This window comes from Oncorhynchus nerka, linkage group LG5 (assembly GCF_034236695.1).
Source record: "Oncorhynchus nerka isolate Pitt River linkage group LG5, Oner_Uvic_2.0, whole genome shotgun sequence".
Classification (NCBI taxonomy): Eukaryota; Metazoa; Chordata; class Actinopteri; order Salmoniformes; family Salmonidae; genus Oncorhynchus; species Oncorhynchus nerka.
In genome coordinates, this window is record NC_088400.1 from 30,312,008 (window position 1) to 30,456,186 (window position 144,179).

At 45.6% G+C, this 144,179-nt stretch overlaps 3 protein-coding genes across 9 annotated transcripts in view; all 3 read right to left on the bottom strand.

Annotated features, from left to right (window-relative positions):
* The window catches only part of LOC115129327 (collagen alpha-1(XXIII) chain-like), a 297,388-nt gene extending 282,009 nt beyond the window's left edge, over positions 1-15,379 (bottom strand). Inside the window, exons 1-2 of the mRNA XM_065018177.1 lie at positions 14,763-15,379; positions 11,542-11,611 (exon numbers count right to left, since the gene is read on the bottom strand). Of these exons, the coding sequence (XP_064874249.1) occupies positions 11,542-11,611; positions 14,763-15,059 (367 nt within the window). The 5' untranslated portion in view covers positions 15,060-15,379. The remainder of the gene's footprint in view (positions 1-11,541; positions 11,612-14,762) is intronic.
* A 9,353-nt stretch (positions 15,380-24,732) lies between these two features.
* LOC115124241 (dual specificity protein kinase CLK4-like) lies at positions 24,733-40,253 on the bottom strand. Of its 5 annotated transcripts, none has more exons than XM_029653628.2 (12): positions 40,177-40,253; positions 39,442-39,596; positions 38,104-38,350; positions 37,317-37,416; positions 36,875-36,941; positions 29,019-29,135; positions 28,505-28,671; positions 28,053-28,147; positions 27,765-27,894; positions 26,595-26,677; positions 25,783-25,953; positions 24,733-25,591 (listed from the first exon to the last, which is right to left on the bottom strand). In XM_029653628.2, exons 1-12 carry the CDS (start codon positions 40,240-40,242, stop codon positions 25,442-25,444), a joined length of 1,548 nt encoding a protein of 515 aa, XP_029509488.2. In that variant the 5' UTR covers positions 40,243-40,253; the 3' UTR covers positions 24,733-25,441. The 5 variants fall into 5 exon arrangements, with proteins under 5 accessions (XP_029509488.2, XP_029509490.2, XP_029509491.2 ...); XM_029653630.2 differs by having other exon boundaries at positions 40,094-40,242; XM_029653631.2 differs by having other exon boundaries at positions 40,059-40,242.
* A 10,981-nt stretch (positions 40,254-51,234) lies between these two features.
* LOC115122190 (ras-GEF domain-containing family member 1C-like) lies at positions 51,235-113,989 on the bottom strand. 3 transcript variants are annotated; one of them, XM_065018517.1, is made up of 14 exons: positions 113,419-113,989; positions 69,826-70,058; positions 69,550-69,672; positions 69,180-69,317; positions 64,270-64,494; positions 63,073-63,147; positions 62,751-62,849; positions 62,172-62,274; positions 62,015-62,094; positions 59,708-59,803; positions 59,512-59,607; positions 52,250-52,373; positions 52,066-52,138; positions 51,235-51,309 (listed from the first exon to the last, which is right to left on the bottom strand). In XM_065018517.1, exons 2-14 carry the CDS (start codon positions 70,045-70,047, stop codon positions 51,258-51,260), a joined length of 1,506 nt encoding a protein of 501 aa, XP_064874589.1. In that variant the 5' UTR covers positions 70,048-70,058; positions 113,419-113,989; the 3' UTR covers positions 51,235-51,257. The 3 variants fall into 3 exon arrangements, with proteins under 3 accessions (XP_064874589.1, XP_064874586.1, XP_064874587.1); XM_065018514.1 differs by having other exon boundaries at positions 62,751-62,852; XM_065018515.1 differs by lacking the exon at positions 113,419-113,989 and adding an exon at positions 111,856-112,069 and having other exon boundaries at positions 62,751-62,852.
* Positions 113,990-144,179: the final 30,190 nt, after the last annotated feature.

The window sequence follows — 144,179 nt, forward strand, 5'->3', positions numbered from 1 at the left end:
CACACACACACACACACACACTGCATTAAAAAGAGAGGCAGTCAGACTATTCTATCACTATGTTTTCTTTATGTTTATATTGCATTTTACCCACCCGCCCACTTTCCGTCAAATTCTTGCTTCCTCCATTCCTCGTCTCTCTTTCAAAGCATCGGAGGAGGAGGCCTGAGGGGAGGAACCTTGAACCCCCCCAATGTGCTTTGAGAAGGAGGTGAGGAATGAAGGAAACAACCCCTAGCGCCTACTCGCTAGACACTTGTGGAGATCTGAGAGGATTAGACACGTGGAAGCAATACGGCCAAAACTCCACCAAGACTATCAGAGGGTAATGTGCAGCTCTCACCATGTCACCACCCATCAATCCCTCTCAGACTAGGGTTTGTGTCTGGACAGGGCCTGGGTATCACGGCTACTCACTCACTCACACTCCTTGCTTCCTCTATCCTTGTTTTCTTCATTCCTCACCTCCTTCTCAAAGCACATTGGGGGAGAGGATTGAAGGTTCCTCCCCTTGGGCCTCCTCCTCCGATGTGCTTTGAAAGGCGAGGAATGGAGGAAACAAGGACAGAGGAAGCAAAGATTTGACGGGAAGTGTGTGTGTGTGTGGGTGGTCAATAAACACACATTTTTGTGACTATCTTAAATCAAAAATAGAAATTGGGAAATATAAATGTATCCTGACATATTTTATCATCTTAAACATGAAATATAAATGGAGAAATATAAATTTATCTTGGCATTAATAGATGACTTAATAGATAGTAGATTAATATAATGATGTTAGAAGGGAGAACTTTTATTTTGAAGGGACAGGAATTGTTGGCTGTGCATTTGGCCAATGACAGGCCCACATTCAACCCCATCGAAATATCAAGTGTTTTACTTTTATTTGAGCAAAAAAAGCTAACTAAATGCTTGCTCTTCAACCGATCGCTGCCTGCACCTGCCCGCCCGTCCAGCATCACCACTCTGGAAGGTTCTGACTTAGAATATGTGGACAACTACAAATACCTAGGTGTCTGGCTAGACTGTAAACTCTCCTTCCAGACTCACATTAAGCATCTCCAATCCAAAATTAAATCTAGAATCGGCTTCCTATTTCGCAACAAAGTGTCACGCCTTGACCATAGAGAGCCCTCGGTTCTCTATGGTGTTTAGATCAGAGCGTGACTAGGGGGGTGTTCTAGTCATCGATTTTCTATGTGGCTGGGATGTATGGTTCCCAATTAGAGGCAGCTGGTAATCGTTGCCTCTAATTGGGGATCATATTTAGGAAGCCCTTTCTCCCACCTGCTGTAGCACCACTGATGTCACGTTTCGTTGTTTGTTTATGGTTTTGTTTGGAAGTTTCGCTTTATTAAAAGATGTGGAACTTTAATCACGCTGCGCCTTGGTCCGTCTCTCATGCCGACCATGACACAAAGCATCCTTCACTCATGCTGCCAAACATACCCTCGTAAAACTGACCATCCTGCCGATCCTCGACTTCGGCAATGTCATTTACAAAAAAGCCCCCAACACTCCACTCAACAAATTGGATGCAGTCTATCACAGTGACATCTGTTTTGTCACCAAAGCCCCATATACTACCCACCACTGCAACCTGTATGCTCTCGTTGGCTGGCACTCGCATCATACTAATCGCCAAACTCACTGGCTCCAGGTCATCTACAAGTCTATGCTAGGTAAAGCCCCACCTTATCTCATCTCACCGGTCACCATAGCAGCACCCACCGGTAGCAGGTATATCTCACTGGTCACCCACAGAGCCAATTCTTCCTTTGGCCGCCTTTCCTTCCAGTCCTCTGCTGCCAATGACTGGAATGAACTGCAAAAATCACTGAAGCTGGAGACTCAAATCTCCCTCACTAGCTTTAAGCATCAGCTATCAGAGCAGCTCACAGATCACTGCACCTGTACATAGCCAATCTGTAAATAGCCCATCCAACTACCTCATCACCATAATGTATTTATTTATTTATCTTGCTCCTTTGCACCCCGGTATCTCTACTTGCACATTCATCTTCTGCACATCTACCATTCCAGTGTTTAATTGCTATTGTCACGACTTCTCCCGAAGTCGATGCCTCTCCTTGTTCGGGCGGTGCTCGGCGATCGACGTCACCGGTCTTCTAGCCATCATTGATCTATGTTTCATTGATCATTGATCTAACCCTCTGTTCCCCTCATGTCCTTGTCAGAGATGGTTTATTGTTATGTTCATGTTTTATGGATTGGTGTGCGACGGGATCTTGCAGCCACATTTATTTTATTATGGACTTTGGTTTTGGAGTTTGTGTTTTGAGTTATTAAAATACTCCATTTATACCAAGATGAATTCTCCTGCACTTGACTTCCCTGCCACCTACATGCACAACGTGACAGAATCTCTGACCCCAATATGAAGTCAGCAGGAGAAAATACCCCGAACATGGAGGAACGCGTCCAGGAGCATACGGAGAAGCTTTACCATCTGGGCGTCGTGATATAGCAAAGCACAGATTGAGCTGGGTGAGCAATTACGCAAGTACTTTCCCGAAACAGACGACACAAACAACTGGATTCGTTATCCCTTTCATGCCCTGCCTCCAGTTCACTTACCAATATCTGAACAAGAGAGACTCATAGAAATTGCAACAAGTGGTTCTGTGAAAATGTAATTTAATCAGAAGCCACTGACAGATTGTTACTATAGTATTATTTGTGCCCTGGTTCTATAAGAGCTTTTTGTTACTTCTCACGAGCCGCGTTGTGACAAAAACACACTCATTCTTATGTTTAATAAATGTATAGTATAGTGTGTGTGTGGCAGGTTTACAATGATGGCAAAATACAACATTTGAGAGTACAACATTTGAGACTGACTGGGTTTCGTGCAGTATTACATACTGTACTATGGACTCCTCTGTGAGCTGGGCTGAGACTGACTGGGTTTAGTGCAGTAATACATACTGTACTGTGGACTCCTCTGTGAGCTGGGCTGAGACTGACTGGGTTTCGTGCAGTAATAGATACTGTACTGTGGACTCCTCTGTGAGCTGGGCTGAGACTGACTGGGTTTCGTGCAGTAATACATACTGTACTATGGACTCCTCTGTGAGCTGGGCTGAGACTGACTGGGTTTCGTGCAGTAATACATACTGTACTATGGACTCCTCTGTGAGCTTGACTGAGACTGACTGGGTTTAGTGCAGTAATACATACTGTACTGTGGACTCCTCTGTGAGCTGGGCTGGGACTGACTGGGTTTAGTGCAGTAATACATACTGTACTATGGACTCCTCTGTGAGCTGGGCTGAGACTGACTGGGTTTCGTGCAGTAATACATACTGTACTATGGACTCCTCTGTGAGCTGGGCTGAGACTGACTGGGTTTAGTGCAGTAATACATACTGTACTATGGACTCCTCTGTGAGCTGGGCTGAGACTGACTGGGTTTAGTGCAGTAATAGATACTGTACTGTGGACTCCTCTGTGAGCTGGGCTGAGACTGACTGGGTTTCGTGCAGTAATACATACTGTACTGTGGACTCCTCTGTGAGCTGGGCTGAGACTGACTGGGTTTCGTGCAGTAATACATACTGTACTGTGGACTCCTCTGTGAGCTGGTCTGAGACTGACTGGGTTTAGTGCAGTAATACATACTGTACTGTGGACTCCTCTGTGAGCTGGGCTGAGACCGACTGTTTTAGTGCAGTAATACATACTGTTCTGTGGACTCCACTGTGAGCTGGGCTGAGACCGACTGTTTTAGTGCAGTAATACATACTGTTCTGTGGACTCCACTGTGAGCTGGGCTGAGACCGACTGTGTTTAGTGCAGTAATACATACTGTTCTGTGGACTCCACTGTGAGCTGGGCTGAGACCGACTGTGTTTAGTGCAGTAATAAGGGCACTGTGAGAAATATCCTATATTTCCAAACTACTAGGAATAAAGGAAGAAAGTCAGCATACGCTATGCTGCTCCAGATGGTGGTACAGGTATATCAAAACATATGGGACCTGCAATATACTGTACGTTGGCTTACCTTCTGTAGCCATTGCTAGAGTAATCAGAAATCATGAAGAAGAGGGGAGAACGGAGGGAAATAAGAGCATGTTGGAGAATGATGTCATGTTTATTATCCACTCTCTACATTATGGTAGGTTCAGAGCGTGAGATAACCTTGTAAAGACATCTCAGTCATCGATCTACCTCGCATCTCCACTTCCTCTCTACCTCATGTCTCCACTTCCTCTTGGAGAGATGCTTATAAAAACAAAATAAAGCATAGAAATAGTGCACATAGAACATATCTACTTGGTGTCAAAGAGAATTCAATTAGAATTTGGTCAGCTCGCCCACAAAGCTGCAATATACTGGACCTTTAAGTCAAACATACGTTTGTGTTGCTGTTGCTGCATGGGACTCTGTGGAATGAGATCTTCACGGTCTCTGTGGAAGGAGATCTTCACGGTCTCTGTGGAAGGAGATCTTCACGGTCTCTGTGGAAGGAGATCTTCACGGTCTCTGTGGAAGGAGATCTTCACGGTCTCTGTGGAAGGAGATCTTCACGGTCTCTGTGGAAGGAGATCTTCACGGTCTCTGTGGAAGGAGATCTTCACGGTCTCTGTGGAAGGAGATCTTCACGGTCTCTGTGGAAGGAGATCTTCGCGGTCTCTGTGGAAGGAGATCTTCGCGGTCTCTGTGGAAGGAGATCTTCACGGTCTCTGTGGAAGGAGAACTTCACGGTCTCTGTGGAAGGAGAACTTCACGGTCTCTGTGGAAGGAGATCTTCACGGTCTCTGTGGAAGGAGAATTTCACGGTCTCTGTGGAAGGAGATCTTCACTGTCTTTTCCTGACCGTTTACGGCCAGACATCGAAGGTAAATACCAATATAAGCCAGTTGTTTAAAGTGGAACTGACAGCGTTTTAACTACTTTGCAGATATGAAGCAAACAGACAACTGTAATATCAGTTAAAAATATCAAATTCCCAGTTTACGCTTCAAAACCAACTTTATAAGAGGTTTTAAAAATAGGTTCTATTTGACTCAAACTTCCATGACGTACAGTAAAGAATTGTTGGCAGAATACAGTAAGTAGATGGATGCAGTTCAATGCATGATAGATAATATTCTCCAGTACATTTATTGGTAGTCATAAAAGTGTTGTCATATTCTTCCTGGGGGTGTAAACGAACAGATTTTAATAAGATTTAATGTTGCTAAAACCCTGTCATTTCCACTTTGAATATGAACACATGCACACACATAATGTCTCAATTTCCAAGACCTATCCCATTCATTTTCCCTTTATCAATCCAATCCCAGCAGTTAATCATTTACAGGATTCAACGGATTACAGCCAATATCACCACATGACAACCAATATCACCACTTTACCACATGACAACCAATATCACTACTTTACCACATGACAACCAATATCACCACTTTACCACATGACAACCAATATCACCACTTTACCACATTACAGCCAATATCACCACTTTACCACATGACAGCCAATATCACCACTTTACCACATTACAGCCAATATCACCACTTTACCACATTACAGCCAATATCACCACTTTACCACATTACAGCCAATATCACCACTTTACCACATTACAGCCAATATCACCACTTTACCACATTACAGCCAATATTACCACTTTACAGCCAATATTACCACTTTACCACATTACAGCCAATATTACCACTTTACCACATTACAGCCAATATCACCACTTTACAGCCAATATCACCACTTTACAGCCAATATCACCACTTTACCACATGACAACCAATATCACCACTTTACCACATGACAACCAATATCACCACTTTACCACATGACAACCAATATCACTACTTTACCACATGACAACCAATATCACCACTTTACCATATTACAGCCAATATCACCACTTTACCACATTACAGCCAATATCACCACATGACAACCAATATCACCACTTTACCACATGACAACCAATATCACCACTTTACCACATGACAACCAATATCACCACTTTACCACATGACAACCAATATCACCACTTTACCACATGACAGCCAATGTCACCACTTTACAGCCAATATCACCACTTTACCACATTACAGCCAATATCACCACTTTACCACATTACAGCCAATATCACCACTTTACAGCCAATATCACCATTTTACAGCCAATATTACCACTTTAGTCCCATTCTGGAGTGTTTTCTAACAGCCAGGATTAGCATGTGCAGAACTGTGCGTGTGTGTGTGTGTGCAGCTCTATCCTCAGCCTCGCATATGTGTGTGTCACACTAACCATGGGCTGTGTGTGCTGTGTAGTGGCACGGTTAGAGGTCCCAAGCCTGTTCTATTCATTCTATTTCTATGGGCATGAGAGGGTTCTCTCTCCTGGGGTCCCGTGGTCCTCCTTGGGCTGCACTGTGGCCTGCCTGCATCCAGCTGTTTATTTTTCAAAGGGAAGAATGTGCGAGTCAGCCCAGCTCTAAACAGGGTGGTTTTACAAAGCTAACTTTAATAAGATGGCCGATGAGAGACAAGGAGGTAAAAGGGCCCGAGTGTGGTGTCTGTGTGTATGTGTGTCTGTGTATGCGCATATACCACCCAGGGTTCCGTGAAGCCCCCATCACACATACACAAACATGTATTTTCACCCCACCTGGCAGAGAAGGACGTCAGTCACCCCCTCACCCCTTATCCCTCTGGTCTCTCTGCCCCCCCCCCTTCCCGGTTGACATGTACTGTATGTATATTTGGGTGGGTGCCCCCAACCTATGTACCACGGCTGTTAAAAGGGCTTTCATTTTTGTGGGTGCCCCTAACCTATATACCACGCAGTGGCGGATTTAGGTATAGGCGACATGGGCAGCCGCCCAGGGGCGCTCGCACGGAATGGTGACATTCGATCGGTTTTCTATCGCTCATTTGCACGTCACGTCAATGATATCATGTCACCGTGTGGGACTGTGGGTCAATTAACCTTGTCGGAGTGGGCGCCCTGATTCTAGTTTGTGAGCTTGGCAGGCTACTGCCTGGGAAGGTCTCCCACTCAGAAGTACGAGATGGAGAGGGGGGCGGGGGTAGGTTGACCTCAGGTCTCCCCACTGAAAGCCTGAGGTAGGGGGAGCGAGGGAATCTATCAAATAGCGCACCCATAACTTTGTACAGTACATATGCAATTAGTAAAATCAGCCACACTACGAAATGCTACCAAATAAATAAAGCACTGAAGGGGGTGTTCGCCCAGGGAGCCATACAAGCTAGAACTGCCACTGATACCACGGCTGTTAAAATGGCTTCCATGCAAAATACAGAGATGTCCCCTTCACTCTGCTACAGGCGACACATGGCTTTCATAAAGTGCAAAAGTGTGTTGTGTGTGTTGGGTGCATGGATAGTGTTAATTGCAAACACCTGAACATCTTAAACTGAAAGACTGAGTGACATGCTTGGCTTGAGCCTTATAGCTCCTAGGCTGACACTGTAGCTGAGTATAACAGTGTCATGGTCCTGCCTTCACTGCAGTGACATGTGTTCTGTCTAGACTTCTGGCCCCCCACATTGCATGACAAGGCATTTATATTTATTTGCAGACACACTCACACTTACACCCAGAGTGACTACAGTCAGTACCATAGATCCACGTTCAAATAATGATACTAAAACAACTATTAAACCTTCATTATTAATTGGTAAGGCACAATTAATTAAATGTTATACCTACAGGAGCCCATAGGTGGCGGTGGAGCAGACTGCTGAGGGCTAAGCTCCTTGGTGAAGAGATAGCTGCAGAGACAGAATTACCTCACACACACAGAGAAATGACTCAGTGTGTGCTGTGGTCGGAGAGAGTGTTAGGTTTCCGGTGGCGAGTGTGGGTGCTGAAGTGAGAGGGGCTCGACTTACAGAGCCGTGCAGAGATTGTTTCAGCCCCTCAAAGGACCCGGGACCGACAGACAGACTCACTGACTCACACACATACAGGGGGTTCTGATGTACACACACACACATATACGCTGGTACGGAAACACGCACGCACGCAAGCACACACACTGCATGCACACAATCATAGACACACACACACAGGTACACAATCACACACACACACAGTCTGCAAGCATGCATACACACAGTGACATATACTAATCAAATATAGTACACAGTATGGTATCTGTGTGGGAACAGCAGCCAGGACCCACCACATCAAGGATGGAGGGAGATGCCTTCAAAACCGGCCACTAGGAGCAACGGTGAGCACTATTACCATCAAGTAGGCTTGCGGTTTGCTAAGGCGTTGTGGATGGGGATGGAGGGCGGGCGAAAGCCGCAAGCTCCGGCTCTGAGGATTGCAGGTCCTATTCCAGTGCTAGACACTAGTTAAATGTTTTGGTTTTGACCCTATCCCAAACCTTAACCCTTAAATGAATTCATGCCTAAACGTAACCGACAAACGTTGAATACTGAAGTCAGACCATGAGAACATATTAAGAAAGCAGAGGACTCAACAAACCCCATGCTCATTGGCTGACATCCATCTGAAATATACACATCAGCTGGCCAATTAACTTAACCCTGGACAAAGACGGGCTAATTGTTAAGAGATGGTAAAAATGTGGTTAAGGGCTTTTTGGTTACATTTAAGACACTCACATTTTGGCTAAGAATGTACAAACACTGCTTTAGGGCTAAATAGAGAAAAAAATGAAGATCTACAAATAGATTCAGAATATATTCCGAAACCAGAGCAACCATGGTGAAACCACATTGATTACACAGTCATTTTGTATAATTAACTATAGAATAAAACCAAACATCTGAAATAATACAATAGCAACCTAATTACATGAAAATCATGAGTAATCACATTACTTTTACAAGACCAGGTTACTATAACACTCTATTCTACGATCATTGAGATGATGTACATAGGAAGTAAAACAGTAGGACTTTCTGCTTTGCCTCTCCTAATTGAGTACATACTGAACAGGCCTCCAACAACCAGCAGAGAGAAACAACAGTATGCAGCAGAGCCACCCGTGGACCTGGGAATGTTTTTGAAGGTGCTCCAGAAATGACGGCATGTGAATGCTTTCACCTGTTCTGGAACCTCTGCCCTTCCCACTGGGTCAGTAGAAACCAGGCTGGCGACAGAGGAGACAAGAGCCATCCAACTACAGAAAGCAGCAAGAAAACCGCCCTGCACGCACGCGCACACACACACACACACCCTTATGTTTTACTCTTCCTCAAAGCCAGAGGTTTTCTCAGTCATGGTGAATTAGGATCCCGTTCTGTACTTCACAAGTTCAGAGGAAAAGCTCTCGTGTCAACGATTAGATAAGTAACAATAACAACTTCAAGGGAACAGTCAGTCATGTTCACACATTATCAAACTGGGTCCTACAGTAGAGGAAACATGCATGGCAAATACTGAAACTTGAATTTCCCCCAAAAAGGGGAACTTCCAGGATTACTCATCAGTTACGATTAGAGAAATACATGAATAGCCGACGACTGGTCGTGTGTCTGTGTTTAATAATAATAATAATCTGACGGTGCCTATGTGTTTGTCTGTATCTCACAGACTATCAGGCCATGTAATATACACCACAAACATGGCCAAACATGGCATATCGATGGAACGTCTATTAATGTGAGTAGGCCTGGCACTGAGCAACCCTGGCCTGGCCATCCCAGAGACATTAGGGGGGTATTTATCACACACTCTCCCTCTGAGCCCCTCTCCCTAACCCTGTCCCAGTCTGGTCCCTCTGAGCCTCTCTCCCTAACCCTGTCCCAGTCTGGTCCCTCCGAGCCCCTCTCCCTAACCCTGTCCCAGTCTGGTCCCTCTGAGCCCCTCTCCCTAACCCTGTCCCAGTCTGGTCCCTCTGAGCCTCTCTCCCTAACCCTGTCCCAGTCTGGTCCCTCTGAGCCTCTCTCCCTAACCCTGTCCCAGTCTGGTCCCTCCGAGCCCCTCTCCCTAACCCTGTCCCAGTCTGGTCCTTCTGAGCCCCTCTCCCTAACCCTGTCCCAGTCTGGTCCCTTTGAGCCCCTCTCCCTAACCCTGTCCCAGTCTGGTCCCTCCGAGCCCCTCTCCCTAACCCTGTCCCAGTCTGGTCCCTCTTAGATTCAGAGATATCTATCTAATAGAACTCAAAGGGTTTTCTTTAACGGACGCTTCTCTAATGTCAAACATGTAAAGTGTGGTGTACCGCAGGGCAGCTCTCTAGGCCCTCTACTCTTTTTTATTTTTACCAATGACCTGCAGCTGGCATTAAACAAAGCCTGTGTGTCCATGTATGCTGATGATTCAACAATATATGCATCAGCAACCACAGTTAAATGAAGTCACTGAAACGCTTAAGAAAGAGTTGCAATTTTGGAATGCGTGGTCAGTAATAAACTGGTTTGAATATGACTAAAACTAAGAGCAGTTTACCTTAGATTGTAAACTGTCATGGTCAAAACATATAGCTTCAATGGTTGAGGGGGATCGGTCTGTCTGTAATAAAGATATGCTCTGCTTTTTTGACACCACATTCCAAAAAGCAAGTCCTGCAGGTTCTAGTTTTGTCTTATCTTGATTGTTGTCCAGTTGTGCGGTCGAGTGCTGCAAGGAAAGACCTAGTTAAGCTGCAGCTGGTCCAGAACAGAGGCATGTCTTGCTCTTCATTGTAATCAGACGGCTGATATAAATACTATACATGCCAGTCTCTCTTGGCTAAGAGTTGAGGAGAGACTGACTGCATCACTTTTTATAAGAAACATTAATGTGTTGAAAATCCCAAATAGTTTGCAGAGTCAACGTACACATGGCTCTGACACACACACTTATCCCACCAGACATGCCACCAGGGGTCTTTTCACAGTCTCCAAATCCAGAAGAAATTCCAGAAAGTTTACAATATTATATAGAGCCATTATTGCATGGAACTCCGTACCATCTCATATTACTCAAAAGAACAGCAAAACTGGTTTCAAAAAACAGATAAAGCAACACCTCACGGCACAACGCCTTTCCCCTATTTGACCTAGAGAGTTTGTGGGTATATATTGGTATTGATATCTACGCTACGTGTACCTTTTTGCATTTATATTTTAATTGATGTAGTTCTGTCCTGTTCTTCTCTATTCATGTTCTGTATTATGTCATGTTTTGTGTGGACCCCAGGAAGAGTAGCTGCTGCTTTTGCAACAGGTAATTAGGATCCTAATCAAATGCCTACAGGCTTAACTACACCAATCCTTTACACTGAATACACACCTCCGGGAAACTTGATGTTGTCAACCACTGTCAAAATCACCTGGTGGTAGAGAGAGCTCAACGCTCTCTTCTGGATTCCTTCTACACATAGCCAACCCAGCATTAACCGACACTAGTGTAAAACGGTCCAGCATGTGTGTGAGTGCATGTCTGTGTGAGTGTGTTTGAATACATGCGACGTTCATGTGACGTTCATGTGTTGCGTGCATAGAGGCTTTGTTGAACATGATCTAACCACGAGCCAATAGGAGAGAAGAAAGAGACATACCTGGTGGGCAGGAACACTCTTGTGGGATGTCTCTCGCCATGCGCAGCTTGGGCATCACTTCACTCAGTCTCTGGAGAGAGAGAGAGAGAGAGAAGGACAGACAGAGAGAAACAGAAAGAGAGAGTGAGGTTCTGAAACAATGCAAACTTTATGTAGAAACATTCATATATCAGACTTATAGGGGAAAGTGAAGCCCAGGATTGAGGATTACTGCACATTCCATTTGGTTTGACTTAAGCCAGTTGATAGTTCTCCCTCACTCTCCATTTGGCAAATCTGACCCTAATTCTATCCTCCTGATTCCTGCTTACAAGCAAAAACTAAAGCAGGAAGCACCAGTGACTCGGGTCAATAAAAAGTGGCCAGATGAAGCAGATGCTAAACTACAGGACTGTTTTGCTAGCACAGACTGGAATATGTTCCGGGATTTCTCCGGTTGCATTGAGGAGTACACCACATCCGTCACCGGCTTCATCAATAAGTGCATCGATGACGTCATACCCACAGTGACCGTACGTACATACCCCAACCAGAAGCCATGGATTACAGGCAACATCCGCACTGAGCTAAAGGGTAGAGCTGCCGGTTTCAAGGAGCGGAACTCTAGCTTATAAGAAATCTCGCTACGCCCTCCGACGAACCATCAAACAGGCAAAGTTTCAATGCAAGACTAAGATTGAATCGTATTACACCGGCTCCGATGCTCGTTGGATGTGGCAGGGCTTGCAAACTATTCCAGACTACAAAGGGAAGCACAGCCGCGAGCTGCCCAGTGACACGAGCCTACCAGACGAGCTAAATCATTTCTATGCTCGCGTCGAGGCAAGTAACACTGAAACATGCATGAGAGCATCAGCTGTCCTGGGTGACAGTATGATCACACTCTCTGTAGCCGATTTGAGTAAGACCTTTAAACAGGTCAACATTCACAAGACCACAGGGCAAAATGTATTACCAGGATGTGTACTCCGAGCATGCGCTGACCAACTGGCAAGTGTCTTCACTGACATTTTCAACCTGTCCCTGACTGTAATACCAACATGTTTCAAGCAGTCCACCACAGTCCCTGTGCCCAAGAACACTAAGGTAACCTGCCTAAATGATTACCGACCCTTGGCACTCATGTCTGTAGCAATGAAGTGCTTTGAAAGGCTGGTCATGGCTCACATCAACACCATTATCCCAGAAACCCAAGACCCACTCCAATTCGCATACTCCCCCAACAGATCCACAGATGACGCAATCTCAATCGCACTCCACACTGCCCTTTCCCACCTGGACAAAAGGAACACCTACGTGAGAAAGCTATTAGTTTACTACAGCTCAGCGTTCAACACCATAGCGCACTCAAATCTCATCACTAAGCTAAGGACCCTGGGACTAGACACCTCCCTCAGCAACTAGATCCTGGACTTCCTGACGGGCCGCCCCCAAGTGGTAAGGGTAGGTAACAACACATCTGCCATGCTGAACCTCGACACGGGGGCCCCTCAGGGGTGCGTGCTCAGTCCCCTCCTGTACTCCCTGTTCACCCATGACTGCATGGCCAGGCATGACTCCAACACAATCATCAAGTTTTCTGATGACACAACAGTAGTAGGCCTGATCCCCTACAACAATGAGACAGCCTATAGGGAGGAGGTCAGAGACCTGGTCGTGTGGTGCCAGGACAACAATCTCTCCCTCAACGTGATCAAGACAAAGGAGATGATTGTGGACTACAGGAAAAGGAGGACCGAGCACTCCCCCATTCTCATCAATGGGGCTCTAGAGGAGCAGGTTGAGAGCTTCAAGTTCCTTGGTGTCCACATCACCAACAAACGATCATGGTCCAAACACACTAAGACAGTTGTGAAAAGGGCACAACAAAGCCTATTCCCCCTCAGGAGACTGAAAAGTTTTGGCATGGGTCCCCAGATCCTCAAAAGGTTCTACAGCTGCACCATCGAGCGCATTGTGACTGGTTGCATCACTGCCTGGTATGGCAACTGCTCAGCCTCCGACCACAAGGCACTACAGAGGGTAATGCGTATGGCTCAGTACATCACTGGGGCCAAGCTTCCTCCCATCCAGGATCTCTATACCAGGCGGTGTCAGACGAAGGCCCTAAAAATTGTCAAAGACTTCAACCGCCCTAGTTATAGACTGTTCTCTCTGCTACCGCACGGCAAGAGGTACAAGAGCACCAAGTCTAGGTCCCAAGCCCCCAAGCCATAAGACTCATGAACAGCTAATCAAAGGGCTACCCAGACTATTAGCATTGCCTCCCTCTTTTATGCTGCTGCAACTCCTGTTTATTATCTATGCATAGTCACTTTAACTCTACCTACAGTTACATATTACCTCAATTACCTAGACTAACCGGTGCCCCAGGCACAATGACTCTGTACCAGTACCCCCTGTATATAGCCTCACTGTTGGTATATTACTGCTGCTATTTTATTTTCTATTTTTTACTTATCATTTTTTTTACTTAACACTTATTTTTCTTAAAACTGCATTGTTGGTTAAGGGCTTGTAAGTAAGAATTTCACTGTATTCGGCGCATGTGACAAATAAAAATGTATTTTATTTGATTAGTTTACAAGAAGACCAAATAAAGCCACCGCTATTCAATGTGCAACCCTAGTGAATAATGTGGCACATAATATGTGGACAAATCATGTTATGACTTAAGAAAGAGCATGAATCTCTTTAGGCATCTATCATTGTATAACACCTTGGTAATATGTATATATAATCAAATAAAGTATAAAGTTAAGGTAATTACATAATGATACTTTTAACAGTTCAGGTAAGTAATGGATGTAATATTTAAAACATCACCAGGTTTTCAATTACCTGTCCTTATTCAGTTATCAAGAGGCAACTTTTTGAGAGATCTATCTAACAGCTTTTTCCAAAGAGATGTGGTGAAAAAGACTACTGTCATAGCACACAGACAGGCAGTAGGTATCTGCAAGCTTTACACCAGTTATCTTTCATCAGGCAATAACTGACAGAAGGAATCCATCACATAGCAGCGCCTTGATCAATACAGTCCGTCGTCTGAGGAATCGATTTCAGTCATGTTGCTGTCATTGCGCGCAACATTACGCACCGCATTTGGAAAAACTGTATGGATACAAGCAGGAAACTCATGAATAAAAATCAATAGGAATACACTTTGATATGTTCACTGTTACATTTTAAATGTCCCCAAACAACGGTGTGTAGCCTACCTCTTGCAGTAGCGTCTCGATAGTTCTCCTCGGCGTCGGTATTACAGTCCCATCCTCGCGCATGAAGGCGCTCTCCGGCGGGTTGAACACTGTGTTTTTCTCCATCTCTAGCGCATGCAGTCGGTTCTCCAGTTGGTAAGTCTTTAAGCTCATGAGCAGGCACACGGCTATGGAGCTCACGGACAACATGAAACACACCACCGTAGGGAACCCCACCAGACAGCGCATGAGAAGGGACCTGGGCACGCATGGACGGAGCGCTGCCTTGCTCTCCCGGTTATCCACTGTTGAATCCATAACTTTAACTCCCAGTTAGAAAACAAATGCTATTGGGGAATTTATCAATATGCGCATTTAGTAACTGAACTCTGTCAAACGTTGTAGTGTACTGCTGCTGCACATTCAACTCACCCTAACACTGCACCTGGTTCAAAGCGGTGTTAGCCGAAATTAGCCTTGGAACAACAGCCTGAAATGTTAAGCGTGTTTCGCGTGGCTTGCATATGGCAGATCCAGATGGTAGCAATCTGGATTCAGACCAGAGAAGTTGCGTCCTCGATCCCAGGTCTTTCGTTCCTCTGCTAGAGTGGATAGATGAGATGGGCAATTAGGCAACAGTCATATTCGGCTAGTTGAGATGCGCCCGCCCTGTGGACCACGTGGGGATGCAGTCTACAGAGGAAGATAATAAACTCAGCAAAAAAAGAAACGTCCCTTTTTCAGTACCCTGTCTATCAAAGATAATTCGTAAAAATCCAAATAACTTCACATATCTTCATTGTAAAGGGTTTAAACACTGTTTCCCATGCTTGTTCAATAAACAATTAATGAACATCCCCCTTGTGGAATGTTGTTAAAGACAGTAACAGATTATAGATGGTAGGCAATTAAGGTCACAGTTATGAAAACTTAGGACACTAAAGAGGCATTTCTACTGACTCTGAAAAACACCAAAAAAAGATGCCCAGGGTCCCTGCTCATCTGCGTGAATGTGTCTTAGGCATGCTGCAAGGATGCATGAGGACTGCAGATGTGGCCAGGGCAATACATTGCAATGTACGTACTGTGAGACACCTAAGACAGCGCTACAGGGAGACAGGACTGACAGCTGATCACCCTCACAGTGGCAGACCACATGTAACAACACCTGCACAGGGTCGGTACATCTGAACATCACACCTGCGGGACAGGGACAGGATGGCAACTACAACTGCCCAAGTTACACCAGGAACGCACATTCCCTCCATCAGTGCTCAGACTGTCCGCAATAAACTGAGAGAGGCTGGACTGAGGGCTTGTAGGCCTGTTGTAAGGCAGGTCCTCACCAGACATCACCGGCAACAACGTTGCCTATGGGCACAAACCCACCGTCGCTGGAGCAGACAGGACTGGCAAAAAGTGCTCTTCACTGACGAGTCGCGGTTTTGTCTCACCAAGGGTGATGGTCAGATTTACGTTTATCGTCGAAGGAATGAGCGTTACACTGAGGCCTGTACTCTGGAGAGGGATCGATTTGGAGTTGGAGGGTCCATCATGGTCTGGGGCGGTGTGTCGCAGCATCATCGGACTGAGCTTGTTGTCATTGCAGGCAATCTCAACGCTGTGCATTACAGGGAAGACATCCTCCTCCCTCATGTGGTACAATCAATCCCATTGAGCACGTCTGGGACCTGTTAGATCGAAGGGTGAGGGCTAGGGCCATTCCCCCCAGAAATGTCTGGGGACTTGCAGTTGCATTGGTGGAAGAGTGGGGTAACATCGCTCAGCAAGAACTGGCAAATCTGGTGCAGTCCATGAGTAGGAGATTCACTGCAGTACCCAATGCAACTGGCGGACACACCAGACTGTTACTTTTGATTTTGACCCCCTTTGTTCAGGGACACATTATTCCATTTCTGTTAGTCACATGTCTGTGGAACTTGTTCAGTTTATGTCTCAGTTGTTGAATCTTGTTATGTTCATACAAATATTTAAACATGTTAAGTTTGCTGAAAATAAACGCAGTTGACAGTGAGAGGATGTTTCTTTTTTTGCTGAGTTTATATGTGGTCAGCGAAGATATAACGTGCAGACTATAACCGTGCACCTGTCACTTTTTGGGGATTCAATCCCTGGCAATCAACATTGTCCATTTTATTTGAGGGGGTTTGGGACTCCAAATTCTATTTGTCCCTATAGCCGTAATTTGTTCATCTGTTTTCTGTTCTCGTTGTTGAAATCAAATAAATGTAATAATATATATGCATGTGACCTGTCAACTACACATCGGATGCTTACAGGATAAGATTATTACTGTAGTCGACTCGAGGATACTTAGGCCTAGGCTACTCTTCAAGTTATCCAACAAAGTACCAGGTTTTCAGAGAAAATGTCATAGGCAGGCAATGAGTTGTTGAGGATTGTGCTACAAACAGAAATTGGAAGTAGAGAAGCTCTCTACTGCCACCTACTGCTCATCATAGCTGCAACACCAAGCTCACACCCTTTACATTATAGACGTTCAAGGAAACCAGGGTAACATTTAAACGGAACAAAAATATAAACGCAACATGTAAAGTGTTGGTCTCATGTTCCATGAGTTGAAATGAAAGATCCCAGAAAGGTTCCTTATGCACAAAACGGTTATTTCTCTCAAATGTTGTGCACATTTGTTTACAGCCCTCTTAGTGAGCCTTTTTCCATTGCCAAGATCATCCATACACCTCACAAGTCTGAAATGTCAAGAAGATGATTAAACAGCATGATCATTACACAGCTGCACCTTCTTCTGAGGACAATAAAAAGGCCACTCTAAAATGTGCAGTTTTGTCACACAACACAATGCCACAGATGTCTCACGTTTTGAGGGAGAGTGCAATTGGCATGCGGACTGCAGAAATGTTCACCAGAGCTGCTGCCAGATAATCTAATGTTAATTTCTCTTCCATAAGTCAACTCCAACGTCGTTTTTGAGACTTTGGAAGTACGTCCAACCGACCTCACAACCGAAGACCACATGTATGGCGTTGCGTGGGCGATCGGTTTGCTGATGTTCACGTTGTGAACAGAGTGCCCCATGGTGGAGGTGGGATTATGATATAGGCAGGCATAAGCTACAGACAACAAACACAATTGCATTTTATCAATGGTAATTTGAATGCACAGAGATACAGTGACGAGATCCTGAGGTCCGTTGTCGTGCCATTCATCCACTGCCATCACCTCATGTTTCAGCATGATAATGCAGGGACCCATGTCGCAAGGATCTGTTAACAATTCATAGAAGCTGAAAATGTCCAAGTTCTTCCATGGCCTGCATATTCACCAGACATCTCACCCATTGAGCATGTTTGGGATGCTCTGAATCGACGTGTACGACAGCATGCTCCAGTTCCCCCTAATATCCAGTAATTTAGCACAGACATTGAGGAGGAGTGGGACAACACTCGATAGGGCACAATCAACAGCCTGATCAACTCTATGTGAAGGAGATGTGTCATGCTGCATGAGGAAAATAGTGGTCACACCAGATACTGACAAGTATTCTGATCCACGCCACTATCTTTTTTATTTCAGGTATCTGTGACCAACAGATGAATATCTGTATCCCAGTCATGTGAAATCCATAGATCAGGGCCTAAGGAATTTATTTAAATGGATTGATTTCCTTATATGAACTGAAATTGTAGCATGTTGCGTTTTCTAACGTTGCAGATAGAAATGCCATGAATAGACCTGAGTGGTGTAGTGGAGGGTATATGCTGTATACCTACTTATTTTTCAGTGGGCATTGCATGTATTCATTTCTTAATCTCCAATTGATGACATTTTCAGGAAAACACCTTTGTAAAATCAGTGTTGTAAAGTACTTAAGTAAAATTACTTTAAAGTACTACTTAAGTAGTTTTTTTGTGGTATCTGTAGTTTACTTTACTATTTATATTTTTTGACTACTTTTACTTTTACTTTTACTTCACTACATTCCTTAAGAAAATATTGTACTTTTTACTCCATACATTTTCCTTGACACCCAAAAGTACATTTTGAATGCTTAGCAGGACACAAAAATAGTTAAATTCAGCACTTAAATCAACCGAACATCCCTAGTCATCCCTATTGCCTCTGATATGGTGGACTCACTAAAACACACATGCTTCGTTTGTTAATTATGTCTGAATGTTGGAATGTGCCCCTGAATTTACATAAATTTAAAAAACAAGAACATGGTGCCATCTGGTTTGCTTAATATAAGGAATTTGAAATTATTTAGAATTTTACTTCACCAGTTGATACTTATGTACATTATAGCAATTACATTTACTTTTGATACTTAATTATATTTTAAACCAAATACCTTTAGAGTTTTACTCAAGTAGAATTTTACTGGGTGACTGACTTTTATCATTTTCTATTAGGTATCTTTACTTTCACTCAAGTATGACAGTTGGGTACTTTTTCCACCACTGTCTAATATGCGCACCGCACATGCGAGCGGTTTCATGGACAGATATGGAAATAACCATTATACATTTACAAAGAAGGGAGATTCAAAATGTAACAACTATCGTGGTTTTCAAATATGACTGGAACAATGAACAGGAGAACGCATAAGATGACGTCTTAGTAAAATAACTGCCTCACAGCTTCTGTCCAAGATATTTATCACGATCATCTCCTTTGTCTTGATCACGTTGAGGGAGAGGTTGTTGTCCTTGCACCACACTTCTAGGTCTTTGACCTCCTCCCTATAGGCTGTCTCATTGTTGTCGGTGATCAGCCCTACCACTGTTGTGTCGTCTGCAAACTTAATGATGGTGTTGGAGTTGTGCTTGGCCACGCAGTCATGGGTGAACAGGGAGTACATGAGTGGAATAAGCACACATCCCTGAGGGGCCTGCTTGTTGAGGATCAGCATGGCAGATGTGTTGTTGCCTACCCTTACCACTTGGGGGTGGCCTGTCAGGAAGTCCAGGATCTAGTTGCTGAGGGAGGTGTTTAGTCCTAGGGCCCTAAGCTTAGTGATGGGCCTTGAGGGCAATATAGTGTTGAACGCTGAGCAGTAGTCAATTCTCACGTAGGTGTTCCTTTTGTCCAGGTGAGAAAGGGCAGTGTTGAATGCAATAGAGATGGCATCATCTGTGGATCTGTTGTGGTGGTATGCAAATTGGAATAGGTCTTGGGTGTCTGGGATGATGGTGTTGATGTGAGCCATGACCAGCCTTTCAAAGCCCTTCATGGCTATGAGTCCTACGGTCGGTAGTCATTTAGGCAGGTTACCTTGGTGTTCTTGGGCACAGGGACTATGGGGTTCTGCATGAAAAATGCAGGTATTACAGACTCGGCCAGGCACAGGTTTAAAATGTCAGTGAAGACACTTGCCAGTTGGTCAGCGCATGCTCGGAGTGCACGTCCTGGTAATTTTTTTAATATTTTTTAAAATTTTACCTTTATTTAACCTGTCACGACTTCTGCCGAAGTCGTTGCCTCTCCTTGTTCGGGCGGTGCTCGGCGTTCGACGTCACCGGTCTTCTAGCCATCATTGATCCTTTTTTCATTTTCCATTGGTTTTGTCTTGTCTTCCCACACACCTGTTTTCAATCCCATTCATTACCAGTTGTGTATTTAACCCTCTGTTTCCCCTCATGTCTTTGTCAGAGATTGTTTTATTGTCAGTGTAGTGTGATTTGGTGTACAGGTGCGCGTCGGGTCCTCGTGCCCATGTTTGTGTACATTTAGTGTTATGGAGCATACTCCGTGGACTTTATTAAAAGACTCCATTTTACACTCCATTTGACTCTCCTGCGCCTGACTTCCCTGCCACCTATTACACCTATGCTTGACATAACCAGGCAAGTCAGTTAAGAACACATTCTTATTTTCAATGACTGCCTGGGAACAGTGGGTTAACTGCCTGTTCAGGGGCAGAACTACAGATTTGTACCTTGTCAGCTTGGGGGTTTGAACTCGCAACCTTCTGGTTACTAGTCCAACGCTCTAACCACTAGGCTACGCTGCTTGTTTGATGGTTCATCTGAGGGCATAGCGGGATTTCTTATAAGCGTCCGGGTTAGAGTCCCGCCTGCTGAAAGCGACAGCTCTACCCTTTAGCTCAGTGCGGATGTTTCCTGTATTCCATGGCTTCTGGTTGGGGTAGGTACGTACGGTCACTGTGAAGACAATCATCGCTGCACTTATTGATGAAGCCAGTGACTGATGTGGTAAACTCCTCAATGCCATCGGATGAGTCCCGGAACATATTCCAGTCTGTGCTAGTGAAACAGTCCTGTAGCTTAGCATCTGCGTCATCGGAACACTTCCGTATTGAGTGAGTCACTGGTACTTCCTGCTTTAGTTTTTGCTTGTAAGCAGGAATCAGGAGGATATAATGGTCAGATTTGCCAAATGGAGCGCGAGGGAGAGCTTTGTACAAGTCTCTGATTGAAGTAAAGGCGGTCTAGAGTTTTTTTCCCCTCTTGTTGCACATGCAACATGCTGATAGAAATTCAAAGTCTATAGGCTACTTTGAAAAAAGGTAAGACATGCCTTGTAATATGAATTACAACGTCCAGGTTTCAAACAAGTAACAGGAAAAATATAACAATGCTAATGATAGGCCTAACCATCTCCCTAACCATCTTCTGGTAAAGGCTTTCCCAAAACCCTTTCCTATTAAATGTTAACTAGCTACAAAGTAGCCTATGCCTACCAGGCTGCATGATTATTTGCACCAGTCCAGTGACTATTTATTTTGCAGACTACAGCTTGTTTGCTACAGGAACATAGCTAACCAAACAGTGCTAGGTGCCTGCACACTTGAATTAAAGGGCAACTACACACAAGTCAAGATTTTGGGGATTTTTCCCAGACCTCCAAAATCATCTCCTGATGTGGTTGAAGGATTGTTATGGACAGAACATACAATTTAGTTGTTTTTCCTATTACAAAAATTGCACATTTTAGAGTGAAAAGGCAGAAACCCTAGTTATTGGGCTATCGAGGTCATACCACAGCATTTTAAAAATCAGGTTGAGGTCAGGACTCTGACTGGGCCACTCCAGAAGGCATATTTTTTTTGGGTTGTTGATTTACTTCTGTGTTTTTGGTTGTTGTCCTGTTGAAGGTCAGAACTTGGATGATGCAATTGAAGGATAGATAGCCTTACATTCTCCTGCAAAATGTCTTGATAAACTTGGGAATTCATTTTTCTGTCTGTGATAGCAAGCTATCCAGACCCCGAGTCAACAAAGCAGCCCCAAACCATGATGCTCCCTCCACCATACTTTACAGATGGGATGAGGTTTTGATGTTGGTGTGCTGTGCCTTTTTTTCCCTCCACACAGTGCTGTGTGTTCCTTCCAAACAACTCAACTTTAGTTTAATCTGTCCACAGAATATTTTGCCTGTAGCGCTGTGGAACATCCAGGTGCTCTTTTGCGAACTTCAGACGTGCAGCAATGTTTTTTTTGGACCGCAGTGGCTTCTTCCGTGGTGTCCTTCCATGAACACCATTCTTGTTTAGTATTTTACATATCGTAGACTCGTCAACACACATGTTAGCACGTTCCTGAGATTTCTGTAAGTCTTTAGCTGACACTCTAGGATTCTTCTTAACCTCATTGAGCATTCTGCGCTGTGCTCTTGCAGTCATCTTTGCAGGATGGCCACTCCTAGGCAGAGTAACAACAATGCTGAACATTCTCCAGTCACAGACAGTTTGTCTTACCGTGGACTGATGAAGATCAAGGCTTTTAGAGATACTTTTGTAACCCTTTCCAGCTTTATGCAAGTCAACAATTCCTAATCTTAGGTCTTCTGCGATCTCTTCTGTTCAAGGCATGGTTCACATCCAACAATGCTTCATGTGAATAGTAAACTCAACATTTGTGTGTTTTTTATAGGGCAGGGCAGCTCTAACCAACATCTCCAATCTCATCTACGTGATTGGACTCCAGGTTAGCTGACTCCTGATGCCAATTAGCTTTTGGAAAAGTCATTAGCCTAGGGGTTCACATACTTTTTCCAACATATACTGTGATTGTTTAAAAGATGTATTCAATATAGACAAGAAAAATACAATAATTAGTGTGTTATTAGTTTAAGCATATTGTGTTTGTCTATTGTTGTGACTAAGATGAAGATCAGATCAAATTGTATGACTAATTTATGCAGGAATCCAGGTAATTCCAAAGGGTTCATATACTTTTTCTTGTCACTGTATACACCACTGGAGGTTGGTGACACCTTAATTGGGGAGGACGGGCTCGTGGCAATGACTGGAACAGAATCAGTGTAATGGTATCAAATACAGGTTTTTGATGCCGATTTGCGCTGCTCCGGCCATTATTATGAGTCGTTCTCCCCTCAGCAGCCTCCACTGCTATACACTGAACAAACATAAAAACACAACATACAACCATTTCAAAGATTTTACCGAGTTACAGTTCATATAAGGAAATCAATCAATTTAAATGAATTCATTAGGCCCTGACCTATGGATTTCACATGACTGGTAGATATGCATCTGTTGGTCACAGATACAGTACCTTTAAAAAAAGGCATGGCTGTGGATCAGAAAACCAGTCAGTATCTGTTGTGACCACCTTTTTCCTCGTACATCACGACACATCTCCTTCGCATAGAGTTGATCAGGCTTTTGATTGCGCCCTGTGGAGTGTTGTCCCACTCCTCTTCCATGGCTGTACGAAGTTGCTGGATATTGGCAGGAACTGGAACATGGTGTCGTGCACATCGATCCAGAGCATCCCAAACAAGTACAATGGGTGACATGTCTGGTGAGTATGCAGTTCATGGAGGAACTGTGACATGTTCATCTTCCAGGAATTGTGTACAGATCCTTGCAACATGATGTCCTGCTGAAACATGTGGTGATGGCGGCGGGTGAACGGCACGACAACGGGCCTCAGGATCTTGTCATGGTTTCTCTGTGCATTCAAATTGCCATTGATAAAAAGCAATTGTGTTTGTTATCTGTTGCTTATTCCTGCCCATACCATAACCCCACCATCACCATGCGGCAGTTTACAACGTTGACATCAGCAAACTCCTCGCCCACGCGCTGTCCGGTAGTTGAAACCACACTTTTCTGTGCCAGGGCCATTGAAGGCAAGCATTTGCCCACTGAAGTTACAATGCCGAACTAGTCAGGTCAAGATCCTGGTGAGGACGACGAGCAAGCAGATGAGTTTCTCTGAGACGGTTTCTGAGTTTGTGCAATAATTGTTCGGTTTTGTAAACCCAGTTACATCAGCTGTCCCGGTGGCTGGTCTCAGACGATCCCACAGGTGAAGAAGCGGATGTGGAGGTCCTGGCCCGGTTACATGTGGTCTGTGGTTGTGAGGCCGGTTGGATGTACCGCCAAATTCTTTAAAACGACATTGGAAGGGGCTTATTGGAAAAAAATAACATTAAATTATATGGCAACAGCTCTGGTGGACATTGCTGCAGTCAGCATGCCAACTGCAATCGCCCCCAAAACATGAGACATCTGTGGCATTGTGTTGTGTGACATAACTGCACTTTTTCGGGTGGTCTTTTGTCCCCAGTAGAAGGTGCACCTGTGTAATGATCATGCTGTTTAATCAGCTTCTTGATATGCCATATTTATTAGGTGTGGATGGATTTTCTTGGCAAAGGAGAAATGCTCACTAAAAGGGATGTAAACTAAATGAGAGCAATAAGCTTTTATGTGCATAAGAAACATTACTGAGATGTTATATTTCTTGTGTGGTTTTTAAACACATTTTATAATACTAGTTGTTCCTGCCAAAACCAGCTCCTGGATCTAGACCAGCGGTCCCCAACCTAGGAGTCCTGAGTTACTTGGTGGGGTTGCAGGGGCTTATTGATTCAAGGTGTAAAAAAAAAAAAACTGAGGGCCATGAAATCAGATGTGAAAAAGGGGTCCTTGGGGGGAAAGGTTGTGAACTACACGCACTGCTGTGCACAGGGTACTTTGTTTTTTACATATACGTTCATACTCCAGACGTTTTTATTGACAAATGCAAACACACAGCGATATTCCAAAAGTTACAAATCCAGCCATACTGAAAAAAGAGACTTGGGAAAAAAACGCAGGGCAGTCAGACAAAAATATCATCCAGTGAGTTACAAGATATGCTTTGATTAATCGCAAATTCTGAATTTGCTCAAATTAAGGTGAAATGTAAGATTTTTTTATACAAAAACATTACAAGAATATTGACATCTTGATTTTGCCTAACAGTTAGCAGAATTAGGTCAATTGAAAAAGAACACTTTCTTTAACCTCAATGTCAACTAGTTTTTAGCTGAATAGGTTATGTATTTGGGATGTTTTCAGTGTCTTTGGAAAGCATTTAGGCAATGCGATAAATCTCAATTAAAAAACAACGTTAACTGGAGCTAACCGATTAAGTCTGACAGCCCATAGAATAACACACCAGCTTCATCAGTGAACCTGGTTGCTACAACGATACAACTCGCAATACATTAACACTAACTAGCATGACAGCAATGGACAAAAAGCCACGTGGGCGGACTGATACAGCCAGAGGTAAACAATCTCTCCCGGAGAGTCAATGTAGGGCTATGGCGATCGTGAATCATCACAGTTGTCATGGTGATGGTCATGGCCACAACGGTTGTGATGATTGTCACGATAATAGGCAGGGTCAGGTTGGGGTCCACGCTGGGGTTAAAGGTCATTTCCTGGTGGCCTTGCGTAGGCAGGTGAAGAAGGGGTGTCTGAGAGCCTGGTCCAGGGAGAGGCGTTTAGCTGGGTCGTACTCCAGCATCTTCTGGATCAGGTCAAACAGCTGGTCGTGGTCCAAGCTCTGGACCATCATGTATTGCTGAGGGGACAGCGAGGGGATGGAAGAGGTGGAGGAGAGAAGGGAGGAGATGGTCAAATTTATTGATATCAATGACCACAACAACACTGTGATTCAGACGTCTTTATATCACAGGTATCTATAGGGTCAGTTCCATTAACTGAATTGAGGAAACAGAATAGGTTGGCCATATTGCTGGAGGCCCTCCTTACCTTGAGTGGTTTGCAGTGTTTCCTCACGTATCTCCCAGAGGAGCTGAGTGCATCCCAGTCCAGCTGGTACCGATGGACATACCGCCGCTTCTTGGTTTTCTGCAGGAGATGTACCGGTATGGGGCCCAGGACCCTCTCCATCATAGCCAGGTGTTCTTTACTGTCGTGGGTCTGGAGGAGAGAACACAAGAGCCACAGAGAGGAGTCTAACATTACACCCAGGACACAGTGAGCCAGAGTTTTTTCTGGATCAAAATAGGGCTTAGGTGGTGGGTGTGGTGGCAAATTTGAAAGCTCTATTGGCCGCAATAACAAAATGTTGCTGTTCTAAAACTAATTTCCTGCAATTCCACACATTTGCGGTTTCAAAGCTAATTTCCAGTAAATCTACACTATCTGAGTGTCTTAAACCATATAACAAAATCAATGGGGGCCCCATGCCATGACAAAAGAGCCCTGAAGGGATCATTTTTTAAATTTTAGATTCTCGCTGACTGTGTAGCTTTTATTTAAGCAATTGATAGTTCTCAAATATGATCTTATTTTTAAAATATACATATTTTCCACATACATTATATCTGGTTTTAGTCGTTTCAAGTTTACACTGAAAATGTCTTTCCATACAAATTATGATTATTATATTTTTAAAAAGTTTTTTACTGTATGGACTTAGGCAACCCTTAATAACACTTACCTTTTCTATGCAGGAAAACCCCTGTGATCTACCTATGCATAGAACAGCTTGAGATGAATGCATGATTCAGAAGGTATTATTAGTATGATGATACTGTGGATAGCCGACAGTCCCCCACCTGGAAGAGAGTTGATCCCAGGTAGTACTCTATGAGGATACAGCCCAGACTCCACACGTCACAGGCATGGTCCCAGCCCAGATCTACACAGAGAGAGAAGCATTACAGCCCAGACTCCACAGATCTACACAGAGTGAAGCATTACAGCCCAGACTCCACAGAGAGAGAAGCATTACAGCCCAGACTCCACAGATCTACACAGAGGGAGAAGCATTACAACCCAGACTCCACAGAGAGAGAAGCATTACAACCCAGACTCCACAGATCTACACAGAGGGAGAAGCATTACAACCCAGACTCCACAGATCTACACAGAGAGAGAAGCATTACAACCCAGACTCCACAGATCTACACAGAGAGAGAAGCATTACAACCCAGACTCCACAGATCTACACAGAGGGAGAAGCATTACAACCCAGACTCCACAGAGAGAGAAGCATTTACAACCCAGACTCCACAGATCTACACAGAGAGAGAAGCATTACAACCCAGACTCCACAGAGAGAGAAGCATTACAACCCAGACTCCACAGATCTACACAGAGGGAGAAGCATTACAACCCAGACTCCACAGATCTACACAGAGAGAGAAGCATTACAACCCAGACTCCACAGAGAGAGAAGCATTACAACCCAGACTCCACAGATCTACACAGAGGGAGAAGCATTGCAACCCAGACTCCACAGATCTACACAGAGAGAGAAGCATTTACAACCCAGACTCCACAGATCTACACAGAGAGAAGCATTTACAACCCAGACTCCACAGATCTACACAGAGAGAGAAGCATTACAACCCAGACTCCACAGATCTACACAGAGAGAGAAGCGTGACATCAGCAACAGAGAAACAGGGATGCAGCCCAAATGGTTCCCTATGCCACCTGGATGCAGTCTAGGTCTGAGTAATGTCGCCGTCTGATGAAAACCCCAGAACTCTGTTATTCCTCATTTTCAGTTTTGTACATTTAATGAAATCAGTAACTCCCCTTAATGTACTCTAAACATTTCAGGACTCTAAGACCAAGAAAATGTATTACAAATAGCTTCTGAAGTTTTATAATCGTTTCTGTTTTGAAGATTAAGTTTTCATCAGACAACAACGATAAGCAGCATTATCACATAACATCAGTAATATCATGAATTAGCATTGAGGAAGTATGTGTCTTACCCAGAATGACCTCTGGAGCGCGGTAGTGGCGTGTGGACACTACGGAGGTGTGGTGGTTGTGTTCATATGTGGCGTTGCCAAAATCAACCACCTTCACATCCGGGTTCTTCAACGTCCTCTCGTCGCGCTTCTGTAGGGCAGATATGAGTCATGACAAATATTCATTTGATTGAGTCAGACAGAACACAAATTCAAATAGGGGGGACAACCAAATCAGTCAACTTCACAGTTCATTCATGGTGAGTGTTTTGTCAGCACAGATCAATGTGGCAGGTAACAGACTCGTACCATTTTGGCGTTGTACTTGATGTCGTACTCTGAGTCCACAAACAGAATGTTCTCGGGCTTCAGGTCAGTGTGTGTCAGCTTGTTCTTATGCAGGACTGAAACAAACAGCAGCCACAGAGAACATCGTCAACACAGGCAGGAGAGTAGACAACCCTTTGTTCTATTACACCATTTGTACAATGGAATATACTCTGAAGTCCCCACTATAACCCAACAGCTTTTCATTTACAGTGTATGTCTCCCAAACGGTGACGTATCCCCCCACCCAAATTAAATACTTAGCAGTGCACTAGATTGAGAATAGGGTTCCATTTGGGAAACACACAATAACCTTTAAGTTGAGACATGTAGCATTGCTCTTATCCAGTGTGGGTGGTGCTTACTACCACAGAAATCCAATGAAATGACTATTCCAGCATGTTATAAAGTGTAATTCTATGGTAACTACTCACATCGTACGGCTCGGATGATCTGGTAGGCCATGATCCTGATGTGTTCTACCGGGAACGGCTGGAAGTTATTCTCCTTCAGGTAGTCATAGGTACTGAGCCCCAGCAGCTCAAACGATATACACACGTGACCGTGGTGGTCGAACCAGTCCAGCATCCTCACACATCCACTGAGACGGCAGAGGGGAGTGAGACAGAGACAGAAAGAGAGAGAGAGGGGAGGAAAGAAAGAGGGAGGAGAGAGAGGAGGGATTTACATTTCAGTAATTTAGCAGAATCTTATTCAGAGCCAATCACAGTTAGTGGATTATGTAGCTAGGCAAGACAAACAATGGTGTCTGATATTGATGACACACCGATCATTAAAGTGGGATATAAGTTACAATCCATAATTAAAGTGTACGCCTGGCAGATAACCAACTACTTGTATGCGAGACTGCACATCATCCTCGTAATGGAAAGTCTACATGATTTCTGCTTATGTATGGGCTTGTTCTAATAACATGCTGTGACTTACTATCTCCGGTCACAGTCCAGAGAGTTCATCTGCTCCAGCACCTCCACCTCAGCCATGGCTGCTTCGCGATACCGGTCAATGTTTTTAATGATCTTCAGTGCCACGCGAGAACCAATTCTGAAATCACAGACGAGACACACATATCTAACTGTGAGAGAGATTGAGGCTTTCAGATTAGAACGATAGAGAGAAACAGAGAGATTAAGTTAGAGAACACTGTGGGTATACAATAGATAGCCCTATTTGGTAAAAGACCAAGTCCATATTATGGCAACAGCTCAAATGAGCAAAGCGAAACGACAGTCCATCATTACTTTAAGACATGAAGGTCAGTCAAAACAGAAAATGTCAAGAACTATGAACATTTCTTCAAGTGCAGTCACAAAAACCATCAAGTGCTATGATGAAACTGGCTCTCATGAGGACAGCCACAGGAAAGGAAGACCCAGAGTTACCTCTAGGGCAGAGGATAGGTTCATTAGAGTTACCAGTGTCAATCTGCAGCCCAAATAAATGCTTCACAGAGTTCAAGTAACAGACACATCTCAACACCAACTTTTCAGAGGAGACTGGGTGAATCAGGCCTTCATGGTCGAATTGCAGCAAAGAAACTACAACTAAAGGACACCAATAATAAGAAGAGACTTGCTTGGGCCAAGAAACACAAGCAATGGACATTGGACAGATTTCCATCGATCTTTTGGTCTGATGAGTCCAAATTCGAGATTTTTGGTCCCAACCGCCATGTCTTTCTGAGACGCAGTGTAGGTGAATGGATGATCTCTGTAAGTGTAACAGTATAACTTTAGACCGTCCCCTCGCCCATACCCGGGCGCAGAGAGACATCAGAGACTTCCGTGAAGCAAAGAACGTTAACATGGCTCACACGAGACACGCTATGGGAGTCTGTACAGCCAGCTGGTTTCTTCACGCATCGCGCCGACAGAAACAAACATCTTTCTGGTAAGAAGAGGGGCGGGGGGGGGTATGTCTTATGATTAACGAGACATGGTGTGATCATAACATACAGGAACTCAAGTCCTTCTGTTCATCTGACTTAGAATTCTTCACAATCAAATGTCGACCACATTATCTACCAAGAGAATTCTCTTCGATTATAAATCACAGCCACATTTTTATCCCCCCCAAGCAGACACATCGATGGCCCTGAACAAATTTATTTGACTCTATGTAACTGGTTGCATTCATTGTAGCTGTTTAACAAGGCTAATCTGAAAACAAGACTCCCTAAATTCTATCAGCATATTGATTGTGCTACCAGGGCTGGTAAAACCCTGGATCGTTGTTATTCTAACTTCCGCGATGCATATAAGGCCCTCCCCCACCCTCCTTTCGGAAAAGCTGACCACGACTCCATTTTGTTGCTTCCAGCCTATAGACAGAAACTAAAACAGGAAGCTCCCGCGCTCAGATCTGTTCAACGCTGGACCGACCAATCTAATTCCACGCTTCAAGATTCCTTTGATCACGTGGATTGGGATATGTCTACAGGGTCTACAGTCAATCAAGGATTACAAAAAGAAAACCAGCCCCGTCGCGGACCAGGATGTCTTGCTCCCAGACAGACTAAACAACTTTGCTCGCTTTGAGGACAATACAGTGCCACTGACATGGCCCGCTACCAAAACCTGCGGACTCTCCTTCACTACAGCCGACGTGAGTAAAACATTTAAACGTGTTAACCCTCGCAAGGCTGCAGGCCCAGACGGCATCCCCAGCCGCGTCCTCAGAGCATGCGCAGACGAGCTGGCTGGTGTGTTTACGGACATATTCAATCAATCCTTATCCCAGTCTGCTGTCCCCACATGCTTCAAGAAGGCCACCATTGTTCCTGTTCCCAAGAAAGCTAAGGTAACTGAGCTAAATGACTACCGCCCCGTAGCGCTCACTTCCGTCATCATGAAGTGCTTTGAGAGACTAGTCAAGGACCATATCACCTCCACCCGACCTGACACCCTAGACCCACTCCAATTTGCTTACCGCCCCAATAGGCCCACAGACGACGCAATCGCAACCACACTGCCCTAACCCATCTGGACAAGAGGAATACCTACGTGAGAATGCTGTTCATCGACTACAGCTCAGCATTTAACACCATAGTACCCTCCAAACTTGTCATCAAGCTTGAGACCCTGGGTCTCGACCACGCCCTGTGCAACTGGGTACTGGACTTTCTGACGGGCCGCCCCCCAGGTGGTGAGGGTAGGTAACAACATCTCCACCCCGCTGATCCTCAACACTGAGCCCCACAAGGGTGTGTTATTAGCCCTCTCCTGTACTCCCTGTTCACCCATGACAGCGTGGCCTTGCACGCCTCCAACTCAATCATCAAGTTTGCAGACATCCCTACAGTGGTAGACTTGATTACCAACAACGACGAGACGGCCTACAGGGAGGAGGTGAGGGCCCTCGGAGTGTGGTGTCAGGGAAATAACCTCATACTCAACGTCAACAAAACAAAGGAGATGATCGTGGACTTCAGGAAAAAGCAGAGGGAGCACCCCACTATCCACATCGACGGGACAGTAGTGGAGAGGGTATTAAGTTAAGTTCCTCGGCGTACACATCACGGATAAACTGAATTGGTCCACTGATAGAGGAAAATATGGTTGAAATGACTAATTATGTATACATTCCAATCAGAAACTGACTAGTCCAAATGCTATAATGTGAGTTATCCCTCTTGCTCCCTTTCCCAATTGTATATAATGTAGTCAGGAGTTAGTAACAATAATAGGTCTGTTCCTTAGTTCATTCAGTTGTACAAATCTCCAGGTGGTGGGAACGGGCCATCTCCAAATGGTCGGGAATGTTGATTTATGCTGACTGGCCTTGACTTCGTGCTGATAACGCGGAGGCTTGAAAGTTAGAGGGGCCCTCTGTTTGTGAAATGGAACGTTTGGAAAACGCTGACGTCATTTTCAGTTTATAACCTGTGGAAATGTGTGTAAGCATTCAGTACTCTCTGGAATTAAACGCTCTTTACCTGGCTTTTAAGACTGGTCTCGATCTACTTCATGCATAATTAATGAACTTACACCTCATTAATGAATAGAAACGAGTGTGAAATTGGTTTTGGCAATTAAAGCATAAAAATTCCTCTATCATCCACCCACACAGACAGAGTGGCGAAGAAGGCGCAGCAGCTTCTATCTCAAGGCCATCAGACTGTTAAATAGCCACCACTAACATTGAGTGGCTGCTGCCAAACATGTAAAAAATGTATCAGTGGCCACTTAATATAATGTTTACATACCCTACATTACTCCAGTTGCCAGGACCAAAAATACAAAAATCAACCTAGACACCATCGCCCTAGAGCACACAATAACCTATACATATCTCGGCCTAAACATCAGCGCCACAGGTAACTTCCACAAAGCTGTGAACGATGTGAGAGACAAGGCAAGAAGAGCCTTCTATGTCATCAAAAGGAGCATAAAAATCCACACACCAATTAGGATCTGACTAAAAAAATAATTTAATCAGTTAGAGGTCGACCGATTAGGATTTTTTCAACGCCGATACCAATTATTGGAGGACCAAAAAAAAGCTGATAGCGATTAATTGGCCGATTTTTAAAATGTAATAATGACAGTTACAACAATACTGAATGAACACTTATTTTAACTTAATATAATACATCAATAAAAATCTATTTAGCCTCAAATAAATAATGAAACAATGTTCAATTTGGTTTAAATAATGCAAAAACAAAGTGTTGGAGAAGGAAGTATGTGCCATGTAAAAAAGCTGACGTTTAAGTTCCTTGCTCAGAACATATGAAAGCTGGTGGTTCCTTTTAACATGAGATTTCAATATTCCAAGGTAAGAGGTTGTAGTTAATATAGTATTTAAGGACTATTTCTCTCTATACCATTTCTATTTCATATACCTTTGACAATTGGATGTTCTTCTAGGCACTTTAGTATTGCCTGTGTAACAGTATAGCTTCCATCCCTCTCCTCGCTGCTACCTGGGCTCGAACCAGGAACACATCGACAACAGCCACCCTCGAAGCATTGTTACCCATCGCTCCACAAAATCCGCGGCCCTTGCAGAGCAAGGGGAACAACTACTCCAAGTCTCAGAGCGAGTGACGTTTGAAACGCTAATAGCCCGCACCCCGCTAACTAGCTAGCCATTTCACATCGGTTACACCAGCCTAATCTCGGGAGTTGATAGGCTTGAAGTCATAAACAGCTCAATGCTTGAAGCATTGCAAAGAGCTGCTGGCAAAACTCACAAAAGTGCTGTTAGAATGAATGCTTACGAGCCTGCTGCTGCCTACCATCGCTCAGTCAGACTGCTCTATCAAATCATAGACTTAATTATAACATAATAACACACAGAAATATGAGCCTTTGGTCATTAATATGGTCGAATCCGGAAAACAAAACGTTTATTATTTCAGTGAAATACGGAACCGTTCTGTATTTTATCTAACGGGTGGCATCCCTAAGTCTAAATATTACTGTTACATTGTACAACCTTCAATGTTATGTCATAATTACGTAAAATTCTGGCAAATTAGTTCGCAACGAGCCAGGCGGCCCAAACTGTTGCATATACCCTGACTCTGCGTGCAATGAACGCAAGAGAAGTGACACAATTTTACCTGGTTAACTTCTTAAGGTATAGGGGGCAGCATTTTCACTTTTGGATAAATAGTGTGCCCAATTTCAACTTCCTGCTACTCATGCCAGGAATATAACATATGCATAGATTAGATTTGGATAGAAAACACTGAAGTTTCTAAAACGGTTTGAATTATGTCTGTGAGTATAACTTATGTAGCAGGCAAAACCCCAAGGACTAACCGTTCAGAATTTATTTATTTTTGGTCTCTGTCTGCTCACTGAGTTCTCATTGGCAAATTATATTTCTTAGGAACCTGTTTTCTGTTCCTACCGCTTCCACTGGATGTCACCAGTCTTTGGAATTTGGTTGAGGTTATTCATTTGTGCAATGAAGAAGTAGGCCATCTAGGAACTAGGTAACACTGTTGAGAGAGCGCAAGACGTGAAAAGTAGCGTCGGTTTGTTGTCTTCCTGTATTGAACACAGATACACCAGTTTAAAATTTGATAGATTATTAATGTTTAAAAATACCTAAAGTTGCATTACAAAAGTACTTTGAAATATTTTGGCAAAGTTTATATGCAACTTTTGAAATATTTTGTAGTGATGTTGTGTTTTTTGGAAGCTGTTTTCTGGATCAAACGCGTCAAATAAATGGACATTTGGATATATATGGACAGAATTAATTAATTGAACAAAAGGACCAATTGTGATGTTTATGGGACATATTGGAGTGCCAACAAAAGAAGCTCTTCAAAGGTAATGCATGTTTTAGATTTTATTTCTGCGTTGTGTAGCGCCTGCAGGGTTGAAATATGCTACCCTCTTTATTTACTATTGTGCTATCATCACATAATAGCTTCTTATGCTTTCGCCGAAAAGCCTTTAAAAAATCTGACATGTTAGCTGGATTCACGAGTGTAGCTTTAATTGAGTATCTTACATGTGTGATTTAATGAAATTTTGATTTTGATATCATTTTTTTTTTTAAATTCCACGCTGCATTTTCCCTGTTTTTTGCCCAACCATCCCCTATACCATAAGAAGTTAATATTGCCTGCTAACCTGGATTTCTTTTAGCTAAATATGCAGGTTGAAAAATATATACTTCTGTGTATTGACTTTAAGAAAGGCATTGAAGTTGGCTGTGTATGTTGGAAAGAAATAGTCTTTACACTGTTCACAACGGCCCAAACTGCTGCATGCACATACCCTGACTCTGTTGCAAGAGAAGTGACACAATTTACCTAGTTAAAAGAAATTCATGTTAGCAGGCAATATTAACTAAATACGCAGGTTTAAAAATATATACTTGTGTATTGATTTTAAGAAAGGCATTGATGTTTATGGTTAGGTACACGTTGGAGCAACGACAGTCCTTTATCGGGAATGCGCACCGCATCGATTATATGCAATGCAGGACACGCTAGATAAACTAGTAATATCATCAACCATGTGTAGTTAACTAGTGATTATGATTAGCAACTTACATTGGCTTCTTACTGCATTCGCGTAACAGGCAGGCTCCTTGTGGAGTGCAATGAGAGGCAGGTGGTTAGAGCGTTGGACTAGTTAACTGTAAGGTTGCAAGATTGAATCCCCGAGCTGGCAAGGTAAAAATCTGTCGTTCTGACCCTGAACAAGGCAGTTAACCTACTGTTCCTAGGCCATCATTGAAAATAAGAATGTGTTCTTAACTGACATGCCTAGTTAAATAAAAGGTGTAAAAAAATAAATTTAAAAAAGGCCAAATCGTTGTCCAAAAATACAGATTTCTGATGGTTATGAAAACCTGAAATCGGCCCCAATTAATCGTCCATTCCGATTAATCAGTCGACCTCTAGAATCAGTCATAGAACCCATTGCCCTTTATGGTTGTGAGGTCTGGGGTCCACTCACCAACCAAGAAATTCACAAATTGGGACAAACACCAAATTGAAACAGAATTCAGCAAAAATATCCTCAGTATACAACGTAAAACACCAAGTAATGCATGCAGAGAAGAATTACGCCAATAGTCGTTAACGATCAAAATCGAGGAAAGGGACGTTCAACTCTATGTAACAGTATAGCTTCCGTCCCTCTCCTCGCCCCAACCTGGGCTCAAACCAGGGACCCTCTACACACATCAACAACAGCCACTCCCGAGGCATCGTTACTCATCGCGCCACAAAAGCCACGGCCCTTGCAGAGCGAGGGGAACAACCACTTCAAGGTCTCAGAGCAAGTGACATCACCGATTGAAACGCTATTAGCGCGCACCACCGCTAGCCATTTCACATCTGTTACATCTACAACCACCTAAAAGGAAGTGATTCCCAAGCATTCCAAAACAAAGCCATCACCTACAGAAAGATGAACCTGGAGAAGAGTCCCCTAAGCAAGCAGGTCCTCTCATGACTTGGTTGGGTCTAATTGTGTTGCTGTCCTGGGGCTCTGTGGGGTCTGTTTGTGAACAGAGCCCCAGGACAGCAACACAATTAGACCCAACCAAATCATGAGAAAACAAAAAGATAATTACTTGACGCATTGGAAAGCAGTAACAAAAAAAACAGAGCAAACTAGAATGCTATTTGGCCCTAAACAGAGAGTACACAGTGGCAGAACACCTGACCACTGTAACTGACCCAAACTTAAGGAAAGCCTTGACTATGTAGACTCAGTGAGCATAGCCTTGCTATTGAGAAAGGCCACTGTAGGCCGACCTGGCTCTCAAGAGAAGACAGGCTATGTGCACACTGCCCATAAAATGGAGGTGGAAACTGAGCTGCTCTTTCTAACCTCCTGCCAAATGTATGACCAAACTAGAGACACACATTCCCCTCAGATTACACAGACCCACAAATAATTCAAAAACAACCAATTATGATAAACTCCCATATATATTGGGTGAAATACCACTTTGTGCAATGACAGCAGCAAGATTTGTGACCTGTTGCCACAAGAAAAGGGCAACCCGTGAAGAACAAACACCATTGTAAATACAACCCATACTTATGTTTATTTATTTTCCCTTTTGTACTTGAACTATTTCCACAGACATTTGAAATGTATATTATTTTGGAACTTTTGTTCGTGTAATGTTTACTGTTATTTTCTAGATTGTTTATTTGACTTTTGTTTATCATCTATTTCACTTGCTTTGGCAATGTAACATATGTTTCCCCATGCCAATAAAGCCCTTAAATTGAATTGAAGGGGGAGAGGGGTAGCATTGTCACAGTGACATCCAGACCTTTCCAGTGAGCGACTTACTTAGAGTGATCGATGCATTCCACGACTTTCCCAAAGGCTCCTTCTCCTAGAGTTGACACAATCTCATCTACAGGGAATAAAGAGCATTAGTTAGAACCAGAGCAGTGATGACTGGCATCCACTACCATCACACCTGATCTGCCACATAATGTCTGCCTAGCTGCTTTGTTTGATATGGATTTAGCATTATACTGTCTAACTAGAACAGGACAGGGCTCCAAGCCAACAAACCATAATACACAGTACACACATCACACTAATAATGATGTTATGTAGCGAGGTGTAATAACTAATCCACATTTAACAATACAATGATAAACCCTACCCACTCAAATACAAGTGTCTACAATAGAATAGAATTTTGCAACAGTACACCATATGAAAAAGCAACAACATAACAGATAGCTAGTTGACAGAGAGAGAAAAGTGATATATTCTATACATCTGGCTCTTAGCATGTCTCCCCTGTGATAGATCAGGTGACCCTCGTCATCATCCTCAACACTCCGGGATCTTTTCCTGCTCCTGCGATGATGGCTCCTCTGTTGTCCCATCACCACCATCATCAACCATCAACCACCATCACCGGCCCAGAGAGAACACCATCACCAGGCCACCACAACGGGACGGAACGTGCCATTCATTCATTCAGCGGGTAGAGGGGGGGATCGGACGTGGGGGAGAGATTTCGGATGGATCGGCCCATTCAGAGTGGGTGGGTTGCGAACCAGGCAGCGCCAGCGGACCACAGCGGGAGCAGCACATTCAAATTCAGCCCCACCAGAGAAAGGCATAGGGGGCGTCACCACATAGTGGGTGTTACAGAAGAGAAACATGGCAACAACAAGGTTCATGTGAGAGACTTTCTCAAAGTAAGCGGTACAAAACATTATAAACCATCAGTCTAGTAGAATAGGCTAATATGCATTTTTGTGTCTCAAGATACAGTTTTGGTTATCTTCTGACTGTTAATGCCTGATACATAACGTTTCCCTTTCCCTTGACTCTTCTTATTGAAGCCTTGTAAAGGTGTTTGTGCTTAGTCTGCTACAGTTATGCCTAGATGGTATTCAGTGAATTCTGGTACTAACATTGGATCCATAATTCTAACCCATCTGTGTTTCACTGTGGTACATATTGAGAAAGATCGACAAAGAAAAGCTAACACCACTAATAACCATATAGGGAGTTGGTTGGAAAGGAGAGAAGACTGTAAGATGTTCTCATACCGAGTAAGAGGAGCGTTGATGAGAAGGGCTGCGTCTCCGCCCTCGGCGGCTACTACGGCCACTCTTGCCACTCCGCCCTGATGACTTGCTGTAGTGGTGCCACTCCTTGTCCTTCTCCCGATCTCTGTCCCTGGTGGCGGCGGCCCTGTTGTCCTCGTCGTAGCCCATCTCCAGGCTGGCTTCTCTGGCCCTCCTGTCCTTAGACTCTATCCTCTGCTGGTTCAGGCTGTGGGTCTCCAGGTAGTGCCTGAAAGAGAGAAACAACAAGACAGCTAAGTGACTGACTCCTTCTCCTGCCTACTTACCCACTGCTTGGTTCTAATGGCCGGGACCTACATCCTCCCCGACACCCTATCCCAAGGGGCTTAATATATAACATTTTTAATTAGTAACAAGCTTATTTACAACTACAGAGTGTAACATCATCACTCCAAGGTTCTTGGTGTGAAAGCCTAACATAGTGGAGCATAGTGTAAATTCCTAGTTTTGGGGGTAAACTGACGCAACAAACTGGCCAGGCAATATGTCTCAAGAGCTGTTAGTACATATCATGTAGCAACCTTATAAAAATGAGCAGCCAGCTTGAATGTATGTGTGCTCAAGCACAGCACAACCCCCAATACAGCAGAATCCCCTTCTACCTCTCTCACACCAACACAAATCGAAAGCACAGGTGTCCGCTACGACAGTTGTTTTGGCTCAGTGAGGAATCTGTGAAGCTCTTTCAGCAGGGGAATGTGATCTGAGTCTTTGGACCTCCAGAGCCCCACAGTCAAGAGAGAGTCATGATGGCACCCTGGTGGTATCAGGTATCTTCCAGGAAAAGGTCTGCGTTGCTGGGGGACTTATTATTAGAGCTTCCCTACCCATTCTGCCCTGGAAACTTCCACCATAAACCTCCATCTCTCACAAAGCACAAACTCAATGAGACGGACACAGAAACCAGACACGGTTTTACCTTCCAGCAATAAAATGTACAGTGATATATTGGCAAATGACAGTGACTTCCAATAATAAAGAGTTCCAACTTCAAAAATGAATTGTGACCACGTCTGTCAAGGGCAGGGAAAGAGGCAGATTCTCCTGAAATAAACGTTGGCCTAAAGTATGCTGTGAGATTAGATTTCACTCGTTATTTATAAGATGATGGCTTGTCCTCACCACATTAATATATTGCTGTGAAAACATTTGGCATGTGTATAGCTGCTGGATCCTACCAACCTAACTGAAGAGACAGAATGACCAGCCAGATGTAAAAAGGAAGAGATCTAGGGGTTGGTTGTGGGTGGGGCCTATAATAGTTCTGTTGGGTGGGGGAGGAAATTGGGTCATATTTACCCTTCATGTGTTTTGAGGGGTTGTTGACGTCTTCGAGATTTATTCTCCCTTGCACTGCTATTCGAATCATCTCGCTTCTGGCGCTTTCGGCTCTCCACCCAGCTGAACTCACTGAGCCAAACGCCAGGGGAACGAATTCGCTTTGCCTGTCGCATCTGCCACACAAGTGATGAATGTTCACATTAATAGCTAAAACGAGCTAACGTCACATGGATAGCTGCAGTGCCAACAAACTGTAAAACATAATTCAAATCTACATATAGAGTAAATTCAACCATAAACCAGTAAATAGCGTACAATATTTTCTAGCATTCGCTAACTAACTAATCATGGTCAATTTATCCTCTACAGACACCGACTGGTGTATTTGTTCTAACATGCTAGCTACGTCAATTTACCTAACGTTAAATTGCTAGCTAAATTAACAACAATCCAAGTGAAACCTATCTAACTGCTGTCAGCAACATGCATCTGATAAATGTTAGCGTCAACGCCAACAATTTTCAGAAAGTAATAACTAGCGATCTGTACATTGGCAAGCCAGCCTACTAACGTTAGCTTCCTGGTTCGTCGACGAAACGTGAAGGCTAGGAAGATTAATAAGATTATATGTTTACATTGTAGTATTACACATCAAATCATCTGTCCTCACTTTATCTATCGACTGATGCACCCCAAACAACTAATATGTTTTTAAAAAACTAAACAAAAAAAAAACCGATGTTTTATCTGTACTTTTGTGTACGAACAAAGCTGCCTTCCAAAATGGCGAACTCTGCTGCTGCTCGAAGTTCTTGTCATAGATAGAACAATGAGACAGATATTTCACAGGATGTATAAATGTGAAGCATCCGGTTGGCGTTTCCTAGCGCTACCAAATAAATTAGTAAGAGGAAGCCCATTGAGCGGCAGTGAGAAAAAATGGATTATGGCCGACAATCTGTAAATTTTCTCGATTGATGTTTTCTGTTTCCAAAACATATGTCATCAATAAATACCGTGTTTAATGTAAACTGTTCTCTGTTAGTTTAAGTGAGGGAGAAGCAGTATAAAAAACTAATCATTACGCAAAGATAACTTCCAGTTTGATTATTAAATTGTTGAGCTGGAATCTCATGTGTTTGTTGTCAAAGATACTGATAACTATTACAATTATTACGGAGATACAAAGATGAAACGATGTGCAGCAATACTGTGTAGAGCAAGGGAGGAAAATTATTTTTCCAGTTTCCAAGGTATGTAATAAATAATGAGAAGATGCATTTGGAGTAATTATTGCATGGTGAGGCACACGTCGTTGGCTGTGTAATCAGTAGTGTGCTGTATCCATGACTACCCATCGAATCAATCACCAAAGAAATGATCACTGATAGATTAAACCAACTAGCTACCAATAGTGAAACAAAACTACAGCTGGGTTTAACATAGCTAGCATGAGGCAGCATGGCTAGCTAACGTTTGTTTACTAATGTGTCCAGCTATATTACATATGAGACTATCCCAGGGTATGCTGTACAATCAATAGAAGCCATCATTTGTCACAATGAGTCATTGCAAAGTAATTTATCGAGCTGTAGAACACCACTAAGTACCTCCTTAAATGATGGTAGATGTCTGTAAAACATTGTATAGGCAACTACTTATGTTCTGTTGCCCTCTGATACGATTAGGTTAGAATACCATAAAATATAGTATACTATAATTATTTGCATCTTCAGAAAATAGACAAAATTCCAAAGGTTGTACCTTTATTAAATGCCTGTTAACATGGTGAAAAATATAGAACATATCGAACCCATGAAAGTAGAGCATTTCATCACAACCTGACAGAACACACTGCACATACATCCCCTCAATAGGAAAATGTTCCAAAAGACATACACCATGTGTAGCATTAGAGCATCGCTTCACAAGATCAATCAGGTTTAAGGACAGCAACTGAAAATGTTTCATAGGACAGGATAAGGTGGGGGTCTTTGTTCTGTTTCATAGGACAGGATAAAGTGTGGGTCTTTGTTCTGTTTCATAGGACAGGATAAGGTGGGGGTCTTTGTTCTGTTTCATAGGACAGGATAAAGTGTGGGTCTTTGTTCTGTTTCATAGGACAGGATAAAGTGTGGGTCTTTGTTCTGTTTCATAGGACAGGATAAAGTGCGGGTCTTTATTCTGTTTCATAGGACAGGATAAAGTGCGGGTCTTTGTTCTGTTTCATAGGACAGGATAAAGTGCGGGTCTTTGTTCTGTTTCATAGGACAGGATAACGTGCGGGTCTTTGTTCTGTTTCATAGGACAGGATAAAGTGCGGGTCTTTGTTCTGTTTCATAGGACAGGATAAAGTGCGGGTCTTTGTTCTGTTTCATAGGACAGGATAAGGTGGGGGTCTTTGTTCTGTTTCATAGGACAGGATAAAGTGTGGGTCTTTGTTCTGTTTCATAGGACAGGATAAAGTGCGGGTCTTTATTCTGTTTCATAGGACAGGATAAAGTGCGGGTCTTTGTTCTGTTTCATAGGACAGGATAAAGTGTGGGTCTTTGTTCTGTTTCATAGGACAGGATAAAGTGTGGGTCTTTGTTCTGTTTCATAGGACAGGATAAAGTGTGGGTCTTTGTTCTGTTTCATAGGACAGGATAAAGTGCAGGTCTTTGTTCTGTTTCATAGGACAGGATAAAGTGCGGGTCTTTATTCTGTTTCATAGGACAGGATAAGGTGGGGGTCTTTGTTCTGTTTCATAGGACAGGATAAAGTGTGGGTCTTTGTTCTGTTTCATAGGACAGGATAAAGTGCGGGTCTTTATTCTGTTTCATAGGACAGGATAAAGTGCGGGCCTTTGTTCTGTTTCATAGGACAGGATAAAGTGTGGGTCTTTGTTCTGTTTCATAGGACAGGATAAAGTGCGGGTCTTTGTTCTGTTTCATAGGACAGGATAAAGTGCGGGTCTTTGTTCTGTTTCATAGGACAGGATAAAGTGTGGGTCTTTGTTCTGTTTCATAGGACAGGATAAAGTGTGGGTCTTTGTTCTGTTTCATAGGACAGGATAAAGTGCGGGTCTTTATTCTGTGTCATAGGACAGGATAAAGTGTGGGTCTTTGTTCTAATGTTTCATAGGACAGGATAAAGTGCGGGTCTTTGTTCTGTTTCATAGGACAGGATAAAGTGCGGGTCTTTGTTCTGTTTCATAGGACAGGATAAAGTGTGGGTCTTTGTTCTGTTTCATAGGACAGGATAAAGTGTGGGTCTTTGTTCTGTTTCATAGGACAGGATAAAGTGCGGGTCTTTGTTCTATTTCATAGGACAGGATAAAGTGTGGGTCTTTGTTCTGTTTCATAGGACAGGATAAAGTGCGGGTCTTTGTTCTGTTTCATAGGACAGGATAAAGTGCGGGTCTTTGTTCTGTTTCATAGGACAGGATAAAGTGCGGGTCTTTGTTCTGTTTCATAGGACAGGATAAAGTGTGGATCTTTGTTCTAATGTTTCATAGGACAGGATGAAGTGTGGATCTTTGTTCTAATGTTTCATGGGACAGGATAAAGTGTGGATCTTTGTTCTAATGTTTCATAGGACAGGATAAAGTGTGGATCTTTGTTCTAATGTTTCATGGGACAGGATAAAGTGTGGATCTTTGTTCTAATGTTTCATAGAACAGGATAAAGTGTGGGTCTTTGTTCTAATGTTTCATGGGACAGGATAAAGTGTGGATCTTTGTTCTAATGTTTCATAGGACAGGATAAAGTGTGGATCTTTGTTCTAATGTTTCATGGGACAGGATAAAGTGTGGATCTTTGTTCTAATGTTTCATAGGACAGGATAAAGTGTGGGTCTTTGTTCTAATGTTTCATAGGACAGGATAAAGTGTGGGTCTTTATTCTATAATATGTTCTTCATATTGGGGGTGTTGCTAATCAGGCACTGGTTGTTATGGAGGAATGAGTCAGTTTTGATTGAAGAGAAGGAGTGTGACGTAGATCCCAGAAGTCTGCAGACTACAGGGATGGAGTCCATATACACTACTAACTATAGCAGGACAAGATCAGTAAGGTCCTCATTTGGACACTGGTCACAGGAGTAACAATAAATACTGCCTTTCTGCTCACTTCTGGAGTTCACATCACAATCCCCTGCTGTTTAAATGAACTGTATAGGACTATTAAAAACATTTAGGGTGAATAACATGGATAGAGGACATAATCATAAACTATTATCTCCAAACTACAATATACTACCACTACACTACTAAATGAACTATAAAACAGGAGAACTTAAGCATTGACCAACATCCAGCAGAAAGTACAGTAGAGGTGAGAAAGAGAACAGGAGTTAATGAGCATAGACCCAAATCCAGCAGATGATGCCAAATGTAGTTATGGTGGTCTGCAGGAGGTTCAGGTTGACAGGAGGTGTCCTCAGACTCACAAGTATCTAAAGGACTATTTAAAACGTCAGTGTAGTGTGTAATTTATTATATATAAATATTTAAATGTAACCTTTATTTAATTAGGCAAGCTGTTAAAAATAAATTCTTATTTACAATGACGGCCTACACCAGCCAAACCCGGATGACGCTGGGCCAATTGTGCGCCATCCTATTGGACTCCTAATCACGGCCGGTTGTGATACAGCCTGGAATCTAACCAGGGTGTCTGTAGTGACGCCTCAAGCACTGAGATGCAGTGCCTTAGATCGCTGCGCCACTCGGGAGTAGAGGTATACGAGAACAAGGTTTGAGAACACAACCATACACTTTAAACTAAACACTGGCCTATACACACACAATGGCTGGGGGTCCCAGAGAAAGAGGTTAAAAAACAACTGGTGTTGTAGATTCCTAGAAACTGCTGAGGTCTCTTCCGCAGCTGCAAGCTGCTCCTGCAGCTCTCAAGAGAGACGAGAGTCAGTCATATTTCCATAAAATGGAAAACACAGCCGGTAATTACATTTTTTTTAAAAAATTCAATCAAATGTGAGATTAAACCTGAAACACTTTTGCAACTACTATGGAGGAAGATATGGCTGAGAAACATCAGGCGTAGAGACATCAGTCTGCCGAAGTCCTTCGAGGACCAGAAGAAAGGGCTATGCTGTATGCGAGGAGCACTTTGAAGAGTGTTTTATTCTTATTAAGGTACAGCTACATCGTTGTCAATAAAAATACATTTCAGTCATATGATACTTTTCTGGTAAAAATTTCTCTTTCAACAGGGTTCACGGGAGACACTGTCCTCCGAGTCAGTACCAACCAGAATAAATTGCAGGAATCCACCCCCTCATTCTGCAACAGAAAAAAATAAGTAAGCCAATTATAAAGTTCATAGCAATTAAAGATGCACCGTTATTTTTTATATCAATACAACAGGTTTAAATTCTTGAATTGTCTATTCTTGAAGGAGGGGACAAGGAACTTTAAAACATCTTTGTTCTTATGTTCTTCTTCTTCGGTGGGGGTTATCGGTGGTTGGCATCCAACGTTATGGTGCACTACCGCCACCTACTGTGGAAATTCATATTATACCCAGTGATACTTTTGCACTGAATCCCAAGGGGTTTGTGTGCTGATTATATGGAGATTGTGACAGCTGGTTAAATGGCATCCCTTGAGAGGACAAGAACAAGATGTATGTCAGGAGAAGTGCAGTATTACCATAAGGAGACATATACTGGGGCCTCCCGAGTGGCCTAGTATTTACAATGGTGTTTGTTCTTCACTGGTTGCCCTTTTCATGTGGTAACAGGTCACAAATCTTGCTGCTGTGATGGCACACTGTGGTATTTCACCCAATATGAGTTCAATAAAATGTGATTTGTTTTTTGAATTCTTTGTGGGTCTGTGTAATCTGAGAGAAATATGTGTCTCTAACATGGTCATACATTTGGCAGGAGGTTAGAAAGTGCAGCTCAGTTTCCACCTCATTTTGTGGGCAGTGTGTACATAGCCTGATTTCTCTTGAGAGCCAGGTCTGTCTACAGTGACCTTTCTCAATAGCAAGGCTATGCTCACTGAGTCTGTACATAGTCAAGGATTTTCTTAATTTAGGGTCAGTCACAGTGGTCAGGTATTCTGCCACTGTGTGCTCTCTGTTTAGGGCCAGATAGCTTTCCAATTTGCTCTGTTGTTTGGTTGATTCTTTCCAGTTTGTCAATTAGTTATTTTTTGCTTTCTCATAATTTGGTTGGGTCTAAATGTGTTTCTGTCCTGAGACTCTGTAGTATTTTTTTGTGTTTGTGAACAGAGCCCCAGAACCAGCTGACTGAGGGGAGTCTTCTCTAGGTTCATCTCTCTGTAGGTGAGGGCTTTGTGGTGGAACGTGTGGGCATTTCTTTCTTTTAGGTGGTTGTAGAATTGAACAACTATTTTCTGGATTTTGATAACTAGTGGGTATAGTCATAATTCTGCTCTGCATGCATTGTTTTGGGTCTTGCATTGTACACTAAGTATATGTTTGCAGAATTCTGTACGCAGAGTCTCTATTGGGTGTTTGTCCCATTTTGCAAATTCTTGGTTGGTGAGTGGACCCCAGACCTCACAGCCATAGAGGGTATTTTTTTCCAGATCCTAATTGGGATGTTGAGTTTTACGTTCCTTTTGATTGCATAGAAGGCCCTTGTGGCCTTGTCTCTTAGATCGTTCACAGCCTTGTGGAAGTTACCTGTGGTGTTGATGTTTAGGCCAAGGTAGGTGTAATTCTTTGTGTGCTCTAGGCCAACAGTGTCTAGATACAATTTGGCCTGGATAACAGTCGGCATTCCTAATCATCCCAAAGGTGTTTGATGGGGTTGGGGTCAGGGCTCTGTGCAGGCCAGTCAAGTTCTTCCACACTGATCTCGATCAAACCATTTCTGTATGGACCTCACTGGACTCCAGCTGACGCTTGGCATTGCACATGGTGATCTTAGGCTTGTGTGCGGCCCATTTCATGAAGCTCCTGATGAACAGTTATTGTGCTGACGTTGCTTCCAGGGGCAGTTTGGAACTTGGTCGTGAGTGTTGCAACCGAGGACAGACGATTGTTACGTGCTACATGCTTCAGAACTCGGCAGTCTCATTCTGTGAGCTTGTGTGGCCTACCACTTAGCGGCTGAGCCGTTGTTACTCCTAGGCATTTCCACTTCACAATGACAGCACTTACATTTGACCAGGGCAGCTCTAGCAGGGCAGACATTTGACGAACTGACATGTTGGAAAGGTGTCATACTATGATGGTGCCACATTGAAAGTCACTGAGCTCTTCAGTCAGGCCATTATACTACCAGTGTTTGTCAATGGAGATTGCATGGCTGTGTGCTCGATTTTATACACCTGTCAGCAACGAGTGTAGCTGAAATACCCGAAGCCACTAATTTGAAGGCATGTCCACATACTTTTGTATATATAGTTTATCTGTGGCTGTCCTCCGTGTCCTGTGGCTATTGGCAGCACTGTTAGACTGTATTCACACTTATTGTCTCTTGGTATGGTCAACGTCCTTATTCTGCACATAGGAGGTGAGAAGAGCTGAAAACTACTTCCACTCCATAGCAACAGTGCAAACAACCAATGATGGAGAGGATGAGAGAAGAGCATATATAAGCACTACTAAATGTTATGTTGTTTGTCATTTAGCCAAAAGATGATAATATACACTGCTCAAAAAAAATAAAGGGAACACTTAAACAACACAATGTAACTCCAAGTCAATCACACTTCTGTGAAATCAAACTGTCCACTTAGGAAGCAACACTGATTGACAATACATTTCACATGCTGTTGTGCAAATGCAATAGACAACAGGTGGAAATTATAGGCAATTAGCAAGACACCCCCAATAAAGGAGTGGTTCTGCAGGTGGTGACCACAGACCACTTCTCAGTTCCTATGCTCCCTGGCTGATGTTTTGGTCACTTTTGAATGCTGGCGGTGCTTTCACTCTAGTGGTACAACCCACACAAGTGGCTCAGGTAGTGCAGCTCATCCAGGATGGCACATCAATGCGAGCTGTGGCAAGAAGGTTTGCTGTGTCTGTCAGCGTAGTGTCCAGAGCATGGAGGCGCTACCAGGAGACAGGCCAGTACATCAGGAGACGTGGAGGAGGCCATAGGAGAGCAACAACCCAGCAGCAGGACCGCTACCTCCGCCTTTGTGCAAGGAGGAGTAGGAGGAGCACTGCCAGAGCCCTGCAAAAGACCTCATGTGGCTGGAGTGTGTCAGCAGTTCCTGCAAGAGGAAGGCATTGATGCTATGGACTGGCCCGCCCGTTCCCCAGACCTGAATCCAATTGAGCACATCTGGGACATCATGTCTCGCTCCATCCACCAACGCCACGTTGCACCACAGACTGTCCAGGAGTTGGAGGATGCTTTAGTCCAGGTCTGGGAGGAGATCCCTCAGGAGACCATCCGCCACCTCATAAGGAGCATGCCCAGGCGTTGTAGGGAGGTCATACTGGCACGTGGAGGCCACACACACTACTGAGCCTCATTTTGACTTGTTTTAAGGACATTACATCAAAGTTGGATCAGCTTGTAGTGTGGTTTTCCACTTTAATTGACTCCAAATCCAGACCTCCATGGGTTGATACATTTAATTTCCATTGATCATTTTTGTGTGATTTTGTTGTCAGCACATTCAACTATGTAAAGAAAAAAGTATTTAATAAGAATATTTCATTCATTCAGATTTAGGATGTGTTATTTTAGTGTTCCCAGTGTACATTTATTTTTCACACATGGAAACCACGTAGAGCATCTTTACTTTTGACTGTGTCCTTAATAACCTCGTTGCCTCTAGTTGGTATTGTCAACTTCCTTATTCTGCAAATAGGAGGTATGAAGACACTAACACTATTTCTACTCCATGGGCTAAAATGTTTCCCATCAGAACATACCTCCCCTAGATCTGGGTGCATAAAAAGGTTTTCATGAGACTACAATGTAGGCTACGGACCTATGGGCCTGCTACTATGAAATCAGCACACCGTGCCAAGAATGCATTTTATTAAAAGCCATTTATTTAAGTCGGCCTCTTTTCAATTTGCTATCGATGGGGCCAGAATCCTGTAAACTGGCCAGTAAACAAAAAAGTATCAATGATCTGTCTGCTTCAGGGTGTCACACACACAAACACTCTTCACTGAAAACACTGCACTGAAAACTGTTACCTTGGATGCCTCCTGATCCTACAAGACAGTGTGGCATGGCATGGGTGTAGGTAACTGGGCAGGGAAAGTGTTTAGGGGTATGTACCTGTCTTCAGTGTGTTACAGAGAAGAGAAAGAGAGAGAGAGAGACAGAGACAGAGAGAGAGAGAGAGAGAGAGAGAGAGAGAACCAGACTGTTGTTAAAAGGACAGGGCTATGGGTGCATCACTTGAACACCAATCATATAAAATTGAATCAAACTGTCTCTTAAAAACATGGAATAACACACATCCCTCCCCCACCATATTCCTCCTTTATGATCACCCCCAGGGATCACAACATGTGACTATCCCACAGGACAACAAAGTCATAAACAACAGCAAGTTTCAAGTTAAAAGAACCTGGATAATTGTAACAACTAGTAGTGACAAACTGGCACAACGTTCCCTCTCCAACAGTAGAAAGACAATGGCAGATGTTATTGGTGAAAGTATCCATTTGATCATGTAGCTCATATTCCAATGGCCTAAAACATCTCCAGTATTTCAGTGGTGGAACCCTACATATAATGCCCCTTTAAAACACTGTCTTTTGCATGACATTTAGCAGACTTCATTTTCAATAGAGGAATAAAATAAAAGAACAACAAAACCATATATATCTGACAACTGAACATCAGTCAGAGAGAGACTTCTTCCTGGAGAGCAGAAAGATGTCAGGGGGTACATGGGAAAAGTAGTCCTTTATACACAATCTATACACAGGCCTGGCTCTTGCCATGATTGATTGTTTTGCTGTCGCTTTCATGGCACAATCCATTTTCGCATAGGAGTAGACAATGCTGATATCTCCAGCCCTCCACACCTACAATGTACAGGTAGACTAGATTCAGACATGGAGATGAAAATACCCTGGTTTCATGGTTTCAACAACAGTCTCTCCACTGAGGATGAGAGATTTACATTTTAATAAGAATAAGCCCCTCAACTGAGACCATGCACACATGCACACCCAAACACACACACACGCACGCACACACACACACGTATTTATGTATGTGGAATGATATAATGCAGGATGTATCTCCAGTGGTTCCTGGTACTCAGTAGTAGTCATCATCAATAGTAGTCTTTAGTAGAAGTCATCAATAGTAGTCTTTAGAAGTAGTCTTTAGTAGTCATCATCAATAGTAGTATTTAGTAGTCATCATCAATAGTAGTCTTTAGTAGAAGTCATCAATAGTAGTCTTTAGAAGTAGTCTAGTAAAAGTCATCAATACTAGTCTTTAGTAGAAGTCATCAATATTAGTCTTTAGAAGTAGTCTATAGTAGAAGTCATCAATAGTAGTCTTTAGATGTAGTCTTTAGTAGTCATCATCAATAGCAGTCTTTAGTAGTCATCATCAATAGTAGTCTTTAGTAGTCATCATCAATAGTAGTCTTTAGTAGAAGTCATCAATAGTAGTCTTTAGACGTAGTCTAGTAAAAGTCATCAATAGTAGTCTTTAGAAGTAGTCTAGTAAAAGTCATCAATACTAGTCTTTAGTAGAAGTCATCAATATTAGTCTTTAGTAGAAGTCATCAATAGTAGTCTTTAGAAGTAGTCTTTAGTAGAAGTCATCAATAGTAGTCTTTAGTAGAAGTCATCAATAGTAGTCTTTAGAAGTAGTATTTAGTAGAAGTCATCAATAGTAGTCTTTAGTAGAAGTCATCAATACTAGTCTTTAGTAGAAGTCATCAATAGTAGTCTTTAGAAGTAGTCTATAGTAGAAGTCATCAATAGTCGTCTTTAGAAGTAGTCTTTAGTAGAAGTCATTGATAGTAGTCTTTAGTAGTAGTCTTCAGAAGTAGTCTTTAGTAGTAGTCTTTAGAAGTAGTCTTTAGTAGAAGTCATCGATAGTAGTCTTTAGTAGTAGTCTTTAGAAGTAGTCTTCAGTAGAAGTCATCAATAGTAGTCTTTAGAAGTAGTCTTTAGTAGAAGTCATCGATAGTAGTCTTTAGTAGTAGTCTTCAGAAGTAGTCTTTAGTAGTAGTCTTTAGAAGTAGTCTTTAGAAGTAGTCTTTAGAAGTAGTCTTTAGTAGAAGTCATCGATAGTAGTCTTTAGAAGTAGTCTTCAGTAGTAGTCTTTAGAAGTAGTCTTTAGAAGTAGTCTTTAGAAGTAGTCTTCAGTAGTAGTCTTCAGTAGTAGTCTTCAGTAGTAGTCTTTAGAAGGAGTCTTCAGTAGTAGAGGACCAAACACAGTCCGGCAGCTAAGTGGGCAAGCCAGCGCCCTTCACATCATAGTTACTCTTACTTTTAAAGGATTCTAACAGTACAATAGAAAACTTACACAAGGCTTTGGAGAGAAAGATGAGAGAGGGAGAGACAAAGAAAGATGATAAAGAGTAAATAAACACCAAGATTGCGGGATTGATCTATCCCTTATTATGTACCCCATGTACAAAAGTCAAACCAAAGGTAATGACATTGTACTCCCCAGTTAGTGTGCATACAGTAGCTTCACTTTTCACTGCTTGTTGACCTTTGTTCTTCCATTGTGTTTTTACTGGTCATGATGTTGATGAATCTTGTTCATCATTATTGTTTCATCACTTCTATACTTCATGTGTAGAAGAAAACACCTCGGCACCAGCTAGGCTCCTTCACAGTTTGTTTTAGTGCAGTGATTCCACTCCCTCCCTCCCTCCCTCCCTTGGGCTGGCCTGAGGGTTAGCTGCCATGGTGCTCTTTTAGCTCTTTTGTCTTCACCAGAATATTAGACCTGGAGACAGATAGGAGGGAAAATACAGGTGGTTTTAACAAGCTAAGACTATGTCACTCATTAGGCTACATCACTGACTCATTAGGTTACATCACGGACTCATTAAGTTACATCACTGACTCATTAGGCTACATCACTGACTCATTAGGTTACATCACCGACTCATTAAGTTACATCACTGACTCATTAGGTTACATCACTGACTCATTAGGCTACATCACTGACTCATTAGGCTACTGACTCATTAGATTACATCACTGACTCATTAGATTACATCACTGAATCATTAGGCTACATCACTGACTCATTAGATTACATCACTGACTCATTAGGCTACATCACTGACTCATTAGGCTACATCACTGACTCATTAGATTACATCACTGACTCATTAGGCTACATCACTGACTCATTAGATTACATCACTGACTCATTAGATTACATCACTGACTCATTAGGTTACATCACTGACTCATTAGGTTACATCACTGACTCGTTAGGCTACATCACTGACTCATTAGGCTACATCATTGACTCATTAGATTACATCACTGACTCATTAGATTACATCACTGACTCATTAGGTTACATCACTGACTCATTAGGCTACATCACTGACTCATTGGGCTACATCACTGACTCATTAGATTACATCACTGACTCATTAGATTACATCACTGACTCATTAGGTTACATCACTGACTCATTAGGCTACATCACTGACTCATTATGTTACATCACTGATATCTGTCATACCTGAGTGCTTTCCATCTGTCCTTCTCCACCTGATTCTCTGGGCTCTCACTCTCATAGGATGCCAGGTAGAGGCCTAGGGATGAAATAAATAAATAAATATGATATGTGACTATATTGTTTAACTGTAATGTGTGATTAAATGTTTTTACTTCAAGACTCATGTTAGGTGAGACCGTGTCTTTACCGTCCTCACTGAAGATGGGAGCAGTGTGGAGGTAGTGGAGGATGCTCCTGTCTGTCTCAAACGGACACTCTATCTGTTTCCACGTCATAAACTCTCCCACCTGGCGAGCCAATTCCACAAATTTCTGAAAACAAAATCAGAAAGCAGAGAGAGTGAGAGAGAGAGAGAGAGAGAGAGAGAGAGAGAGAGACAGAGAGAGACAGAGACACAGAGAGAGACAGAGACACAGAGAGAGACAGAGAGAGAGAGAGAGAGAGAGAGAGAGAGAGACAGAGAGACAGAGAGAGAGAGACAGAGAGAGAGAGAGAGAGACAGAGAGACAGAGAGACACAGAGAGAGACAGAGACACAGAGTGAGAGAGACAGAGAGAGAGAGAGAGAGAGAGAGAGACAGAGACACAGAGAGAGACAGAGACACAGAGAGAGAGAGAGAGAGAGAGAGAGAGAGAGACAGAGAGAGAGACAGAGAGACAGAGTGAGAGAGACAGAGAGAGAGAGAGACAGAGAGAGACAGAGACACAGAGAGAGACAGAGACACAGAGAGAGAGACAGAGAGACAGAGAGAGAGAGAGAGAGAGAGAGAGACAGAGAGACAGAGAGAGAGAGAGAGAGTTCCGGAGTTCCAAATTGAGCAGCTGCTGAAAAATGAGCTCCTGTATATATTGAGATTTAAATGTTTTTTTAGAGTGAAGTACATCGAAAAAATCAAGAGAAAACTGCAAGACTCAATAGAAGACAAAACAAGGAACAAACCAAAAAGACAGGCTTTTAAAAAAGTAACTATTTTTCATAAAATTGTACAGTTATCTTAGCTAGCTGAATCGCTAGCTGAATTGTTTACTTGTTGCTAAGCAGTTGCTAGGGACTCTCCTGGAAGAAGCTAGCTAGCTTACAAAGAATAACAACAAAAAATATCTAGTTAATATCTAGTTAACAGAAGAAAGGAAGACAAAATAAGGACAGAAGAAAAAGGAAAATAAAAAGGACAACAAAGTGAAACCTCTAAAGAAACAAGAGACCATAATACAAGAAACAGCACTATAGAGAAATACACAACATTACTTTATAAGGACTGAATTCTAACATAATTCTGCAAAGCTTGATACAGCTTCAACTAGCACCGACGTGTCAAGTGAGAGGTGTCAAAGCCCATTAGCCCAACAATGGCAGGAGAGTCACACAGTCTACCCCAACCAAATGGAGAGGCCTTAGAAGCTCCCTCCTGCTGTTCAGAGGTAATTAAAATACAGTACCCTGTGCATGTAAAAAATAATAAGGCAAGAAAAGATTACAAAATGAAGCTCCTTATGGAAAATCAAGAGACACTTTTTGCTGACTATTACAAAAATGGGAACATCAGCAACCTTATCTTCCACACAAACCATCCCCTGGCATGGCACAGTGCTATATTAGCACACTACCCTCTTGTTACGAGAGCGGGGATTAACGAGGGGTGGAAACTCAGAATACTTGATAACGAGGACTCTGAGTCAAGTAATATAAATATCTATAAGTCCGGAACAGTAATGGCACAGGTTAATCACAAACAGTTTCAGCTGGACTTTCACCTAATCAAAGAATTAGCCCAGCAGGAGAAGCTCTCCCTTGATAAAGATACCCCCACACCGAGCGGGTCAGACCAGACCTCTTCATTATGTAACCCCACAGACGAGCAACCCCCAGCAGAGAGTCAACCTCCCAGCACAGATTACCACTCACTCATTGAAATGAAGGACAAATTCACCCAGCTGGAGATAAGGCAGGTGGAGCTGGAACAGCAGGTGATTACACTTCAGTCAGCACAGACCCAGACAACAGTCCAGCACAACAACAGCCCCTTAACCAGACCCGGAGAGCTGGAGGTGGACAGAGACATATCTGCACTTTGGACAGTGGTGAGACAAATACAACAGGAGAAAGAGGAGCAGAACAGAGCACTAGAGGAGAGTGTCAGACTGCTGGTGGAGGAGAGGTTGAGGGGGATGGAGGAGAGGTTGAGGGGGATGGAGGAGAGGGTGAGGGGGATGGAGGAGAGGTTGAGGGGGACGGCGTGCGACAGAGAACAACCCACTAGAGAGGTGGCCACCCCCACAGAGAAGCCAGCAGAACAGCCCACCTCAGCACCCAACAAAAGTCTCGACACCACAGCAGAACAGTCCACACCAGACCCTGACCATAGAGTCGACATCACAGCAGAACAGACAAATGAAGAACCCCAAGCCCAGCGGCTCTCACCCCCTCTGAGCACCCCCCCTGTCAGCCTGCCTGATAGCCCTTCTGACAACCCCCCCCACACCCACTGAGGACAAACACAAGACACAGATTGTACTACTTATGGACTCAAATGGGAAATATATAGAAGAAAAACTTTTTCCCAAACACAGTGTGTCTAAACTCTGGTGTCCAAACACCCAGCGCGCCCTAGACCTTCTGTCTGAGGCCAAACTAGGGTCACCCAGCCACATAATAATACACACAGGCACAAACGACCTGAGAGCACAGCAAGAAAGAGTGGCCACAGCACTGAAGGGAGTGATTGAAAAGGCTTCTTCTACTTTCCCCAACGCACAAGTGGTTATCTCCACCCTGCTACCACGAAAAGACTTCCACCCTGCCACAATACAGCGGGTAAATGCAAGTATTTCCCGTGACTGTGCCTCAAAACCAAATGTTTTCCTGGCCCACCACTCCACCCTGGACTTGAACAGCCTCTATGACCAGGTCCACCTCTACAAGGCAGCAGTGCCCACCTTTGCCCGAACTCTAAAGGACATCGCTCTCAAACGTATCCCCAACACTTCACACAGGAGCAACAGATCAATAGACACCCCACCCAGACCGGCGAGACACCCTCCCAGACCTGCAGGACCCCCCCCTGGACCTACACATAGAGGACCCACGCCAAGAGGAATTACATCCAGACCACCGCACACCCAGACACATCCACACCCCCACCCCAACCAATCAACACCCCCCCACGTCAACCATGCCCACACCCCATTTAGGCCCCCTCAGATCAGACCTATGCCACTCCTGCCCACCCCATGCACCCCACCCCCGCAAAGAGGGCCTCAACATGGAAGCCACACATACGCCCAGGTAGTGAGCGGGCAAACAGTCCCAACCCCCACTCTCACACTCGCCCAAGCCAATGGCATGTACCAGATGCTCAGCAGGCTCTGCTCACACTTACTGGCCTGAGGCCAAACCACGACCAACAACATTGGACACTCTATGGAACAAAAAGCATTCACTATATCATCCTGGAATATCCAAGGCCTGAGGTCATCTGCCTTTGGCCTGAAGAGCAGAAACCCGGACTTCACCAAAGATATCGGTAACACAGACATTGTCATCCTGCAAGAAACCTGGTATAGAGGAGACAGACCCACTGGTTGCCCTCTAGGTTACAGAGAGCTGGTAGTCCCATCCACCAAACTACCAGGTGTGAAACAGGGAAGGGACTCAGGGGGTATGCTAATTTGGTATAGAGCAGACCTAACTCACTCCATTAAATTAATCAAAACAGGAACATTCTACATTTGGCTAGAAATTCAAAAGGAAATTATCCTAACAGAGAAAATGTCCTCCTGTGTGCTACCTATATCCCCCCACTAGAATCCCCATATTTTAATGAAGACAGCTTCTCCATCCTGGAGGGCGAAATCAATCATTTCCAGGCCCAGGGACATGTACTAGTCTGTGGCGACCTAAATGCCAGAACCGGACAAGAACCTGACACCCTCAGCACACAGGGGGACAAACATCTGCCTGGAGGTGACAGCATCCCCTCCCACATATGCCCCCCTAGGCACAACTATGACAACATAACCAACAAAAACGGGTCACAACTCCTGCAGCTCTGTCGCACGCTGGGTATGTACATAGTCAACGGTAGGCTTCGAGGGGACTCCTATGGTAGGTACACCTATAGCTCATCTCTTGGCAGTAGTACTGTAGACTACTTTATCACTGACCTCAACCCTGAATCTCTCAGAGCGTTCACAGTCAGCCCACTGACACCCCTATCAGACCACAGCAAAATCACAGTCTACTTAAACAGAGCAATACTCAATCATGAGGCATCAAAGCCAAAGGAACTGAGTAACATTAAGAAATGCTATAGATGGAAGGAATGCAGTTTGGAAACCTACCAAAAACAATTAGGCAACAACAAATTCAATCCCTTTTAGACAATTTCCTGGGTAAAACGTTCCACTGTAATAGTGAAGGTGTAAACCTGGCAGTAGAAAATCTTAACAGTATATTTGACCTCTCAGCTTCCCTATCAAATCTAAAAATATCAAATAGAAAACCGAAGAAAATGAACAATAATGACAAATGGTTTGATGAAGAATGCAAAAATCTAAGAAAGAAATTGAGAAACCTGTCCAACCAAAAACATAGAGACCCGGAAAACCTGAGTCTATGCCTTCACTATGGTGAATCACTAAAACAATACAGAAATACACTACGGAAAAAGAAGGAACAGCATGTCAGAAATCAGCTCAATGCAATTGAAGAATCCATAGACTCTAACCACTTCTGGGAAAATTGGAAAACACTAAACAAACAACAACACGAAGAATTATCTATCCAAAATGGAGATGTATGGGTAAACCACTTCTCAATCTTTTTGGTTCTATAACAAAGAACAAAGAGCAAACACATATACATGATCAAATACAGATCTTAGAATCAACTATTAAAGACTACCAGAACCCACTGGATTCTCCAATTACATTGAATGAGTTACAGGACAAAATAAAAACCCTTCAACCCAAAAAGGCCTGTGGTGTCGATGGTATCCTCAATGAAATGATCAAATATACAGACAACAAATTCCAATTGGCTATACTAAAACTCTTTAACATCATACTTAGCTCTGGCATCTTCCCCAATATTTGGAACCAAGGACTGATCACCCCAATCCACAAAAGTGGAGACAAATTTGACCCCAATAACTACCGTGGAATATGTGTCAACAGTAACCTTGGGAAAATCCTCTGCATTATTATTAACAGCAGACTCGTACATTTCCTCAATGAAAACAATGTACTGAGCAAATGTCAAATTGGCTTTTTACCAAATTACCGTACAACAGACCATGTATTCACCCTGCACACCCTAATTGACAACCAAACAAACCAAAACAAAGGCAAAGTCTTCTCATGCTTTGTTGATTTCAAAAAAGCCTTCGACTCAATCTGGCATGAGGGTCTGCTATACAAACTGATGGAAAGTGGTGTTGGGGGGTAAAACATACGACATTATAAAATCCATGTACACAAACAACAAGTGTGCGGTTAAAATTGGCAAAAAACACACACATTTCTTCACACAGGGTCGTGGGGTTAGACAGGGATGCAGCTTAAGCCCCACCCTCTTCAACATATATATCAACGAATTGGCACGGGCACTAGAAAAGTCTGCAGCACCCGGCCTCCCTTGCTAGAATCCGAAGTCAAATGTCTGCTGTTTGCTGATGATCTGGTGCTTCTGTCACCAACCAAGGAGGGCCTACAGCAGCACCTAGATCTTATGCACAGATTCTGTCAGACCTGGGCCCTGACAGTAAATCTCAGTAAGACCAAAATAATGGTGTTCCAAAAAGGTCCAGTCACCAGGACCACAAATACAAATTCCATCTAGACACTGTTGCCCTAGAGCACACAAAAACTATACATACCTTGGCCTAAACATCAGCGCCACAGGTAACTTCCACAAAGCTGTGAACGATCTGAGAGACAAGGCAAGAAGGGCATTCTATGCCATCAAAAGAAACATAAATTTCAACATACCAATTAGGATTTGGCTAAAAATACTTGAATCAGTCATAGAGCCCATTGCCCTTTATGGTTGTGAGGTCTGGGGTCCGCTCACCAACCAAGACTTCACAAAATGGGACAAACACCAAATTGAGACTCTGCACGCAGAATTCTGCAAAAATATCCTCCGTGTACAACGTAAAACACCAAATAATGCATGCAGAGCAGAATTAGGCCGATACCCACTAATTATCAAAATCCAGAAAAGAGCCGTTAAATTCTACAACCACCTAAAAGGAAGCGATTCACAAACCTTCCATAACAAAGCCATCACCTACAGAGAGATGAACCTGGAGAAGAGTCCCCTAAGCAAGCTGGTCCTGGGGCTCTGTTCACAAACACAAACACACCCTACAGAGCCCCAGGACAACAGCACAATTAGACCCAACTAAATCATGAGAAAACAAAAAGATAATTACTTAACACATTGGAAAGAATTAACAAAAAAACAGAGCAAACTAGAATGCTATTTGGCCCTACACAGAGAGTACACAGCGGCAGAATACCTGACCACTGTGACTGACCCAAAATTAAGGAAAGCTTTGACTATGTACAGACTCAGTGAGCATAGCCTTGCTATTGAGAAAGGCCGCCGTAGGCAGACATGGCTCTCAAGAGAAGACAGGCTATGTGCTCACTGCCCACAAAATGAGGTGGAAACTGAGCTGCACTTCCTAACCTCCTGCCCAATGTATGACCATATTAGAGAGACATATTTCCCCCAGATTACACAGATCCACAAAGAATTCGAAAACAAATCCAATTTTGAAAAACTCCCATATCTTTTGGGTGAAATTCCACAGTGTGCCATCACAGCAGCAATATTTGTGACCTGTTGCCACGAGAAAAGGGCAACCAGTGAAGAACAAACACCATTGTAAATACAACCCATATTTATGCTTATTCATTTTATCTTGTGACCTTTAACTATTTGTACATTGTATATATATATATAATATGACATTTGTAATGTCTTTACTGTTTTGAAACTTCTGTATGTGTAATGTTTACTGTTAATTTTTGTTGTTTTTCACTTTATATATTCACTTTGTATGTTGTCTACCTCACTTGCTTTGGCAATGTTAACACATGTTTCCCATGCCAATAAAGCCCTTGAATTGAATTGAATTGAGAGAGAGAGAGAGAGAGAGACACAGAGAGACAGAGAGAGACAGAGAGAGAGACAGAGAGAGAGAAAAGAGAGAGAGAGAGAGAGAGAGAGAGAGAGAGAGAGAGAGAGAGACAGAGAGAGAGAGAGACAGAGAGAGAGAGACAGAGAGACAGAGAGAGAGAGAGACAGAGAGAGAGACAGAGAGAGAGAGAGAGATTGCTTTGGCAATGTAAACATATTTACCATACCAATAAAGCCATTGGAATTGAATTGAGAGAGTACAATCCACATTTGTACGTATCAGTATGAACTTTTCAGCCTTACCGCAAAATGGACATGGCCGTTGGGCAAGCGGTTGGCACATCCCTCATTCAGGAAGTATATGTCTTTGATCAGTAGGCTGAAGAAGGGAATTACAATCTAAGAAAAAGAGAGAGAGAGTTAATGATGTGTGTCCTTGGTTTCAGTGCATGAGTAGGGGTCAGGTAAGGATAGTTACAAAGTGAATGATGGCCTGTACCTTCTCCCTGATGCTATTAGCAGTCTGGGACCTGTGGACGGCTCCCCTAAGTGCTGTTCTGTAGTTGTAGAAGTTTCCAGTAGGGTCCATCTGATGCTGTATAGTAAAATAAAATAGTATATTAGTCAAATGAAATAAAAATGTAATTGTCACATGCGCCAAATACAACAGACCTTACCATGAAATGCTTACTTACAAGCCCTTAACCAACAATGGAGTTTTAAGAAAGTAGAGTGAAGAAAATATTTACTAAATAAATTAAAGTAAAAAAAGACAATAAAATAACAATAATGAAGAGACTACTATCGATGATATATACAGGGGCAATCATGAGGCCCGCTAAAGGAATGGAAGACCCAGAGTTACCTCTGCTACAGAGGATAAGTTCAATAGAGTTACCTCTGCTACAGAGGATAAGTTCAATAGAGTTACCTCTGCTACAGAGGATAAGTTCAATAGAGTTACCTCTGCTACAGAGGATAAGTTCAATAGAGTTACCTCTGCTACAGAGGATAAGTTCAATAGAGTTACCTCTGCTACAGAGGATAAGTTCAATAGAGTTACCTCTGCTACAGAGGATAAGTTCAATAGAGTTACCTCTGCTACAGAGGATAAGTTCAATAGAGTTACCTCTGCTACAGAGGATAAGTTCATTAGAGTTACCTCTGCTACAGAGGATAAGTTCAATAGAGTTACCTCTGCTACAGAGGATAAGTTCAATAGAGTTACCTCTGCTACAGAGGATAAGTTCAATAGAGTTACCTCTGCTACAGAGGATAAGTTCATTAGAGTTACCTCTGCTACAGAGGATAAGTTCATTAGAGTTACCTCTGCTACAGAGGATAAGTTCATTAGAGTTACCTCTGCTACAGAGGATAAGTTCATTAGAGTTACCTCTGCTGCAGAGGATAAGTTCATTAGAGTTCCCTCTGCTACAGAGGATAAGTTCATTAGAGTTACCTCTGCTACAGAGGATAAGTTCATTACAGTTACCTCTGCTGCAGAGGATAAGTTCATTAGAGTTCCCTCTGCTACAGAGGATAAGTTCATTAGAGTTACCTCTGCTGCAGAGGATAAGTTCATTAGAGTTCCCTCTGCTACAGAGGATAAGTTCATTAGAGTTACCTCTGCTACAGAGGATAAGTTCATTACAGTTACCTCTGCTGCAGAGGATAAGTTCATTAGAGTTCCCTCTGCTACAGAGGATAAGTTCATTAGAGTTACCTCTGCTACAGAGGATAAGTTCAATAGAGTTACCTCTGCTACAGAGGATAAGTTCATTAGAGTTACCTCTGCTACAGAGGATAAGTTCATTAGAGTTCCCTCTGCTGCAGAGGATAAGTTCATTAGAGTTACCTCTGCTACAGAGGATACGTTCATTAGAGTTACCTCTGCTGCAGAGGATAAGTTCATTAGAGTTCCCTCTGCTGCAGAGGATAAGTTCATTAGAGTTACCTCTGCTACAGAGGATAAGTTCATTAGAGTTACCTCTGCTGCAGAGGATAAGTTCATTAGAGTTACCTCTGCTGCAGAGGATACGTTCATTAGAGTTACCTCTGCTGCAGAGGATAAGTTCTGCTGCAGAGGATACGTTCATTAGAGTTACCTCTGCTACAGAGGATAAGTTCATTAGAGTTACCTCTGCTGCAGAGGATAAGTTCATTAGAGTTACCTCTGCTGCAGAGGATAAGTTCATTAGAGTTCCCTCTGCTGCAGAGGATAAGTTCATTAGAGTTACCTCTGCTATAAGTTCATTAGAGTTACCTCTGCTGCAGAGGATAAGTTCATTAGAGTTACCTCTGCTGCAGAGGATAAGTTCAGAGTTACCTCTGCTGCAGAGGATAAGTTCATTAGAGTTCCCTCTGCTGCAGAGGATAAGTTCATTAGAGTTACCTCTGCTACAGAGGATAAGTTCATTAGAGTTACCTCTGCTGCAGAGGATAAGTTCATTAGAGTTACCTCTGCTACAGAGGATAAGTTCATTAGAGTTACCTCTGCTACAGAGGATAAGTTCATTAGAGTTACCTCTGCTACAGAGGATAAGTTCATTAGAGTTACCTCTGCTACAGAGGATAAGTTCATTAGAGTTACCTCTGCTACAGAGGATAAGTTCAATAGAGTTACCTCTGCTGCAGAGGATAAGTTCAATAGAGTTAACTCTGCTACAGAGGATGAGTTTAACAATTCATCCCAAACCAATGAACAATTAACTTTAACAACTACTGTTTAATAATAATAACAACAATGAAATCATACAAATTCTAACAATGGTATATATCTAAGGCTGTGCTGGTTGGCTAGTCTTACCTCCAGGATGAAGAACTTGGCAGTCTTGGCTTTACCCCATGTCTTCTTCAACCGAGACACAGGACTCATATTCATACCAGCTAGAGGAGCAGACACAAGTCAAATATTGATGTTTTGCCAAATATAGTAGTATTTGGGTCATGTATGATGTACTCACAGATGATGGCCATGAGGGAGTTGAAATTGCCAATGTTGAAGCACTCTCTGGCCACGTCGATGAAGAACTCAATCACCTGGGCTCTCTGTTTCTTCTTAGCAGGCTGAGAGGAGATAGACACAGGCTGCTAGTAGGATATAATGGATGTAAATGACATGCAAAATAATACAGTATTTGTCCCAGGGCCCGTATCTAGTATCAGTTTTGCCTTTTAGAACATAATGAATAGGATTATATGGAGGTTGGGACCATCACTCCTACTCTGAGACGCTTTGTGGATACAGGCCCTGTTCTGGGAAGAAAGTATAAATGCCTCACAAAAGGGTATAGGAGTGTAGTAATGTTACATGGCCAGCAGGTGACACTAAAGAACCATGAATGAATCATCAACTGGCATAATATAATATATCATAATACATGCCATTTAGCAGACGTTTTTATGCATAGTCATGCATGCATACATGCTTACGTATGGGTGGCCACGGGAATCAAACCCACAGCGCTTACATCACAAACACCATGCTCTACCAAATGAGCAATACAGGACCAGAACGAAGAGAATAACGTGAAATCATTTACCATACAGATCTCAGTAGCTACCAGGTAGCATAGCCTGTTGAACCACCTGACATAAGCCTCCAGGTTAGTGGTCTTCTTCTTCTGCTCACTGAAACACGGCTGCTGGGACACAAACACAGAATACTGCAAATCAGGACCAGACAGGGCCTCTCTCTCTCCCTCTCTCTCTCTCTCTCTCTCTCTCTCTCTCTCTCTCTCTCTCTCTCTCTCTCTCTCTCTCTCTCTCTCTCTTTTCAAAAAGTAAACAAATGATTTACACAACAGTGTACTATAATGTTATTCCCACTGAAAAGGTTTTGATATGCAGTATATTATACTATACCTGAGTGCTATCTAGTGGGTCTTTCTGAACAAAGGCTTGGACAAACTCCTCAGGACCGATATAACTGAGATGTTCCTGAAACAGAGAGAGCAGAGTAGAGCGACATGGCCGTGCATATTAACTAGATTCATCTCAGTAATAGAAGCCAAGCAATACAGGAAGTCATGAATCATTGAGAAATCTCACATTCCATTGAAGCAACAGCTGACCCCTGGTATGCACAGGCTAAGCAACGCAAATAAAAAATACACAAACATAAGAAAACACACATACTATGTCACTGTTGTTATATCAACAAAGAGAATCACCCACAGCTACAGTACATCTTCACCCAAACTCTGAAAGGAATGCAGCTAAGAGATGAGTGGTGTCTGTGTTTCACAAATCTGTCCCAACATTTAGTGGGAGCCCAAAGTAAGCCGCTTCCCCTTCCCTCACCCTGTGTGTGTGTGTGTGTGTGTGTGTGTACGTGCGTGCGTGCGTGTGTGCGTGTGCGTGCGTGCGTGTGTGTAAAGCTGTCAGGTCACATACATCAACTGTGAGATGATGTTGCGCTTTTCAGACCAGAATACACGCTTACTCAGGCCTACGGAGGATGGCCCTAGAGCTAACAGAGGACCATTCAAAGCCTGTTACTCAGCTGTAGGCTAGAGCTAACAGAGGACCATTCAAAGCCTGTTAATTAGCTGTAGGCTAGAGCTAACAGAGGACCATTCAAAGCCTGTTACTCAGCTGCAGGCTAGAGCTAACAGAGGACCATTCAAAGCCTGTTACTCCGCTGTAGGCTAAAGCTAACAGAGGACCATTCAAAGCCTGTTACTCAGCTGTAGGCTAGAGCTAACAGAGGACCATTCAAATTTAATACAGCTGGTAATCAAGCAAATGTTAGAACTAAATATCCCCTGGTTTGTTTGGAAGATTTAGGTGCTCCATCTCTCTCTCTCTCTTTCTCTCTCTGTCTTGATTCTCCAATTCATTTCTGTGTCTATTCCTTTCTCCCCTCTGCGTCCTCTCTCTCTTATTGTAATTTATCTCTCATCGTCTTTCTCTGTCTTTGCCTGTTTGCCTTCCTCTTCCCTCCCCCTCTCTCCTCTTCTCATCATCTCTCCCTTCGATCACACCCTTATCTCATTCTCTTTCATCTCTCCTCTCTCTCCTTTCATTCCATCTTCACATTCTTCCTACCACTCTTCTTACCAGTTCCACATGGGTGAGTTGCTGTGCCAGTGTGTATGGGTCATTGCAGATAGACAGTATATCCTTCTGAATAGGTGGAGGCTTGCTCTTGAAGCCCACCAGCTTGTCTGAGATTGAGGAGACTGAGGAGGCATTCACTTTGACAATGCTCTCCTCTCCCTGGGCGATGGCTGCCAGCTTCTGGTTCAGTGTCTGCAAAACCTGGTTCAGTGTCTTCCAATACGCCTGGAAAGGACATATATACTTTAGAATGATTAGACAACTAATAATAATCATGATAAACACCATCATTATCATTCTCACCCTCCTCATCATCATCACCACAATCATCATAACGACCACTGTCAAACGCTCCCTAAAACACTTCAACGAGCAGGCCTTTCTAATTGACCTGGCCCGTGTATCCTGGAAGGATATTGACCTCATCCCGTCAGTAGAGGATGCCTGGTTGCTCTTCAAAAGCACTTTCCTCTCCATCTTATATAAGCATGCCCCATTCAAAAAATGTAGAACTAAGAACAGATATAGCCCTTGGTTCACACCAGACTTGACTGCCCTTGAACAGCACAAAAACATCCTGTGGCGTTCTGCATTAGCATCGAATAGCCCCCGCAACTTTTCAGGGAAGTCAGGAACCAATATACTCAGTCAGTTAGTCAGTTCAAACAGAAATTTGCTTCCTGTAACACTAATTCCAAAAAGGTTTGGGACACTGTAAAGTCCATGGAGAATAAGAGCATCTCCTCCCAGCTGCCCACTGCACTGAGGATAGGAAACACTGTCACCACCGATAAATCTACGATCATTTCAATAATATTTTTTCCACGGCTGGCCATGCTTTCCACCTGGCTACCCCTACCCCGTCCAACATCTCAGCACCCCCTGCAGCAACACCCCCCCGCGCTTCTCCTTCACCCAAATCCAGAAAGCTGATGATCTGAAAGAACTGCAAAATCTGGATCCCTACAAATCAGCTGAGCTAGACAATCTGGACCCTCTCTTTCTAAAATGATCTGCAGAAATGGTTGCAACCCCTATTACTAGCCTATACAACTTATCTTTCGTATTGTCTGAGATCACCAAACACTCTAGACCCAAACTGTTATAGACCTATATCCATCTTGCCCTAACTTTCTAAAATTTTCGAAAGCCAAGTTAATAAACAGATCACCGGCCATTTTGAATCCCACCGTACCTTCTCCACTATGCAATCTGGTTTCCGAGCTGGTCATGGGTGCACCTCAGCCACGCTCAAGGTCCTAAACAATATCATAACCACCATCGATAAAAGACAGTGCTGTGCAGCAGTCTTCATCGACTTGGCCAAGGCCTTGGACTCTGTCAATCACCACTTTCTTATCGGCAGACTCAATAGCCTTGGCTTCTGAAATGACTGCCTCGGCTGGTTCATCAACTACTTCTCAGATAGAGTTCAGTGTGTCAAATCGGAGGGCCTGTTGTGCGGACCTCTGGCAGTCTGACTCTTTTCTCTGTATATATCAATGATGTCGCTCTTGCTGCTGGTGATTCTCTGATCCACCTCTATGCAGATGACACCATTCTGTATACATCTGGCCCTTCTTTGGACACTGTGCTAACAAACTTCCAAATGAGCTTCAACGCCATACAACAGTCATTCCGTGGCCTCCAACTGCTTTTAAATGCAAGTAAAACTAAGCCCAAAGTAATGCTCTTCAACCGATTGCTGCCCGCACCCTCCCGCCCGACTAGCATCACTACTCTGGACGGTTCTGACCTATAATATGTGGACAACTACAAATACCTAGGTGTCTGGTTAGACTGTAAACTCTCCTTCCAGACTCATATTAGGCATCTCCAATCCAAAATTAAATCTAAAACCGGCTTCCAATTTCGCAACAAAGCATCCTTCACTCATGCTGCCAAACATACCCTCGTAAAACTGACTATCCTACCGATCTTTGACTTTGGCGATGTCATTTACAAAATAGCCCCCAACACTCTACTCAGCAAACTGGATGTAGTCTTTCTCAGTGCCATCCATTTTGTCACCAAAGCCCCATATACTACCCACCACTGCGACCTGTATGCTCTCGTTGGCTGGCCCTCACTACATATCCGTCGCCAAACCCACTGGCTCCAGGTCATCTATAAGTCTCTGCTAGGTAAAGCCCCTCCTTATCTCAGCTCACTGGTCACCATAGCAACACCCACCCGCAGCACGCGCTCCAGCAGGTATATTTCACTGGTCATCCCCAAAGCCAACACTTCCTTTGGCCACCTTTCCTTCCAGTTCTCCGCTGCCAATGACTGGAACGAATTGCAAAAATCTCTGAAGCTAGAGTCTTATATCTCCCTCTTTAACTTTAAGGATCAGCTGTCAGAGCAGCTTACCTGTACCTGTACTCAGCCAATCTGTAAATAGCACACCTCATTCCCAAATTATTACTTACCCTCTTGCTCTTTTGCACCCCAGTATCTCTACTTGCAAATCATCATCTGCACATCTATCACTCCAGCATTAATGCTAAATTGTAATTATTTTCACCTCTAGGGCCTATTTATTGCCTACCTACCTACCCTTCTACATTTGCACACACTGTACATAGATTTTTCTATTGTGTTATTGACTGTACTTTTGTTTTTGTGTAACTGTGTTGTTGTTTTTGTCGCACTTCTTGGCTTTATCTTGTCCAGGTCGCAGTTGTAAATGAGAACTTGTTCTCAACTGGCCTACCTGGTTAAATAAAGTTTCAATAAATAAAATAAATAATCATCATTATCACCATCACCGCAATCATCATCACCATCACAATCATCACCCCCAATATCATCAGCATTCTCCTCCTCATCATCATCACCATCATCATCACAATCAACATCATAATCATCACCCTCATCATCTCTCCAGACTACATCCCTCTCCTTCACAGTTTTACACCCCTCTTTCACACCATCGTGCGTGTGTGTGTCCCTTTTCATCTGTGTGTGTGAGTGTGTGTTGTGTTCCCCGCAGTGTGTGTGTGTGTGTGTGTGTGTGTGTGTGTCCCTCCCCCGCTGAGCTGTGTGGCTGTAAGGCTGGTGGTTGGGGCTGGTAGGTCGAGTCTCAGTAAATCACCCATAGCGTGTCATAAATGACCTGAAGCCAGAACACTGCCTGGGCCCTGCTATGCAACCACAAATAGCTGCAAATTCATCACCATCACCCTCCTCTTGCTCTCTCTCCATCCCTCTTCTTCCTTCTTCACATCTACCCCCTTTCATCCTACTCCACTTCCCCTCCCTGCTCTTCCTCCCCTTCCTGCTCTCCATTTTCCATCCCTCTCTACCTCCCCCTCATCCTCATGCCCCCCTAATCCTTCATCATCATCCATTTCTTTCTCTCTCTTTCCTTGAGGCTGCAGAGCCAATGCAAGAACCCCTCCCCTCGTTGCTCTTTCTATTCTCTCTCTCTCCCTCTCAATTTCAATTTAAGGGCTTTATTGGAAAGGGAAACAACTGTTAACCTCTCAAGTGAAGAATCACTTTATTTTAGGTGGTTGTAGAATTTAAAGTCTCTTTTCTGGATTTTGATAATTTTGTGGGCAGTGTGCACATAGCCTGTCTTCTCTTGAGAGCCAGGTCTGCCTACAGCGACCTTTCTCAATAGCAAGACTATGCTCACTGAGTCTGTACATAGTCAAAGAGTTCCTTAATTTTGGGTCATTCATAGTGGTCAGGTATTCTGTGACTGCGTACTCTCTGTTTAGGGCCAAATAGCATTCTAGTTTGCTCAGTTCTTTGGGTTAATTCTTTCCAATGTGACAAGTAATTATCTTTTTGTTTTCTCTTGATTTGGTTGGGTCTAATTGTGTTGCTGTCCTGGGGCTCTGTGGGGTCTGTTTGTGAACAGAGCCCCAGGACCAGATTTCTCTTCTCCAGGTTCATCTCTCTGTAGGTGATGGCTTGTTCATGGCTTGTTTGGGAATCGCTTCCTTTTAGGTGGTTGTAGAATTTAACGGCTCTATTCTGGATTTGGTTCATTAGCGGGTATTGGCCTAATTCTGCTCTGCAATGCATTACTTGGTGTTTTACGTTGTACACGGAGTCTCAATTTGGTGTTTGTCCCATTTCAATTTGGTGTTTGTCCCTCATAATGGGTTCTAGAACTGATTCAAGTATTTTTAGTGTATAGTGTAAGTGATTCGTCATAGTGAAGGCGTAGATCCAGGTTTTCTGGGTCTGTATCTTTTTGGTTGGATAGGTTAATCATTTTATTTCTTAGGTTTTTGCATTCTTCATCAAACTATTTGTCATTGTTGTTTATTTTCTTATAGGGGTGTTAGTGGGCTGACTGTGAACGCTCTGAGAGACTCTGGGTTGAGGTCAGTGATAAAGTATTCTACAGTACTACTGCCAAGGGATGAGCTGTAGGTGTACCTACCATAGGAGTCCCCTCGAAGCCTACCATTGACTATGGACAGACCCAGCGTGCGACAGAGCTGCAGGAGTTGTGACCCATCTCTCCCTCTCTCTCTCTCCCTCTCCCTCCTCTCTCTCTTCTCTCGCCCCCCTCTCCCTCTCCTTCGCTCTCTCTCTCTTTCTCCTTCCTCTCTCTCCCTCTCTCTCTCTCTTTCATTCTTTCTCTCGCCCTCCTCTCTCTCTCTCTCCCTCTCTCTCTCTCCGTTCTCTCGCGCGCTCTCTCCCTCCTCTCTCGCTCTTTCTCCCTCTCTTCTCCCTCTCTTCTCTCTCCCTCCTATCTCTCTCTCTCTCTCGTTCTTTCTCTACTCTTTTCTCTCCCCCTATCCCGCTCTCTCCTGTAATGCAGTAGAAGAGGAATGCATAACATTGCACTGTTTTGTACATTCAGAGTGCCACACCCATTCACCCGACTGAGTCTCCTTTATGAGAGTATGGAGGGTAGCCTCTCATACTCCCTCCCTCCCTCTCACCTCATCACAGGGTGCTATCCTGTGGATGATATCTTTGAAAAGGCCCACCATCTTCTCCTCTCTGAAGTCTGTGGGAAACGTCTCTGTCCACTCAGTCAGCAGCTGCAGGATCTTGGGACCAAACTTCCTCACTTTAGCCTGTGAGGAGACACAGTCAGAGTCAGTGGGATGGAAAGTTTAGGTTTGTGTGTGTGTGTGTGTGTGTGTGTGTGTGTGTGTGTGTGTGTGTGTGTGTGTGTGTGTGTGTGTGTGTGTGTGTGTGTGTGTGTGTGTGTGTGTGTGTGTGTGTACGTGTGTGTGTGTACGTGTGTGTGTGTGTGTGTGTGTGTGTGTGTGTGTGTGTGTGTGTGTGTGTGTAAGCAGTGCTGACCGTGTCCATTGGACTCTGGTCCAACTGTTGTTGTTTGATGCAGCTGTCACAGAGTCTGGCCAACAGCTCAGGAGGAGAGATGAACAGACGAGCACTCAGCAGGAACGTAAACACATAGGCTTTCTGTGGAGGGAAACAATGGGTTAAACACATAGGCTTTCTGTGGAGGGAAACAATGGGTTAACACATCCAGTATTTCCATTTTCATTAACATTATATTCCTACTACTATTTATACTGCTGAGGCTGGGGCCACTACAACCAGCGTAGTGTTTACCTCTGGGTAGTAGTCTGTGGTGGGCACTAGGTGCTGGATGAGAGTGTCCAGAGAGGCGGAGGTAATGGGGGGTCCGTCGGCCACGCAAGCCCCAGGTCCTCTGGCCTCCTGGGGGCCTTCCTCCTCCTCAGGGTCAGCCTCAGAGCAGGTGGAGGTCAGGTGGGGGCTGAAGCCACTGGGGGTGAACATGGTGCCTGCTGCTGGGAACACAGTCTGGGGCATTCCTCTCCTGGCTGGGATGGACAGACAGAGAGATACATTCAACAGGCTAGCTGTTTACCCTCTCAGAGCGTTATCTCTAGTTCAGTCTCCACTACACACTCATTCCATCCCAGTGACTTTACAACCTGTCAGCCACAGCCTCCGTTGTTGGGGGAAATGGAACCCCCAGCAGGCCGTCTCGAAGGACGATGCAATACAAGAGGGGAAATGTGTGTCATACTGTCGCCGTCGAGACCTTTGCCGTAAGAAAGTGTTCCGTTTCCTCTCTCCCTAACCCTTATCTCTCTCCCTAACCTTATCTCTCTCCCTAACCCTTATCTCTCTCTCTAACCCTTATCTCTCTCCCTAACCTTATCTCTCTCCCCAACCCTTATCTCTCTCCCTAACCCTTATCTCTCTCCCTAACCTTATCTCTCTCCCTAACCCTTATCTCTCTCTCTACCCCTCATCTCTCTCTATGTACCCCTGGTCTCTCTCTCTCTATGTACCCCTGGTCTCTCTCTCTACCACTCATTCCTCTCCCTAACCCTTATCTCTCTCCCTAACCCGTATCTCTCTCTCTACCCCTCATCTCTCTCTCTATGTACCCCTGGTCTCTCTCTCTACCACTCATTCCTCTCCCTAACCCTTATCTCTCTCCCTAAACCTTATCTCTCTCCCTAACCCTCATCTCTCTCCCTAACCTTATCTCTCTCCTTAACCTTATCTCTCTCCCTAATCCTTATCTCTCTCTCTACCCCTCATCTCTCTCTCTCTCTGTACCCCTGGTCTCTCTCTCTCTACCACTCATTCCTCTCTCTGCCCCTCATCTCTCCCTCTCTCTCTACCCCTCATCTCTCCTCTCATCTCATCTCTCTCCCTACCCCTCATCTCTCTCCCTAACCCTCATCTCTCTCCCTAAACCTCATCTCTCTCCCTAACCCTTATTTCTCTCCCTAACCCTTATCTCTCTCCCTAACCCTTATCTCTCTCTCTACCCCTCATCTCTATCTCTCTGTACCCCTGGTCTCTCTCTCTACCACTCATTCCTCTCTCTGCCCCTCATCTCTCCCTCTCTCTCTACCCCTCATCTCTCTCTCTCTACCCCTCACCTCTCTCTCTCTACCCCTCATCTATCTCTCTCTGCCCCTCATCCCTCTCTCTCTCTACCCCTCATCCCTCTCTCTCTACCCCTCATCTCTCTCTCTACCCCTCATCCCTCTCTCTCTACCCCTCATCCCTCTCTCTCTACCCCTCATCCCTCTCTCTACCCCTCATCTGGATCTCAAGACATCACTCTCTATATTTTAGTTTTTTACCCAAAGTCGACCTTTAAAGTAACTGTTCAGTGTTTCCAGAGTTCTATGAAATATGACATTAATTAATTCCATTATGATTGAAATTGTAATTAAGTATGTTAAAAGGCAATTTTTTTGTGTGGGTGTACCCCAACAACAGAATGTTGTGGGCGTATATCGGTCATTAAAAATGCTGATTGGCCAGCTCATCCTCCTCAGGAGGATGACATCATCCTGTATGAGGAAATAGCAAGCATTTTTAAATGGTCTATTTGAGATACTAGTTTGAGGTGTTTTAGAAATAATAAAACATCTCCAATGTATGCTTTGGCCACAAATACGAGTATAGGATGAGTCAACAACATTATTTGGGTGCGAGTCCACAGAATATACACTTTATGAAGTGAGACTTTCAATGGACAGTTACTTAAAAACTGAAACATTTTCTCTCAACCTCAGGGCAAAATGTGTAGAGTAGCAGGAATTTTGCTTTAAAACTGCAAAAAAATTATAGGACTTATGACAAAATAGCATTATAAAACTGAAATAGTTTCTCTCTGCACCATGGTAAAATGTGTTGAAATGCAGAAAGTTGCACATCTGTTTTCCCTAATTAATTCAATTATTTCAGCTTTGGGGATGGACCTTCCACTTAAACTGTGTTTTCAAAATACCCTTCCATATACCCCTTAACATACCTCTCTAAAGGCATAATAGATGTCAAACTGTGTAGAATTGCAGGAAATGTGTTGTACCTCCGGACCTCGTCTACAACACCTAAGAGGTGAGATGTGAAGCCGACGTAGCAAAGTTTCCTCTCCAAGACTTCCTCTTCCCTTTGTTTCTTTGCTCATATTACACACACACACACACACACACACACACACACACACACACACACACACACACACACACACACACACACACACACACACACACACACACACACACACACACACATATACAAACAAACAGACACACACGTACACACACACACAAACATATACAAACAAACACACACACACGCACACACACAAACACATACAAACAATCACATACAAACAAACACACACGCACGCACACGCACACACACACACACAAGCAAATGCAAACACATACACACACAAACACACACACACACACAAGGGGAGGGAAGGGGAAGCAGGAGAGGGTGGATGTCACTCTACTCTGCCTGCATCATCTCTGATAAAAGGTTCTTTAAAGCAGCTGACATTTCCTTGTCTTTGTCTTTGGTTGAAAGGCAGAGGTCATGGTAATCAGCAGTTCAGTGTATTTAAGCCAGCAGTCAACACCCCACTCCTTTCATTAAGCTGTCACACCTGTCTGGGACCTGACAACATTCTAGTCTTCTGATGTAACTCTCCTCCTCTGACGGTGCATCTATTTCACAGCATGTACATGTATAGGCACACACACACACACACACACACACACACACACACACACACACACACACACACACACACACACACACACACACACACACACACACACACACACACACACACACACACACACACACACACGCACGCTCGAACAAGCAGGCTGGCACACACACTGTCACCGCTTTAGTCTCTGACCTTTTTGACTGTTTGGTGATAATTACATGAAAAAGATAGAGCAAAGTGAATTACAAACAATGGATTGTGAGGTCTGAGATATATTCTGACCCAATTAGAAGCCGTTATCTGCTTGGTGGTTGTACTGTGTTTTTAAATCAATCAATATCTGACTTTTCCTCAGTATTTGACATATATAATTGTCTAGATGTGATTATACTGGGGAAAGCCCAGTGTGTCCTTGCAGTACCACTGCTGTGGTGTAGATTACCCTGGCACTGCCAGCTCAATGCTGTCCTAGTGGGATCCCTACAGTAAGCATTTCCTATGTAAGCCAGGGCTGACTGTCTGGCTGAGTGACTGGCTGACCGTCTGACTGGCTGGCTGACTGGCTGACTAGCTGACTGCCTGGCTGACTGCCTGGCTGAATGACTATGACTGGCTAACTGTCTGTCTGGCTTGCTGACTGGCTGGCTGGATGACTGGCTGAGTGGATGACTGGCTGACTGCCTGGCTGACTGGATAACTAACTGGTTGATTGACTGGCTGACTGGCTGACTGTGTAGTTAGGCCTGTACAGCTCTGTGGTCATGATGGGTGTGGCAGGACATCTGTGAGTTCAACCATGTGTCACCACTGTTCATAGAAACTAATCCCCTGTATTAGCCCAGAGACGGATAAGCGGATGAGCATGAGTGTGCGTGTGAGTGTGTGGGTGCTCAGTTGGTACCTCTGTTACACACGGACGCAGGCACACGTATGCACACACACACACACACAAACACACCAATCAGCCCCATCATTTATTCATGACATGACGATATCGCCAGGTGATGCTTCATGGTCTAGCAGTATAGGAAACAATAATACACACATCCTGTCTGATGTGTTTTACAGTAGTGCTGACACACATCTACAGTATCAGACACATTTAGCTGCGCCAAAATAATGATGAATTATGCTGCAATGCTTTTTGCACCATTTCCAGCCAAATAGATGAGATCCCCCTGCAGACACACCCATAACCTACTGTAGAACCAACCTGTTGTTAACACCTCTAATAGTCAAAGGGGGTTCAGTATTTATGTATTTATATCAGTCTGCTAATACAGCACTATTAAAGGCCCAGTGCACTACTTTTGTCATAGCATATCAAAAATAAAACGTAAAAAAATATATATATTATGATTTTTCAGCACGCCTACTTCCCACGGCTATACCTGAAGATATAACATCTTTGTATTTATTTGATAAAATATTGAATTTTGGCAATACTACTATAGCCCACACAAATGCATTGAAGTGTCTGCCCTATGTCTAGGAGATATAAGAAAACTCGGGAAACATTTTTATTTTATTTTTATACATATTTAACTCCTTTTTTGTTAGCACAAATTTACCTCCATTTAATTGAATGTAATTTATTTGGGGCATATACAACAACATGTACAATGTGGACCCAGAGGACGTCACTTGAAAGTATGAATTAAAACGCTTATTTCCAAAGTGGTCCTCGATGGTAAAAACAAGAACACATAATGATTAAAAGAAAAGACAAAATGACAAACAACCATAAAGACATTCATTTATATTGACGTCCTAAAAAGTGTCACTATTCACTGCACTTCTCCCTAACCTTAGAAATCAACCCTATTCATTTCACACTAAAACAATCTATTAATTACACATCATACCGATCCTTCAAATCAATACACCTGACCAGCAGCAGGGGCACAAGGGTCATTGGAGTGGTTTCCCTGACTTACACAACCTTGTCCAAATGAAATACCTAGGGAAGGGGGGGGGGGGGTCATTGCAAACGGAGAACATGATTGTGTTCGTTGAGAGTCTCCCCTTCCCAAAGTGGGATCATATTAGTTAGTAGGCCAAACCGTTCGGACCAGTGGAGGTCGGTGACGTTTAGGATGAGGGAGGATAACTATTGTCTTTATGAGCATGGCCTTATTTCTATTACAGCATATTGGATGACTGTCATTTTTATTCCATTCACCCAGCTCAATGTTTAGGCTACTACATGATACTCACATTTGACCTGTACCCATCATGAGGTTGCTACAACCTAGCCTATGAATGAAAGTCTACAATGTAGGTACGCAGGTCGAGAGACAAATGTGCAATCAAGGTGACAGTTAGTGCGACATTCAGCGTTTTTCAACAGACTCGGCAGAATGAATACACCCCTGATCACATGCGAACACAGTTCACTTTCATAGCAGCCACATACAAACAGCATGATACCTGTGATTGTTGTATAATTCCTTCTTGCATCTACGTGCTCTCCTACTCTCACCTTTTACCTTTGCTTGTGGACTTCAGTGCACAACACATCAGCTGTATGTGACCAGGCGAAAAAACATATCACAACCGCAAACCGCTATACACAGCCTACATTGTTATTGGCTATTAGCTATAATGTTAGCTAATGCCATAGACAACATAGCTACTAGACTATTAAGGATTAAGATGTTCTTCTGTCACATTCCCATAGGGCCTGGAACATCACATCAACTAAAACACAGCAGGTGTTTATCATACTACCTGGCCGAGACCAACAGCAGCAGCAGAAGTGTGTGTGTGTGTCTAGAATCTAGACAGATGTAAGTCTCATTGTGCAGTAAGTCTCATTGTGTAAGTCTCATTGTGGAGTGGATATACAGCCACCTACAGACAACCTTTTGTTCCAGTGGGGCTGCTATCCTTACCATCATGGGGAGCCTCTTGCTTTGTTCTGTCAGGATTAACACAGGGTGCCACTGTCTGCAGAGATTTACACACACACGCACACACACATCCCGCCCGTGAGCACACACACTCTGCCCTTGAAAGAAAGGCATTCGCTTGACTGAGGTTCTAAGGCTGTCAGACTCCTCCCTTCATATCTTTCTCTTTTTTCACATGTTCCCTTTCTCTCTCTCTCTCTCTCTCTCTCTCTCTCTCTTTCTTTCTTTCTTTCTTTCTTTCTTTCTTTCTTTCTTCCATTGTCACTCTCATACAGAGACACTCTCCTCTCTACAAAAGGGAAAATAAATAAACATAATTATGGGTTGTATTTACAATAGTGTTTGTTCTTCACTGGTTGCTCTTTTCTTGTGTCAACAGGTCACAAATCTTGCTGCTGTGATGGTACACTGTTGTATTTCACACAATAGATACCCAAAACTGGGTTTGTTTTTGAATTCTTTGTGGATCTGTGTAATCTGAGGGATATATGTGTCTCTAATATGGTCATACATTTGGCAGGAGGTTAGCAAGTGCAGCTCAGTTTCACCTAATTTTGTGGGCAGTGTGCACTGTCTTCGCTTGAGAGACAGGTCTGAGTCTTTATATAGTCAAAGCTTTCCTTAATTTTGGGTCAGTCACAGTGGTCAGATATTTTGCCATTGTGTATTCTCTGTTTAGGGCCAAATAGCATTCCAGTTTGCTCAGTTTTTTGGTTAATTCTTTCCAATGTAACAAGTAATTATCTTTTTGTTTTCTCATGATTTGGTTGGGTCTAATTGTGTTGCTGTCCTGGGGCTCTGTGGGGTCTGTTTGCGAACAGAGCCCCAGGACCAGCTTGCTTAGGGGACTCTTCTCCAGGTTCATCTCTCTGTAGGTGATGGCTTTGTTATGGAAGGTTTGGGAATCGCTTCCTTTTAGGTGGTTGTAGAATTTATTGGCTCTTTTCTGGATTTTGATAATTAGCGGGTATCGACCTAATTCTGCTCTGCATGCATTATTTGGTGTTCTACGTTGTGCTCTCTCTCTCTCTCTCTCTCTCCCCCCCCCTCTCTCTCTCTCTCTCTCTCTGTCTCTCTCTGTCTCTCTCTCTACCCCCTCTCTCCCCTCTCTCTACCCCCTTCTCTCTCTCCCCCCGTTCTCTCTCTACTCCCCCTTTCTCTCAACCCCCCTCTCTCGCTCTGTCTCTCACTACCCCCTCTCTCGCTCTGTCTCTCTCTACCCCTCTCTCTACCCTCTCTCTGCTCCCTCTATCTACCCTCTCTCTCTGCTCCCTCTCTCTACCCTCTCTCTCTACCCCCTCTCTCTACCTTCTCTCTCTGCTCCCTCTCTCTACCCCCCTTTCTCTCAACTCCCCCCTCTCTACCCTCTCTCTCTGCTCCTCTCTCTACCCCACTCTATCTACTCCCTCTTTCTCTCTTTAACCCCACTCTCTCCCTCTACCCCACTCTCTCTCTACCCCCCTCTTTCTCTTTCTCTCTCTCTCTCTCTCTCTCTCTCTCTCTCTGTCTCTCTCTGTCTCTCTCTCTACCCCCCTCTCTCCCCCTCTCTCTACCCCCCTTCTCTCTCTCCCCGTTCTCTCTCTACTCCCCCTTTCTCTCAAACCCCCCCCCTCTCGCTCTGTCTCTCACTACCCCCCCCACTCTCTCGCTCTGTCTCTCTCTACCCTCTCTCTCTGCTCCCCTCTATCTACCCTCTCTCTCTGCTCCCTCTCTCTACCCTCTCTCTCTACCCCCTCGCTCTACCCTCTCTCTCTGCTCCCTCTCTCTACCCCCTTTCTCTCAACTCCCCCTCTCTCTACCCTCTCTCTCTGCTCCCTCTCTCTACCCCACTCTATCTACTCCCTCTTTCTCTCTTTAACCCCACTCTCTCCCTCTACCCCACTCTCTCTCTACCCCCTCTTTCTCTCTAACCCCACTCTCTCCCTCTACCCCACTCTCTCTCTACCTCCCCTCTCTCTAACCCCCTTTCTCTCTCTCCCCACTCTCTCTCTACCCCCCTCTCTCTACCCCCCTCTCTCTCTAACCCCCTTTCTCTCTCTCCTCCTCCTCTACCTCTCTCTCTCTCTCTGTCTCTCTCCCCACTCTCTCTCTACCCCCTCCCTCTCTAACCCCCCTTTCTCTCTCTCTCCTCCTCTCTCTACCCCTCTCTCTCTTTCTGTCTCTCTCCCCCTCTCTCGCTCTACCCCTCTCTCTCTCTCTCTCTCTCCCTCTCTCTCTGTGAAACCTGTTCCCCAACCTGAATGACTCACACACTTGTCTGTCAGTGAGGCAGAAAGGAGAGGCAGGAGAAAGAGGAGAGACACAGCTACCAGACTGCTCTCTCAGACACAGAGGTAGAGGTCAGGGGAGTTGGGGATTTGGGGACAACTCTAAAATCAGACTGTAGTGTAGTGGAGAGAGGAGTGGGAGCGGCAGGTTGAATCAATGAGGTAGCAAATCTCTGTCTGGATTCTTAGACATATAGGATTAAGGGGCCTGTTGGGGTTAAAGGGTTAATGAGTAGGGCCATTGAGGACAGATTCACAATATGCCAGCTGATTCAGTCAGGCATTAAATCTCAGTCTGCCCTCTCAGACATAGAGGTCAAGGGGTAGAGGTCAGGGGGTAAAATCCATTGCTTCCTGAGTACAGTCAGGGCTTTGTTTACACCAGGGTCAATCCAAGGTTGAGAGCCCCTCTTCCAACTTTTTTATTCAGCCTGGCCCAGGCTGTTTTAGTGTCTTATTCATAGACCTTGGAAGCTCTAGAAAAGCCTAGAGAGGCTGAGGCAGTATAGACACCCGGGCTGTTTTAGTGTCTTCTTCAGAGACCTTGGAAGCTCTAGAAAAGCCTAGAGAGGCTGAGGCAGTATAGACACCCGGGCTGTTTTACAGTGTCAATTTCAATTTTCATGTCAATTTATCACTCCAAAGTCAGACTGAAGCGATGACAAGACCAGTTGTGTCTCTCTCTGTACAGCAGCAGGCAGAGATCCTAGCTGTTATCCTATGTCTGAGAGACAGTATCTAGCAGGGAGGAGACAGAGGATTTATTATTTAGAATGTCATACAGTACATGACCAAAAGTATGTTGATACCTGCTCGTCGAACGTCTCATTCCAAAATCATGGGCGTTACTCTGGAGTTGGTCTCCACTTTGCTGCTCAAATAAGGGGCTCCCGAGTGGTGCAGTGGTCTAAGACAAGGCAGCTCAGTGTTAGAGGTGTCACCTCTGCATCACATCACATTGCACGGTGCACTATTGGCCCAGCGTCGTCCGGGTTTGGCCGGGGTAGGCCGTCATTGTAAAATAAGAATTAGTTCTTAACTGACTTGCCTAGTTAAATAAAGGTTACATATAAAAAATGTAAAAAGCAGCCTCCACTCTTCTGGGAAGGCTTTCCACTAGATGTTGGAACATTGCTGCTATAACAGCCTCCACTCTTCTGGGAAGGCTTTCCACTAGATGTTGGAACATTGCTGCTATAACAGCCTCCACTCTTCTGGGAAGGCTCTGGTTGAACATTGCTGCTTCCACTAGATGTTGGAACATTGCTGCTATAACAGCCTCCACTCTTCTGGGAAGGCTTTCCACTACATAGATGTTGGAACATTGCTGCTATAACAGCCTCCACTCTTCTGGGAAGGCTTTCCACTAGATGTTGGAACATTGCTGCTATAACAGCCTCCACTCTTCTGGGAAGGCTTTCCACTAGATGTTGGAACATTGCTGCTATAACAGCCTCCACTCTTCTGGGAAGGCTTTCCACTAGATGTTGGAACATTGCTGCTATAACAGCCTCCACTCTTCTGGGAAGGCTTTCCACTAGATGTTGGAACATTGCTGCTATAACAGCTTCCACTCTTCTGGGAAGGCTTTCCACTAGATGTTGGAACATTGCTGCTATAACAGCCTCCACTCTTCTGGGAAGGCTTTCCACTAGACGGTGGAACATTGCTGCGGGGACTTTCTTCCATTCAGCCACAAGAGCATTAGTGAGGTGATGCACTGATGTTGGGTGATTAGGCCTTGGTCGCAATCTGTGTTCCAATTCATCCCAAAGGTGTTAGATGGGGTTGAGGTCAAGGCTCTGTGCAGGCCAGTCAAGTTATTCCACACCGACCTCGACAAACCATTTCTGTATGAACCTGGCTTTGTGCACAGTGGCATTGTCATGCTGAAACAGGAAAGGTACTTCCCCAAACTGTTGCCACAAAGTTGGAAGCATAGAATTTCATCGTATACTGTATTTTTAAGATTTCCCTTCACTGGAACTAAGGGGTCTAGCCCGAACCATGAAAAACAGCCCCAGACCATTCTTCCTCCTCCACCAAACTTTACAGTTGGTACTATGCATTGGGGCAGGTAGCGTTCTCCTGGCATCTGCCAAACCTAGATTCGTCCGTCAGACTGCCAGATGGTGAAGCGTGATTTAGCACACCGGAGAACACCCTTCCACTGCTCCAGAATCCAAAGGCGGCAAGCTTTACACCACTCCAGCCGACGCTTGGCATTGCGCATGGTGATCTTAGGCATGTGTGCGGCTTCTTGGCCAGGGAAACCCATTTCATGAAGCTCCCGACTAACAGTTATTGTGCTGACGTTGCTTCCAGAGGCAGTTTGGAACTTGGTAGTGAGTGTTGCAACCGAGGACAGACAATTGTTATGTGCCACGCGCTTCAGCACTCGGCAATCCTGTTCTCTGAGCTTGTGTGGCATACCACTTCACAGCTGAGCCATTGTTGCTCCTAGATGTTTCCATTTCACAGTAACAGCAATAACTTACAGTTGAACGGGGCAGCTCTAGCAGGGCAGAGATTTCCCGAACTGACTTGTTGGATAGGTGGCATCGTATGACCATGCCACGTTGAAAGTCACTGAGCTCTTCAGTCAGGCCATTCTACTGCCAATGTTTGCCTATGGAGATCGCATGGCTGTGTGCTCAATTGTATACACCGGTCAGCAACAGGTGTGGCTGAAATAGCCGAATGCACTACTTTGAAGGGGTGTCCACATACTATTGTATATAAAGTGTACCAGCTCCCTCTGGACATCCATATAGTAGAACATGTTATAACTGACAGCCAATTGGATCGACAAGATCCTTATATTCAAGTGGGTTATGAATGAGGAAGATATTACAAAAACCTTTCAGAGTCCCCTCTCAGATGCCAATGGTGACATGAAACATCCTCTATGGGTATGGCAGCACGCTTTGTTTTGTTATTGTCATTTCCTAGTTCAAAGGTCATTCAGGATTGATCCCCCCCCGGACAAGGAGATGTCAAATGTTATCCTTACCCTCCCTTTGGTGGGTGAGGAGGTGGGGTGAGGAAGAGGTAAGAAGGGACGAATAGGGGTGAGAAGAGGAGACATTCCACCCCAGGGCAGGAAGCCTGAGGCCATCTGTCTGAGGAAACCTTCTCTATCTCTGACCGAACTAGTAACTTTTCTTCCTCAGCCGCTCATCTTCCTCAGCCTCTCCTCTTCCTCTCCTCTCCCCTCCCCCTAACTCCTTCCTCTCCCCCTACCCCTATGTCCCTCCTCTCCCCTCCCCCTAACACCCTGCTCTCCCCTCCCCTAACTCCTTCATCTCCCCACACCCCTATGTCCCTCCACTCCCCTCCCCTAACTCCCTCCTCTCCTCTCCCCTAACTCCTTCCACTCCCCTCCCCTAACTCCCTCCATCCCCTCCCCTAACCCTCTCCATCCCCCTCCCCCTAACTCCCTCCATTCCCCTCCCCTAACTCACTCCACCCCTCCCCCTAACCTACTCCCCTCCCCTAACCCTAACGCACTCCACCACACTCCCTCCCTTAACTCTCTGCCCTCCCCTAATTCCCTCCTCTCCCCTCCCCTAACTTCATCCCCCCTCTAACTCTCTCCTCTTCTCTCCCCTCCCTCTAACTCCCTCCTCTCCCCTCCCCTAACTCCTTCCACTCCCCTCCCCCTAACTCCTCCATCCCCCTCCCTAACTCCTCCCCCTCTCCCTCCATGACTCCCTAACTTCCATTCTCCCCTCTTCCTCCGACTCCTCCTTCTCTCTCTCACTCCCTAACCCTCTCCTCCCCCTCCCCCCTTAACTTCACTCTCTCTCTCCCCATTGACTCTCTCTTCTCTCTCCCTTCCCTCCCCTGACTCTCCCTCTCCCCCACTCTCTCTCTCCCCCTCCCCCACCCCTGACTCTCTTCTCTCTCTCTCCCCACCCCCTGACTCTCTCCTCCCCTCCCCTCCCCCTCCCCTGACTCTCTCTTCTCTCCTCTCCCCACCCCTGACTCTCTCCTCTTCCCCCCCTGACTCTCTCTTCCCCTCTCCCCCACCCCCTGACTCTCTCCTCTCCCTCTCTCCCACCCCCTCTCTCCTCTCCCCCCCGACTCTCTCTTCTCTTCTCTCCTCTCCTTCCCCTGACTCTCTCCTCTCCCTCCCCACCCCTGACTCTCTCCTCTCTCTCTCTCCCTCCCCTGACTCCCCTTCTCTCTCTCCCCCACCCCCTGACTCTCTCCCTCCTCCCCTCCCCTGACTCTCTCTCTCTCTCCCCTCCCCACCCCCTGACTCCCCTCTCCTCTTCCCCTCCCCTGACTCTCTCTTCTCTCCTCTCCCCTCCCCTGACTCTCTCCTCTCCCCCTCCCCCTCACTCTCTTTTCTCTCCTCTCCCCTCCCCCTGACTCTCTCCTCTCCCCTCCCCTAACTCTCTCCTCTCTGAACATCTATAACACTTGTCATCTAATTTCAGCTCCGGTTGTTAACTCTATTAGCAAGTTCATTATTTTAGCGCCTTTTCCATTTTTAGGAACTGCTCTAAAAAAACATTGGCATACTTGTAGTGCAGACACTGTTTAGGGGCGTAGTGAGAGTGAGAGTGCTTCGGAGCGTTGTAGCACTACTGGCCTAAATCGGGGATGTTCTTTGAAAGTTGTTTGCTTTGTAGTGATTCTGTGGGCTTTATCTCAATTTGAGCCCAGACGTGTTTTAAAAAAAAATAGGATGTCCTTTGAGCACAGTAGTTATTGATCATCACAATAATAAACCATGATGTTTTTCTCTCTCTCCACTATAATGCATCATTCCCCTCCACTAGTCCATCCATTCCTTTCCCTGCCCTACTTCTCCACCCTCCATGTCAGGATGCCTGTACAGATGGCCCTTCAGCAGCCTGTCCTCCCAGTGGGGACTGCTGGCATGGGAGCCATTTGGCTCACCATTCTCCACAGTCACAACAGGACCCCAAAAGTCTATTGGCGTCCAGCACTATGCCTGAGGAGAATGAGTAAGGCCAGGGCCGCTTCTGCCAAGTTGAGTGGAGTTAACGCCAACATAGAGAGCGAAAAATTCCAAGCTTATGTCTCAGCGCACTTTCTAACAAACCATAAACCGCCTTCCTTTGTTTGTGGTGTGGGGGATTCAGCTGCAGACAAATGAGTGTATTGTGTTACACACATGCACCCATGTAGACACACACACACACACACACACACACACACACACACACACACACACACACACACACACACACAAACTATCAAGTTACCATTGCAGTATTCCATTTCTCCACCCATACGCCAACCATCTTCTTTCTGTGGTAAGGCATATCAGTGAGAGAGAGAGAGAGGCTGAGCATAACATGAACACTTCCCTAAATCCCTCTGTTGAACAGCCACCACCATCCTGGATCAGCTTCATCAATCTCCAGCGTAAACCTCTTTGGGAATATTCTTCCAATAAACACTACCTGGGAGTGTGTGTGTTAGAGGCAACCAGCCGGGCCTACATCCCTGTTATTGAGCATTTCTCCTTTGCTCCATACTCCATCCACCTAATAGGTGTGGCTTATCAAGAAATGGCATGAAATGGCATGATCAATACATAGGTGCACCTTGTGTTGAGGATAATAAAAGGTCACTCTAAAACTTGCAGTTTTGTCACACAACACAATGCCACAGATGTCACAAGATTTGAAGAAGTGTTCAATTGGCATGCTGACTGCAGGAATGTCCAACAGAGCTGTTAACAGATCATTTAATGTTAATTTCTCTATCATACTACAACGTAGTTAAAGAATTTGGGAGGAAGGGTTCTAAGGAGTATTTCTGTCTGTAATAAAGCCCTTTTTTGTGGATAAACTGATTCTGATTGGATGGGCTTGACTCCCCAGTTGGATGTGCTTGACTCCAAGTGGGTGGGCCTCTGCCCTCCCAGGCCCACTCATGGCTGCAACCCTGCCCAGTCATGTGAAATCCATAGGTTAGGGCCAAATGTATTTATTTAAATGGACTGATTTCCTTTATAGAACTGTAACTCAATAAAATGGTTGAAATTGTGACATGTTGCATTTCTATTTTTGTTCAGTAGGGTGGTTCCTCTGTAGCTCAGTTGGTAGAGCATCAGTGCCTGGATAGAATCAATCATTTTGTAGTTACCATAAGATATTTTGGTGCGAATCAAAAAGGATTGTCAAATGTTCTTTACATTGATTTTGCACAACCATGCAAAAATAATTGCCGCTTAACGCAATCAACTACAAATAATTGGAAACCGATGCAAATCTAATACCGCTGCATAACTAATTTCATAATTCAAGATTCTTTATCCTTTATTACCCTCACTGGACAGTGGAGCGACAGAGACATAATGGGCATGAGAGACAGAGACATGACGAGACAGGAGAGACAGAGACATGATGAGACATGAGAGACAGAGACATGACGAGACAGGAGAGACAGAGACATGACGAGACAGGAGAGACAGAGACATGATGAGACAGGAGAGACAGAGACATGATGAGACAGGAGAGACAGAGACATAATGAGACAGGAGAGACAGAGACATGATGAGACAGGAGAGACAGAGACATGATGAGACAGGAGAGACAGAGACATGATGAGACAGGAGAGACAAAGACATAATGAGACATGAGAGACAGAGACATGATGAGACAGGAGAGACAGAGACATAATGAGACAGGAGAGACAGAGACATGATGAGACAGGAGAGACAGAGACATGACGAGACAGGAGAGACAGAGACATGATGAGACATGAGAGACAGAGACATGACGAGACAGGAGAGACAGAGACATGACGAGACAGGAGAGACAGAGACATGACGAGACAGGAGAGAGAGAGACATGACGAGACAGGAGAGACAGAGACATGATGAGACAGGAGAGACAGAGACATGATGAGACAGGAGAGACAGAGACATGATGAGACAGGAGAGACAGAGACATGATGAGACAGGAGAGACAGAGACATGATGAGACAGGAGAGACAGAGACATAATGAGACAGGAGAGACAGAGACATGATGAGACAGGAGAGACAGAGACATGATGAGACAGGAGAGACAGAGACATAATGAGACAGGAGAGATAGAGACATGATGAGACAGGAGAGACAGAGACATGATGAGACAGGAGAGACAGAGACATGATGAGACAGGAGAGACAGACACATAATGAGACAGGAGAGACAGAGACATGATGAGACAGGAGAGACAGAGACATGATCAGACAGGAGAGACAGAGACATGATGAGACAGGAGGGACCGAGACATAATGAGACAGGAGAGACAGAGACATGATGGGACATGAGAGACAGAGACATGAGAGACAGACACATGAGAGACAGAGACATGATGAGACAGGAGACAGAGACATGATGAGACAGGAGAGACAGAGACATAATGAGACAGGAGAGACAGAAACATGATGAGACAGGAGAGACAGAGACATGATGAGACAGGAGAGACAGAGACATGATGAGACAGGAGAGACAGACACATAATGAGACAGGAGAGACAGAGACATGACGAGACAGGAGAGACAGAGACATGATGAGGCATGAGAGACAGAGACATGATGAGACAGGAGAGACAGAGACATAATGAGACAGGAGAGACAGAAACATGATGAGACAGGAGAGACAGAGACATGATGAGACAGGAGAGACAGAGACATAATGAGACAGGAGAGACAGAGACATGATGAGACAGGAGAGACAGAGACATGATGAGACAGGAGAGACAGAGACATGATGAGACAGGAGAGACAGACACATAATGAGACAGGAGAGACAGAGAAATGATGAGACAGGAGAGACAGAGACATGATGAGACAGGAGAGACAGAGACATGATGAGACAGGAGAGACAGAGACATAATGAGACAGGAGAGACAGAGACATGATAATACATGAGAAACAGAGACATGATGAGACATGAGAGACAGAGACATGATGAGACATGAGAGACAGAGACATGAGAGACAGAGACATGATGAGACATGAGCGACAGACACATGAGAGACAGAGACATGATGAGACAGGAGAGACAGAGACATGATGAGACAGGAGAGACAGAGACATAATAAGACAGGAGAGACAGAGACATGATGAGACAGGAGAGACAGAGACATGATGAGACAGGAGAGACAGAGACATGATGAGACAGGAGAGACAGAGACATGATGAGACAGGAGAGACAGAGACATGATGAGACAGGAGAGACAGAGACATGATGAGACAGGAGAGACAGACACATAATGAGACAGGAGAGACAGAGACATGATGAGACAGGAGAGACAGAGACATGATCAGACAGGAGAGACAGAGACATGATGAGACAGGAGGGACCGAGACATAATGAGACAGGAGAGACAGAGACATGATGGGACATGAGAGACAGAGACATGAGAGACAGACACATGAGAGACAGAGACATGATGAGACAGGAGACAGAGACATGATGAGACAGGAGAGACAGAGACATAATGAGACAGGAGAGACAGAAACATGATGAGACAGGAGAGACAGAGACATGATGAGACAGGAGAGACAGAGACATGATGAGACAGGAGAGACAGACACATAATGAGACAGGAGAGACAGAGACATGACGAGACAGGAGAGACAGAGACATGATGAGGCATGAGAGACAGAGACATGATGAGACAGGAGAGACAGAGACATAATGAGACAGGAGAGACAGAAACATGATGAGACAGGAGAGACAGAGACATGATGAGACAGGAGAGACAGAGACATAATGAGACAGGAGAGACAGAGACATGATGAGACAGGAGAGACAGAGACATGATGAGACAGGAGAGACAGACACATAATGAGACAGGAGAGACAGAGAAATGATGAGACATGAGAGACAGGAGAGACAGAGACATGATGAGACAGGAGAGACAGAGACATGATGAGACAGGAGAGACAGAGACATGATAATACATGAGAAACAGAGACATGATGAGACATGAGAGACAGAGACATGATGAGACATGAGAGACAGAGACATGAGAGACAGAGACATGATGAGACATGAGCGACAGACACATGAGAGACAGAGACATGATGAGACAGGAGAGACAGAGACATGATGAGACAGGAGAGACAGAGACATAATAAGACAGGAGAGACAGAGACATGATGAGACAGGAGAGACAGAGACATGATGAGACAGGAGAGACAGAGACATGATGAGACAGGAGAGACAGAGAGACAGAGACATGAGACAGGGGAGACAGAGACATGAGAGACAGAGACATGACGAGACAGGAGAGACAGAGACATGACAGAGACAGGAGAGACAGAGACATGATGAGACAGGAGAGACAGAGACATGATGAGACAGGAGAGACAGAGACATGATGAGACAGGAGAGACAGAGACATGATGAGACAGGAGAGACAGAGACATGATGAGACAGGAGAGACAGAGACATGATGAGACAGGAGAGACAGAGACATGATGAGACAGGAGAGACAGAGACATGATGAGACAGGAGAGACAGAGACATAATAAGACAGGAGAGACAGAGACATGATGAGACAGGAGAGACAGAGACATGATGAGACAGGAGAGACAGAGACATGATGAGACAGGAGAGACAGAGACATGATGAGACATGAGAGACAGAGACATGACGAGACAGGGGAGACAGAGACATGACGAGACAGGAGAGACAGAGACATGATGAGACAGGAGAGACAGAGACATGAGAGACAGACACATGAGAGACAGAGACATGATGAGACAGGAGAGACAGAGACATGATGAGACAGGAGAGACAGAGACATGATGAGACAGGAGAGACAGAGACATGATGAGACAGGAGAGACAGAGACATGATGAGACAGGAGAGACAGAGACATGATGAGACAGGAGAGACAGAGACATAATGAGACAGGAGAGACAGAGACATGATGAGACAGGAGAGACAGAGACATGATGAGACAGGAGAGACAGAGACATGATGAGACATGAGAGAGACAGAGAGACATGATGAGACAGGAGAGACAGAGACATGATGAGACAGGAGAGACAGAGACATGATGAGACAGGAGAGACAGAGACATAATGAGACAGGAGAGACAGAGACATGACGAGACAGGAGAGACAGAGACATGATGAGGCATGAGAGACAGAGACATGATGAGACAGGAGAGACAGAGACATAATGAGACAGGAGAGACAGAGACATGATGAGACAGGAGAGACAGAGACATGATGAGACAGGAGAGACAGAGACATAATGAGACAGGAGAGATAGAGACATGATGAGACAGGAGAGACAGAGACATGATGAGACAGGAGAGACAGAGACATGATGAGACAGACACATAATGAGACAGGAGAGACAGAGACATGATGAGACAGGAGAGACAGAGACATGATCAGACAGGAGAGACAGAGACATAATGAGACAGGAGAGACAGAGACATAATGAGACAGGAGAGAGACATGATGGGACATGAGAGACAGACACATGAGAGACAGAGACATGATGAGACAGAGACATGAGACATGATGAGACATGAGAGAGACAGAGACATAATGAGACAGGAGAGACAGAAACATGATGAGACAGGAGAGACAGAGACATGATGAGACAGGAGAGACAGAGACATGATGAGACAGGAGAGACAGAGACATGATGAGACAGGAGAGACAGACACATAATGAGACAGGAGAGACAGAGACATGACGAGACAGGAGAGACAGAGACATGATGAGGCATGAGAGACAGAGACATGATGAGACAGGAGAGACAGAGACATGATGAGACAGGAGAGACAGAGACATGATGAGACAGGAGAGACAGAGACATGATGAGACAGGAGAGACAGAGACATGATGAGACAGGAGAGACAGACACATAATGAGACAGGAGAGACAGAGACATGATGAGACAGGAGAGACAGAGACATGATGAGACAGGAGAGACAGAGACATGATGAGACAGGAGAGACAGAGACATAATGAGACAGGAGAGACAGAGACATGATAATACATGAGAAACAGAGACATGATGAGACATGAGAGACAGAGACATGATGAGACATGAGAGACAGAGACATGAGAGACAGAGACATGATGAGACATGAGCGACAGACACATGAGAGACAGAGACACGATGAGACAGGAGAGACAGAGACATGATGAGACAGGAGAGACAGAGACATGATGAGACAGGAGAGACAGAGACATGATGAGACAGGAGAGACAGACACATAATGAGACAGGAGAGACAGAGACATGACGAGACAGGAGAGACAGAGACATGATGAGGCATGAGAGACAGAGACATGATGAGACAGGAGAGACAGAGACATAATGAGACAGGAGAGACAGAAACATGATGAGACAGGAGAGACAGAGACATGATGAGACAGGAGAGACAGAGACATGAGAGACAGAGACATGATGAGACAGGAGAGACAGAGACATGATGAGACAGGAGAGACAGAGACATGATGAGACAGGAGAGACAGAGACATGATGAGACATGAGAGACAGAGACATGACGAGACAGGGGAGACAGAGACATGACGAGACAGGAGAGACAGAGACATGATGAGACAGGAGAGACAGAGACATAATGAGACAGGAGAGACAGAGACATGATAAGACAGGAGAGACAGAGACATGATGAGACAGAGAGACAGACAGAGACATGATGAGACAGGAGAGACAGAGACATGATAAGACATGAGAGACAGAGACACGATGAGACAGGAGAGACAGAGACATGATGAGACAGGAGAGACAGAGACATAATGAGACAGGAGAGACAGAGACATGGTGAGACAGGAGAGACAGAGACATGATGAGACAGGAGAGACAGAGACATGATGAGACAGGAGAGACAGAGACATGATGAGACATGAGAGACAGAGACATGACGAGACAGGGGAGACAGAGACATGACGAGACAGGAGAGACAGAGACATGATGAGACAGGAGAGACAGAGACATAATGAGACAGGAGAGACAGAGACATGATAAGACATGAGAGACAGAGACATGATGAGACATGAGACAGAGACATGATGAGACATGAGAGACACATGAGAGACAGAGACATGATAAGACATGAGAGACAGAGACATGATGAGACAGAGAGACAGAGACATGAGACAGGAGAGACAGAGACATGATGAGACAGGAGAGACAGAGACATGATGAGACAGGAGAGACAGAGACATGATGAGACAGGAGAGACAGAGACATAATGAGACAGGAGAGACAGACACATAATGAGACAGGAGAGACAGAGACATGATGAGACATGAGAGACAGAGACATGATGAGACAGAGACATGATGAGACATGAGCGACAGACACATGAGAGACAGAGACATGATGAGACAGGAGAGACAGAGACATAATGAGACAGGAGAGACAGAGACATGATGAGACAGGAGAGACAGAGACATGATGAGACAGGAGAGACAGAGACATAATGAGACAGGAGAGACAGAGAGACATGATGAGACAGGAGAGACAGATGAGACAGAGACATGATGAGACAGGAGACACATGAGAGACAGAGACATGATGAGACAGGAGAGACAGACACATAATGAGACAGGAGAGACAGAGACATGATGAACAGGAGACACAGAGACATGATGAGACAGGAGAGACAGAGACATAATGAGACAGGAGAGACAGAGACATGATGAGACAGGAGAGACAGAGACATGATGAGACAGGAGAGACAGAGACATGATGAGACAGGAGAGACAGAGACATGATGAGACAGGAGAGACAGAGACATGATGAGACATGAGAGACAGAGACATGAGAGACAGAGACATGATGAGACATGATGAGACATGAGAGACAGAGACATGATGAGACAGGAGAGACAGAGACATGATGAGACAGGAGAGACAGAGACATAATGAGACAGGAGAGAGAGACATGATGAGACAGGAGAGACAGAGACATGATGAGACAGGAGAGACAGAGACATAATGAGACAGGAGAGACAGAGACATGATGAGACATGAGAGACAGAGACATGATGAGACAGAGACATGACGAGACATGAGCGACAGAGACATGAGAGACAGAGACATGATGAGACAGGAGAGACAGAGACATGATGAGACAGGAGAGACAGAGACATGATGAGACAGACACATGAGACAGAGACATGATGAGACAGGAGAGACAGAGACATGATGAGACAGGAGAGACAGAGACATAATGAGACAGGAGAGACAGAGACATGATGAGACAGGAGAGACAGAGACATGATGAGACAGGAGAGACAGAGACATGATGAGACAGGAGAGACAGAGACATGATGAGACAGGAGAGACAGAGACATGATGAGACAGGAGAGACAGAGACATGATGAGACAGGAGAGACAGAGACATGATGAGACAGGAGAGACAGAGACATGACGAGACAGGAGAGACAGAGACATGATGAGACATGAGAGACAGAGACATGACGAGACAGGAGAGACAGAGACATGACGAGACAGGAGAGACAGAGACATGACGAGACAGGAGAGACAGAGACATGACGAGACAGGAGAGACAGAGACATGATGAGACAGGAGAGACAGAGACATGATGAGACAGGAGAGACAGAGACATGATGAGACAGGAGAGACAGAGACATGATGAGACAGGAGAGACAGAGACATGATGAGACAGGAGAGACAGAGACATGATGAGACAGGAGAGACAGAGACATGATGAGACAGGAGAGACAGAGACATGATGAGACAGGAGAGACAGAGACATGATGAGACATGAGAGACAGAGACATGATGAGACAGGAGAGACAGAGACATGATGAGACAGGAGAGACAGAGACATGATGAGACAGGAGAGACAGAGACATAATGAGACAGGAGAGACAGAGACATGACGAGACAGGAGAGACAGAGACATGATGAGGCATGAGAGACAGAGACATGATGAGACAGGAGAGACAGAGACATAATGAGACAGGAGAGACAGAGACATGATGAGACAGGAGAGACAGAGACATGATGAGACAGGAGAGACAGAGACATAATGAGACAGGAGAGATAGAGACATGATGAGACAGGAGAGACAGAGACATGATGAGACAGGAGAGACAGAGACATGATGAGACAGACACATAATGAGACAGGAGAGACAGAGACATGATGAGACAGGAGAGACAGAGACATGATGAGACAGGAGAGACAGAGACATAATGAGACAGGAGAGACAGAGACATGATGGGACATGAGAGACAGAGACATGAGAGACAGACACATGAGAGACAGAGACATGATGAGACAGGAGACAGAGACATGATGAGACAGGAGAGACAGAGACATAATGAGACAGGAGAGACAGAAACATGATGAGACAGGAGAGACAGAGACATGATGAGACAGGAGAGACAGAGACATGATGAGACAGGAGAGACAGAGACATGATGAGACAGGAGAGACAGACACATAATGAGACAGGAGAGACAGAGACATGACGAGACAGGAGAGACAGAGACATGATGAGGCATGAGAGACAGAGACATGATGAGACAGGAGAGACAGAGACATGATGAGACAGGAGAGACAGAGACATGATGAGACAGGAGAGACAGAGACATGATGAGACAGGAGAGACAGAGACATGATGAGACAGGAGAGACAGACACATAATGAGACAGGAGAGACAGAGACATGATGAGACAGGAGAGACAGAGACATGATGAGACAGGAGAGACAGAGACATGATGAGACAGGAGAGACAGAGACATAATGAGACAGGAGAGACAGAGACATGATAATACATGAGAAACAGAGACATGATGAGACATGAGAGACAGAGACATGATGAGACTTGAGAGACAGAGACATGAGAGACAGAGACATGATGAGACATGAGCGACAGACACATGAGAGACAGAGACACGATGAGACAGGAGAGACAGAGACATGATGAGACAGGAGAGACAGAGACATGATGAGACAGGAGAGAAAGAGACATGATGAGACAGGAGAGACAGACACATAATGAGACAGGAGAGACAGAGACATGACGAGACAGGAGAGACAGAGACATGATGAGGCATGAGAGACAGAGACATGATGAGACAGGAGAGACAGAGACATTATGAGACAGGAGAGACAGAAACATGATGAGACAGGAGAGACAGAGACATGATGAGACAGGAGAGACAGAGACATGAGAGACAGAGACATGATGAGACATGAGCGACAGACACATGAGAGACAGAGACACGATGAGACAGGAGAGACAGAGACATGATGAGACAGGAGAGACAGAGACATAATGAGACAGGAGAGACAGAGACATGGTGAGACAGGAGAGACAGAGACATGATGAGACAGGAGAGACAGAGACATGATGAGACAGGAGAGACAGAGACATGATGAGACATGAGAGACAGAGACATGAGACAGGAGACAGGGATGAGACAGAGACATGAGACAGAGAGACAGAGACATGGAGACAGGGGAGACAGAGAGACATGACGAGAGACATGATGAGACAGGAGAGACAGAGACATAATGAGACAGGAGAGACAGAGACATGATAAGACATGAGAGACAGAGACATGATGAGACATGAGAGACAGAGACATGATGAGACATGAGAGACAGAGACATGATGAGACATGAGCGACAGACACATGAGTGACAGAGACATGATGAGACAGGAGAGACAGAGACATGATGAGACAGGAGAGACAGAGACATAATGAGACAGGAGAGACAGAGACATGATGAGACAGGAGAGACAGAGACATGATGAGACAGGAGAGACAGAGACATGATGAGACAGGAGAGACAGACACATAATGAGACAGGAGAGACAGAGACATGATGAGACATGAGAGACAGAGACATGATGAGACAGAGACATGATGAGACATGAGCGACAGACACATGAGAGACAGAGACATGATAAGACATGAGAGACAGACACATGAGAGACAGAGACATGATGAGACAGGAGAGACAGAGACATGATGAGACAGGAGAGACAGAGACATGATGAGACAGGAGAGACAGAGACATGATGAGACAGGAGAGACAGAGACATAATGAGACAGGAGAGACAGACACATAATGAGACAGGAGAGACAGAGACATGATGAGACATGAGAGACAGAGACATGATGAGACAGAGACGTGATGAGACATGAGCGACAGACACATGAGAGACAGAGACATGATGAGACAGGAGAGACAGAGACATAATGAGACAGGAGAGACAGAGACATGATGAGACAGGAGAGACAGAGACATGATGAGACAGGAGAGACAGAGACATAATGAGACAGGAGAGACAGAGACATGATGAGACAGGAGAGACAGAGACATGATGAGACAGGAGAGACAGAGACATGATGAGACAGGAGAGACAGACACATAATGAGACAGGAGAGACAGAGACATGATGAAACAGGAGACACAGAGACATGATGAGACATGAGAGACAGAGACATGACGAGACAGGGGAGACAGAGACATGACGAGACAGGAGAGTCAGAAACATGATGAGACAGGAGAGACAGAGACATAATGAGACAGGAGAGACAGAGACATGATAAGACATGAGAGACAGAGACATGATGAGACATGAGAGACAGAGACATGAGAGACAGAGACATGATGAGACATGAGCGACAGACACATGAGAGACAGAGACATGATGAGACAGGAGAGACAGAGACATGATGAGACAGGAGAGACAGAGACATAATGAGACAGGAGAGAGAGACATGATGAGACAGGAGAGACAGAGACATGATGAGACAGGAGAGACAGACACATAATGAGACAGGAGAGACAGAGACATGATGAGACATGAGAGACAGAGACATGATGAGACAGAGACATGACGAGACATGAGCGACAGACACATGAGAGACAGAGACATGATGAGACAGGAGAGACAGAGACATGATGAGACAGGAGAGACAGAGACATAATGAGACAGGAGAGACAGAGACATGATGAGACAGGAGAGACAGAGACATGATGAGACAGGAGAGACAGAGACATGATGAGACAGGAGAGACAGACACATAATGAGACAGGAGAGACAGAGACATGATGAGACAGGAGAGACAGAGACATGACGAGACAGGGGAGACAGAGACATGACGAGACAGGAGAGACAGAGACATGATGAGACAGGAGAGACAGAGACATGATGAGACAGGAGAGACAGAGACATGATGAGACATGAGTGACAGACACATGAGAGACAGAGACATGATGAGACAGGAGAGACAGAGACATAATGAGACAGGAGAGACAGAGACATGATGAGACAGGAGAGACAGAGACATGAGAGACAGAGACATGATGAGACATGAGAGACAGAGACATGAGAGACAGAGACATGATGAGACATGAGCGACATACACATGAGAGACAGAGACATGATGAGACAGGAGAGACAGAGACATAATGAGACAGGAGAGACAGAGACATGATGAGACAGAAGAGACAGAGACATGATGAGACATGAGAGACAGAGACATGATGAGACATGAGAGACAGAGACATGAGAGACAGAGACATGATGAGACATGAGCGACAGACACATGAGAGACAGACACATGATGAGACAGGAGAGACAGAGACATGATGAGACAGGAGAGACAGAGACATGATGAGACAGGAGAGACAGAGACATGATAAGACATGAGAGACAGAGACATGATGAGACATGAGAGACAGAGACATGATGAGACATGAGAGACAGAGACATGATGTGAAATGAGAGACATAATGTGACATGATGAGACATGAGCGACAGACACATTAGAGACAGACACATGAGAGACAGAGACATGATGAGACATGAGAGACAGAGACATGATGAGACATGAGAGACAGAGACATGATAAGACATGAGAGACAGAGACATGAGAGACAGAGACATGATGAGACATGAGAGACAAAGACATGATGAGATATGAGAGACAGAGACATGAGAGACAGAGACATGATGTGACATGACAGAAAGAGACATGATGAGACATGAGAGACAGAGACATGATGTGACATGAGAGACATAATGTGACATGAGAGACAGAGACATGATGAGACATGAGAGACAGAGACATGAGAGACAGAGACATGATGAGACATGAGCGACAGACACATGAGAGACAGACACATGATGAGACATGAGAGACAGAGACATGATGAGACATGAGCGACAGAGACATGATAAGACATGAGAGACAGAGACATGAGAGACCGAGACATGATGAGACATGAGAGACAAAGACATGATGAGATATGAGAGACAGAGACATGATGTGACATGACAGAAAGAGACATGATGAGACATGAGAGACAGAGACATGATGTGACATGAGAGACATAATGTGACATGAGAGACAGAGACATGATGAGACATGAGAGACAGAGACATGAGAGACAGACACATGAGAGACAGAGACATGATGAGACATGAGAGACATGAGAGACAGAGACATAGAGACATGATGAGACATGAGAGACAGAGACATGATGAGACATGACCCTTTAGACACACTCAGACCATGAGAACACACTACCCACCATGACCCTTTAGACACACTCAGACCATGAGAACACACTACCCACCATGACCCTTTAGACACACTCAGACCCTGAATACACACTACCCACCATGACCCTTTAGACACACTCAGACCCTGAATACACACTACCCACCATGACCCTTTAGACACACTCAGACCCTGAATACACACTACCCACCATGACCCTTTAGACACACTCAGACCCTGAATATACACTACCCACCATGACCCTTTAGACACACTCAGACCCTGAATACACACTACCCACCATGACCCTTTAGACACACTCAGACCCTGAATACACTACCCACCATGACCCTTTAGACACACTCAGACCCTGATGAGAACACCATGACTACCCACCATGACCCTTTAGACACACTCCCAGACCCTGAATACACACTACCCACCATGACCCTTTAGACACACTCAGACCCTGAGTACACACTACCCACCATGACCCTTTAGACACACTCAGACCCTGAATATACACTACCCACCATGACCCTTTAGACACACTCAGACCCTGAATACACACTACCCAACATGACCCTTTAGACCCTGAATACACTCCCACCATGACCCTTTAGACACACTCAGACCCTGAATACACACTACCCACCATGACCCTTTAGACACACTCAGACCCTGAATACACACTACCCACCATGACCCTTTAGACACACTCAGACCCTGAATACACACTACCCACCATGACCCTTTAGACACACTCAGACCCTGAATACACACTACCCACCATGACCCTTTAGACACACTCAGACCCTGAATACACACTACCCACCATGACCCTTTAGACACACTCAGACCCTGAATACACTACCCACCATGACCCTTTAGACACACTCAGACCCTGAATATACACTACCCACCATGACCCTTTAGACACACTCAGACCCTGAATACACTACCCACCATGACCCTTTAGACACACTCAGACCATGAGAACACACTACCCACCATGACCCTTTAGACACACTCAGACCCTGAATATACACTACCCACCATGACCCTTTAGACACACTCAGACCCTGAATACACACTACCCACCATGACCCTTTAGACACACTCAGACCCTGAATACACTACCCACCATGACCCTTTAGACACACTCAGACCCTGAATACACACTACCCACCATGACCCTTTAGACACACTCAGACCCTGAATACACCCACCATGACCCTACCCACCATGACCCTTTAGACACACCCACAGACCCTGAGAACACACTACCCACCATGACCCTTTAGACACACTCAGACCCTGAATACACACTACCCACCATGACCCTTTAGACACACTCAGACCCTGAATATACACTACCCACCATGACCCTTTAGACACACTCAGACCCTGAATACACACTACCCACCATGACCCTTTAGACACACACACTCAGACCCTGAATACACACTACCCACCATGACCCTTTAGACACACTCAGACCCTGAATGACCCTTTAGAATACACTACCCCTGAATACACACTACCCACCATGACCCTTTAGACACACTCAGACCCTGAATACACACTACCCACCATGACCCTTTACCCACCATGACACACTCAGACCCTGAATACACACTACCCACCATGACCACTTGAATACACTACCCACCATGACCCTTAGACACACTCAGACCCTGAATACACACTACCCACCATGACCCTTTAGACACACTCAGACCCTGAATACACACTACCCACCATGACCCTTTAGACACACTCAGACCCTGAATACACACTACCCACCATGACCCTTTAGACACACTCAGACCCTGAATACACACTACCCACCATGACCCTTTAGACACACTCAGACCATGAGAACACACTACCCACCATGACCCTTTAGACACACTCAGACCCTGAATACACACTACCCACCATGACCCTTTAGACACACTCAGACCCTGAATACACACTACCCAACATGACCCTTTAGACACACTCAGACCCTGAATACACTACCCACCATGACCCTTTAGACACACTCAGACCCTGAATACACACTACACTACCCACCATGACCCTTTAGACACACTCAGACCCTGAATACACACTACCCACCATGACCCTTTAGACACACTCAGACCATGAGAACACACTACCCACCATGACCCTTTAGACACACTCAGACCCTGAATACACACTACCCACCATGACCCTTTAGACACACTCAGACCCTGAATACACACTACCCACCATGACCCTTTAGACACAGACCCTGAATACAGACCATGAGAACAGACACTACCCACCATGACCCTTTAGACACACTCAGACCCTGAATACACACTACCCACCATGACCCTTTAGACACACTCAGACCCTGAATACCCTGAATACACTACCCACCATGACCCTTTAGACACACTCAGACCCTGAATACACTACCCACCATGACCCTTTAGACACACTCAGACCCTGAATACACACTACCCACCATGACCCTTTAGACACACTCAGACCCTGAATACACACTACCCACCATGACCCTTTAGACACACTCAGACCCTGAATACACACTACCCACCATGACCCTTTAGACACACTCAGACCCTGAATACACACTACCCACCATGACCCTTTAGACACACTCAGACCCTGAATACACTACCCACCATGACCCTTTAGACACACTCAGACCCTGAATACACACTACCCACCATGACCCTTTAGACACACTCAGACCCTGAATACACACTACCCACCATGACCCTTTAGACACACTCAGACCCTGAATACACACTACCCACCATGACCCTTTAGACACACTCAGACCCTGAATACACTACCCACCATGACCCTTTAGACACACTCAGACCCTGAATACACACTACCCACCATGACCCTTTAGACACACTCAGACCCTGAATACACACTACCCACCATGACCCTTTAGACACACTCAGACCATGAATACACACTACCCACCATGACCCTTTAGACACACTCCAGACCCTGAATATACACTACCCACCATGACCCTTTAGACACACTCAGACCCTGAATACACACTACCCACCATGACCCTTTAGACACACTCAGACCCTGAATACACTACCCACCATGACCCTTTAGACACACTCAGACCCTGAATACACACTACCCACCATGACCCTTTAGACACACTCAGACCCTGAATATACACTACCCACCATGACCCTTTAGACACACTCAGACCCTGAACACACTACCCACCATGACCCTTTAGACACACTCAGACCCTGAATATACACTACCCACCATGACCCTTTAGACACACTCAGACCCTGAATACACACTACCCACCATGACCCTTTAGACACACTCAGACCCTGAATACACACTACCCACCATGACCCTTTAGACACACTCAGACCCTGAATACACACTACCCACCATGACCCTTTAGACACACTCAGACCCTGAATACACACTACCCACCATGACCCTTTAGACACACTCAGACCCTGAATACACACTACCCACCATGACCCTTTAGACACACTCAGACCCTGAATATACACTACCCACCATGACCCTTTAGACACACTCAGACCCTGAATACACACTACCCAACATGACCCTTTAGACACACTCAGACCCTGAATACACACTACCCACCATGACCCTTTAGACACACTCAGACCCTGAATACACACTACCCACCATGACCCTTTAGACACACTCAGACCCTGAATATACACTACCCACCATGACCCTTTAGACACACTCAGACCCTGAATACACTACCCACCATGACCCTTTAGACACACTCAGACCATGAGAACACACTACCCACCATGACCCTTTAGACACACTCAGACCCTGAATACACACTACCCACCATGACCCTTTAGACACACTCAGACCCTGAATACACACTACCCACCATGACCCTTTAGACACACTCAGACCCTGAATACACTACCCACCATGACCCTTTAGACACACTCAGACCATGAGAACACACTACCCACCATGACCCTTTAGACACACTCAGACCCTGAATACACACTACCCACCATGACCCTTTTAGACACACCTCAGACCCCACCATGAATAGACACACTCAGACACTACCCACCATGACCCTTTAGACCCACCCATGACCCTTTAGACACACTCAGACCCTGAATACACACTACCCACCATGACCCTTTAGACACACTCAGACCCTGAATACACACTACCCACCATGACCCTTTAGACACACTCAGACCCTGAATACACACTACCCACCATGACCCTTTAGACACACTCAGACCCTGAATACACACTACCCACCATGACCCTTTAGACACACTCAGACCCTGAATACACACTACCCACCATGACCCTTTAGACACACTCAGACCCTGAATACACACTACCCACCATGACCCTTTAGACACACTCAGACCCTGAATACACACTACCCACCATGACCCTTTAGACACACTCAGACCCTGAATACACACTACCCAACATGACCCTTTAGACACACTCAGACCCTGAATACACACTACCCACCATGACCCTTTAGACACACTCAGACCCTGAATATACACTACCCACCATGACCCTTTAGACACACTCAGACCCTGAATACACTACCCACCATGACCCTTTAGACACACTCAGACCCTGAAACACACTACCCACCATGACCCTTTAGACACACTCAGACCCTGAATATACACTACCCACCATGACCCTTTTAGACACACTCAGACCCTGAATACACACTACCCACCATGACCCTTTAGACACACTCAGACCCTGAATACACTACCCACCATGACCCTTTAGACACACTCAGACCCCCTGAATACACACTACCCACCATGACCCTTTAGACACACTCAGACCCTGAATACACACTACCCACCATGACCCTTTAGACACACTCAGACCCTGAATACACACTACCCACCATGACCCTTTAGACACACTCAGACCCTGAATACACACTACCCACCATGACCCTTTAGACACACTCAGACCCTGAATACACACTACCCACCATGACCCTTTAGACACACTCAGACCCTGAATACACACTACCCAACATGACCCTTTAGACACACTCAGACCCTGAATACACACTACCCACCATGACCATGACCTTTAGACACACTCAGACCCTGAATACACACTACCCACCATGACCCTTTAGACACACTCAGACCCTGAATATACACTACCCACCATGACCCTTTAGACACACTCAGACCCTGAATACACTACCCACCATGACCCTTTAGACACACTCAGACCATGAGAACACACTACCCACCATGACCCTTTAGACACACTCAGACCCTGAATACACACTACCCACCATGACCCTTTAGACACACTCAGACCCTGAATACACACTACCCACCATGACCCTTTACACTACCCACCATGACCCTTTAGACACACTCAGACCCTGAATACACTACCCACCATGACCCTTTAGACACACTCAGACCATGAGAACACACTACCCACCATGACCCTTTAGACACACTCAGACCCTGAATACACACTACCCACCATGACCCTTTAGACACACTCAGACCCTGAATACACACTACCCACCATGACCCTTTAGACACACTCAGACCCTGAATACACACTACCCACCATGACCCTTTAGACACACTCAGACCCTGAATATACACTACCCACCATGACCCTTTAGACACACTCAGACCCTGAATACACACTACCCAACATGACCCTTTAGACACACTCAGACCCTGAATACACACTACCCACCATGACCCTTTAGACACACTCAGACCCTGAATATACACTACCCACCATGACCCTTTAGACACACTCAGACCCTGAATACACACTACCCACCATGACCCTTTAGACACACTCAGACCCTGAATACACACTACCCACCATGACCCTTTAGACACACTCAGACCCTGAATACACACTACCCACCATGACCCTTTAGACACACTCAGACCCTGACCCTTTAGATACACACTACCCACCATGACCCTTTAGACACACTCAGACCCTGAATACACACTACCCACCATGACCCTTTAGACACACTCAGACCCTGAATACACTACCCACCATGACCCTTTAGACACACTCAGACCATGAGAACACACTACCCACCATGACCCTTTAGACACACTCAGACCCTGAATATACACTACCCACCATGACCCTTTAGACACACTCAGACCCTGAATACACACTACCCAACATGACCCTTTAGACACACTCAGACCCTGAATACACTACCCACCATGACCCTTTAGACACACTCAGACCCTGAATACACACTACCCACCATGACCCTTTAGACACACTCAGACCCTGAATACACACTACCCACCATGACCCTTTAGACACACTCAGACCATGAGAACACACTACCCACCATGACCCTTTAGACACACTCAGACCCTGAATACACACTACCCACCATGACCCTTTAGACACACTCAGACCCTGAATACACTACCCACCATGACCCTTTAGACACACTCAGACCCTGAATACACACTACCCAACATGACCCTTTAGACACACTCAGACCCTGAATACACACTACCCACCATGACCCTTTAGACACACTCAGACCCTGAATACACACTACCCACCATGACCCTTTAGACACACTCAGACCCTGAATATACACTACCCACCATGACCCTTTAGACACACTCAGACCCTGAATACACTACCCACCATGACCCTTTAGACACACTCAGACCCTGAATACACACTACCCACCATGACCCTTTAGACACACTCAGACCCTGAATACACACTACCCACCATGACCCTTTAGACACACTCAGACCCTGAATACACACTACCCACCATGACCCTTTAGACACACTCAGACCCTGAGTACACACTACCCACCATGACCCTTTAGACACACTCAGACCCTGAATATACACTACCCACCATGACCCTTTAGACACACTCAGACCCTGAATACACACTACCCAACATGACCCTTTAGACACACTCAGACCCTGAATACACACTACCCACCATGACCCTTTAGACACACTCAGACCCTGAATATACACTACCCACCATGACCCTTTAGACACACTCAGACCCTGAATACACACTACCCAACATGACCCTTTAGACACACTCAGACCCTGAATACACACTACCCACCATGACCCTTTAGACACACTCAGACCCTGAATACACACTACCCACCATGACCCTTTAGACACACTCAGACCCTGAATACACACTACCCACCATGACCCTTTAGACACACTCAGACCCTGAAACACACTACCCACCATGACCCCCACCATTTAGACACACTCAGACCCTGAATACACACTACCCACCATGACCCTTTAGACACACTCAGACCCTGAATATACACTACCCACCATGACCCTTTAGACACACTCAGACCCTGAATACACACTACCCACCATGACCCTTTAGACACACTCAGACCCTGAATACACACTACCCACCATGACCCTTTAGACACACTCAGACCCTGAATACACACTACCCACCATGACCCTTTAGACACACTCAGACCCTGAATACACACTACCCACCATGACCCTTTAGACACACTCAGACCCTGAATACACACTACCCACCATGACCCTTTAGACACACTCAGACCCTGAATACACACTACCCACCATGACCCTTTAGACACACTCAGACCCTGAATACACACTACCCACCATGACCCTTTAGACACACTCAGACCCTGAATACACACTACCCACCATGACCCTTTAGACACACTCAGACCCTGAATACACACTACCCACCATGACCCTTTAGACACACTCAGACCCTGAATACACTACCCACCATGACCCTTTAGACACACTCAGACCCTGAATACACACTACCCACCATGACCCTTTAGACACACTCAGACCCTGAATACACTACCCACCATGACCCTTTAGACACACTCAGACCCTGAATACACACTACCCACCATGACCCTTTAGACACACTCAGACCCTGAATATACACTACCCACCATGACCCTTTAGACACACTCAGACCCTGAATACACACCCACCATGACCCAACACACTCAGACCCTTTAGACACACTCCCTTTAGACCCTGAATACACTACCCACCATGACCCTTTAGACACACTCAGACCCTGAATACACACTACCCACCATGACCCTTTAGACCCTTTAGACACACTCAGACCCTGAATATACACTACCCACCATGACCCTTTAGACACACTCAGACCCTGACACACTCAGACACACTACCCACCATGACCCTTTAGACACCACTCAGACCCTGAATACACACTACCCACCATGACCCTTTAGACACACTCAGACCCTGAATACACACTACCCACCATGACCCTTTAGACACACTCAGAGACACACTCAGACCCTGAATACACACTACCCACCATGACCCTTTAGACACACTCAGACCCTGAATACACACTACCCACCATGACCCTTTAGACACACTCAGACCCTGAATACACACTACCCACCATGACCCTTTAGACACACTCAGACCCTGAATACACACTACCCACCATGACCCTTTAGACACACTCAGACCCTGAATACACACTACCCACCATGACCCTTTAGACACACTCAGACCCTGAATACACACTACCCACCATGACCCTTTAGACACACTCAGACCCTGAATACACACTACCCACCATGACCCTTTAGACACACTCAGACCCTGAATACACACTACCCACCATGACCCTTTAGACACACTCAGACCCTGAATATACACTACCCACCATGACCCTTTAGACACACTCAGACCCTGAATACACTACCCACCATGACCCTTTAGACACACTCAGACCATGAGAACACACTACCCACCATGACCCTTTAGACACACTCAGACCCTGAATACACACTACCCACCATGACCCTTTAGACACACTCAGACCCTGAATACACTACCCACCATGACCCTTTAGACACACTCAGACCCTGAATACACACTACCCACCATGACCCTTTAGACACACTCAGACCCTGAATACACACTACCCACCATGACCCTTTAGACACACTCAGACCCTGAATACACACTACCCACCATGACCCTTTAGACACACTCAGACCCTGAATACACACTACCCACCATGACCCTTTAGACACACTCAGACCCTGAATACACACTACCCACCATGACCCTTTAGACCCTTTAGACACACTCAGACCCTGAATACACACTACCCACCATGACCCTTTAGACACACTCAGACCCTGAATACACACTACCCACCATGACCCTTTAGACACACTCAGACCCTGAATACACACTACCCACCATGACCCTTTAGACACACTCAGACCCTGAATATACACTACCCACCATGACCCTTTAGACACACTCAGACCCTGAATACACACTACCCAACATGACCCTTTAGACACACTCAGACCCTGAATACACACTACCCACCATGACCCTTTAGACACACTCAGACCCTGAATACACACTACCCACCATGACCCTTTAGACACACTCAGACCCTGAATACACACTACCCACCATGACCCTTTAGACACACTCAGACCCTGAATACACACTACCCACCATGACCCTTTAGACACACTCAGACCCTGAATACACTACCCACCATGACCCTTTAGACACACTCAGACCATGAGAACACACTACCCACCATGACCCTTTAGACACACTCAGACCCTGAATATACACTACCCACCATGACCCTTTAGACACACTCAGACCCTGAATACACACTACCCAACATGACCCTTTAGACACACTCAGACCCTGAATACACTACCCACCATGACCCTTTAGACACACTCAGACCCTGAATACACACTACCCACCATGACCCTTTAGACACACTCAGACCCTGAATACACACTACCCACCATGACCCTTTAGACACACTCAGACCCTGAGAACACACCCACCATGACCCACCATGACCCTTTAGACACACTCAGACCCTGAATACACACTACCCACCATGACCCTTTAGACACACTCAGACCCTGAAATACACACTACCCACCATGACCCTTTAGACACACTCAGACCCTGAATACACACTACCCACCATGACCCTTTAGACACACTCAGACCCTGAATACACACTACCCACCATGACCCTTTAGACACACTCAGACCCTGAATACACACTACCCACCATGACCCTTTAGACACACTCAGACCCTTTGAATATACACTACCCACCATGACCCTTTAGACACACTCAGACCCTGAATACACTACCCACCATGACCCTTTAGACACACTCAGACCCTGAATACACACTACCCACCATGACCCTTTAGACACACTCAGACCCTGAATACACACTACCCACCATGACCCTTTAGACACACTCAGACCCTGAATACACACTACCCACCATGACCCTTTAGACACACTCAGACCCTGAATACACACTACCCACCATGACCCTTTAGACACACTCAGACCCTGAATATACACTACCCACCATGACCCTTTAGACACACTCAGACCCTGAATACACACTACCCACCATGACCCTTTAGACACACTCAGACCCTGAATACACACTACCCACCATGACCCTTTAGACACACTCAGACCCTGAATATACACTACCCACCATGACCCTTTAGACACACTCAGACCCTGAATACACACTACCCAACATGACCCTTTAGACACACTCAGACCCTGAATACACTACCCACCATGACCCTTTAGACACACTCAGACCCTGAATACACACTACCCACCATGACCCTTTAGACACACTCAGACCCTGAATACACTACCCACCATGACCCTTTAGACACACTCAGACCATGAGAACACACTACCCACCATGACCCTTTAGACACACTCAGACCCTGAATACACACTACCCACCATGACCCTTTAGACACACTCAGACCCTGAATATACACTACCCACCATGACCCTTTAGACACACTCAGACCATGAGAACACACTACCCACCATGACCCTTTAGACACACTCAGACCCTGAATACACTACCCACCATGACCCTTTAGACACACTCAGACCCTGAATACACACTACCCACCATGACCCTTTAGACACACTCAGACCATGAGAACACACTACCCACCATGACCCTTTAGACACACTCAGACCCTGAATACACACTACCCACCATGACCCTTTAGACACACTCAGACCCTGAATACACACTACCCACCATGACCCTTTAGACACACTCAGACCCTGAATACACACTACCCACCATGACCCTTTAGACACACTCAGACCCTGAATACACACTACCCACCATGACCCTTTAGACACACTCAGACCCTGAATACACACTACCCACCATGACCCTTTAGACACACTCAGACCCTGAATACACACTACCCACCATGACCCTTTAGACACACTCAGACCCTGAATACACACTACCCACCATGACCCTTTAGACACACTCAGACCCTGAATACACACTACCCACCATGACCCTTTAGACACACTCAGACCCTGAATACACACTACCCACCATGACCCTTTAGACACACTCAGACCCTGAATACACACTACCCACCATGACCCTTTAGACACACTCAGACCCTGAATACACACTACCCACTGACCCACCTCAGACCCTGAATACCTGACCCACACTACCCACCATGACCCTTTAGACACACTCAGACCCTGAATACACACTACCCACCATGACCCTTTAGACACACTCAGACCCTGAATACACACTACCCACCATGACCCTTTAGACACACTCAGACCCTGAATACACACTACCCATGGTCATGACCCTTTAGACACACTCAGACCCTGAATACACACTACCCACCATGACCCTTTAGACACACTCAGACCCTGAATACACACTACCCACCATGACCCTTTAGACACACTCAGACCCTGAATACACACTACCCACCATGACACTTTAGACACACTCAGACCCTGAATACACACTACCCACCATGACCCTTTAGACATACTCAGGCCCTGAATACACACTACCCAACATGACCCTTTAGACACACTCAGACCCTGAATACACACTACCCACCATGACCCTTTAGACACACTCAGACCCTGAATACACTCATGGTCTGACCCTTTAGACACACTCAGACCCTGAATACACACTACCCACCATGACCCTTTAGACACACTCAGACCCTGAATACACTACCCACCATGACCCTTTAGACACACTCAGACCCTGAATACACACTACCCACCATGACCCTTTAGACACACTCAGACCCTGAATACACACTCCCACCATGACCCTTTAGACACACTCAGACCATGAGAACACACTACCCAACATGATCTCACATTCTGGGCTGTGGCAAGCCCCTTTCCATTTCACGTTACGTCAAAGTAAATTATGCCCTTGTTTGGTGCACACCTGTTTCTCTCTCTAGACCGGGCCTGGATTGGAGGATTGGGGCACATGTGGTGCAGGAGTCCACCAGGGAGAGGTTGAATGACTACCCTGGCCATGGTGACTCACAGGAACCCTTATCAAAGAGGAACTTGAGCCCTCAGAGCCTGTGTCCACAAAGCGCTTCAGAGTAGGACTGCTGATCTAGAGTCTGTTCATATAATCTTATTATTATAAGATCCTATAAACTGATCCTAGAACAGCACTCTTACTCTGAGATGTTTGTGGATACGGGCCCAGGTTTCACTTTACAACTTTAAAGTGAAACTACGTAAAAAAAGAAACGTCCTCTCACTGTCAACTGCATTTATTTTCAGCAAACTTAACATGTGTAAATATTTGAATGAACATAACAAGATTCAAGAACTGAGACATAAACTGAACAAGTTCCACAGACATGTGACTAACAGAAATGGAATAATGTGTCCCTGAACAAAGGAGGGGGGGTCAAAATCAAAAGTAACAGTCAGTATCTGGTGTGGCCACCAGCTTCATTAAGTACTGCAGTGCATCTCCTCCTCATGGACTGCACCATATTTGCCAGTTCTTGCTGTGGGATGTTACCCCACTCTTCGACCAAGGCACCTGCAAGATCCCGGACATTTCTGGGGGGAATGGCCCTAGCCCTCACCCTCCAATCCAACAGGTCCCAGACGTGCTCAATGGGATTGAGATCCGGGCTCTTCTCTGGCCATGGCAGAACATTGACATTCCTGTCTTGCAGGAAATCATGCACAGAACGAGCAGTATGGCTGGTGGCATTGTCATGTTGGAGGGTCATGTCAGGATGAGCGTGCAGGAAGGGTACCACATGAGGGAGGAGGAGGTCTTCCCTGTAACGCATGGTGTTGAGATTGCCTGCAATGACAACAAGCTCAGTCCGATAATGCTGTGACACACCGCCCCAGACCATGATGGACCCTCCAACTCCAAATCGATCCCTCTCCAGAGTACAGGCCTCGGTGTAACGTTCATTCCTTCAATGATAAACGCGAATCCGACCATCACCCTTGGTGAGACAAAACTGCGACTCATCAGTGAAGAGCATTTTCTGCCTGTCCTGTCTGGTCCAGCGATGGTGGGTTTGTGCCCATACGTGACGTTGTTGCCGGTGATGTCTGGTGAAGACCTGCCTTACATACAATAGGCCTACAAGCCCTCAGTCCAACCTCTCTCAGCCTATTGCGGACAGTCTAAGCACTGATTGAGGGATTGTGCGTTCCTGGTGTAACTTGGGCAGTTGTTGTTACCATCCTGTACCTGTCCCGCAGGTGTGATGTTCGGATGTACCAATCCTGTGCAGGTGTTGTTACACGTGGTCTGCCACTGCGAAGACAATCAGCTGTCCGTCCTGTCTCTCTGTAGCGCTGTCTTAGGCATCTCACAGTATGGACATTGCAATTTATTGCCCTGACCACATCTGCACTCCTCATGCCTCCTTGCCGCATGTCTAAGGCAAGTTTGCGCAGATGAACAGGGACCCTGGGCATCTTTATGTTGGTGTTTTTCAGAGTCAGCAGAAAGGCCTCTTTAGTGTCCTATGTTTTCATAACTATGACCTTAATTGCCTACCGTCTGTAAGCTGTTAGTGTCTTAATGACCCTTTCCACAAGTGCATGTTCATTAATTGTTTAGGTTTCATTGAACAAGCATTGGAAACAGTGTTTAAACCCTTTACAATGAAGATCTGTGAAGTTATTTGGATTTTTACGAATTATCTTTGAAAGACAGGGTCCTGGAAAAGGGACGTTTCTTTTTTTGCTGAGTTTCGTTGCAGAGAGTGCATAGAGCGACATCGTGTTGGTAAATGGATGAGTGTGTTAACAGTAAGAAGCTCAAGTTCTTGGCAGTAGAGGAGAGGAGCCTCAGAAGACCACTTTTATTTTTCCCTATGACGCACTTACTTCAATAAATGTGAGCCATTGTGAGAGAGGACACAGAGGTAAGGGTTTCTGCGCTTTTCACAAGGTGTCATCAGAGAGGTGGAGAGATTGAGAGAGAGAGAGAGTTAAATACAAACAGTGAAAGAGAGCAGAATAGGCCTAGGGCTACATGCAGGGGTCTGGTGGTTAGAGAAGGCTACATGCAGGGTTCTGGTGGTTAGAGAAGGCTACATGCAGGGGTCTGGTGGTTAGAGAAGGCTACATGCAGGGGTCTGGTGGTTAGAGAAGGCTACATGCAGGGGTCTGGTGGTTAGAGAAGGCTACATGCAGGGGTATGGTGGTTAGAGAAGGCTACATGCAGGGGTCTGGTGGTTAGAGAAGGCTACATGCAGGATTCTGGTGGTTAGAGAAGGCTACATGCAGGGGTCTGGTGGTTAGAGAAGGCTACATGCAGGGGTCTGGTGGTTAGAGCATCTCTGTGTGAAAAGATCAGCTTCAGTAGCATTAGATCTACTGGGGAGGATCTCTCAGGCTGGAGCTCCATGCTGCCTGCGTGTGTAGGGGAGGGTGGGAAACATGAACCCCCTCACTCCCCCTCAGACCCTCGGGTCCTGGGAGGAGCAGGGTGGAGGCGAGGGGTGGAGGGGACTGTAGATGAGGGTGTGGGAAAGTTGTAGCAGGGCTAATGCCTTTGGTGTGGATGTCAGCCAGAAGGTCTTGAGTGTCTCTGCCCACCTAACAGGTTTTCTATGCCTAGTATAATCATAATACTTCATAGGGGACCCATGCATGCACTACAAACTCAAATACATCCTGTATCAAGGAATCCATCATTTATAGATTGTGACAGAGTGAATGTGTGTTCAGTGAGAGGTGGCTGAGGCTCTGTAAAAAGTTGGGATACTGTTCGCATTCACAATGAAATGAAAATGATAGGTAACATGCCACTGGGGCCACATCTCCAACATGTTTCCTACTCTAGTACCCCTGTATGGTTTGAATATTCAATAACTGTGGATGTATGACTATTACGATATAGAGAATACATTTGCCTACCTGGGATACACACGTCCCTCAGAAGCTCTCTAGGAAATCATCCTACACACGTGGGAAATTTACGCAGGGGCTATGATGATCTTCAGACCTCAAAAACATAAGCTGTGCACTAGGCTACATTGTACGAATATAATTCTAACAAAATAATGGTGTAAGTCCAGGAACTGATAAATAGCATTTAGCCTACTATGCTACTAGTGCTGTGAAGAGCAGAATAGTAACACCCTGTTTGAGGAAGTAGTCGCGTTTACAATGTATCCCCGCAAGGTTAATGATTACACAGAGGCAAGATAAGAAAAGTAAGTTTAGCATACAAGCCATGTAGTTTAAATGGAATGAATTTACATTATTTAGGACAGCTGTGTATTTCTTACTCTTTCCTCATGTTACCTTATTGCTGTTGCTCTAAGATGGAAACTCAGTGGGAATGTGCCAATTGAATCTCTGCAAGGAAACTCATGGTTGTATTTGATTAATGTTTGATTTTTTAAAAAGTATGTATTTCAGCAAAGAAAGAAAGACACACATCAACAGAGGACAAACATAGGTACATGGTAAGGATTTAAGAATTTACATTTTTGAAGTATTAACTGCATATTGACTAGAAGGAGACAGGAGCTTCATTTAAAAAACTCGAGTCCGCTCTCAACTCTGTGGATGATATCATCGTGTAGTTGAGGTAGTTGCCAACACTGACTCATACTGTCAGGGGGTTTCTGATCCTAACATGGCAGTAGAGGCAACGTGACCAGTGTAGTAGATCCAATGAGATGCTGCTCGGAATGATTATATATAGGTAAACATTGACCAGCACTCTGCAGAACACTTTGCACAACAATGGCTGTGTAATCTATTGAACCCATTTGCATAATACTACAAAGTAAACATTTTATTAGAGATTGAGAATGTACTCTCCTACTTATTTTATTTGGATGGTGAAGCTAAAACTTTTAATTGGGCTCTATACTCCAATATTTTGGATTTGAGATAAAATGTTATGATATTTATGCCTCTAAAAACTTATCCACTTATCATTATTCACGATTCACGATTCATTCATGATTATCCGTAATCATGGTAGTGCTCAGAAACAGTAATCAGTGACTCCAAAATGTGACGAGATACATAAAGTGCTTTCATTTCTAAACGATAAAACATATTTATGAAAATACCCTCAAATAAAAAGTGACATTCTGTACCGTCACCTCGTATAAATCATTTGATCTCAAATCCAAAATGCTGGAGCATAGAGCCAAATCAAACGTTTTAGCTTCACGCAACAAATACATATGTATGCTATAGGGGAGTGTAGTTACTGCCAACAATGACAAGTGAATTTAAGCTTCAGTCGTGCACTATTTTTTTCCTGACAGCATGTTGACGTGTTAATGCTCTGTCGTTGATTGGATCGACAAAGATTGACATATGCCAAAAGCATATTTGAATGCAGATAAAATAAATTCTTAAACACTCTCACGCACACACGCACAGACACACACACATGTGTGAATGAAATTGAAATCGATTATTCTGCTTATCATATAGTAACCTCGCTTCACTTACCAGTTCTAGACACTGTTCCCCATCTTCCCTCTTGGTGAGTATTCCCTGTATTATATTAATTCTACAGTTCTGCTAATCCAAAAATCATTGGGGGAAAAATATATTATGCAAAAATACACTAACACAACAAAAGTAAGATCCAAGGAAGCTGATTTGTGTTAAACCACAATGGAATGACGTTAGGGTCTACTCAGGGCAATGTCTTGGTTTACAGTAGCACATATATTCGTGTGATCATTCACTTGTCTTCATCTTCTAAAACGCCCTTATTCTTGAGCAAGATCCGTAACCTTCACAGAAAAATACGCGTAAAATAAACCCCAACTGAAAACCAGGAGTCTCTTCGTTCACGGAAAGTCCCTTCACTGTTCATATAGTGTCTTCAACGCGCAACAAAGGTGTGGTAATGTACCAGCTCATTTTTAAAAATACAATCACGGATGTCCAGTCCAGTCTGTGTCCACGGCCAGACAACCCCGAGAGTGACAGGCTACAGCAGGGCTGGTCAGCGCATCAGACGTCCTCACAGAGCTGGCAGAGAGGAGAGGGAACTAACGACGATGAATAGAGAAATCCAATATCCTCAGCATACAAGTCACCCGCGAGTCTCTCTCTCTCTCTCTCTCTCTCTCTCTCTCTCTCTCTCAATACACACACCTACCTGCACGAGTCCTCATCTCCGCCTCTCTCAACATTAGCAATTTCTTTCATCCTATATATTTATTGATACTGTGAATTAAGCGTTTGATTCACTGCATAAATAGGTCATAGCACATGTATAGAACATCAAAGCACATGTATAGAATTTCATTGTTTGCCTTTGTATTTACACACACTCTTTAATAAAACAATGACACAATTAATTGTAATATTATTTGTTAATTATTTACTGATTTGACAATTAGTCACTGTTGTCAAGTTGAGTTTATGAGTGTGTTGATACACTACATGACCAAAAGTATGTGGACACCTGCTCGTCGAACATCTCATTCCAAAACCATGGGCATGAATTAATATGGAGTTGGTCCCCCCTTTGCTGCTATAACTGCTTCCACTCTTCTGTGAATGCTTTCCACTAGATGTTGGAACATTGCTGCAGGTACTTGCTTCCATTCAGCCATAAATGCATTAGTGAGGTCTGGCTCGCAGTCAGCATTCCAATTCATTCCAAATGTGATTGATGGGGTTGAGGTCAGGGCTCTGTGCAGGCCAGTCAAGTTCTTCCACACCAATCTCAATAAACCATTTTTGTATGGACCTCGCTTTGTACATAGGGGCACTGTCATGCTGCAACAGGAAAGGATAGGGAGACTGTCATGCTGCATCCCCATGCATCCCCATTCCCCAAAATTTTGCTACAAAGTTGGAAGCACAGAATTGTCTAGAATGTTGTCGTGAGTTGACCTTAACATTCATCTAAAGACTGTTATTTATCTAATCAACTAACTATGTTTCATTGTTGCCCGATTAAATGAATCATGTAACGAATACCTCATTATGATCTTGAGCGACTTGTCGTGTAATCCTGAACAGAACTACAGAGTTGATTGTTCCTTCCATTCGCTCTTGAAGATGCTTTTTTGTTGGTCCGCTGTGTTAAATTCTTAATCATTCATTTTGCTCGAAAGGGGCGGTTCTGGCGGGCTGACACACTCTCTGCCCTCACGTCGGGGCGGTGACTACTCACTGTGCAAAGTTATGGATAACAATGATCTCTTATAATTTATCAAATCATATCCCTCTCTTAACAAAAACACTTTCATAATTTTTCATATTACATGCACAAACCATGGTATGGAAAATTCAGCTATGTAATATGTGTATTTATTTTATAACATTTCTAATGACATCACAAAATAACAAACAAAATTATATTAGTGTTCTATAGATTGCCTCGGACCGTTCCCCATGTTCTACGTTAGAAATATTATTCCAGTATTCACTTTTGAACGTATTAGAGTTTCAACAGGAAAAGGTCTGTTGAGACAAAGCATATTCCTTTGGTGAATTTGGAGAGTACAGGCCTGGAACTTCTCCCTTGATTTACAACAGGATGTGATTGTCAATCCCCACTAGTTCTATCCCCCCCATCTACGGGTGAAAGGAGGTCTGATTGAAGTTAGTCATTGCAAACCTGATCTGACCTATTTGGATACTCGTGGTCAGTCATGACAATGTCATTGTATGCTGTATCGTTAAGGTTTCCCTTCACTGGAACTAAGGGCCTAGCCCGAACCATGAAAAACAGCCACAGACCATTATTCCTCCTCCACCAAACTTTAGACTTGGCACTATGCATTGGGGCAGGTAGCGTTCTCCTGGCATCTGCAACACCCAGATTTGTCCGTCGGACTGCCAGATGGTGAAGCTTGATTCTTCACTCCAGAAAACGCATTTCCTCTGCTCCAGAGTCCAATAGCGGTGAGCTTTACACCACTCCAGCTGACACTTAGCATTGTGAGTGTTGCAACAAGGACTGACATTTTTTACGTGCTACATGCTTCAGCACATGGTGGTCCCGTTCTGTGAGCTTGTGTGGCCTACCACTTAGCAGCTCAGATGTTGATGCCCCTAGACGTTTCCACTTCACAATAACAGCACTTACAGTTGACCGGGGCAGCTCTAGCAGGGCATAGATTTGACAAATGGACTTGTTGGAAAGGTGACATCCTAAGACGGTGCCACGTTGGATGTCACTGAGCTCTTCAGTCAGGCCATTCTACTGCCAATGTGTGTGTATGGAGATTGCATGGCTGTGTGTTCTATATTATACACCTGTCAGCAACAGGTGTGGCCGAAATATCCACTATCCACTAATATCCAAATCCACTAATTTGTCCACATACTTTTGTATATAGAGTGTATGTGTATACTGAGTCAGTAGACAACACCACCCAGTGGTAAAGAGGGTTCAATAGGGGACATTGTTTCTCTCCAATAAGTCACATAGCTTCCACATCTCAACAATGTAGCCTACTGAATTGATACAACAGGCCTGATAGATGGAGAAAGAAAGAAATACTACTATTTTAATATCTGCTGTCTCAGGTTGATCTTTGAGTTCAACAAGGTTACCCCAATAGCTCTCTCCAGACTCATTATGTCAGACTATAAAATGTTCTCTCCTAATCCTCATCAAAGCCCTGTAAAAGACAGAGCAGAGCAGGGCTCAGCGCAATTAATCCGTTGCTATAGGAGTGGCATGCTAGCTCTCTCTAGCCATGACCCTCAGAGGCCCACTATGCTAGCTCCTCAATATAATATTTGACATTTAAAGTCACTTCAGATTTTTTTTAAAGAGTTAATTAATAGCATTAAACCACTTAAGGATGACAATGGTGCAATGTTTACAACCGCTCTCTTGTGCCAGGGCCAGGGGTTGATTGTAATGATATACTTGGATGTTGTCATTGACACCATTGGAACAGATTTCAGCATGGTTGAGACACACACATTGGGGCATGTTTCCAGAAGATTACGGGATGTACTTTTACTTCTGATGGTTTTTTATTGAACCACACAGAGACCTAGAGAGAGAGAGAGGGGGAGGCAGAGAGAAATAGAGAAAGGGAGAGAAGGAGAGAGACTGCAATTAAAAGGATTGATGTCCATGAAAAGGTCCTTGCTGAGTTGTAAAGGCAGGGGGGGGGGATTTTAAAGCTCTGGGCTTCTGGGGCTGTTTTTGGGCCAGAGGGGTGTGTGTCTGACATTGGAGCATTGGAGGACAAACACAGAGCCACACTCCTTGCTTGTGCATAGTCAGTCAGTCAGTCTGTCTGTCTGTCTGCATTTTGGTGTGGTTGATCTGTGTCTCCCTGTACAAATACTGATTACACAACAGGACTGTGGCTGCCTCATTCTCTCTCTCATTCTCTCTCTCATTCTCTCTCTCTCTCTCTCTCTCTCTCTCTCTCTCTCTCACTATTTCCAAACAGTCACTAAAATAGCAGAAGAAGGCAGATTCACAGTTATTGCTGCCGACAGCTATCCAGCCACTATTTGGTCACATCATCACGCGACAGTGTCACTACGTTTTTTCTAACAATGTTAATATGAGTGTAAGTAAAAATGTAATCGAACTGTATTTTAAGCTATAATTCTTAATTCCCTGTGGGCCTTGGTCAAAAGTAGTGCACTATGTAGGGAATTCGGACACATTCCTGGAGGTGAGCCCTCAGAGGTAGATTTCCACATCACTAAGACTTCTCCTGGCAGCACAATAACGGCCTAGTGCTTTCTTAATCGAACCTGACCCTGTCCCTAGAAACTCCCTCTTCCAAGAGCAGCCATTTTCTCCCCCTTATTGATGCCCTTGGACTTGACTGTTTTAGACTCACTCCTTCCTGCTGTGTATCCGACTGTGTTCCTATGACATCATTCTAAGCATCCTGATAATGAGTCTCACAGCACTTTATATTGTGTATTTCCCTCCATCCATTACTAACCCAGGAGATGCACAGAAACTACTAAAGAAAGCTACAAACCACCACACAATGCCTAGTAGTAATGGGGGAAAAATCTATACAGTTACGTATTTGGATATTATTTTGACGATATATCGTATCTGTCACGCCTGCTCCCGCTCCCCATCTCTGGCGCTGGAGGGTGCCAGGCTGCCCATCATTACGTACACCTGTCATCATCATTACGCGCATCAGCACTCATTGGACTCAACGGGACTCCTTCATTTACATTTACATTTAAGTCATTTAGCAGACGCTCTTATCCAGAGCGACTTACAAATTGGTGCATTCACCTTATGACATCCAGTGGAACAGTAGTGCATCTAAATCTTTTAAGGGGGAGGGGGGGTGAGAGGGATTACTTTATCCTATCCTAGGTATTCCTTAAAGAGGTGGGGTTTCAGGTGTCTCCGGAAGGTGGTGATTGACTCCGCTGTCCTGGCGTCGTGAGGGAGTTTGTTCCACCATTGGGGGGCCAGAGCAGCTTCACTTTGTTGATTGCCCTTCTATATCTGTCTGTTACCCAGTTTGTTCCCCATGTCAGCATTGTTGTTGTTATGTTTCCCCTGTCCAGACACTGTCCTCCTTTATTAAATGTTCACTCCCTGTACTTGCTTCTTGTCTCCCAGCGTCTGTCCTGACAGTATCGTACCGTTTTGACAATATCGCAATATTATTCTTGCATTAGTTGGCTGTACCTGCACCAAAACTCCAGTATTTTTCCTTCTTAGCTTGTTCTCCATCTTATTTTTTAAATAGGGAGCCAATTTGTTTTCAGCACTTTTATTTCACCTTTATTTCTCTCTCGTGTCTCTCTGCAGCAGACATGTGGTGGGACATATCTTTTTAACATCGAATCGCAATAAAATCACAGTACCGAATCGCAATACATATACAATCGTGACAATTGTGAGAATCGCAATATCGGCACCTAAGTATAGTGATAATATCGAATTGTGTGGTCCCTGCCAATTCCCAGTCTTAATGCCTATCCTGTCAGACAACAAGGCTAGCAGCGAGACCATTGGCCAGTCATGTCCAGATCTATATACACTGAGTAATACCAAATATTATGTAATAGACTGACCAGGGGAATCCAGGTGAAACCTATGATCCCATATTGATGAAGGGGAGGAGACAGCTTAAAGAAGGATTTTCAACCTTGAGACCGATGAGACATGGATTGTGTATGTGTGCCATTCAGAGGGTGAATGGGAAAGACCAAATATTTAAATGCCTTTGAACGGGGTATGGTAGTAGGTGCCAGGTGCACCGGTTTGAGTGTGTCAAGAACTGCAACGCTGTTGGGTTTTTCACACTCAACAGTTCCCTGTGTATATCCACCACCCAAGGACATCCAGCCAACTTGACACAACTGTGGGAGGCATTGGAGTCAACATGGGCCTGCACCCCCACGGAACTCTGCCAGGTTGGCGCCTGTATTCTCAAAATGTTGGTGACGTAACAATACTAAAGCGCCTACGATAGTTCCCCATGAAATAAGTCGCCGTAAACAAGCAAAACAGAGCGACGAATTTAACAGAGGATTTTATTGATTAGCATTGGGGATAATGTGTATCCATGTCTGTACTGTGTTGGGGTGTCAACAAATTGCATATCTGCTTTCACTGGCTATGGAGTAGAAAGTGGTTCTCTCAGAACGTTCATGCAGAAACCGCATTGGCCCAACTCTCTATATAGATGGCTCTGGTCATGTCTATTGGCTCCATAGAATTAGGAATTGTATAGGATCTCTATGATTGGCTCATTGGATGAGACTGGGTGACTTAGTGTAGTAACACTGGAGGAATGGAACCCTCAACCTCTTATGTTACCAGGGTCACCCAGAGGGTGGCTGGCCAGACAACAACAACAACAGGATGGCAGCAGATGAGAGGAAAACAGGATGCTTGTCTCACCAGTCTTTGGCTGATTTGCTTCTGTCTGACATAATGCAGTCAAATCCTCATTAAGTTGTTTTTTTAGCACTCTCATTGACACAGGGGTGGTAAAATCATGTCTACATGTAACACAGTGATTATTCTGATACAAAGAACAAATAAGTCAAACACACTCTGTCCCCTGAAAATTAATAGACTGAACAATTTATAGGCCTTGAAGAGGTACTCACTCTTGTATGAGAGTAGTCTACTAGGAGAGAGAAAGAGTGCGAGAGAAAGAGTGTGTGTGTGTGCGAGAGAGAGAGAGGGAGAGAGAGAGAGAAAGAGAGACAGAGAGACTTTTGGTCTTTCTTTATTGAAACATTCTCAATTCATTTAAAACTCACCCCCCCACTCCTAAAATAAAAAAATAAAAATATATCCTGTACAAATCACCATACACAAAAAAAAACTCTCCTACAACCGTATATCCAAAACATCTTCCCCAGCAATACAGACAGCCCCCCCAACACACCATATCTCCTCAAACATCTCCACACATTTGATCATTTTATAGAACTCAAACTCAACCCTAAGGCGCGCAGAGACCATCCCATTAAACAGTAGTAAAGGATCTGTTATCCCCCCACCTTTGACCCTGTTCCTCCTTGTTAGCCAAATAGCTAACTTTGCCTGAGCAAACAGAAAATTCAACAAAACACATTTTTCTTTCTCCTTACTCGAATACCTGTATCCCATTATAAACATCCCAACAGCAAAAACCACCCCCAACCTGTCACACAGACATTCCAACAGAGACATTAATGGCATTAACCTGGTGCACACAGAAAACACATGAATTACAGTTTCTTTCATTTGACAGAAAGGACACCCCTGCCCAATTCCCGGATCAACCCGTGCCAACCAGCTGTTAGTGGCCAGGGCTCCATGAAGAACCCTCCACTGGAGGTCCCCTGACCTCTTTGGTACTGGGGGTTTGTAGAGCGCCCTCCATCTAAAACCCACCATACTCTCCGCCCCACATACCCCCTGCCACTGATGTGCCTTCACTCCTGTTAGGCTTCTAATGCTCCTAACCTTAACACAGAGGTTGTAGAGGGCTTTACCTCCCACCCCTCAAACTCCCCCAGGCTCGGAGTGTTAAAATCTAACAAGTCCTCCAGACCCCCTTGCCAGTCTCCAGTCTCTGCCGTCACCTGCAGTGGCGGGAACATTGGTGGCCCCTCTCCCTTTGGCCTCTCAAACACCCCCTTACCGGCTCAGACAGTGCCTCCTGGACCTCCTCCAGGAATCTCTCCAGCAGCCTAAGAGACGTTATTCCTGTTTGTTGCGCCAAGACCTCCGGGGTTTTCCACCCCTCCTCTCCCAGCAGTCTCAGGTCACCCAGCCTTTGTAAACCCCCTGCCATCAGTTGCCTCTGCAGGTTGGCCGACTGAACCGATCTCAAAGGGATGGCTGGGTTGTGGAAGATAGGCTCCTCCCACACCCACTGCCCAGGCTCCACACCCCCTTCTCGTGTGGGTCTTAGCAGCTGCCAGGCCCTCAGCACCGCAGAGTAAAACTCTGAGAGACCTGCTGTACTCAGCCTCTCCAGCTTCATGAGGAACAGCTGCCGGTCCAACCCTAATCCGCCAGCTCTCCTCAGCAGCGCATGCTGGTTCCCTCCAGCCAACATCAGTGTGGTACAGCAGTCTCTGCACCGCCTTTAGTCGGAAAGCAGCCATCCTGCTCTCCAGTTCCACCAGGCCCTGTCCTCCTTCGTGGACGGTCATGTACAAAACTGCTGCCTTCAGCCAGTGATGTCCCGACCAAAAGAAGTCCACCAGCTTGCGTTGCAGGTCTGCAAGCAGACCGGCGGGGGGTTGAGGACAGCCAGTTTATGCCACAAGGAAGATGCCACCAGGTTGTTGATTATCAGCACCCTCCCTCTATATGACACTTGGGACAGGAGCCACCTCCACCTGGCCAGTCTTGACACCACTGCCTGTGACAGCCCCTCCCAGTTCTTGCTGACCCACCTCTCGAGCCCAGGTACACCCCCAACACTTTAAGCCCTTCACAACCCCACTGCAAACCCCTGGAAGCAGAGGAGGAGCCCTATCCCCCATGCCCCACATAACAGAGCTTTGCTCTTTCCCCAGTTTACCTTAGCTGATGAAGCTCCCTCGTACACCTTCAGACTGGTCTCTAGTTCCTGCATATCTTGCCCATCCCTGACCATCACAGAAACATCATCTGCATATGCTGAGACTGCTATTCCTGTCACCACATCCATGCCTGTCCAGCACACTCCCCGCAGTCTCCTGCGTAGCAGTCATAAAAAAGGCTCAATGGCTAGTGTGTACAGCTGCCCAGATAGAGGGCATCCTTGTCTAATCCCCGTCTCACCCAGACTGGCCTACTGAGCCCCCTCCCACCTTAACCATACATGACGCCCCAGCATACAACAGCTTCACACAGGTCACAAAACTCTTCCCAAACCCAAACACAGACATCACATTAAACAGATACTCATGATCCACTCTATCAAAAGCCTTCTCTTGATCTAAAGAGACCAGTCCAAAGTTCACATTAGAACCTCTCGACAAGTCCAACATGTCCCTAATCAAGAACAAGTTGTCCGTGATTGAGCGTCCCGGTACACAATATGTCTGGTCCTTGTGTATTATAGAGTCCAGATGGGACTTCAGTCTGTTAGAGAGGACCTTGGCAAAAATCTTGTAGTCCGCACAGAGTAATGCCACAGGCCTCCAGTTCTTAAGTTCACACAAGTCCCCTTTTTTGGGCAGGAGAGTCAGAGCCGCCCGACGGCAGCTCATCGGCAACTCTCCTACCCCGACGCATTCACGCAACACGCAAAAAAAAAGAAATCCTGTCCAATTGTTCCCCAGAATTTTTTGTAAAATTCCACTGGAAGTCCATCGACCGCGGGTGCACGACCGGGGACATCTGGGTTACTGCCTCTGCCAGTTCATGTGACAACAGAGGAATGTCCATTTCATCCCTCTGTGCCCGAGAGAGCTTAGGAGTCCTTCGAACAAGACCTGAGCACACATAGGATCACACATTTCTGCCCTATACAATTCAGTATAAAACTCCACAGTCCGCTCCCGCATCTCCCCACCACAGAGGTCACCCGCCCATCAGACAGCCGTAGACAATGCATACCCTTGGCTTCACTGCTCTGTCTTTCCAAACCAAAGAAGAAGGAGCTGGGAGCATCCATCTCCTTGAGCATGGAGAACCTAGCTCTTACAAGTGCTCCCTTTGCTTTAACCTGGAAAAAACTGCCCAGGTCCCTACGTAGTCGGCTAAGTTAGCCTGGAGGCCTACATTGCCTTGCCCCACCATCTCTACCTCCATCTCACTAATACACCGCTCTAGTTCCCCCAATACTCTCCTAGCCTCTGAGGATGAGAGAGCTGTGTACTGTTGACAGAAAAGCCGAATTTGCACTTTCCCCACATCCCACCATTGACTCAGAGACTCATACTCCTCTCTTCGCTGCCCCCATCTTTCCCAAAAAGTCTGGAAACCTGAGCAAAAGGTGGCATCTTGTAAGAGCTTTACATTGAACTTCCAATAAGATGCCTGCCGGGCCCTGGTGAAATAGACAGCCGAGCCATGGTTATGTGGTGATCCGAAAACCCCACTGGGAGAATGGTAGCACCCAGCAGCCTATTGCTCTGATTCCTGGACATGTAAAACGATCAAGTCGAGCTGCACTCACCCTAGCCCCAAAAACCTTCACCCACGTATACTGTCTTGTGTTTGGATGTTTAGTTCTCCAAACATCCACTAGGTCAAACTGATTAAAGATGTCCCTTAACACTCCCACTGACACTGAATGAGGCTCTTCCCCATTTCTGTCTTTTGTAAAATCCATTGTACAGTTCCAGTCACCTCCGATCACCAGCGTCTCCTCAGGCGCTACTTGTGAGAGTTCCTGTCTAAGACTCCCAAATAGAACCCCTCTCTTTCTCTCCCTGTGTTAGGCGCATACACATTTATGAAGACAAAAACCATGTTGTTAATTTCTGCTTTAACAACAAGCAACCTACCCCTACACACCTCCTTTGAGGAGCAAATTTTTTACAGCCAGACCCGGTGCAAAAGGACTGCCACCCCTGCACTAAGATTTGTCCCATGGCTCAACACACTTGCCCCTTTCCACCAGAGCCCCCAATCAACTTCATTCACCACATCACTATGAGTCTCCTGCAGAAACAACACCTGTACTTTTTTTTTTTTGTTTTACATATTCACCCAACACACTCCTCTTTCCCGCATCTCTGGCGCCATTTATATTGAGCGAGCCTACCCGAAGAGTCTCCATAAGAAGTGGGAGAAAAGCCAGCAGAGAAATAGACCAATAGCAAAGCTCAAAAAGCCCCAGTGTCAGTAAGAAATTAAACATTTAAACAGTGTCTGAAGGTAAACCTTTACGCACTATTGTGACCCACTTCCTCAACCTAAACCGTTTCCTGGGTGAGAGGGCACCATGCCCCTCATTTCTCATAGCATGTTGTACTGATCTTACAAACTTTCTAGGATCAGGAAAAAAGTCTCAAGATTAACTTTTTTCCCTTAGTCTCATTCAGGAACCTTGTCAGTTCTCTCAACGTGTACTTAGACCCCTCTGATTGACTGGCTGTCAGCTCCGGGCCAATTGAAGAGGAGTCTGAAAAAAATAACTCCTCATCCTCTTCCTCAGACTCACTTTCCTCCTCTTCTCTATCTCCCACCCTGACCACCTGCCCTTTCTCTCTGTTTAGGGCCTCACCCACAGCAACAGGCAACATTTCCATGGTACCTTTATCCACATCCTTTTTCCTTTTCCTCTTGACACCCTCCTCCTCCCCCTAATCTCTTACACTTCCCCACTATACTCTCCTCATCCACTAGAATAACCTGACTAGACGCAGTATCATCTGCACCACCCTCTATAGCATGACTAGGGCCAGCCTCAGCTACACCACCCTCCATAGCATGACTAGGGCCAGCCTCAGCTACACCACCCTCCATAGCATGACTAGGCCCAGCATCATCTGCACCACCCTCCATAGCATGTCTAGGCCCAGCCTCAGCTACCCCACCATCTCTAGCCTGACTAGACCCAGCCTCTGCTTCTCCACCATCTCTAGCCTGACTAGCCCCAGCCTCATCTACACCACCATCTCTAGCCTGACTAGACCCAGCCTCATCTACACCACCATCTCTAGACTGACTAGGCCCAGCCTCTGCTGTCTGCATCTCCTTACCCCCTGCATTTTGACCTCGATTTCCCCCACTTGCACCCTCACTCCGTCTATGACCTTTATGTGGGCACGCAAAGCTCTTGTGCCCCAAATCCCCACATTCAAAACACCGTAGACTATCTGTGCTGGCAAAACCTGCATAGAGCCCCTCCCCATGCCTCACTTTGAAATGCACATTTAGCTGTTGCTCATTATTGTTCAGAAACATAAACACTTGCCTCCTGAACGAAACAACGTGCTTAACGGCATCTGCCTGAAAACCTGCTGACAGTACACGGAAACCGCTAGCAAACTTACCAAAACGACTCAGCTCTTTCCTAATTTGATCGTCCGTAATAAACGGAGGCAAATTTGCCACTACAACTCTTGTTGAAGGGGTAGAGAGAGGTGAAATTGACACCAACACATCTCTTACAAATATTCCGCTAGCAATTAGCCTACCGACCAAATTTGCCCTTTTCATGAACACAACCACAGCTTTGTTCATTCTAGAAGCAGAATGTATAAACTCAGCTCCTACCTGTTCACCGACCACGAGCAGAACCTCCTCCACCTTAACTCCGTTCTCAGGAACACACCTGAATCCATGCTGTATCGACAGCGTCTCGTCCGCGCTAGGCTGAAAAGCCATTGCGCACACTACACCTTCCACCCCCCCGGAAAGTTACTCTGTCCTCTTCCACCCTAACTTTGAAAAAAAAACTTTGGATACCGCTAAAAACAAATATTGCATTAACCCTCCACCATAGAAAAAAACATGTAAAGAAAAGAATCAAGAAAGTTAGTTAGGATAGAGCTTTCCACACCAAACACTCAAACTCCAAAAAAACCCAGCATGCACCGAGAGAGAGAGAGAGAGAGAGAGAGAGAGAGAGAGAGAGAGAGAAAGAAAGAGAGAGTGCAGGATCCAAGACTTAAGACAATAGATTCTGGGGGTCTGGTTCATGAGGACTAGCTGTCACACATCATTGGCCAATATAATGGCTGTGTGGTAGTGATGGCAGCCGTACAGGGGTATAGGCATGGGGCTCAGCTAAGAGGTGTTTGTGCCCCTGCCAGCCTCTCGTCACCCTCCTGACCTGACCGGCGTTGCAATGTTCCACCCAGGCACCTCTCTGTCGCTTCCCCTCCCTGGATTGCTGAGTCTGCACCAATCAGCCCTCAAAGACAAGAGGGGGAACAAACAGAGAGAGGAGAGGAAAACAAGAGTTCTCTTTGTGGAGGAGGACAGGGTCTGAGGAGTACAGGCATTACAGAGCTCCCTCTGCCAGACAGCTGTGGACTTTAGGCCTTGACCAATGCTCTTTTCACTGGACCGAGAGTAAAAAGTATTGGCTGATCAGAGAAGTCATGATTGATTTTAAGATTGTCAGAGTAGTGTTTTCAGCACTGGGATTTGGGGGGATGGGGGAGAGAGAGCAACCTGTTTAGATTGGTTTTATGAACTGTTTGGAACTGATTTTCGCCTGCTTTCAGCTTCGTTTTAAACCCCAAAGAGTATGTCTGAATGAAGTATGTTTCGCCTGCTTTCAGCTTCTTTTTAAACCCCAAAGAGTATGTCTGAATGAAGTATGTTTCGCCTGCTTTCAGCTTCGTTTTAAACCCCAAGAGTATGTCTGAATGAAGTATGTTTCGCCTGCTTTCAGCTTCGTTTTAAACCCCAAAGAGTATGTCTGAATGAAGTATGTTTCGCCTGCTTATGTTTTCCATAGTTGAGTGTCTATACTGAAGATGCTCAAAAGTAACTCAAAACACCCACACGTTCCTCCATTGAGTGATAACTTCTAAACCTAAAGCTATTCTGGGTTTCTGGGGCATCGCATTTTCAACTTTTCAGTCTTTTAGAAACCCTTCCAAGTTGATTTTCTGTCAGAAAAAAGTAGCTGCCCGATCTCTGTGACAGCTCAAATAGATCCCTTCAGTGTTTGTTGCGTTGTTGGAGAAAAATACATTCAGCAAAGTAGTCAAAGGTTTCTTTTGTCCTGGGCTTGGTGGTATTTCAGACTTTATACTCTCCTTTCCTCATCCTCAATCCAATCTCTTCTCCCTTTATCAAGTCTCCTCTCCTCTCCTCTCCTCTCCTCTCCTCTCCTCTCCTCATTCCCGTGCAACAGGGTGATAGATTGATTACAGGATAGGTGTAGAACATGTGGTATTGACTGAGCTGTAATTGCGTTGCAGTAAAAGTGACTGAAGTGCCCACTGATTATATAGTTCTTATTGAGAAATGCATAGCTGACTGATATTGGCGGAGCTTACAGTAATCACACCTGCAGGCATGAGGAGAGGGGGAGAGAGATGAAGAGGGTGAGAAAATGAGAGGGATCTGTAGTGTCAATGGATTTTCAAAGCGAGGGTCAGTGCTTGCCTTGAAATAACCAGGGTGATTGAGCGTGACATACAACATTCAACTCCTCAGGCGATGATGGTGGCTGTCATCCCACTGAGCACAGATGTCAGTTTCAATGTGAGATCAACAAAACATTCACCGTGTCATTGGAAATAGGTTCAAAGTTGGGTAAGAAAAAAATAAATGCCCTGATGTTGATGACTTTTTATAATTCCAATCAGTTTTCCACACTGATTCAATGTCATCACATGTTTTTTTTTAGTTGTTGAAATGACATGGAAACAACATTGATTAAACCAGTTTGTGCCCAGTGGGTTAGTTCTCACCTGGACCTGATGACATCACCCATAACCTATCCGCAGGTACCATGATGTCTAGCTTCGTGTTTTACATTCAACCTCCTCCTCATTATTTTTGCTAACAAAGTGGAGGTAACTATCTTGTCATTTGGATGTCATGCACACTCGAGTCAATCTGGTCACACATTATAATTAGCCTACTGTTCCTACAGTTAGAATCTTCTCTCCTCTTTAAATCAGTTTGGATTTAACACCAAGATCAGACACCTGATAGGATCTTCACTCTTCCCGCTAGCTCCCACTGTCTTGTTGTCTGCCATGGGACACCCAGGGAGGTGGGGTCTGTCTGTGATTAATCTGCCCAGGATTGAGCTCCTCTGCTGGGCTACAGGCTTCCGCTGCTACCCCCGTGGAGCTCCACACAGCAGGGTAGGAGATTATACAGACAGACTGTTACTGTACTTCCCACTCAAGGATGCGGCTCCAAAGAGGCTTGGAGAGGGATGGAATTATGGAATTATTGAATGAGGAAATTAAATGGCAATTAGATTAGAAGGCAGATTACATCAGTGTCGTGACTGACTTGTAGAGATGGGTCTGCAGACAGTACCCCTGTCCCATAAGATATGTCCTCAATTGATGTCAACATGCGCTTTCTCTCTCAAACACACACACACACACATTGGTGTCAACTGAAATATTTGTGAATATTTATCATGTCTGAGGGATGAACATCTGTCATCTGATTTACATATATGTATTACATTAGACAGAGATGGAAACAATGAGAGAATGACAGAAACAGAAAGATAGAAAGAGTGGGAGAGAGAGAGTGAGAGAGAGAGGATTGAGAGAAAGAGTTAGAGAGAGAGAGAGTGAGAGAGAGGAGTGAGAGAGAGGGGAGGGAGAGAAAGAGTTAGAGAGAGAGGTGGTGGGAGAGAGAGAGGGATGACTGAGAGAGAGAGAAAGAGAGAGGGGAAGTGTGAGAGAGAGAGAGAGAGGTGGAGAGGAGTGAGAGAGAGCAGAATTCCATGATCGTCAGATTACATTATTGTGTTTGACATCCCACTGGGCACACACTGGTCGAGTCAATGTTGTTTGAACATTTCAATGAAATGACATTGAACCAACGTGGAATAGACATTGAATTAATGTGAGGTGCCCAGTGGGATCTTATGACATATGTCACGTTAACCATCTTACACATGACTACAGGTTCATTCGTGGTTTCTGTGAACTAGCAATGAGCATTGACAGTTTTGTTTTTCAATGTCTCCCCTGCCATCAGAATATGTAGTAGGACATATCTCAATCCACATCTGGCTCTGATCAGAAGTAATGCACTATGGGGAATATGCTAGAGCCCTGGTCAAAAGTCACTCTATAAGGAATAGGGTATCATTTGAGACAGTGCCGTAGTTTTCTTGCCTGAAACATGGCACCGTACATCTTTATGATTCACTGAGATCTTATCATGCTACGTGCTGCTGTCTCTGTATGCGGTGTCATATGAAGGATTCTTCAGAAAGAGAGGGGTTTAAAGAGGAAGAACTGGCGTTGATCTAAAAGCTATCAAGTCTCTTGTTTAATGTCTGCCTCTCTGTGAGAATGCTATTCATTATTCACTCCTCCCTGCCATGCTCCACCAGTCTGTCTGTCTGTCTCTTTTTCTCCATCCTCCTCTTCTAACATGCTGCATGATGGAGACTTCTTCAAATTCTTCCAATTGTTGGACTGGAGGGAGGATCAGTCTGAAGCCTCTATTCCTTCGCTCAGGCTCTCCTCTCTATCCCTCTCCTCTATGCTCTTGTCCATCCGTACTGTATCTCTCCTCTCTTTACCTTTCCTCTCTGTCCTCTTCCTCTCTTTACCTCTCCTCTCCGTCCTCTGCCTCTCTCATTTCCATAACTCTCTTCCGTAGTGATTGCTAATATCCTCCATCCATTCCTCTCTCCTCTCTCTGTGTCCCCTCTGCCTCTCCTCTATTGATTCTTATCACCTCAATCTCTCTACTTTCCATCATTCCAAGTTACCTCCTCTCTTCCTCTTTTCTTTATGTCCTCCTTCCGTCTCCCTCTCTGACATTAATCCTCTCACCTCATTCTCTCACCTCTCCATTGGAGACTCCGGGAGAGAGAGTTTGACTGACAGGCCTGTTCTCTGTCACCACTGGATACGGTCCCTCCCACCCCCCAGTTGCCAGGGTGATGGATGGGTTCTCCCTGCTGAAACGTTCTGTCTCCATCTCCATCACCTCTCAGTCGAAGAGAGAATTTAGTTTAGTTTATTAGGATCCTCATTAGCTACTGCACGTGCAGCAGCTACTCTTCCGGTCTGAATACCTGACCACTATGCCTGACCCAAAATTAAAGAAAGCCTTGACCATGGTCGGACTCAGTGAGCATAGCCTTGCTATGTAGGTCTGTAAGCAGACGTGTCTCTCAGGAGAAGACAGGTTATGTGTACACTGCCCACAAAATGAGGTGGAAACTGAGCTGCACTTTCTAACCTCCTGCCAAATGTACGACCATATTAGAGACACATATTTCCCTCAGATTACACAAACCCACAAAGAATTCAAAAACATATCCAAGTTTGATAAACTCCCATATCTATTGGGTGAAGTACCACAGTGTGCCATCACAGCAGCAAGATTTGTGACCTGTTGCCACAAGAAAAGGGCAACCAGTGAAGAACAAACACCATTGTAAATACAACCCATATTTATGTTTATTTATTTTCCCTTTTGTACAATAACTACACTGCTCAAAAAAATAAAGGGAACACTTAAACAACACAATGTAACTCCAAGTCAATCACACTTCTGTGAAATCAAACTGTCCACTTAGGAAGCAACACTGATTGACAATAAATGTCACATGCTGTTGTGCAAATGGAATAGACAACAGGTGGAAATTATAGGCAATTAGCAAGACACCCCCAATAAAGGAGTGGTTTTGCAGGTGGTGACCACAGACCACTTCTCAGTTCCTATGCTTCCTGGCTGATGTTTTGGTCACTTTTGAATGCTGGCGGTGCTTTCACTCTAGTGGTAGCATGAGACGGAGTCTAAAACCCACACAAGTGGCTCAGGTAGTGCAGCTCATCTAGGATGGCACATCAATGCGAGCTGTGGCAAGAAGGTTTGCTGTGTCTGTCAGCGTAGTGTCCAGAGCATGGAGGCGCTACCAGGAGACAGGCCAGTACATCAGGAGACATGGAGGAGGCCGTAGGAGGGCAACAACCCAGCAGCAGGATCGCTACCTACGCCTTTGTGCAAGGAGGAGCAGGAGGAGCACTGCCAGAGCCCTGCAAAATGACCTCCAGCAAATCCAGACCTCCATGGGTTGATACATTTGATTTCCATTGATAAGTTTTGTGTGATTTTGTTGTCAGCACATTCAACTATGTAAAGAAAAAAGTATTTAATAAGAATATTTCATTCATTCAGATCTAGGATGTGTTATTTTAGTGTTCCCTTTATTTTTCTGAGCAGTGTATTTGCACGTCATATAATATGATCTTTGAAATGTCTTTATTCTTTTGGAACATTTATGAGTGTAATGTTTACTGTTCATTTATTATTGTTTATTTAACTTTTGTTTATCTATTTCACTTGCTTTGGCAAACATATGTTTCCCATACTAATGAAGCCCTTTGAATTGAATTGAGAGAGCGAGAGGGGGGCAGGGAGAGAGACTGAATATCTCTCAGACACCACACAATGTGTTCTTCAATTCATGCACCCTAGGCTCTATATTCTCAGTGAGCCTTTGCAGTGAATGTAATGCAGACCAGGTTAGGGTCTGTAAGGGCTCGTCACTGACAAACAAACATGCAACACCATTCACCTCCCTCTGGCTCTGAGGATGTTTAGACAGGAGACTGGAGACGCCTGAATCTAGTAAAGATCCAGGTAGCTTTCATGGATTTATTTCACAACTGTAGAAACTGTACCAAAACAGAACCATGTCTTTCTTCTCATAGGTAACAGAGATGGAGAGAAGTGGTGGTGCAGAATAATTAAATGAGTTTCAAGGGCCAGGAGATTGTTCTGAAAATCAGCCCATAAAAACCCACAATATCTGTCTGTTTCTCTGTCATTTTCTCCTTTTCTCTCTATCTATTCCCCATCTCCTCTTTCTCCCACTCATCACATTTAGTGTGATGCTATTAGCAAACCTCATCACTCAAAAATGCAAGACTCATGATGACACATTAGGCTCATTAGCTCCCAACCAGACGACATCACATTTAGATGAAATCATACATGGTTGATGGCCCTTCAATGATGATAATAACCATGGAAACAAACGTTGATATCCTTAGCATCGCCGTAGCTACATAAGAGGACACAGAGGGATCTGTTAGCAGAAAAAGTATTTTATATACAAGTTAAACAAATAAGTTTGAGATAAATCACTTTTTTTTTTGCAGTTTACAACTTTTTATTTTTATTTTTAGGAACTCAGTTGGGGTCTCAATTTACTGATGAGAGGTAGAATAATCGAATACACAAGGTGCAATTTCGAAACTTGGTTGTGCATCAGCAGTTCTCCTGTTTTTATATGTCTCTCACTGACAGTCACTCAATTAGTCCACATTAATATTCCTTTTTTTTGATTGGTTATTTAGTCTAGTTGGTCTTAGACAGCTAACTAAACTTGAAGTATTCATGGCCAAATTACGGACCGGGCATGTGCCCAGGGGCCCTGACCTCCAGGGGACAACCATTGATTTAGTTAGTCACTTTCACTCAGATATAATATTGACATGGTATACGTAATGGAAGAATGTGTAGAATTTCAGGAAATTAGCTGTACGACTGCACAACAATTGTTTTTATGTAAAGAAAACGTGTTTGTTTACCTTCAGTTTATAAAATACATTTCCCCCTAACAGATCCCTAGGTATAACATTATAGTTTCTAAACCCGGAGCTGAGTTAATGTGAGTTTATGTGAGTTAATGTGAGTTAATGTGTAGTGGCTAAATGTATAGCTAACATGTGTTTGTAGATTATCTGAGCTGAAAGAAGCTACATCAACCAATGTAATAATGGCTGGGGTCAATTTGGCTTGCTGTTGCTGTTCTCTTCATAGCATTTTAGAGTTTTTAAACTATCATGGCTATGAATGGGTTATACTGTAGCATCCAAGGAATTCAATGAGGTCATGTGGGGTTCAGTGAGAGAAAGTTTAGCACCCTCAATGTTCTTACACGTCTGCACATAGCTAACACATGTAATCATAGGCCTTGTCTGCTCTGAATGGGTTAGAGCATTCAAGATAAGCATTGAACCAGGTGTGCTGAGAACGATTCACACGCACATCCGCCAGGTTAATTTACAGTAGCCAAAAGAGTGCTGTAGTCTCCTAGCAGGTGTGTGAGTAGTCAGGTCTGGGGTTGGTGTGAGTAGTCAGGTCTGGGGTTGGCGTGAGTAGTCAGGTCTGGGGTTGGTGTGAGTAGTCAGATCTGGGGTTGGTGTGAGTAGTCAGGTCTGGGGTTGGTGTGAGTAGTCAGGTCTGGGATTGGTGTGAGTAGTCAGGTCTGGGGTTGGTGTGAGTATTCAGGTCTGGGTCTGGGGTTGGTGTGAGTAGTCAGGTCTGGGGTTGGTGTGAGTAGTCAGGTCTGGGTCTGGGGTTGGTGTGAGTAGTCAGGTCTGGGGTTAGTGTGAGTAGTCAGATCTGGGGTTGGTGTGAGTAGTCAGGTCTGGGTCTGGGTCTGGGGTTGGTGTGAGTAGTCAGGTCTGGGTCTGGGGTTGGTGTGAGTGGTCAGGTCTGGGGTTGGTGAGAGTAGTCAGGTCTGGGGTTGGTGTGAGTAGTCAGGTCTGGGTATGGGGTTGGTGTGAGTAAACAGGTCAGGGGTTGGTGTGAGTAGTCAGATCTGGGGTTTGTGTGAGTAGTCAGGTCTTGGGTTGGTGTGAGTCGTCAGGTCTGGGGAATGTGTGAGTAGTCAGGTCTGGGTCTGGGGTTGATGTGAGTAGTCAGGTCTGGGGTTGGTGTGAGTAGTCAGGTCTGGGTCTGGGGTTGGTGTGAGTAGTCAGGTCTGGGGTTGGTGTGAGTAGTCAGATCTGGGGTTGGTGTGATTAGTCAGGTCTGGGGTTGGTGTGAGTAGTCAGGTCTGGGGTTGGTGTGATTAGTCAGGTCTGGGGTTGGTGTGAGTAGTCAGGTCTGGGGTTGGTGTGAGTAGTCAGGTCTGGGTCTGGGGTTGGTGTGAGTAGTCAGGTCTGGGTCTGGGGTTGGTGTGAGTAGTCAGGTCTGGGGTTGGTGTGAGTAGTCAGGTCTGGGTCTGGGGTTGGTGTGAGTAGTCATGTCTGGGGTTGGTGTGAGTAGTCAGGTCTGGGGTTGGTGTGAGTAGTCAGGTCTGGGTCTGGGTCTGGGGTTGGTGTGAGTAGTCAGGTCTGGGTCTGGGGTTGGTGTGAGTAGTCAGGTCTGGGGTTGGTGTGAGTAGTCAGGTCTGGGTCTGGGGTTGGCGTGAGTAGTCATGTCTGGGGTTGGTGTGAGTAGTCAGGTCTGGGGTTGGTGTGAGTAGTCAGGTCTGGGGTTGGTGTGAGTAGTCAGGTCTGGGTCTGGGTTTGGTGTGAGTAGTCAGGTTTGGGTCTGGGGGATGGTGTGAGCAGTCAGGTCTGGGGTTGGTGTGAGTAGTCAGGTCTGGGTCTGGGGTTGGTGTGAGTAGTCAGGTCTGGGGTTGGTGTGAGTAGTCAGGTCTGGGTCTGGGGTTGGTGTGAGTAGTCAGGTCTGGGGTTGGTGTGAGTGGTCAGGTCTGGGGTTGGTGAGAGTAGTCAGGTCTGGGGTTGGTGTGAGTAGTCAGGTCTGGGTATGGGGTTGGTGTGAGTAGACAGGTCAGGGGTTGGTGTGAGTAGTCAGGTCTGGGGTTGGTGTGAGTAGTCAGGTCTGGGGTTGGTGTGAGTAGTCAGGTCTGGGTCTGGGTTTGGTGTGAGTAGTCAGGTTTGGGTCTGGGGGATGGTGTGAGCAGTCAGGTCTGGGGTTGGTGTGAGTAGTCAGGTCTGGGTCTGGGGTTGGTGTGAGTAGTCAGGTCTGGGGTTGGTGTGAGTAGTCAGGTCTGGGTCTGGGGTTGGTGTGAGTAGTCAGGTCTGGGGTTGGTGTGAGTGGTCAGGTCTGGGGTTGGTGAGAGTAGTCAGGTCTGGGGTTGGTGTGGGTAGTCAGGTCTGGGTATGGGGTTGGTGTGAGTAGACAGGTCAGGGGTTGGTGTGAGTAGTCAGATCTGGGGTTGGTGTGAGTAGTCAGGTCTTGGGTTGGTGTGAGGGTCAGGTCTGGGGTTGTGTGAGTAGTCAGGTCTGGGTCTGGGGTTGGTGTGAGTAGTCAGGTCTGGGGTTGGTGTGAGTAGTCAGGTCTGGGTCTGGGGTTGGTGTGAGTAGTCAGGTCTGGGGTTGGTGTGAGTAGTCAGGTCTGGGTCTGGGGTTGGTGTGAGTAGTCATGTCTGGGGTTGGTGTGAGTAGTCAGGTCTGGGGTTGGTGTGAGTAGTCAGGTCTGGGTCTGGGTCTGGGGTTGGTGTGAGTAGTCAGGTCTGGGTCTGGGGTTGGTGTGAGTAGTCAGGTCTGGGGTTGGTGTGAGTAGTCAGGTCTGGGTCTGGGGTTGGTGTGAGTAGTCATGTCTGGGGTTGGTGTGGTAGTCAGGTCTGGGGTTGGTGTGAGTAGTCAGGTCTGGGGTTGGTGTGAGTAGTCAGGTCTGAGTCTGGGTTTGGTGTGAGTAGTCAGGTTTGGGTCTGGGGTCTGGGGGTCTGGGGTTGGTGTGAGTAGTCAGGTCTGGGGTTGGTGTGAGTAGTCAGGTCTGGGGTTGGTGTGAGTAGTCAGGTCTGGGTTGGTGGGGTCTGGGTCTGGGGTTGGTGTGAGTAGTCAGGTCTGGGGTTGGTGTGAGTAGTCAGGTCTGGGGTTGGTGTGAGTAGTCAGGTCTGGGGTTGGTGTGAGTAGTCAGGTCTGGGTATGGGGTTGGTGTGAGGTCTGACAGGTCAGGGGTTGGTGTGAGTAGTCAGGTCTGGGGTTGGTGTGAGTAGTCAGGTCTTGGGTTGGTGTGAGTCGTCAGGTCTGGGGAATGTGTGAGTAGTCAGGTCTGGGTCTGGGGTTGATGTGAGTAGTCAGGTCTGGGGTTGGTGTGAGTAGTCAGGTTTGGGTCTGGGGTTGGTGTGAGTAGTCAGGTCTGGGGTTGGTGTGAGTAGTCAGATCTGGGGTTGGTGTGATTAGTCAGGTCTGGGGTTGGTGTGAGTAGTCAGGTCTGGGGTTGGTGTGATTAGTCAGGTCTGGGGTTGGTGTGAGTAGTCAGGTCTGGGTCTGGGGTTGGTGTGAGTAGTCAGGTCTGGGTTTGGTGTGAGTAGTCAGGTCTGGGTCTGGGGTTGGTGTGAGTAGTCATGTCTGGGGTTGGTGTGAGTAGTCAGGTCTGGGGTTGGTGTGAGTAGTCAGGTCTGGGTCTGGGTCTGGGGTTGGTGTCAGGTCTGGGTCTGGGGTTGGTGTGAGTAGTCAGGTCTGGGGTTGGTGTGAGTAGTCAGGTCTGGGTCTGGGGTTGGTGTGAGTAGTCATGTCTGGGGTTGGTGTGAGTAGTCAGGTCTGGGGTTGGTGTGAGTAGTCAGGTCTGGGGTTGGTGTGAGTAGTCAGGTCTGGGTCTGGGTTTGGTGTGAGTAGTCAGGTTTGGGTCTGGGGGATGGTGTGAGTAGTCAGGTCTGGGGTTGGTGTGAGTAGTCAGGTCTGGGTCTGGGGTTGGTGTGAGTAGTCAGGTCTGGGGTTGGTGTGAGTAGTCAGGTCTGGGTCTGGGGTTGGTGTGAGTAGTCAGGTCTGGGGTTGGTGTGAGTGGTCAGGTCTGGGGTTGGTGAGAGTAGTCAGGTCTGGGGTTGGTGTGAGTAGTCAGGTCTGGGTATGGGGTTGGTGTGAGTAGTCAGGTCTGGGGTTGGTGTGAGTAGTCAGGTCTGGGTCTGGGGTTGGTGTGAGTAGTCATGTCTGGGGTTGGTGTGAGTAGTCAGGTCTGGGGTTGGTGTGAGTAGTCAGGTCTGGGTCTGGGTCTGGGGTTGGTGTGAGTAGTCAGGTCTGGGTCTGGTGTTGGTGTGAGTAGTCAGGTCTGGGGTTGGTGTGAGTAGTCAGGTCTGGGTCTGGGTTTGGTGTGAGTAGTCATGTCTGGGGTTGGTGTGAGTAGTCAGGTCTGGGTTTGGTGTGAGTAGTCAGGTCTGGGGTTGGTGTGAGTAGTCAGGTCTGGGTCTGGGTTTGGTGTGAGTAGTCAGGTTTGGGTCTGGGGGATGGTTGTGAGTAGTCAGGTCTGGGGTTGGTGTGAGTAGTCAGGTCTGGGTCTGGGGTTGGTGTGAGTAGTCAGGTCTGGGGTTGGTGTGGTAGTCAGGTCTGGGTCTGGGGTTGGTGTGAGTAGTCAGGTCTGGGGTTGGTGTGAGTGGTCAGGTCTGGGGTTAGTGAGAGTAGTCAGGTCTGGGGTTGGTGTGAGTAGTCAGGTCTGGGTATGGGGTTGGTGTGAGTAGACAGGTCAGGGGTTGGTGTGAGTAGTCAGATCTGGGGTTGGTGTGAGTAGTCAGGTCTTGGGTTGGTGTGAGTCGTCAGGTCTGGGGAATGTGTGAGTAGTCAGGTCTGGGTCTGGGGTTGATGTGAGTAGTCAGGTCTGGGGTTGGTGTGAGTAGTCAGGTCTGGGTCTGGGGTTGGTGTGAGTGGTCAGGTCTAGATCTGGTGTTGGTGTGAGCTGTCAGGTCTGGGGTTGGTGTGATTAGTCAGGTCTAGATCTGGTGTTGGTGTGAGCTGTCAGGTCTGGGGTTGGTGTGAGTAGTCAGGTCTGGGGTTGGTGTGAGTAGTCAGGTCTGGGGTTGGTGTGAGTAGTCAGGTCTAGATCTGGTGTTGGTGTGAGCTGTCAGGTCTGGGGTTGGTGTGAGTCGTCAGGTCTAGATCTGGTGTTGGTGTGAGCTGTCAGGTCTGGGGTTGGTGTGAGTAGTCAGGTCTAGATCTGGTGTTGGTGTGAGCTGTCAGGTCTGGGGTTGGTGTGAGTCGTCAGGTCTGGGGAATGTGTGAGTTGTCAGGTCTGGGTCTGGGGTTGGTGTGAGTAGTCAGGTCTGGGGTTGGTGTGATTAGTCAGGTCTGGGGTTGGTGTGAGTGGTCAGGTCTAGATCTGGTGTTGGTGTGAGCTGTCAGGTCTGGGTCTGGGGTTGATGTGAGTACATTTACATTTTACATTTAAGTCATTTAGCAGACGCTCTTATCCAGAGCGACTTACAAATTGGTGCATTCACCTTATGACATCCAGTGGAACAGTAGTGCATCTAAATCTTTTAAGGGGGGGGGGGGGATGAGAGGGATTACTTTATCCTATCCTAGGTATTCCTTGAAGAGGTGGGGTTTCAGGTGTCTCTGGAAGGTGGTGATTGACTCCGCTGTCCTGGCTTTGTGAGGGAGTTTGTTCCACCATTGGGGGGCCAGAGCAGCGAACAGTTTTGACTGGGCTGAGCGGGAACTGTACTTCCTCAGTGGTAGGGAGGCGAGCAGGCCAGAGGTGGATGAACGCAGTGCCCTTGTTTGGGTGTAGGGCCTGATCAGAGCCTGGAGGTACTGAGGTGCCGTTCCCCTCACAGCTCCGTAGGCAAGCACCATGGTCTTGTAGCGGATGCGGGCTTCAACTGGAAGCCAGTGGAGAGAGCGGAGGAGCGGGGTGACGTGAGAGAACTTGGGAAGGTTGAACACCAGACGGGCTGCGGCGTTCTGGATGAGTTGTAGGGGTTTAATGGCACAGGCAGGGAGCCCAGCCAACAGCGAGTTGCAGTAATCCAGACGGGAGATGACAAGTGCCTGGATTAGGACCTGCGCCGCTTCCTGTGTGAGGCAGGGTCGTACTCTGCGGATGTTGTAGAGCATGAACCTACAGGAACGGGCCACCGCCTTGATGTTAGTTGAGAACGACAGGGTGTTGTCCAGGATCACGCCAAGGTTCTTAGCGCTCTGGGAGGAGGACACAATGGAGTTGTCATCCGTGATGGCGAGATCATGGAACGGGCAGTCCTTCCCGGGAGGAAGAGCAGCTCCGTCTTGCCGAGGTTCAGCTTGAGGTGGTGATCCGTCATCCACACTGATATGTCTGCCAGACATGCAGAGATGCGATTAAGCCACCTGGTCATCAGAAGGGGAAAGGAGAAGATTAATTGTGTGTCGTCTGCATAGCAATGATAGGAGAGACCATGTGAGGTTATGACAGAGCCAAGTGACTTGGTGTATAGCGAGAATAGGAGGGCCTAGAACAGAGCCCTGGGGAACACCAGTGGTGAGAGCACGTGGTGTGGAGACGGATTCTCGCCACGCCACCTGGTAGGAGCGACCTGTCAGGTAGGACGCAATCAAGCGTGGGCGCGCCGGAGATGCCCAACTCGGAGAGGGTGGAGAGGAGGATCTGATGGTTCACAGTATCGAAGGCAGCCGATAGGTCTAGAAGGATGAGAGCAGAGGAGAGAGAGTTAGCTTTAGCAGTGCGGAGCGCCTCCGTGATACAGAGAAGAGCAGTCTCAGTTGAATGACTAGTCTTGAAACCTGACTGATTTGGATCAAGAAGGTCATTCTGAGAGAGATAGCGGAGAGCTGGCCAAGGACGGCACGTTCAAGAGTTTTGGAGAGAAAAGAAAGAAGGGATACTGGTCTGTAGTTGTTGACATCGGAGGGATCGAGTGTAGGTTTTTTCAGAAGGGGTGCAACTCTCGCTCTCTTGAAGACGGAAGGGACGTAGCCAGCGGTCAGGGATGAGTTGATGAGCGAGGTGAGGTAAGGGAGAAGGTCTCCGGAAATGGTCTGGAGAAGAGAGGAGGGGATAGGGTCAAGCGGGCAGGTTGTTGGGCGGCCGGCCGTCACAAGACGCGAGATTTCATCTGGAGAGAGGGGGGAGAAAGAGGTCAGAGCACAGGGTAGGGCAGTGTGAGCAGAACCAGCGGTGTCGTTTGACTTAGCAAACGAGGATCGGATGTCGTCGACCTTCTTTTCAAAATGGTTGACGAAGTCATCTGCAGAGAGGGAGGAGGGGGGGAGGGGGAGGAGGATTCAGGAGGGAGGAGAAGGTTGCAAAGAGCTTCCTAGGGTTAGAGGCAGATGCTTGGAAGTAGTCAGGTCTGGGGTTGGTGTGATTAGTCAGGTCTGGGGTTGGTGTGAGTGGTCAGGTCTAGATCTGGTGTTCGTGTGAGTAGTCAGGTCTGGGTATGGGGTTGGTGTGAGTAGACAGGTCTGGGGTTGGTGTGAGTGGTCAGGTCTAGATCTGGTGTTGGTGTGAGTAGTCAGGTCTGGGGTTGGTGTGATTAGTCAGGTCTGGGGTTGGTGTGAGTAGTCAGGTCTAGATCTGGTGTTGGTGTGAGCTGTCAGGTCTGGGGTTGGTGTGAGTAGTCAGGTCTGGGGTTGGTGTGAGCAGTAAGGTCTGGGGTTGGTGTGAGTAGTCAGGTCTAGATCTGGTGTTGGTGTGAGCTGTCAGGTCTGGGGTTGGTGTGAGTCGTCAGGTCTGGGGAATGTGTGAGTTGTCAGGTCTGGGTCTGGGGTTGGTGTGAGTAGTCAGGTCTGGGGTTGGTGTGAGTGGTCAGGTCTGGGGAATGTGTGAGTAGTCAGGTCTGGGGTTGGTGTGAGTAGTCAGGTCTCGGGATGGTGTGAGTAGTCAGGTCTGAGGTTGGTATGAGTGGTCAGGTCTGGGTCTGGGGTTGGTGTGAGTAGTCAGGTCTGGGGTTGGTGTGAGTGGTCAGGTCTGGGGTTGGTGAGAGTAGTCAGGTTTGGGGTTGGTGTGAGTAGTCAGGTCTGGGGATGGTGTGAGTAGTCAGGTCTGGGGATGGTGTGAGTAGTCAGGTCTGGGGTTGGTGTGAGTTGTCAGGTTTGGGGTTGGTGTGAGTGGTCAGGTCTAGATCTGGTGTTGGTGTGAGCTGTCAGGTCTGGGGTTGGTGTGAGTAGTCAGGTCTGGGGATGGTGTGAGTAGTCAGGTCTGGGGATGGTGTGAGTTGTCAGGTTTGGGGTTGGTGTGAGTAGTCAGGTCTGGGGATGGTGTGAGTAGTCAGGTCTGGGGATGGTGTGAGTAGTCAGGTCTGGGGTTGGTGTGAGTAGTCAGGTCTGGGGATGGTGTGATTTCAGGTTTGGGGTTGGTGTGAATAGTCAGGTCTGGGGATGGTGTGAGTAGTCAGGTCTGGGGTTGGTGTGAATAGTCAGGTCTGGGGATGGTGTGAGTAGTCAGGTCTGGATCTGGGGTTGGTGTGAGTAGTCAGGTCTGGGGTTGGTGTGAGTAGTCAGGTCTGGGGATGGTGTGATTTCAGGTTTGGGGTTGGTGTGAATAGTCAGGTCTGGGGATGGTGTGAGTAGTCAGGTCTGGGGTTGGTGTGAATAGTCAGGTCTGGGGATGGTGTGAGTAGTCAGGTCTGGATCTGGGGTTGGTGTGAGTAGTCAGGTCTGGGGTTGGTGTGAATAGTCAGGTCTGGGGATGGTGTGAGTTGTCAGGTTTGGTGTTGGTGTGAGTAGTCAGGTCTGGGTTGGTGTGAGGTAAGGTCTGGGGTTGGTGTGAGTAGTCAGGTCTGGGGTTGATGTGAGTGGTCAGGTCTGGGGTTGGTGTGAGTAGTCAGTTCTGGGTCTGGGGTTGGTGTGAGTGGTCAGGTCTGGGGTTGGTGTGAGTAGTCAGGTCTGGGGTTGGTGTGAGTAGTCAGGTCTGGGGTTGGTGAGAGTAGTCAGGTCTGGGGTTGGTGTGAGGAGTCAGGTCTGGGGATTGTGTGAGTAGTCAGGTCTGGGTCTTGGGTTGGTGTGAGTAGTCAGGTCTGAGGTTGGTGTGACTAGTCAGGTCTGGGGTTGGTGTGAGTAGTCAGGTCTGGGGTTGGTTTGAGTAGTCAGGTCTGGGTATGGGGTTGGTGTGAGTAGACAGGTCTGGGGATGGTGTGAGTAGTCAGGTCTGGGGTTGGTGTGACTAGTCAGGTCTGGGGTTGGTGTGAGTAGACAGGTCTGGGGTTGGTGTGAGGAGTCAGGTCTGGGAATGGTGTGAGTTGTCAGGTTTGGGGTTGGTGTGAGTAGTCAGGTCTGGGGTTGGTGTGAGTAGTCAGGTCTGGGGTTGGTGTGAGTAGTCAGGTCTGAGGTTGGTATGAGTGGTCAGGTCTGGATCTGGTGTTGGTGTGAGCTGTCAGGTCTGGGGTTGGTGTGAGTAGTCAGGTCTGGGGATGGTGTGATTAGTCAGGTCTGGATCTGGGGTTGGTGTGAGTAGTCAGGTCTGGGGTTGGTGTGACTAGTCAGGTCTGGGGTTGGTGTGAGTAGACAGGTCTGGGGTTGGTGTGAGTAGTCAGGTCTGGATCTGGGGTTGGTGTGATTAATCAGGTCTGGGGTTGGTGTGAGGAGTCAGGTCTGGGGATGGTGTGAGTTGTCAGGTTTGGGGTTGGTGTGAGTAGTCAGGTCTGGGGTTGGTGTGAGTAGTCAGGTCTCGGGATGGTGTGAGTAGTCAGGTCTGAGGTTGGTATGAGTGGTCAGGTCTGGATCTGGTGTTGGTGTGAGCTGTCAGGTCTGGGGTTGGTGTGAGTAGTCAGGTCTGGGGATGGTGTGAGTAGTCAGGTCTGGATCTGGGGTTGGTGTGAGTAGTCAGGTCTGGATCTGGGGTTGGTGTGAGTAGTCAGGTCTGAGGTTGGTGTGAGTAGTCAGGTCTGGGGATGGTGTGAGTTGTCAGGTCTGGGGTTGGTGTGAGTAGTCAGGTCTGGGGATGGTGTGAGTAGTCAGGTCTGGGGATGGTGTGAGTAGTCAGGTCTGGGGATGGTGTGAGTAGTCAGGTCTGGGGATGGTGTGAGTAGTCAGGTCTAGATCTGGTGTTGGTGTGAGCTGTCAGGTCTGGGGTTGGTGTGAGTCGTTAGGTCTGGGGAATGTGTGAGTTGTCAGGTCTGGGTCTGGGGTTGGTGTGAGTAGTCAGGTCTGGGGTTGGTGTGAGTGGTCAGGTCTGGGGAATGTGTGAGTTGTCAGGTCTGGGTCTGGGGTTGGTGTGAGTAGTCAGGTCTGGGGTTGGTGTGAGTAGTCAGGTCTGGGGTTGGTCTGAGTAGTCAGGTCTGGGGTTGGTGTTACTAGACAGGTCTGGGGTTGGTGTGAGTAGTCAGGTCTGGGGTTGGTTTGAGTAGTCAGGTCTGGTTATGGGGTTGGTGTGAGTAGACAGGTCTGGGGTTGGTGTGAGTAGTCAGGTCTGGATCTGGGGTTGGTGTGATTAATCAGGTCTGGGGTTGGTGTGAGTAGTCAGGTTTGGTGTTGGTGTGAGTAGTCAGGTCTAGGGTTGGTGTGAGTAGTAAGGTCTGGGGTTGGTGTGAGTAGTCAGGTCTGGGGTTGATGTGAGTGGTCAGGTCTGGGGTTGGTGTGAGTAGTCAGTTCTGGGTCTGGGGTTGGTGTGAGTGGTCAGGTCTGGGGTTGGTGTGAGTAGTCAGGTCTGGGGTTGGTGTGAGTAGTCAGGTCTGGGGTTGGTGAGAGTAGTCAGGTCTGGGGTTGGTGTGAGGAGTCAGGTCTGGGGATTGTGTGAGTAGTCAGGTCTGAGGTTGGTGTGAGTAGTCAGGTCTGGGGTTGGTGTGACTAGTCAGGTCTGGGGTTGGTGTGAGTAGTCAGGTCTGGGGTTGGTTTGAGTAGTCAGGTCTGGGTATGGGGTTGGTGTGAGTAGACAGGTCTGGGGATGGTGTGAGTAGTCAGGTCTGGGGTTGGTGTGACTAGTCAGGTCTGGGGTTGGTGTGAGTAGACAGGTCTGGGGTTGGTGTGAGTAGTCAGGTCTGGATCTGGGGTTGGTGTGATTAATCAGGTCTGGGGTTGGTGTGAGGAGTCAGGTCTCGGGATGGTGTGATTAGTCAGGTCTGAGGTTGGTATGAGTGGTCAGGTCTGGATCTGGTGTTGGTGTGAGCTGTCAGGTCTGGGGATGGTGTGATTAGTCAGGTCTGGATCTGGGGTTGGTGTGAGTAGTCAGGTCTGGATCTGGGGTTGGTGTGAGTAGTCAGGTCTGGGGATTGGTGTGAGTAGTCAGGTCTGGGGATGGTGTGAGTAGTCAGGTCTGGGGTTGATGTGAGTAGTCAGGTCTGGGGATGGTGTGAGTAGTCAGGTCTGGGGATGGTGTGAGTAGTCAGGTCTGGGGATGGTGTGAGTAGTCAGGTCTGGGGATGGTGTGAGTAGTCAGGTCTAGGGTCTGGGGTTGGTGTGAGTGTCAGGTCTGGGGTTGGTGTGAGTCGTCAGGTCTGGGGAATGGTGTGAGTAGTCAGGTCTGGGGATCTGGGGTGGTGAGAGTAGTCAGGTCTGGGGTTGGTGTGAGTGGTCAGGTCTGGGGAATGTGTGAGTTGTCAGGTCTGGGTCTGGGGTTGGTGTGAGTAGTCAGGTCTGGGGTTGGTGTGAGTAGTCAGGTCTGGGGTTGGTGTGAGTAGTCAGGTCTGGGGTTGGTGTTACTAGTCAGGTCTGGGGTTGGTGTGAGTAGTCAGGTCTGGGGTTGGTTTGAGTAGTCAGGTCTGGTTATGGGGTTGGTGTGAGTAGACAGGTCTGGGGTTGGTGTGAGTAGTCAGGTCTGGATC

Bases quoted from the DNA above. Each gene is read 5' to 3' on its own strand.
- LOC115124241 (XM_029653628.2), bottom strand. From the start codon at position 40,242: ATGACAAGAACTTCGAGCAGCAGCAGAGTTCGCCATTTTGGAAGGCAG. The intron at 26,678-27,764 runs GTAAGACACATA...CTCTCTGTGTAG, and splicing joins CGCTCCAGAGGTCATTCTGG to ATCTGGGCTGGGACCATGCC. The intron at 25,954-26,594 runs GTGGGGGACTGT...TCTCTCCTCCAG, and splicing joins TGGGATCAACTCTCTTCCAG to ACCCACGACAGTAAAGAACA.
- LOC115122190 (XM_065018514.1), bottom strand. From the start codon at position 70,047: ATGCCCCAGACTGTGTTCCCAGCAGCAGGCACCATGTTCACCCCCAGT. The intron at 69,318-69,549 runs GTCAGCACTGCT...GTCTCCTCACAG, and splicing joins ACCAGAGTCCAATGGACACG to GCTAAAGTGAGGAAGTTTGG. The intron at 52,374-59,511 runs GTAAGGCTGAAA...TTTTGTTTTCAG, and splicing joins ACGGCCATGTCCATTTTGCG to AAATTTGTGGAATTGGCTCG.